Source organism: Harmonia axyridis, chromosome 1 (assembly GCF_914767665.1).
Source record: "Harmonia axyridis chromosome 1, icHarAxyr1.1, whole genome shotgun sequence".
Classification (NCBI taxonomy): domain Eukaryota; kingdom Metazoa; phylum Arthropoda; class Insecta; order Coleoptera; family Coccinellidae; genus Harmonia; species Harmonia axyridis.
Genome location: NC_059501.1, coordinates 85,979,858 through 86,095,457, shown reverse-complemented (window position 1 = coordinate 86,095,457; position 115,600 = coordinate 85,979,858). Strand labels below are relative to the sequence as shown.

Here is a 115,600-nt window from a genome sequence, read left to right as displayed (position 1 = left end):
AATTCGATGACATTGAAAAAGCGCTCTTTTTGAAATATATAGGCAGATAAAATTGAAGACTAAAAGTCAGTGTTGCCAATGCGACTCCACTGAAAAAAATTCTATGTCAAAAAATCCGCGACATCTGAAAAAAAATCCGAAAAAAATTCGCTAGTTCATAGAACCTTAAATTATTAAAAAAAACTAAAAAAATTGATATTTTTCACACGCTCATGTTAAAGAAAACATTCGACTGGCTTTTTCTGATTTACAACGAATATATAAGCCCAATATTATATTTAACAATATTTGCAATATGATTTTTCTAGTGCTGCCATCTTGCATATTATTTAACGAAATGATTTGCGTATAGGTTCCTGCAATACATTGTGAGTTACAGGATTTTGAATCTAGAAGATCAAATGCGAAGGCGCAATATTCGAAAAGATAATTAAATATTGGAATTCTTGTCCTGAACAGACTTTTTCTGGTGCAGGAAAAAAATTACAAGACATATAATTCTAATAGTTTATTGCAATAAAATCGAATATTTTTAGGATTGCACTCTTGAAGAGTTGAGATGGAAATGTTAATGCACGTAATAACGAATGAACATCACAACATATTTAATCTCAATAGAATGCATAAGCCCCTGAAAGCAATATGAGATTAAATACACATGTACAGGGTTGGCAAATAAGCGAGGTAAGCGGTTATATCTCAGGATCAACTCATCGTAGAGACTTGCGGTAAAAATTTTTACCAATAAAGTGTACAAGAAAACACGCTGGAAATTGTTTTGAAGTTCATACCTCTATTTTTTCTTCTATTTTTTTTTCTTGATATATTATTATTGATTTGCTATTATTGGGTACCATTACCTGTTGGAAATAAAGGCTTATTATTATTATTAAGTCACTATAGAAATCAATATATAAATTCTGGTGGATGCGCTACATCATAGTGCATTCTCCATGCTAAATACCAGTCTGCGGTCAGTATTTTCCTGAGAGAACTCAAACAAGAATGTCTTGTGCTTTGCAAAAAAAAATTGCCTCAGATCATCTTCAAGTTTTGATAGCATTAAGAATTTTCGAAGATGAATATTAACCTACGATCAGATTCTTCCAACACACCGATCGTCTTCAAAAATTGATGTCTTTAAGAATTTTCCATGCTGAATACTAATTTGTAATCAGTTTTTTCTAACACAGTGGTGAGATATTTCCAATTTCGCAGACAAATTGTGTTTTAAATATTTAGAAACGCTTACTGCTGAGAATCCAAGTCTAATTCAGCATCTACGACCCAAAAATCCCTCGAATTACTCATAAAATATAATCAAGGCCTAATACAGAACTGGCGACACTCGGAATATGCTATTTTTTGGGAAAAAACTTAAATTAAAATCGGCAGATAATTTGGCTTTAAGCTATTCATCCGCATTCTAAAAATAATAATAATATTACCAAAAATTGATTTCCATAAGTGTCATCTATGTAAATAATTCACCTATAGACTGAAGAGAGTCAAGCTTATGACCAATTGCCAGTTCAATGAAGGCAGTTATTGTTGTTATTTAATCCACAAATTATGTGATTTACTCCTGAAATGCATTCAATTAATATTCTAATATAAAAAAGGCCTTTGTGAACAATATGTTTTTATAACTGTAATGATATTTTCTTTTTACCATGAATAAAGGTCATTATTATTATTATCTATTGAAAAACATTGCTGTGCAGACCTAAAACTGCTGAAGTCACTTAATTATTTTAGCTAAGCAGGTTCTTTAGTACCTATGAATATTCAACCGATTACAGGGTGTTTCAAATTAAGTCGGCACCATTGCTAACTCCGTTATTATTGATGCTACGATGTCGGTTAAAGGGGCAAACTAGTAGCATTTTTAGTGGCCTTCTCGATGCCGAAAACAAACAAAAAATTGACAGTCGCGTTGTCAAAATATTTCATAAAATGATATTTTTTTTTAATGGAACACCCTATATTTTTTCATGTATTTCGATTCGTAATAACATTCTCAACAACAAGGCTCATATCACCTTTCTTCCTAAAGTGGAAAATGAGCGACTTATTTTGAAATATTCATTTCTTTCACTAGTACAAAAAATTTATTTATTTTTGATTGTCCAAACAACCATTTTTGGTATTTATACGAATGACAATATTTTGTTAATAATAGCAAAATAAGACAGTAAAAGGAAAAAAGTGCGCTGGGATGTGAACTCCTGATCATCATGTAGCACCACTCAATCGACACCACTAAGCTATTTGATATTAATAGACAAAACGATAATTTCCATCTTAGAGCCATTCCGCTAGCCGCTTTCATTTTGTGAATCAACAGTGGAATATCTCAATTTTGGGGTGTGTTAGGAAGAAACTGATAGCAGATTAGTATTCAGCATCGAAAATTCTTCAAGATATCAAATTATGAAGCTTATCCGACAAGAAAAAGATTTGAACCATAATTTGTCTCAAAAAATTCGAAATATCTCAGTTTTGGGGTCATCTAGTGAGGAACTGATTGCAATTAGGGATTGAGCATAAAAAATTCTTCATAATATCAAATTCTCAAGCCCATCCGAAACCAAAACTGTTTTAGGCAAAAGATATCCGAAAAAATTGACCGATAGAATTTGAACATATTTTTATGTTTTTTTAAGGGTTTCGCGGTCGTAAACTCCAAATTAGGCATCGATTTTACTGAGAAAAATTTTTAAAACAATTTAAGCCCCTTTATTTTCACGAAATTCAAAATATCTCAAATTTGGGTTGTGTTAGAAAGAATCTTAACGTGGGTTAATATTCATTTTGGAAAATTCTTCATTAAATTGGAACTACGTATGAAATAAGGTGAGGGTATGCAATGCCAGATTTATTTATTACTAATTAAAACAAAACATTGTATTATACGAGAGTTCATTTTCTGTATATTGTTTTCATAAGAAACCTACTAAAATAACTCTTAAAATGAATAATATTTCTCAAAAAGATTATAAAACTAGCAAGTTTTCAATTTGATCTTCTTCTTGAGAAGGGCGTATCGCATGTTTTCTCTGGACTATGTTTTGTGTGACGTGGATTGCCAGCTATCTCACCATTGCTTTGGTGGTCGTCAGATGGATCTTCTTCTGAGGGGTTTGTAGTCCCTGGTGATCTGTACCATTCTGTCTGCCAGTTTGTATCTTGTTATTGTTTCTAGGGTCTTCATTTCAGTGGTTCGCAATATCCTTTTTGTTATAGACGTTCCGGCTCTGGTCTTCGCTCTGTTGATAGTTTTCATTTTGAAATATAATAGTTCACTTATATCCTTTATTCAAGTTAAATATCGATTTTTGTAATATTAATCCTCACTAAGGAACAATTAACCACGCCACTGGAATGTTCACTGCACCTCTAGTTGTCAATTTTGCAGGTTTGTTGTTTTCCTACCTCACTTTATCATAATACTGTTACAATTGATTACAATATAACGCTATTTACATTTGAGGCCACCCCTATGTTTCCTTTACTCTGATATTTTTCTTTCAAATGGATACGTTTTATATATCTTTTAAGGGTTTCTTTCACGCTTGAAACATACCCACATAAGTGACATTTATGTTCTTTTTTGATCAAATGAACAGAATCCAAATGCTTTTTGAGGTGAACTTCCTGGTTGGCTGCATAATCACATAAATAACATTTATATATTTTTTTATTCAAATGGACAGAATCCATATTAATTTTGAGGATAACTTTCCGGATGATTGCATAATCACACAGGTAATTATTTTATGTTCAAATGGACAGAATCTATATGCTTTTTGAGGTTATTTTTCTGATTGGCTGCATAATCACATAAGTGACATTTATGTTCTCTTTTATTCAAATGGATAGAATCAATATGAATTTTAAGGTGAACTTTCTGGTTGGCTGCATAATCACATAAGTGACATTTATGTTCTCTTTTATTCAAATGAACAGAATCCATATGAATTTTGAGGTCAACTTTCTGATTGGCTGCAAACTCACATAAGTGACATTTATGTTCTTTTTTATTGAAATGGACAGAATCCAAATGCTCTTTGAGGGTAGCTTTCCGGTTGGCTGCATAATCACATAAGTGACATTTATGTTGTTTTTTATTTAAATGGATAGAATCAATATGAAGTTTGAGGTGAACTTTCTGGTTGGCTGCATAATCACATAAGTGACATTTATGTTCTTTTTTATTCAAATGGATAGAATCAATATGAATTTTGAGGTCAACTTTCTGATTGGCTGCAAACTCACATAAGTGACATTTATGTTCTTTTTTATTCAAATGGACAGAATCCAAATGCTTTTTGAGGTTAGTTTTCTGGTTGGCTGCATAATCACATAAGTGACATTTATGTTCTCTTTTATTCAAATGAACAGAATCCATATGAATTTTGAGGTCAACTTTCTGATTGGCTGCAAACTCACATAAGTGACATTTATGTTCTCTTTTATTCAAATGAACAGAATCTATATGCCTCTTGAGTTTTATTTTCCAAGTGGTTGCAAACTCACATAAGTGACATTTATGTTCTTTTTTATTCAAATGGACAGAATCCAAATGCTCTTTGAGGGTAGCTTTCAGGTTGGCTGCATAATCACATAAGTGACATTTATGTTCTTTTTTATTCAAATGGATAGAATCAATATGAATTTTAAGGTGAACTTTCTGGTTGGCTGCATAATCACATAAGTGACATTTATGTTCTTTTTTATTCAAATGGATAGAATCAATATGAATTTTGAGGTCAACTTTCTGATTGGCTGCATAATCACATAAGTGACATTTATGTTCTTTTTTATTCAAATGGATAGAATCAATATGAATTTTAAGGTGAACTTTCTGGTTGGCTGCATAATCACATAAGTGACATTTATGTTCTTTTTTATTCAAATGGATAGAATCAATATGAATTTTGAGGTCAACTTTCTGATTGGCTGCAAACTCACATAAGTGACATTTATGTTCTTTTTTATTCAAATGGACAGAATCCAAATGCTTTTTGAGGTAAGTTTTCTGGTTGGCTGCATAATCACATAAGTGACATTTATGTTCTCTTTTATTCAAATGGACAGAAGCCAAATGCTCTTTGAGGGTAGCTTTCAGGTTGGCTGCATAATCACATAAGTGACATTTATGTTCTTTTTTATTCAAATGGATAGAATCAATATGAAGTTTGAGGTCAACTTTCTGGTTGGATGCATAATCACATAAGTGACATTTATGTTCTTTTTCATTCAAATGGACAGAATCAATATGAATTTTGAGTTGAACTTCATGGTTGGCTGCAAAATCACATAAGTGACATTTATGTTCTCTTTCATTCAAATGGACAGCATCTATATGCCCTTCGAGATTGTTTTTCTGGTTTAAAGCAAACTCGCCTATTTCATATTTAATAGACGATCTTATTCCATTCTCATCAGTGTAATGCTGAACAATATCCATGATTTCAGTCTTTTCATCAATATGCCCCCCATCAGTCGTGTACTGAAATCTAGAACCAAAAAATAATTGTAACATTTTGATTTTCAATTATAAGAGGTTTGAAGTGAAAACAATTTCAACAAACACTGAAAATGTTCATTCAAAAGTGCTCTTCTACAAAATCAAATTTTCAAAAAGATATTTCAAAGGAATATTTCACAAAGTGTGACTTTTTTGTAAAAAGTATTGTTGCTTGATTACATTAATTTTCCTAGTTAGAGAATTTGAGAGAGAAATTTCAATATCAAATAATACAATAAGACTTTATTTCATAGAAATTAATGAAATCTTAAGGATCAAATCTTCACAATTTCAAAATAGAGAAAATTATCACTAAATTGTAACTAAATATTTTATATTATTCAACACAAAAGCGATAGTCAACATATTCTGACATTTTTCATTAAAATCAAGAGATTAAGACTAAAAGGGGGTTGCCTTGTAAACATGATATGTGAAAGCAATCGGATTAAAGGCAAACAACATCGAAAATTCTTCAAGATATCAAATTATGAAGCTCATCCGACCAGAAAAAGATTTGAACCATAATTTGTCTCAAAAAATTCGAAATATCTCAGTTTTGGGGTCATCTAGTGAGGAACTGATTGCAATTAGGGATTGAGCATAAAAAAATCTTCATAATATCAAATTCTTAAGCCCATCCGAAACCAAAACTGTTTTAGACAAATATATCCAAGGTTATATAGCCTTGGGTTTTCCGAAAAAATGGACCGATAGAATTTGATCGGATTAAAGGCAAACAACAGACTCTTTTTTGAAGATCTATATTGCTACAGTTTCAAGCTTACTATGGACTCCTCCTCAGGCTAAAAAACTTACAAGAGAAAATTACAGAATGAAAACTACAAACAGAACAAATACCAAAACAGGCAAAAACACATCTGCTCAACTGAATAGACAATAAGCCATGTCCTTTCTAGAATTATTTTTTTTCATAATGAAAAAAGTGAAAGTGAAAAAAGTTAAAATTTGGCCTAGAGTATCAAGAAAAATAACGAATACTTACCCCAAGTCAAATGAATTTCCTTTTTCATAGCTTTCATCATCTACTCCCATTTCCATCTTTACTTTGTGATGATTAGTTTCATCTGGGAACATTTTTGAGTATGTTTCCATTTCTGACTTCAACACTTCGTAAATTTTTAATTTTGAAAATAAATATGTACAAGTACAAATCGAGAAATGTTTGTTTTGTATTATCTCTACTGTGCACTGTGTGAGTACCATAAACCTTATATCAAATGAACAGGCCCCTAGAGAGAAATTCTGGCATGCCGTATATGAAACATGATACTAGGTTTATTCTGTGGTGAATACTATATACACAGACTAACTAGTAATCTGTGCTATATATTTAGTGTTTTGTGGTGAATACTCTTTGGTTAGCACCATAGATAAGTAGAGCACCTGATGGTTAGTGTTTTGTGGTTAGCACTCTTACTAATATTTTGTGATCTGAACCATAGAATGTATAATATTTATATTTTGTCGTAGTACTACAAGCTAAATTTATTGGCGTCTAGGTCATGCCATATGAAATCTTCAAATTCGATGACATTGAAAAAGCGCTCTTTTTGAAATATATAGGCAGATGAAATTGAAGACTAAAAGTCAGTGTTGCCAATGCGACTCCACTAAAAAAACCGAATTCTTTGTCAAAAAATCCGCGACATCTGAAAAAAAATCCGAAAAAAATTCGCTAGTTCATAGAACCTTAAATTATTTAAAAAAACTAAAAAAATTGGATATTTTTCACACGCTCATGTTAAAGAAAACATTCGACTGGCTTTTTCTGATTTACATCGAATATATAAGCCCAATATTATATCATAGTATAAGGAAAGGATAGTAAGCCAGTGTAGTGCTTTTTTCGATTTTGTTGATGTTGAGCGCCATCTAGTTGCACTCACGTTAAGCCTCGAATTTTACTGTCAAAAAATTGGTCCGTAAAGTGGAGCCCTCTGAAAGAATTGGTGTTATTTTGAAGAACTAAAACATTTGAAATAGAGTGGTAAGAAGATTTCTATATTTTGATATTTTTTCTGCTCTACAATAAGAATTTACGCCAGTGGCGTATATTTGTGATAAACAAGTACAATGCTACAAGTTATCATGAAATCACTAATCAGGTCCAGTCGTCATGAAATGATATCTCTAGGTTTTTTCAGGATTTATGAATGGAATAAACTCCATTTTGCGGGATATCGATATTGCAATTGAATGTATTTGAAGAATATTCGATTGACATCGTTTTGTTATAGATTGAGTGAGAATAGGTAAAGTTTCTATCAACATTTATTTCCTAATGTCGTAAAAGTTCCAATGAAATTTCTCAAAAGCTATATTTAGCATTTGACAGTTGGTTTCGATCATTTTTTCCCAACCTTTTACGATTCTTAGAGTTATGTATTTTATTATTCGACTGTAATAATATTTTCGGACCGAAAAATCAGCCCATGTTTTTATGAATATTTGAAGAAAAGTTTACCTTAAACAACCAAATTATATTGAAATATCTCAATGATGTTGAAAATAAATAAAATCATGTTTTATTTTTATATTTACCTTATATTTAAAATTGAAATGAATATTTTCGGGTTGTAGTTTGTGGATTGAACATATCAATGGATTTTTCATATAGCTCAGGAGCTTGAAATATTAGAGGTTTCCTAGTAATACATCTTTTTTGGTAAAAATGAAGGAAAAAACTTGAAAATTGGAAAATTCAGTTTTAATATCAAATAAAAGAAATTTTATAAAGAAAAGTTCAAGAGTTGGTAGAGACAGATGGAATTTTAGTTCTTCTATACATACTAAGCAAATAGCTATTATGAAAAAATTTGCACTGCTTTGATAGGACTACTTCAAACAAACCTCAAACTGTATTTTAATAGCCACAACTGCTATCTTCAAGCTCTTTTTCATAGTTTTTCAAGTAAAGCAAAAAAAATTGGGAGAAATTATACCGTATAGAATATTTATATTCACCAATTTGCATATCATATTTCAAAGGTAGTTGAAAAGATTATTCATATATAAATTGAATATCCACACGAAATAAAACAAACAGAAGAGAAGACAAATTAGGTAAATATTGCCAGCCAAAATTATCCAGTGGCGTAAATATAGGGGAGCGATCTGATACTTTTTCTATTCTTATTCTACACCACTGTCTTTTGTTCGAGAAAATTATTACATTTCTAGAGTTTTACAAGAAAAGGGTTCTTTTTTATTGCGCATCTGAAATAGCTTCTGGATATTTCAAGTATTAGTTTTTTATTCAATTACTCAATCAGTTTGTTGATTCCTCAGAGGAATGGAAAATATACGAGAAACAATTTCATTTCACGATTTCTTTCTCATCCTTCTCAAGAAATAATATAAGAATGGGCAAAAACTGCAGAAGTGCAGAACCATGATTTCTGGTTTTAACTTTATTCTTATAACAAGAAAGGAGAAAATAAGATATTTACCCAAGTACATGTTGAATTCTATAGAAAAACTACCGCTCAATTGAGAGTGAGCAAAATAGGTACCAAATGGTATTTTATGATCCGGTCCTAGGGTCGTAATGCGTTCAATAATCGTTCTGACCTTGTAATAAAAGAAATTGGAGGTACACAAGAAAACGCTCAAAAGATAGAAGTGTCTAACGACAAGAGATGTAATAAACCATAACAGGCACTTTGAAAATTTGCCGCCTGGCATTTCCTTATCATTTTAAGATAAATATAGTTAGTATGTTTCAGGATATACTAAAATACATATTTAATGGATTCGGTCCTTACTTGGCGGAAATTCATTATAAATAAAATAAAACGAATTAATTTCCACTATATTATTTAATTGTTAGCAACAATTGTTTCGCCACACTGTGGCTCAATCAGGCTACATTTCTGAACTGATAAGAGTACAAAGGTTTTCGGAATCCTGTTTGTCCAATATAAACCATAGGGCAATCATTACAGGTTAACTTGTAGACACCGGATTTATTTTCTTTATCTGTTTTGTCTTTATTGTTTTTAATGAACATCTCTAAGTTGTTACTTGTTTTGAAGGATATTGTGTAATTGAATTTTGTCTTCAGGTATTTAGCAATCTTTTCAGAAATATTATTAATTTTATGGTATTGATACTTAATTTTTTTCGTTAACTTATGTTAATAATATTTCCTAAAAGATTGCTAAATACCTGAAGACAAAATTCAATTACACAATATCCTTCAAAACGAGTAACAACTTAGAGATGTTCATTAACAAGTTAACCTGTAATGATTGCCCTATGGTTTATATTGGACAAACAGGAAGATCTTTCAATAAAAGGATAAAGGAACACCAAAAGAGTTATACATCTGATAGTTCGTTTTCAACCTAGGCGAATCACTTAAAAGAATGGGACCATACCTTCAATAATAACTTTGAAATCCTTCATTTAGAAAACAAGAGCTTAAGACTAACACTCTTAGAATCCCTAGAAATAAACAGGTATAATACCCAAAATATTCTGTTGAACGAACAAACGGATGTAAACTCATCCCCTTTATTGAATTTCTTCCGATAGTTTGGAAATCCCAGCCGGTAAATTGTCCAATATAACTTTGTAATTTATGATACCCTTTCGAATATTTTTGTGTCAATTTTGTTCCTATATAAGATTCATTACAGGTATACAGATACAAAAAGAATGATAGAGCGGATTTTGAGAACATTTAATCCTCCAAGAATACACTTCGTCCTCAATTCTATGAATGATTCAAAACACTTTGTTTTTCTGATTCAGTTTAGTTAGAGGAGGATGTGTGTACATTTCAAGACCCCAGGTTTAAAAGAATAGAAAGATTCGTCGGTTCTCAATTCAGAATAAAAAAATTTTTGACCACTGAAATAGAGAAATGTCTAAAAATCACAATGCATAGGGATCAGAAAAGCAAGGTTTCAAATGAAAAAACTTTACCAACGATTTAAAAGACGGCATTACATTTCGAATGTGGAATCTTATATTATTATTTTTAGAACTCTTTATTGCTAAATTCATATGTTTGAATCTTATATCCAATTTTTATATTTTTTTCATTGATAATATCCCAATTCTATTCATATTTCTTCGGATGAAACCACTTTCTACTATTATATGAATAATTTTAATTCAATTGTATCTATCAATTTGTTGTAATTATTCCTGAATAGAGAGTTAAGTGATCATTCAAACTTTTATCGTAATGCAAAACGCAATTATTCGAATAAATATTCAATGAATATTCGAATATTCAAATGTAGTGGTAACTTAATAATAACATAAAAATTGTTGGCAATGTTATGCGACCCCTTTTCAACCACGCCACTGAATGAATTTTCGTATTATTTCTGCGCCATCTATAGCTCATGATTCAGCGCCATCTATTATCGAGTTACTTCTCCACTTTGGGTAGTCAATAGTGTTCGATATATGCAACCCGTAAAACATTGGTTCCAAATACAAAAGCGACTCCAAGTGACCAGCTCCTTGCCGTCAAACGGCGGTTGGCTTACTATCCTTTCCTTATACTATGATTATATTTAACAATATTTGCAATATGATTTCTCTAGTGCTGCCATCTTGCGTTATTATTTAACGAAATGATTTGCGTATAGGTTCCTGCAATACATTGTGTGTTACAGGATTTTGAATCTAGAAGATCAAATGCGAAGGCGCAATATTCGAAAAGATAATGAAATATTGGAATTCTTGTCCTGAACAGACTTTTTCTGATGCAGGAAAAAAATTACAAGGCATATAATTCTAATAGTTTCTTGCAATAAAATCGAATATTTTTAGGATTGCACTCTTGAAGAGTTGAGATGGAAATGTTAATGCACGTAATAACGAATGAACATCACAATATATTTAATCACATTAAATCATTCTCAATAGAATGCATAAGCCCCTGAAAGCAATATGAGATTAAATACACATGTACAGGGTTGGCAAATAAGCGAGGTAAGCGGTTATATCTCAGGATCAACTCATCGTAGAGACTTGCGGTAAAAATTTTTACCAATAAAGTGTACAAGAAAACACTCTGGAAATTGTTTTGAAGTTCATAGCTCTATTTTTTCTTCTATTTTTTTTCTTGATATATTATTATTGATTATTATTTTTGATCTGCTTTTATTGGGTACCATTACCTGTTGGAAATAAAGGCTTATTATTATTATTGAGTCACTATAGAAATCAATATATAAATTCTGGTGGATGCGCTACGTCATAGTGCATTCTCCATGCTAAATACCAGTCTGCGGTCAGTATTTTCCTGAGAGAACTCAAACAAGAATGTCTTGTGCTTTGCAAAAAAAAAATTGCCTCAGATCATCTTCAAGTTTTGATAGCATTAAGACTTTTCGAAGATGAATATTAACCTGCGATCAGATTCTTCCAAACACACCTCAAAACTGAGAAGTTGCAGAAGTTTCTTTTTCGATTTCGCAAATACGTGGTATTATAACACTGTTTTCGGCTTGGACCAAAAATGTGCAGGGTGTTTATAAGAGGATCATGCACTTGGACAACTCAAATTCATCAAAACTCAAGATTTTCAAATTAGAACCTATATTTTTTATTATTTCAGTCGATTCTACCTATAAAAATAGTGGGGTTTACTTATGCAAACCCTATACCTAAAATGAATACTTCAAGAGTTATCGGGGAAGAACTTCAAATGAGGAAAATCCGCTATTTATAACTGTATTAATAATTGTCTGTTACTTCCGGAAAATACAGAAAGAAATTAAAATTCAATGTTTGGATAACTAAATTTTACATTTCATGAATTTTAATCAATTTTTCGTTGGGATTGTTGAGAAATCCATAAACCAATACAATTTTCAATTATGAATAATTCATAACAATTCTTGATATGTCAAATTTAGTTATGAATACATCGAATTTTAGTTTCTTTCTGTGTTTTTCGGAAAACGCAGACTACTCCACACAGTTATAAATAGCGGTTTTTCCTCATTTAAAGTTCTTCCTCGATAACTTTTGGAGTATTCATTTTAGGTATAGGGTTTGCTTAAGTAACCCCCACTATTTTTGGACGTAGTATCGACTGAAATAATAAAAAATATAGGTTCTAATTTGAAAATCTTGAGTTTTGATGAATTTGAGTTGTCCAAGTTCATGATCCTCTTATGATCCCTGTACATTTTTGGCCCAAACCGCAAACAGTCTCATAATACTACGTATTTGCGGAATCGAAAAAAAAAATTTTTTTGGAAAAAGCTCTTTCTGCGGTAATATTAAAAAAAAATGTGAGTCCTCATCGCCACCTTTTCTTCATTAAAATTCCCAATAACTCATGAACCGTTGAGTTTTTCCCAAGGTTTGGAATATTGCCGAAATTGCCATCAAAAAAGCTATCTAATGATGCAATAATATACTGGGTGTGCCATTTGAAATAAGGAAGTAGAAGTCTGAAAATATTTTAGAGAGAAAGATTATTGTCTTAAACCCCGATATGCAAATTTTCAGCTCAAAATTATGATTAGTTTTCCATAAACGTCTAATAGGCCATCCCGGTGAATCACCCTGTAGAACTTAACGTCTATCCCACCAAATCCATTACAATCCTCTCCAACAGGTGAACGGAGACAGAAACATCGACGGTACTGTAAAATTAAGCACGATCCGCGAAGCAACCTGTGCGATAGAATCGTTCACTTGTTCCACTAGAACAGAATGCAACATGGCTTCTCGCCTGCTCGATCATTGAAGTCGCCGTCTGTCATGTCCGTGTAAAATCCGGGTTTTCGCGTGTTTTTGTGCTGGAAAACGTGGAAATCGAGTGACTCTCCGTCCGGGAAAACTCATCGACCCTAGTGACGCGCCGAAAAACGCACCTGACATCAGTTTTCGGGCACTTGTTTGGCCACATTAGGTGAGTGGATATTGCGTGCCTACTTTGATGTATACTGTTGGATCGACAGTTTATTTATTTTGGCGAGGTGTTTTTCTACGTCGATTGGTGGTTTTTTTCTTTAAATTTTTGATGAATATTTCGGGATTATTGTTATACACACTTTTTGATTTATTTTTTGAGTTGAACAGTCGAGTTTTGAATTCGATATCGGTGAATCATTCGAAACAGGATGTTTTTTGTGGAATAATGGAAATGTTAGATGAATGTGAATCGGAAACAAAGAGTTCACATTGCCTAGAATATTTCAGTCTATTATTTAGCTTGATTATATTTCGGAATCATTAATTTAGATATAGAGAATTTTACCTGTAACCTCTTCTTAAGTTTTTACCATTATCTTTTTATGTATGTATTTATTAGGTAGGTAGTCTAGAATTTAAGAACAAGGTGAATTTCATAGACACGTTGTTTATAATTTCGAATTATTGAGATTAAATCCCTACCTTAATTTGACAGAATATAGATATCAATTCACTAAAGCAACTAAATTTGAATATAAACATTAGCACTCATGGATTAAAATCTGGAATTATGCAATGAGCCAATATTCAAAATTTGGTGTTGTTTGCTTCTTGGTCAGCATCTGAATGGATGGCCATCCCGAATTTTTCTCAAAGAATTACTCGACGACTCAAAGTTCTCAGGACCTCAAGTTACATTTTGTGTTGAGCAGTCAAGTCTCAGAGTAATAAACATATATAGAGGGAGCTTATGTCATTTTCAGTAAGCAAATTGTGTCCCCAAAATGAACTATCAAATTTGACATGAAGCGCGCAGAAATGAACACATATTAGTGATACGATATTCCACTCAATTCGCGAGTTTCTCCACGAAGAACGCACTCCTATGTCCCATAGTGAATCAACGTTTCATATTATTTCAGAATATATTGAAATAAATACCTGAATATATCAGAAATTCAGAAAACTAACTTCAAGGCGAGCAAAAGTTGGCAAACCTTGGATTTCAGCAGGTAGATACAGAAAATAATGAATATTCTGCTTATTATAAATTCGAAAATTAGGAGAAATATCGGATTTCAAATATTCAAATTTGCAGGTTTAATCATAATCACTCAAATAAATATATTTCATTCAATATAATATAAGTACATTCATAACGATATACACTATGTCCGTAAAGTATGGAACAAATTCATTTTTTGCTAAACAGACCATTTTAAGAAATAATCCTGAAACACATCGATTTCTGATTTTAATTCACCGTATTTTAAAATTATAATCTGATATACAGGGTGAGTTACTCTCGAGTAATGACGTCACCGTCATTTTTTTTTAATGGAACACCCCCATTTTGTCTCAATTTTCCGATTACTCTAGCTGAACTGTTTCCAAAATTGTATCACATGTTGATTTCAATTGGTACAGGGTGGACAAAAATACAATAGTTTTGTGTGTGCTCATAAAGTAACGCATAACATTCTTTATTAGTTAAATTAACAATATTATCAAAAATACTTAGTGTCTAGCGGCAATTGGTTTGAATGTAACACCCTGTAGTTTGTTATATTTTTAGATTAATAAAAATGTATTAAAATAAGAAATAATTTGTTTCATATTCTGTCTGCTAGACCACAAGTACCAAACATGTTTGGAAACAGCTCATTTTTATTAATCTAGAAATGTAACAAACTATAGGGTGTTACATTCAAACCAATTGCCGCTAGACAATAAGTATTTTTGATAATATTGTTTATTTATCGAATAAAGAATGTTACGCGTTACTTTATGAGCAAACACCAAACTATTGTATTTTTGTCCACCCTGTACCAATTGGAATCAACATGTGATACAATTTTGGAAACAGCTCAGCTAGAGTAATCGGAAAATTGAGACAAAATGGGGGTGTTCCATTAAAAAAAAATGACGGTGACGTCATTACTCGAAAGTAATTTACCCTGTATATTAGATTATTATTTTAGAATACGGTACGTTAAAATAAAAATCGACGTGTTTCAGGATTATTTCTTAAAATGGTTTGTTTAGCAAAAAAATGAATTTGTTCCATACTTTTCGGACACAGTGTATAGGAGAATTTTGAATTTGAAAATATATCACAATCCGACAACGTAATCTAACCATGTTGAGGACTTGTAAAAATTGCGTATACTTCCTCTATCTTTGTTTATTACTCTATGAGTCAAGTTGATGAAATCTGCAGACCTGACATCAGTATTTTACTCAATTTTTTTGCTCTCACGATACCGTCGCCATTGTTGCTGTCCACAGAATTAATCGGCAAGATTGAAACGGAGAATTCTCAATGAATTCATCTACTGGAATGTAACCCACGGGGCAGGTCTGTATAGCCGATTGTTGTTGTCATATTTTACAACCTCCGTCAATCCAATAAAATATTCATCGTAGATTGATTGCATAATCACTCATTTCCATTGATGCTGACTATTTTTGGATATGATTATTACATACGATAGTGATAAAAATTACTGGTGGGCGCAGCTAATGCTTTTGTTTCTCTTGCTTCGGCAGTTGGCAAGCATGCGGGCAGTAGACGAAAAGAAAAATGTCAACAAAAATTGAATAACAAGCAATTTGATACCATATCAGTGGGTTTCAAATAAACATAGATAGAGGGAGCATATGTTATTTTCAGTAAGCACATTTTGTCCCCAATATGAACTATCAAATTTGACATGAAGCGCGCGAAAATTAAAACATATCAATAATACGATATTTCACTCAATTCGCGAGTTTCTCCACGAAGGACACACTTCTTATGTTTCATAGTGAATCAACGTTTCAAATTAACTCAAAATATATTGAAATGAATACCTAAATATCAGAAATTCAAAAAACAAACTTCAAGCGCGCCAAACGACGTGAAAAAACCGATGACACTAGGAGAGCAAAAGTTGCCAAACCTAGGAAATCAGCAGGTAGATAAGTACAGAAAATAATAAATATTCTGCTTATTATTAATTCGACAATTAGGAAAAATATCGAATTCCAAATATTCAAATTTGCATGTTTAATCGGGAATCAATCAAATAAATATATCTCATTCAATATAATATACATTCATAATGATATAGTAAAATTGTGGATTCGAAAATATATCACAATCCGACAACGTAATCTAACCATGTTGGGGACATGTAAAAATTGCGTATACTCCCTCTATCTATGTTTATTACTCTATGAGCCAGCCTAAAGAGCACAACTAAACTTGATAAGACAAGCCAATTCCAAATTCTCAAGAAGTGATAGCAAAGACTCCAATAGCCAATATGTTAGACGATTTCTTTCAGAATTGTTTAGTATACTACCTATATATATATAGGGTGTTTTTTTCGAGATATATAACTTTAAGTTGGCATTACTGTTCAAGATGGCGACCGATTTACCAGCTGTCAAGTAATTTATTCTCAGTTTGGTTTGGCAATTCCTCATGATTAGACTCACGCGTGAACAATGCTTGCAAATAGTGCAATTTTATTCCGAAAATAATGGTTCTGTGGGGAATACGTATCGCGCACTACGTCCACTTTATTTTTTTTAGCGATGAAGCGCACTTCTGGTTGAATGGCTACGTCAACAAACAAAACTGCCGCATTTGGAGTGAAGCTAATCCTCAAGTGTATGTCGAAACACCGTTACATCCAGAAAAACTGACTGTTTGGTGCGCTTTATGAGCTGGTGGAATCATTGGTCCGTACTTCTTCAAAAACGATGATGGCCAGAATGTTACAGTCAATGGTGATCGGTACAGAGCCATGATTACTAACTTTTTCATTCCTGAATTGAACAACCATGATGTCCAGGAGCTGTGGTTCCAACAAGACGGCGCAACATGTCACACAGCTCGTGCCACAATCGATTTATTGAAAGACACGTTTGGTGACCGCCTAATTTCACGTTTTGGACCTGTGAATTGGCCTCCAAGATCTTGTGATTTAACACCGCTAGACTACTTTCTGTGGGGCTATGTAAAGTCATTGGTCTATGCGGATAAGCCACAGACCCTTGACCATTTGGAAGACAACATTCACTGTGTTATTGCCGATATACGGCCACAAATGTTGGAAAAAGTCATCGAAAATTGGACGTCCAGATTGGACTACATCCGAGCCAGCCGTGGCGGTCATATGCCAGAAATCGTATTTTAAATGTAATGCCACAAGATTATCTAGCGGATAAATAAAATTAATGTCAATCGAATAATGCATCGTTGTTTTATTGCAATTTAAAGTTTTATAGCTCTAAAAAAAACACCCTTTATATACTCCCTCTATCTATACCTATCACTCTATGTTCGGGATATATCGCATCAATAATAGAAATTTTAAAGCATAGAGTAAAATTTGTAGTGTTTTTTTACGATCGCGTGTATCTCGATGTATAGATTTAGAAAGATCTGTGTCAACCGATCATAGAGATTTTTTCTAGAAACGTCGAATATTTCGAATCCATTTCACGGCTTGCCTGATGTTCAAGTACCAAATAGTTATTAAAACTGCGCTTTTATGTCGAGACCTAGCAAATTCAATTCTGCTTTTCCATTTCGTTCCCGCATTAGAAATCGCACATGAATCATCTTCATTTTCTCCTCTGGCGATTTAACAAGTTATTTCTTCATATAATGCGACTGTACAAAGAAAGTTGCTCGATATGCGTTGTCAAGGAACGTATCGAGGAGTTCCCAAAGTTCGAAAAAGGTTAGGATTTCTTTTAAAACGTCATCCGAGAATTCTATGACATCACCAGACTTGATTGGTACTCTATGCCCGATTCAGGAGTGCCACCTTTCGTATCAGCGACCCAGAAAACTATAGAAATTTCTGCGTTCACATATTTCTATGTCCATTTGATAAATGAACTAACTTCAGATTGGATATTTGCGACCCTATTCATATTTTTTTTTAGTTATTCTCTAAATCGAAGAGACGTCTAGTGCTCCACCTGCAAGGCCACAATTTTCCCTTATAAAGCTCAAAGGAGTGCACGGAGACCGTCTAGGTAAGCCATGCCTCAAGGTAAATGAAATCGAAGTGAAAGTAGCATTGACCGTAGATTGGCCTGTGTTTCATCCATTGAAAATTCCTCGCGTATTTTCAGCAGCCAGTGGACAATCGCTTGCGAAATCCAGCTTGATTTTGAATAATCTATACCCCGACTCAATATTTCTAAGTTCTATTGGACTCCAAAGGATCTATGACCAAAATTCTATGGTTTACGATTGCATTGATTGATTTCAAACTTGTCTATATACTATATAAACATAGATTATTACTCTATGTTAATCTTTGTCAGTTTTTACGCAATTGAACGAATCTATGACCGAAATTTCGATGGTTTGCGATTGTATTCAATTTAAACCTGTCAAAAATACGAATACCATTTTGAATACTTCGAATTTTAAATTTGAACTTTGGCTTTTGGTAACGGTGAATATAAGGATAAGAGGTGAGTGCTTTTTGTGATATTAGTGCATAAATATGCTGGTGCATAGCTATTTAGATATTGGGAAATTGTTCTATTAAGTATTGGGAAATTGGAATGCTGTTTGTTTATGAAATCATTAGTGTCAACAATCGTGCAACCAGGTCGATAAAAGTAATAGGAATATTTTCGAATTGTAAAGGTTTCTAGTAATTAATAATATGAATTGAATGATTGGCTAATGATCGGAGCAATCGACGCCGGTATTATAAAATAAAAAAAAAATCGAATGATAACAGATAAGTACGAATTATACCTCATCTGTAATTTATTTTTAATCTGTAGATTTTTATGCACATCTTATGAAGATAAATCTCAATTTTAACCTTTCTGGTTTGCCTTTCCAAAATACACTGAGCAAAAAATCAACGCACATTATGGAAATCTCAAATTTATTCTACAACTGAAGGTGTTCTCAATGATAATTATTTTTATCAGAATTATGCATGATTATGTTATCAACTTTCAACGTTTTTCTTCAATACAGATGTTTTTTTCCAGCAGGAATGAAAAAAGATGAGATTATCAGATTTTGAATGTATTGGCTCCATTCTGAAATCAGTTGTTCTCGATCAATTCTAGTGATCAATAGTTTTTCTTTCGTTTGATTTTCTACACTCGATCGCTATGCAACGCGAAACACGCAATTTGACCCAAGAGGATTGTGCCCAAGCGGTAGTTTTGCGAGAAGAAGGGTGAACATACACAAGAATCGCAGAAAGGTTTGGAGTTTCCCATACAAGTGTGTCCAGAATGTTGCAGCGATTCAGGGAGACAGGTATGAATGTCCGAAGACCAGGACAGGGTAGACCACGGGTAACAACTGCCATTCAAGAACGTTACTTGAGAGTTTCTTCGTTGAGACAACGGTTTGCAACCGCTCGCCTCCTTCAAAATCAGCTTGAGCAAACTCATGGGGTGCAAATTAGCACTCAGACAATAAGAAATCGCCGCAAAAATATGATTTAAGGCCTCGTGTCGCGGCAAGAGGTCCAGCTCTTACCCCAGCCCATCGATGGACGCGTTTGGATTTTGCGAGAGAGCATATTCATTGGGAAGAGGCTGATTGGGAAAGAGTTCTCTTCACAGATGAGTCTAGATTCTGCCTCTACCATTGTGATCGACGTTCTCTTGTATACAGACGTCCACATGAAAGATATGCTCAGTGCAATTTCCTGAATACTACTGGTTTCGGGGGAGGATCGATTATGGTATGGGGTGGAATATCTTTGACTGCTCGCACAGACCTAGTGGTCGTTGATAATGGAGCTATGAATGCTGATAGGTATATAAGGAACATTCTTGAAGAGCATGTAGTGCCATTTGCCCCAATCATTGGTGAAAGTTTCATTTTTATGGACGATAATGCCAGACCCCATCGTGCGCGCATCGTTCAGGAGTACCTTGAAGATGTTGAAGTCTCTCGAATGGAATGGCCAGCAAGAAGTCCAGATCTCAATCCGATTGAGTAGGTTTGGGACAACCTCAATAGAAGGCTGAGAAGTTCAGAAAATCATTCAGCTACTCTTAATGACTTAGGAATCCAACTCAGAGAAATCTGGGAAGGATTAGATCAGAACATTTTAAGATCACTCATTTTGAGTATGAATCGTCGTTGCCGAGCTGTAATTAACGCAAGGGGTGGAAATACCAAGTATTAAATCACTTATCAGCATTCCAGTATTTTGAAAATTGTTTATTTCTCTTCTTTTTCATAAGATTCGGTGAAATCCTGAATTTTTCTTTCATTCAATGTGTCTTGTTTCGTTCAAAACCTTTCCGAGAGAACATAAAAAATGAGTTATGAAGTCAATGTAGAGTTAACTTTCATTAAAATTGAGATTTTCAGAATGTGCGTTAATTTTTTTGCGCAGTGTATTTTCAAATCCACAATTTTACTGTAATGTATATTATATTGAATGAAATATATTTATGTGAGTGATTCCCGATGAAATATGCAAATTTGAATATTTGGAATCCGATATTTTCCTAATTGTCGAATTCAAAATGAGCAGAATATTTATTATTTTCTGTATCTACCTGCTGAAATCCAAAGTTTGGCAACTTTTGCTCTCCCAGTGTCATCGGTTGTTTCGTGTCGTTTGGCGCGCTTGAAGTTTGTTTCCTGAATTTCTGATATATTTATTTCAATATATTTTGGGTCAATATGAAACGTTGATTCACTAGGGGGCATGAGAAGTGCGTTCTTAGTGGAGAAACTCGCGAATTGAGTGAAATATCGTATCACTGATATGTTTTCATTTCAGCGCGCTTCATGTCAAAGTTGATGGTTCATGTTGGGGACAAAATCTGCTTACTGAAAATGACATATGCTCCCTCTATCTATGTTTATTTGAAACCCACTAATATGGTAACCTAACCTACAATTTACGAAAACAACCACAGATAAAAATATCAATGTAACTAACTATCAGCAGAAAAAAAAACTTAATTACACCTGTAAACAGAGCATCGAACGACAATGTCCAAGGAAAACGATAAGTGAAGGCGATAAGACTGCACATTTTGCGCCGGCCAACATGCATAAGTCGATGTCGAACTCAACACGTCTTCAAGTGACTTAATAGATTTAATTGGCGCATTTGCCCAGATTTCGAACATTTCTCGTGTCTTGGATATGCAAGACAGGCCATCGAAATGCAAGACCGTTACTTCTTCCGTCTGGCGACAGAGACGGAAGCTGAGCAGACGCGAGTAAGAAGAAGAGAGATTTCGAACGAACATCGTTTCCTGGAAAAGTCAAGAAATAGGATAATAACAGAGATTTATGGTTTGAGTCTTGTGTGTCTGTGGTTCGTTGGAGGTTTTGCGGTGTACTGAAGTTTTTTTAATCGGTTGAATAGAATTAGATTGGTTGTGGCGTTGTGGAATTTTAAACATAACTAGATATTCGTTATTTGTAAAGGGTGTTTTTTTTAGAACTATAGAACTTTAAATTGCAATAAAACAACGATGGATTATTCGATTGACACGAATTTTATTTATCTGCAAGATAATCTTGTGGCATTCCATTTTAAATATGATTTCTGGCATATGACCGCCACGGCTGGCTCGGATGTAGTCCAATCTGGACGTCCAATTTTCGATGACTTTTTCCAACATTAGTGGATGTATATCGGCAATAACACGGCGAATGTTGTCTTCCAAATGGTCAATGGTTTGTGGCTTATCCGCATAGACCAATGACTTTACATAGCCCCACAGAAAGTAGTCTAGCGGGGTTAAATCACAAGATCTTGGAGGCCAATTCACAGGTCCAAAACGTGAAATTAGGCGGTCACCAAACGTGACTTTCAATAAATCGATAGTGGCACCAGCTTTGTGACATGTTGCGCCGTCTTGTTGGAACCACAGCTTCTGGACATCATGGTTGTTCAATTCAGGAATGAAAAAGTTAGTAATCATGGCTCTATACCGATCACCATTGACTGTAACGTTTTGGCCATCATCGTTTTCGGAGAAGTACGGACCAATGATTCCACCAGCTCATAAAGCGCACCAAACAGTCAGTTTTTCTGGATGTAACAGTGTTTCGACATACACTTGAGGATTAGCTTCACTCCAAATGCAGCAGTTTTGTTTGTTGACGTTGTCATTCAACCAGAAGTGCGCTTCATCGCTACACAAAATAAAATGGACGTAGTGCGCGATACGTATTCCGCACAGAACAATTATTTTCGAAATAAAATTGCACCATTTGCAAGCGTTGTTCAGGCGTGAGTCTATTCATGATGAATTGCAAAACCAAACTGAGAATAAATCGCCATCTTGAACAGTTTTGCCAACTTAAAGTTATATACCTCGAAAAAAAACACCCTTTAGAATAGCTTGAACAACCAATCGAATGTAAAATATGATTTGATAGATATGAAGTATGTGCTGTTCTTTCTCTATTCCTTTTGGTCGTTGGTTCTCACTCTAATCTGACCAAATTGTAGTTATCTTTGCTTGCATAATCGAAAACAGATTTGATGTCGTTTTCTATCTATGTAATCTGCAGTCTATATTGCTATATGGTGCAGGGAAAACTACACGCTTCAAATTTTGAAGCCACCTATTTATTTTTTCTTTTTAGCTACCAAATTAACATTTTTTTTTAACAAAAAGGTGTAAATGATATGTTTTAAATGAATACTTAATTTTCGTTCGAAGGATCATTCTCCATCATTTCTTATTTGAATTAACTCTCAACAACTGACGAAGTTCTAAACACTATACTTTACCGGTAGAACCGAAGAGCTGAAGAAGGATCCTAAAAATTTGGATACACATGCACATAGGCTTTGTTATTTTTTTTCCACGAATTAGAAATCAAAATTACATTAATCACTAGAGTCGCAAACTTCTACAATCCTCCAACATCGCCAGAAATTGTCTATCGAGCTCAGCTGCGGCTATCTTGACGGCTCTACCAATCACTAACCGAAAACTGTTCATTTCAGAGCCAGCTCGGACCGGGGAGGCGTCAGAGGTGCGTCAATGCGCCGATGCGCCACATGATCCATCCAGCATCGAGCGGCGGAAGATCAAAGGTACCGCGCGGCCATGATTCAACAGAGCGGCTACAAGGCCATGTACCGGCCGAACTTTTACGAGAGTACGTGCCTGCGCTGCAACGAGACCGTCTACCAGGTGGACAGGGTGGGACCGCTCAAGGACTTCACCTTCTTCCACAGCGGCTGCTTCAAGTGCGCGGTTTGCGGTACGAAGCTGACGCTCAAGACCTACTACAACAACCAGCACAGGCAGGAGGACAAGGAGGTGTACTGTAACAGTCACGTGCCAAAGATTGGCCCAGGACATTTAGATGGGTCTTCGGTTGGTATCAGGTCGGCCTTGAACGTGCCCAAGTCGACCAGTTTCGTCAATGAGCAAATCAGAGGACCAGGAAGGGGTGATGTAGAAGGTAAGGTTCAATTTGGTGAATTTACACTCGTTTAGCATGGGTTTCATTCATTATTTTTACGGATTACCCGCAGAAACTATTCAAACTCAGTTGTCGAATGTCGCTACGTTACGGCTGCACATAGTGGCAACAGCGCTTAGTATTGGTGTACAACTTTGCTTCCAGATACTCAGCAGTGCAAAAAGTAGTTCGTGAGCAGTGCTCGTCACTACGCTTAGGCACATTCACATCATTGCTGTCCGGGGAAGAATGTCAGATTAGGCCGAATGCCAAGAGTTGAGGCGACATATAGCGTCAGCCGCGAATGCTGATAAAGGGCCAAAGTTATTTCGAGATGCAAAGAAATCGGCCATTCTGAGATCCGGCGACTCGAGAATAGATAGACCGTAAATGACCCTGAGGTCACTAACCAAGGGACAGTTTCTAAGGATGTGGTCACTGAACTGTGGGCGACCACATGGACAATGTTCCTCTTCGACCAGACCCAGCCTGAACAGATAACCTTTGAAGGGACCATGGCCTGAAATGAAACAGGCCAGAGGGAATCTTGGGCGGAACCAAGGGTTGTTGGGAATAAAATGAACAGAGGGGATCCAGTCTAAGGTACAACGACCCGAGTCAGACATCTCCCAGTCCGACTGCCAACAAGAAAAGAAATGGCGCAGTGACACATCCATGGACCGACGGATCGCAGAGGCCCTACCAGGGTCGTCCAAGGACACGGATGGAATGTAGAGCTCTCCGAAACGAAATTCAAATCCTCTCCTCAGAAAATAAGCTGCAGCCCAGTGCGGGTAAACTACCCGTCACAACTTGAAGAGAAGATGTGACTGCAGTTCGATACGATCGAAAAATAAGGAGGAGGAAATGCCGCTGTGCCGAAAGAATGACCCGTCGGACATGGGAATGACCCAGGCGGTGATACCATGCGGAGGCGCAAAAATACCTTCATAGAAGATGATCAGAGACCGAACCTGATTACCTCCTAGTGCTCGTCGAAGACTTTGCTTCCGTCGTTTTGCAATAGGTGGCTGTAGCGGTAAGTGATAGTCGAAATAAATAGATCGTAAATGAGCTTAGGTATTTGTAAACAGAGCGCCATCGAAATATTAGTCGATTTGTGTCTGTATCATAAAGTTATTCTCGATTAAACATGTCAGCTTACGAGCCAAATTCTCGTCATTTGCGGGAGATTTGAATTTTATGCTTTACTATGAAGAAATATGCCACTCATCGAATGCTCTTAAATACCTATGGCGAGACCGCTATTAATGAAAGAACGTAACGATAGTGGTTTCAACTCTTCAAGAACGGTGATTTTGACGTCGAAGACCAGCATGGTGGTGGAAGAGAGAAGGTTTCCGAAGATGCAGAATTGGAGGCGTTATTTGATAAAGACTCGTGTCAAACGCAACAAGAACTGTCAGGATCATTGTGAGTGACGGAACAAGCCAAAACGCCAGAAAGTCATGGGAATGATTCAGAAACAAGGAAATTGGGTGCCGTACGTGTTGAAGCCGAGAGATGTTGAACGGCGTTTGTTTGCTTGTGAACAGCTGCTTGAAAGGCAAAGACGGAAGGGATTTCATTGGAAAGGAAAAATGGGTTCATTACAACAATCTAAAGCGCAGAAAACCATGGCGATATCCCGGACATGCTTCCAAGTCTACGGCCAAACCTAATATTTACGGTTCAAAGGTTATGCTCAGTATTTGGTGGGACCAGTTCAGCGTAGTATATTATGAGTTGTTGAAACCGACTGAAACAAGCAACACAAGGAGAGCTATGATAAAGTGATTTAACAACATGACAGTGCTCGAAATGGAAAGTCCTACCCACCGGACTATCACTTATTTTGATCAATGGCACACGGCCTGGCTGATCAGCACTCCCGGTCTGAGATTTGAACCATCACAGTCTCGTCATTCTTGTAGAAATTTCGTGCACTTTTGTTCTCCTAAAAAGTCATTTTGTCCTTTTGAAATGGTATTATTCGGAGTATCAACCCATCCATGGGTGCTCTTCTCATTAGTATTCACAGAGGAAGTACCCGGTACCGAATTCAACACGAAATTATACCAGGTTGAGTTTTTATTATGCGGAATGTACAGTGGGTCATGTTTTATGTATTTGTGTTCGATGCAGTTGGTTCGACCAGCTCCACGGGTACCTGGCAGTTAGAACAAAGTGGGTATCTACTTTGTTAGACTGAAAATCGGGCTTTGTTTCAATTTTATGATTGCTGAAGGTTATGATCGTCAAGGAGGTGGTTGTTCAGAGATATTTAGAACTTATAAATCACTGAAGTTTAATTTGAGTGGATCATATAGGTTATATTGCAGAGGAGGTATTGATTTCCTTGAAACATGTTCAATAAGACATATACAAGAAATATTCGGAACCCAAAAACAAGATGTTGTAGCAATAAATGGTATACGACTGTTCAACTTTCCTGTATGTCAAATATAATAGTTATTTATAATACAAGTGCAGAAGGCATTGATATTCTTCCACGAGTTCAAAATTCAAAAACGAGGCACGAAGTGGCGAGTTTTGGAATGAACGAGTGGTAGAATGAGCCTTCTGTACGAGTATTATACATTATTTTCTCTAATTCATTGCATTTTCATTGAAATTAATGAAATATTTCCATAAATATATTTTAGTGATTTTTGAATTGAAAAATGTTGGTTGGCAAAACTGATTTCTTTAAGGCAAATTGATGAATTGACAGATAAAGCCGTGGCGGAAAGTTCGGAGTACCAACATAGAATAATAAAATATAACCATGAAAACTGTGCGTTTCTGATATATTCTCGCACGATTTTGTTCTACAAGATGTGGAAGAATGAACGGAATAACCACAGAATTAGAGAAAATAATGACTGTGACTGCCGTACTCATACTTATATTAGTGATTGAAGTAGTTCAAAATGAGAGAGTATATATGAAGAAACATGACTGTTATTCATCCAAAGAAGACCTTAACATGAGGAGATCTCGGCTTGATTTTACACCAGAAAATTTACTGGACTAAGACTCTACACCAGACTTCTTCTAGCTTATAGGAACCTGGAGTTGAAGTGCCCGAAAAAAATCTGTAGACACAATTAGTATCTCTATATTGGATAATGTCTATAACCCAAATTTCGTGAAGCAATCACCAAAAACAAATAAGTTGTACAAAAAAAATCGCGATATATAGTTTTTTCGAGATATCTCGGGAACCAATGGAGATATTTCGAATAAGCTCACACCAACACACTCATCCCTAAATAATGCAACTTTTTTGAAATTTAAGCCACCTTGCGAGTGTATGAATGCTTGATTCATATAAATCCGGCCCGAAGGACCATGAACGATTGTATGATTGGTATATTTTCACTGATTCGTATGAGTTCGGCTTCCGAAGGACCACGAACGAATGTATGCTTGATTGCTTGATTTACCAAAATGATCATCCGGCCCGAAGGACCATGAACGAGTGTATGAATGCTTGATTCGTATAAATCCGGCTCGAAGGACCATGAACGATTGTGTGAATGCTTGATTCGTATAAATTCGGCTTCCGAAGGACCATGAACGTTTGTAATGTTTTTGCTTGGTGGAATTACCAAAATTGCTGCTTCTTGTTCGTAGGTCTGTATATTGTTATAATAGTAATAACTTGTGAATACCAAGTGAACCTGATGAATACTTGTTTAATGAATACTTGTTGAATGAATGGCTGATGAATACTGAATTATTAACTGATGAATACTTGAATTATTGAAAGCACTCCCTATAGGTGGGACCATGGTGCGAGAAAGCATCGAGTAGATTCACATTAGTTCTTCTTCTTCCTCTGTAAGCCTTAACACTGCCTTTCTAACGGATTTCGATATCCCTGTAGTGGCCCTCTAAATAGTTCTAACCCTGAGTATCAGTACAACCTTTTTTTAATGGAATGAAATAAAATTCACTTTATTCATTTTTCGATTTCTACAGTCGTCCACGTCCGTACCACAGTCAATGGCGTCAATTCTCACTCCCCCATATCCACGAACTACGCATCTGACAAATATACGTCGCAGTACAGCCCCAACAACTACCCACCGAACAACATCCACAACGACTCCCCAGGTTACCAATATGGACGTTTCGACGCCAGCGCCCTCCACATCGCACACGCCCTCAAACAGACGGAACTGCAGAAATCCTACAGGCAGTCTAGGGAGAAGCCCATCGACTGTTATTTGGTGAGTTTGTTAGCTTTTTATTTATTTTTTTCAATACTTTTTTGTTTTTATTTTTTATTTTTTCATCTATATTTTCTGTTATCTTTATTATTATTATTCACTGAATCGGGGTCGTTTCGGCTCTGTTAGCCTTCCGGGAGCTGCATCCAAATTGATTTTTCGTTCTTAACTCTACCTATTCATACAAACCCAGAGAGGCCGACGATACGGTTGACGAAACCGATAAAATCCTTAGGAGCCTTGGCTTTTACTTCGTGAGTATCCAGAACTGACTTTCCCATGTGAGTGGTTCTTAGGCCAGTCAGCCATGGTCATTTGAACAATATGTGTTCGGCTGTTTCTACTTCCTCTCCACTGAGCCTGCTGATCACATCTGCTGACTTACCCATGCGGTACAAAACGTATTTGCACATACAGAGTCCTGTCAGCAGTCCCACCATTACCCGAAGCTCAGCTCGTGGTAGCTTCTAAAGCTTCCTGGTATAGGCCAGTGAAAGCAGGACGAATTTCTTTGCCTGAGCAAGACCCGGATTAGTCCTCCAGAGGGGTTTTCTATTCTCCCACTCCCATTGCTGGACCACTGTGTTAAAGATCTTTATTCAAGTAAACAGTGTGAATTACAAATAGTGCAAGTGTATATAGGACACAATTCAATGGTACATATATCACAAGGTAACAAATGAAATGTAGGCAGTGAACAACGGTATAAGTGAAAATCAAAAATTGTCTCTGATAACGCTCAACGGTTCACTCTCACACACTTAGAGCGGAAAAGGCCATAATCCCGAACACGAACACATGCAACACGCACAAAAGATCAACACGCTCTGTGGATCTTGCCAGAGGTGGCAAAAAATGAAATGCTAATCCCACGCTCTGCGACTGACATCTTTGTGGATGGAGCATCCTCCTCGTAGAGTTGTCATTACGAGGTCCCTTTTAATTTGCGTGGTGTCTATTGAGAGGGCTTGCAGAAGGGCACTGCTTTCTCGGCACCAGAAGCCCCTTGCTCCGATGATGAAGGGTAGGACTCGGATGCTCCTGCCAGGATTCCTTGCCGCCACCACCTCCAACAGCTCTGGCCGATCATATGTTGCTCTCTTCAGATGATATGTTTCAGAGAGCGACCTAGGGGCCTCCCATGACACCCCCACGTCTGAAACTATCACATCCGTACCTTTAGTGCCGATCATATCGGGCTTGTTGAGCCTGCCTCTGGTGTCCCTGATATGAGGCTCCTCGACAACCTCCCATCCCTTCTTTTGGGCTGCATCGACGATCCTCTTCACGACAAAATTGTGTCTGTTCATCCGCTTGGTATGGCCAAGTGGGCATTGCTGGAGCATATAGGAAAGGGACTCCACCTTACCGCAACCAGCTCTGCAGATCCTGGATTCACGGGGGCCATACGGCAGCCCTCTCGTGGGCAGCGATTTAGTTCTCAGCTTGATCGCTGAGATATAGTCCTCCCCTGACCACACCATCGGCGGTGAATGAATGTAAAAATTTGAGGCACCGTCGTTTTCAGCTTGCCCTGTACCTCCTCCATAGAATGATATTGGCTTTTTCCAAGCCCACAGAAGGGCTCAAGACCAACAGGTGTTATCCTTGATGCATTTTTTGAAGTTCATCAACTTTTTCGTTTCGTTTTGATCAATTGCTTTATGGTGTTACGGCACTCCCATGTCCGACCTCTGAGCTATATTCCAGGGACCTCAGCGTGGCCTGGCTACCCGTAGTGATGTAAATATGCGCCACTTTGTTGCTACTTTTGAGACACTCTTGGGCGCAAGTATAGACAGCTAGTGTCTCGGTTTGCAAATAGAGCGCTCACTTCCCAGGGATCTAGATATCCTCGTTTTAGGCCCATATACCCCAATACCTGTGCCTCTTTCTGATTTTGATCTATCGATATTCCATATGGAGGACTTTTTGTCCAAGCGATTTGCGAAGTTCATTGCACTGAGACGGTCAAAAAGGTTTCTGTTATCTTCCTTTTGTTTACTGTTCCTTCTTTCTGAACTTTATTATTTCATCCCTATTTACATATAGTTTTAATTTATTATTTATGGACATTCTTGCTTAATTAGCAGAGGTTTTCCATTGTCTTTGAATAAAAAACGTTCTAATCTAAATGCCATGTAGTTTCGATAAGATTCAATTGAGGTTTGGCTGAAATATCAGAGATTAAATCATCAGTACCTCCATCTATTGGTCAGTCCAAATACATTCCGAACCGAGATTGCACACAGCATAAAAAGTTGATCCTTTCCAAATTTAATTAACATAATTCTGCATATCCTGGTCGGTTTTTATCGTCTTAAAAGTCAATCGAACAGGTCTTGATTAAGCCAATCATTTACAGCTGGCCTGTAAAGTGACTTTGTTATTTAGATGAATTGAGGCAATTACTTCTGGTCCAGCGAAGAAAGAGAAAGGTGCAAAGGCAACGTTATCAGTTGCGTTGCGATTTTGCAAATCGAAAGTTGTAATGAGATGTTCGAAAAAGTATTGTCGTTTTGGGTATTCGTGAGGACACACAGGGTTGAGATACAGTGGAGAAGGGTATGTTGAGTGCAACACTGCATTTTGAATTTATTAGGTGCTAGTGATGTTGTCCCGTCAGAAATTTCACACTCGTTTTGGTGGCATAATTTATTTTGAATATTTGAAGATCGTGTAATTATAATAGATTTAATTTCAAATAACATTCTCAAATTTATATGGATATTCAGATATAAACACCTGGCAAATATCTATCACCATATATCATATTGTTATCAGGCAGTTATTATGAAAATTCTTTGAAATTTCTAGCAATCTAACTTTGTCATTTTGTGTCATATGAAACAATGTGCAGAAAGATCGGTAGCGTAAGTAGCTCCGCTACTGATAGGTATCAGTTTGGTAACGTTAGTATTCTCTGATGGACGGGTTGCTCCTTATCTTGACAACAATAGGTTCTGTGGGTCCTTCTTGAAGGTTACGTTATGATGAGAGACAATTTCCTGTTATAATATCGATTTTAATTTCCAAGTTTGCTTTCGGTATTATTACTTTTTTCTTCTTCAATGTATGGGAAATTTATTCAGAGTAACATTTCAGAATTTTAATAAACGTATATGTTTCAATTTTTATTATGGCTATATTTGAAATTTAAATTTCGTCCAAAATCACTGTCACAACTGTTACTAATGTCAGTTACTCAACATGTTACAAAAAAGTAGCATAAAATAAATTCGCTACCAGAAATGGCGACCGCTTCGTAGCGGAAGCTGATACAATGCGTTTAGCAGAAAATTCATGGAATATTGACAACTGTTACACAACTCTTGAGTCTACAGAACGCGACCAATGATGATCGTCTTTGTCGAAAGCACCAAACTGAAGACACCACATGTAGGGTATTATCTCTGTAATCCATAGATGATTGGATGATATTTGACACAAAATTAAGTAGTTTGATTGGTTACTACAGTTAATGGTGGGTTTATGCACCATTCCTAAGAACTAAGGATTAAGAATTACGAACTAAGAACTAAATCTAAGAATTCAGTGGAGTTTATGCACTCTCTTGTTAGTTCTTAGTTAAGGAATGCGCATGTGCTCGAAATACTTTCTATTTGTTCTATACTTTGATGTTTGGCATTGATTTGATTGTGAAAAAATTAAATTTAATTTTTTCAGATACACCTAATACTTTTCATCGATAAACACGAATAACAGAACATAAAATGATAGAAACTGGTACTCGTTAATATTGAAATTCTATGCGGCGCACGCGCACTTCTATATTTTACCTGAGCCCTTAGTTCTTAGTTAAAAGTTGGTCAACTTTCGGTGGATTTATGCACCAGTCCTAAGAACTAAAACTGAACCTAAGAACTAAGACTAAACCTAAGAACTGAGAACTAAGAATTGAATGCTAACAAATCAATGAGGGCGTTTATGCACGTTTCCTAAGAACTAAGAACTAACACTAGCAGGCCAACTGTTAAGTAAGGATTAAGGGCTCAGGTAAAATATAGAAGTGCGCGTGCGCCGCATAGAATTTCAATATTAACGAGTACCAGTTTCTATCATTTCATGTTCCTTATTCGTGTTTATCGATGAAAAGTATTAGGTATATTCAAAAAAAATTGAATTTAATTTTCTCACAATAAATATCAATGTCAAACATCAAAGTATAGAACAAATGGAAAGTAGTTCGAGCACGTGCGCATGCCTCAACTAAGAACTAACAAGAGAGTGCATAAACGCCACTGAATTCTTAGGTTTAGTTCTTAGTCCTTAGTTCATAGTTCTTAGTCCTTAGTTCTTAGGTACGGTGCATAAATCCACCATAACATTAACACTAGAAATGGTGGATTTATGCACCGTACCTAAGAACTAAGAACTGAACCTAAGAATTCAGTGGCGTTTATGCACTCTCTCGTTAGTTCTTAGTTAAGGAATGCGCATGTGCTCGAATTACTTTCTATTTGTTCTATACTTTGATGTGTGACATTGATATTGATTGTGAAAAAATTAAATTAAATTTTTACAGATACACCTAATACTTTTCATCGATAAACACGAATAACAGGAACATAAAATGATAGAAACTGGTACTCGTTAATATTGAAATTCTATGCGGCGCACGCGCACTTCTATATTTTACCTGAGCCCTTAGTTCTTAGTTAAAAGTTGACCTGCTAGTGTTAGTTCTTAGTTCTTAGGAAACGTGCATAAAGGCCCTCATTGATTTGTTAGCGTTCAATTCTTAGTTCTTAGGTTTAGTCTTAGTCCTTAGTTCTTAGGAACGGTGCATAAACCCATCATTAAAAATTATCTCAACAATCTTTCTATCCGAATTCAGTGGCGCGCCACAGCGAGCTGCGCCAGCTGGATCAATAAACTCCTTCGATTCTTGTTTTGTTTATTCGCGAAACCCATCGATGGATCGATTGCGTCATCTAGTGAGGTAAGAGAGTCGAGCTGTGTGTGGAAACCTTACTGGGTTGAAGGCAAGAGCAAGACCGTAACCTCGTGGTTATTGTCGTGGTCGTCTGTATAGTGAAAGCTGTGGGCAGAAGGAATCGATGACTGACGTTATCGGTACTCGATGAGTCCGAACATCTCGGAAACGCTCTGGCTATTTCCGAATTCGGACAAAGATGCCGGTTATGAAAACGAGGGATCAATCCTTCAATCCTGTGGCGCAACCGTTCATTCAGCCTCACCTTGTAGAACGAAATCGTGCGGGAATATCTCAGTTCCACACAGAATTCGTAGTTATACAGAGTGTATCAGTTTAAATCTTTAATGGGATGTTCTCCTCGTTGTCCTGATCCGGAAAATGTATAATATATACCTCTATCTCGATCCCCGAAAGAGAAAAACAGGGTGTTGAAGTTCACAAGAAAAAATCATTTTTATGCAGTAGCTTCCATAAAAAAGCTTGAATTCAAACGAAATTTAGCATGCCTGAGGGCTATTTTATGAAGATATTGGAGATCTGTCATAAATACACGTTCTGATTGGTTAAAAATCACATGTGTGGAATTTTCAGCGAAATGACCTAGTTCTTATAGTTCAGGAGTTTTTGTATTTACGGACGGATAGAATCGAATTTGAGGCCGGATTCGTTGTAAGTGAGGTGAACCTTATCGTTCTGAGACAATGGACTAGTTTAGTGATGTTGATAATACTATATTTGATACGATAGAATCAAAATATAGAGCAAAACTGATAAATTAGTGGAAAAATTTTGAAAATCCGTCAATAAATGACTGAGAAAGAGCTTATTTAAATTTACGTATTTTAGCGCGGAACGTCTTTGGTCTGTGACGTTACGGCTCTTGCCTGTGATCGCTACACCATAAATTACGTTTAAATACTTAGCCGCGCCAAGGCTCTCGCGCCGTTTGTAGTTGTACAGTGTAGTTTTAACTCGAGTTTTGTTTTTATGTCACCATAATGGAAGAAGGCTTCGTGAAAGGACAAAGTGACAATTTGCCTAAAATAGATATATTCGCAGTGATGGAGTTTTTTCTTCGAATCCATCTTATGTCAGTGCAGAAATAAAAGGAGTTAAACTTTTCAAGTATCTACTTTTGAGTTTGCTTCATCATGGTTCAACTTATAACGATGATTTATTTAAAAAAACGTTTCATAAACAGTTTGTAGTTGAGTACTGGTTGTTGAAGTCTATCAATGGCAAAACATATTTATGTGAGGAGTAAAAAGTAAAAAGAGAAAAAAGTAATTTATATGTATGTATATACTATATACACTCTGCGAATACCAATCGTCTAGTGTGTGACGTCACGACACTTACACGTACTATGAAATTATTCTTCCAAGCGCAACTTCAAAGTCCCATAACTTTTTCATTTCTAGAGATATTTCAATGATTCTTCCACTTTTTTGTTTTATTTTACTTAAATTTTTAGAATTAATCCTTAACAAAGAAATGAAAACTAGTCCATTTCAGTTGCAAAATTGAAAAGTTATCGACATCGCTCTGTAGGGAAACAACTAAATCTAATAACACTACTACATTTCCTCTACATAACTAAAAAGACAGAAAACAATAAACATTCGCGCACATCATGGGAACCTCGACCGTCTGAAGCAACGCGGAATGACATAAGAGGATCTCACGGAATTTTCCGCAACGTCGAGGGAAAGCCACGTTCCGTCATCATCAGAGTATATATATAGGTATAATTTAAAAGTTCATTGTCTGTATGAGCCGAACGGCCAACTGACCTCGATCGAGACTCTGTTAATTACGGAGGTTCCGTGAGTTTCCTCTCGAATCGGAGGCATTTCCTCCTCCCAGAGAAGAGGAAGAACGGTAGGTTCACAGAGAGAGCCACCGATCCCACGAACGCCACTTAGCATAGAATGGAATACCTAACTGGCCGCGTACTGGTACAGTTCTAACAGGCCAATTGAAAAGTCCCCGGTCTACCACAGTTAAACACATTTCTTTTTGGCAAAATTCGATTTTATTATTCAACATAGTTGCCTTCGAGGGTGATACAGCGATTATAGCGATCTTACAACTTTTCGATATCATTTTTCTAGTAAGATTTGTCTTTCGCTTAGAAATAGGCCTTAGTTTCGGCGATTACTTCTTCATTGGCGCTGAATTCTTTCCAGCGAGCATTCTTTCGAGGTCTGAGAACAGGAAAAAGTCGCCGGGGGCCAGATCTGGCGAATACGGTAGATGCAGAAGCAATTCGAAGCCCAATTCTTGCAATTTTGCCATTGTTTACATTGATTTGTGACACGGCGCATTGTCTTAATGAAACAGCACCTTCTTTTTCTTTAAATGGGGCTATTTTTTAATGATTTCATCCTTTAAATTAACGCGACATCTGCCGACAGCTGAATTTATGAAAAGATCATTTTATCGATGAAGTTCATTGAAATTTGACGCGTAGATTTTGAGATATCGAAATTGAAAAAAATAATTCATCAATTCACAAAATTTCGATGACCACAGCATCCTCTCTGTGAAAAATAGGGCGTTGTGTCAAATTTTTGGCGTCTTTCAACGTCAATCCGAATCTCCAATTCTGCAACGCTAAAAAAAGATCCACATACTGGCGCATTCGAAGGTACAACTTACAGAATCTGTAGAATCTTAATACGTGGGCAGCAAACCCAAAAACGGCAAAATGCCGAATTTGTCGCATCAAACGGAGGATTTAACAGTTCCGAACGAAAATTTTGAGTCACGATCCTCCGAAAATCAAGTCTTCCCGCGAAACGAACCGAGAAATACAGAAATAAATCTAGAAGATCGCGTGGGCGAAATCCACGAATCCAGTTGACCATTCTGGGACGAAGAATCCTTGCGGCAAAAACGCAACCGAAGCAGTGGGCGTAAATATTCGATCCTTCAACGACAAAATGTATATCAGGTGTAAAATATCAATGAACGGATTTTAGGCGGAATGGTGACGTATTATTCAAACTTCATCCCACCAGATTATTCGATTATTTCAAGCGTAATTCTCATTGCGCAAGAAGCCGATAAAAGCCGTGCTGATTTGTCTTCAACGGAGTGTTCTTTTGATCGTTAATTTATGTATTAAGGTCCTTCTTTTGATCGTTGTCAATCTGGATTTTTCAGTTTGAGATTATATGCTGGAGCAGGCTTTCCTTGGAAACTCGAAGATGATTCGATTTTTCTTTCTCGATGTTTCAATTTTGATCGTTAATTTATGTATTAAGGTCCTCCTTTTGATCGTTATCAATTCGTATGTTTTAGATCATATATGCGGGGTTATTTATCTGAAATCTTCTTAGAGGAGCATGCTTTTCTAGAAAACTTATGATTTTCCCCTCCTGATGGTTAACTTTTGATCGTTAATTTATGAATTAAGTCCAAATTTTTGATCGTTAATTTTTCAATTTTTAGAGAATATTGAAGAAAGTTTCTCTGCAAAAACCTAAACTTTTTTATCAAAGTTTTCTCATCATTAATTTATGTATTAAGGTCCTCCTTTTGATCGTTGTCAATTTCGATATTTCAGATTCAGATTATATGCGAGAATCTTTTAAGGGGAGTAGGCTTTCCTTGAAACCTCAGAGATGATTCGGTTTTTCTTTCTTGATGGTTCACCTTTGATCGTTAATTTATGTATTAAGGTCCTCCTTTTGATCGTTATCAATTTGTATGTTTCAGATTATATGTGGTATTATTTATCTAATCTTCTTAGGGGAACATGCTTTTCTAGAAAACTCATGATTTGCCTCTCCTGGTTCACTTTTGATCGTTAATTTATGAATTAAGTGCAAATTTTTGATCGTTAATTTTTAAATGCTAGAAAATAATGAGAAAAGTGTCTTTAGAAAAACCTTAATGATAGATTTATGTGAAAAGCCGTTTTTTCTATCAAACTTTTCTTATCATTCATTTATATATTGAGGTCTATCCTTTTATTGTTAATCTATGTATTAAGGTCTACCCTTTGGTTGTTAATTTTTTATTAACGTCTTACTTTGATCGTTACTATGAATATGGCATTTTTTGAGAACTAAATAATAATTTGCTTTTACTCTCATTGAGTCTTTTCGTTGATCATTAATTTATTTATAACAATAGATATAATCCAGATCGTTAATAGTTTTCATATTACAGAAGATAGAGGAGATTTTTTGTGAGGGAGCCGTCTTTTTCAATAAAGGCAGTTTTTATCGTTAATTTATCTATTAAGGTCCGCCCTTTCCTTGTTGATGTATGTACTAAGGTCTTTTCGATCGTACATTTATGAATATATACGGTGTGTTTCTGTTTCACCTGAAATGTTTTTAGGATAGACACACAACCACATCTGATACTAATTATTACTCTCATCATTTTACAGGACCGAGATGAACAGAGAAGATTAGAAATGAAACACAGAAAAGAAGAAGATGATTTGTACAGGAAATTCCAGAGGCAACGCGAAGAAGAGGAAAGAAGAATAAAAGACGAAATAAGGGTAAAAAAATCGATAATTTTCCTTATTTTTCTAATATAACAAATTTTCGTCATTCTTGAATTTACCAAATTTTCTCTAGGACGAATGGGAGAAAGAACTGGAACGGTTAACGCATCGTTTCGAGAGGGAGATGCAGATGAAGAGGAAGAGAGACGACCAGAATATACTCACATTGAGGCATCAACAGGAAAAGGACGATCTGGAGAAGAATATGACTTTGAGGAGGGACAAAAAGAAGGAATCTTTGACCAGAAAAATGTTGGAACATGAACGGTGAGTAGTTTGTGGTTATTTGATGAATTTATGTATTAATTATCAGTCGAGATAGTTGATAAGAGTTTTAAATCAGAACGTCTTACAAGATTTATGTATTAATGCAGAAATTTATTGTTAATTGAGACTATTAACAATATACTCTACTGCTAGATTGAACAGAATTATCAATTCAGAATCGATATAAACATTTATCGAATTAAATATCTGATTAATGTTGAACATCTCAAATCATTAATAAACACGTTTTAAAATTGAGAGAATCCCTTATTAAAAAATATTCATCCAACAAAACGAACTGAAGAATATTATATTTCTTCAATTTATATATTTCAGCACTCGTTTTATGATTGTGCTCGATTTCTCAAGACATTAACATATTAATACATAATTCAAATGTTATAATTAATGGAAATATTTATTTAATCGAACCAATTTGAAAATATTTTGAGATGGTTGATAGCTTTTCTGATAAATTTTCAATATTTTATTTGAGCTTGTTTTTGCAGAAAAGGTATGATTCTAAATAGTAAATATTAATTTCACGAAGTGCATTTTTTTAAATTCAAGCAAAAATTTATATTTCTCTAATTAATTGTCTGTGGCCGTCATGCATTAGTACATAAATTGATCATTAATAGCCTCAATTATCATTAACTTATCAAACCTAACCTCCAAGTAAACTGTTTCGCGAATTAAAAATTTCTATTGGGAATATTTGAAATGTTGCACCTCTCAATAACGTCTGAAGTGCCGTGTCCATCGAATTTAAAATACAGAAAGTATTCTCTTGAGTCAATTGCTCATAAAACATCGAGTCCTCACATAATTCACGGTCGAGTTCTTCACAGAGAACAACGCACTTAACTATCTGTTACTTTTCCTCATAGATGATTGGATTTTCAGGTTGGAGCTTAATCAGTCTGAGAAGTACTGGCGTGTTATCTTTCAACGTCGATTGAATTAATTCATTTCTAATTTATGTATACGCGCTTTCACGAAGTCATTGTCTCGTATACTTCCACAGGTTGTTCAGAATTTTTTTTTCTTCAAGTTATGAAAGAATGTTATTTAACTTTTGTTTTTTACTGAAAATTGGGTTTATTATATTGTGGCTGATTTTGATTGGAGTTGTGGGGTTTGTTGTGGATGATACTATGCCGATATCAATACATTCCCATATACAGGGTGTTCTGATTTGTTTCCGACAAACTGAAACGGGTGATAGATCACGTCATTTTAAGCAAAAAAGTTCCTATGAACATGGGTCCGGAAATGCTTCGTTTCCGAGATACAGGGTGTTGAAGTTGAAAAAATAATTCGCGTTTTCTTAAAAATCTTTCGACTGATTCCAAATAATTGCATGCAAGTTGGTACATAGGGTTTTTTGAGATGAGAAATTCAAATTTGTGGTCGATTTGGTTGTATTTTCTAGAGGGCGCTACTGGCCCCTTTGTCCCCTTTAAACCGTAGCAACTTTTCTGTGCTACCCTGTACGTCATTCTGGACTAAAACAATCGATTCCCCCGACTTTTCTAGTTAAAAAAGGTATAACTCATTTAAGTTGCTAGGGGCAACCGTTTCAGAGAAAAACGCATTTGAAGCCAAATCCATATTTTTGTAATCTCTAAAACATGTAGAAACAAATTTGTAATAATTTTAAATTAAATATTTTTTAGAAGTAACAATTTAGAACAAAACAAAATAACATAATAATTTTTAAAGGTGTTCGAAATGTCCACCGTTCTGTTGAATGCACAAATGACATCTTCGAATAATTGATTGTTTTACATTCAACAATTGTTGCGGCAATAGATTTAAAATGGCTATACACAGATTTAAAGTGTGTTAAGTTCAGATGTCATTAATTATAATTATAGTTAACTAAGTTAATAGCTTATCAACAAATACAGTAAATTGGTATTGGTTAACAGAGGCCCGAACGAAGCATACAAAGAAGAAATAATCTACAGAGAAATAGGATTTTACAGACATTCGGAGAAAATAAAAACTCAGTTTTCGTAAAGCATCCCAACAACGCAATATTCAGAACACTTAAAAACAACAATTACATAGCATACCACTTCTACTTATTAGTGGGCAATAGAAAATCAGCATGCATTTCGCCTTAGAAATTTTCAAAATGAATTTAAATTTAATATTTGAGTAGGAATAATTTCATGAAAGGATTTCGAAGCAGTCAAAACATACTAAAGAAAACGCGAATTATTTTTTCAACTTTAGCACCCTGTATCTCGGAAACGAAGCATTTCCGGACCCATGTTCATATAGGAACTTTTTTGCTTAAAATGATGTGATCTATCACCCATTTCAGTTTGTCGGAAACAAATCAGAACACCCTGTAGATCTCGAAAAAATTTTTTCAATCTAAATCTCGTTAATGTTTATGCCTATTGCATCATTGGATATATGTAATTATGTAGTCTCTAAGGTTGTGATTGAGGCATGAATGAACGAGAGCTTAAAAGATTCTGACTTCACGTCAGTCAAGTGCGTAGAAATGGGGGGATACTGGGGGTAATTACCCCCCTCACAATTTTTCCGAAATATTGAATTTTAGAATTCTCTCAAAGATGAAGAACGAAAATTCTCTCATAAAATGAACCAACACTTTTTTTCAAAATCGACAAGACAGCAAAAAATCGGACCCTTATACGCTTTATTTGTTAATTATCGCTTTCATTTTTCATTGCACTACGAGCACGTCTATGTCCGAGGTTTTTGGGTGAGACCGGAATTTAGCTAATGAAAGATCGTCAATTTCCATACCACTCACTGATTTTTCGTAGACCGCACAGTTTAAGAGAAAACTGGACTCGAAATTTTGGAAAAATCAGTAAAAATGTTCGGCTCAAAATCCGAAAATTACAGGCATTGTCACGAAATGAGCATTCTGTTCGGTGAACAAGAGATCAAAAATGAAAGTTTTTTCGGATAATTTTTCTCTAACTCCAATCTACATTCACATTATTTCATCTTTTTTTTTTTTTTGGTGTGTTATGAAAAGTGTTCAACGTGAATCACTCTGTACATACCCCAAGTTGCGCTATAGCAACGATATTGATGAAACATAGAGTCAAGTTCAAGGCTATCATCAGTATAAAAATTGCGATGTGTGTCAACATAACTATATCTGTTCAACTGAACAAAAGGTAACTAAAAATTTTGTGTAATTCGAATAACTGAAATCTACAATTCAAAGTGTGTCGCTTGAAGAATGAGAAACTTTTCAAAATGGATATATGCGTAGTCAGTTTTTTTTTTATAGACTTATTCCCAATAATATCATGAGCTTTGAACCGTCTTCACATTTTCGAATTAGAAGAATGTGAAGTAATTTTGAATTCAAGAATTATCGTCAAATGTTGTGTCAAAAATTAGACCAGTACTTTAGTTTTTCGGATGAGAACACTATTTTTCGATTATTGCGTCGAATTCTGCGAGAAAAAATAATGACAATTAAGAGTTTTCCAATTAGAGGTTTCATTTTGATACTTAAAATAAAACGATTATATTTTGAGATAATCGATGGTTGTTTTTATCATTATGAAGATGGAAATATGCCATTAACAATGAAAAATAATATCAACCAAATGGTTGCCGTGAATATAGTTGCAGCATCATACCCTTTTCATGAAATTTTCCTAGGTCAATTCGTGCATTTGTGGCTGTAACTTTACGAATTTCATCTTTAAGATCTTGAAGCGAAAGTGGAGCAATGACATAGACTTTATCTTTCACTTGACCCCAAAGAAAAAAGTCTAAATGTGTTAAATCACAGAATCTCGGTGGCCAATTGTTATCACCTCTTCGTTGAAATAGTTTCGTTGCTTGTGTGGCACATAGTGCCGTATTTTTGAAAATAAACATTGTCCACATCAATATATCAATGTGGACATCAATATATGGTGATGATTCCGATCATAAAAATCATCAATCATTCTCATTCATTTCAGAATGACCAAGGTCCAATCACACCACCAGTTGCTTAAAAACCATAACCAAAGTGCTGCATTTTGATAATTCAATGACATTTCACTGAGCTTGACTTTTATTTTTTTGACTAATCAGAATAAGCCAAACGAACAAAATACCGATAGCTCATCACTTCAATTTTTTGAATTTCTTTCATTGATAGTTGAAAGAAAAATTTTCGCATAGAAAATTAAAAAAAAAATCTCTTCCAGGGCCGCAACGGCAGCGCTAGTCGAGAAGCAGAGCCACGAGATGCTGGAGCTGATCAACGAGAAGAGGAGCGAGTTCATGCAGGCCGAGTCCTTGTACATGGAGGGAGACGGCATGCCTCTGGAGGAGGTGGAGCCCTACCCCAGTCTGGCTCCTGCGCCAGCACCTCCCGCCCTCAGCAAGTTCCAGGTCTACAACGACCCGGTGGAGTTCAGCAACGTGGATCAGATCGCCATCTCCGTGGCTCAGGAGGACCAGAAGTCCTTCACCGACCTGGTGAGGCAGCTGGTGGGGAGGTGCGGGTCGGACATAGAGAAAGCCAGGTGAGAAGAGAGATTTTTTTAATTATAAAATACCCACCGCGCATCTTTTTACATTAAATTGCTGATTTCAAGTGCTTGGAGTTTTTGTACTCTTCAAAACTAGCACGAATATTCGATATGACCAGCAATAGGACGTACAGAAACGAAATCTGTCAGAAGTGGTGGGGTTGAAGCCCATAGATTAGTGCTCAGGATGGGGCGGAGCTATGGGCTTCAATTTTTAAATACCCACCGCGCATCTTTTTACATTAAATTGATGATTTCAAGTGCTTGGAGTTTTTGTACTCTTTAAAACTAGCACTAATATTCGATATGACCAGCAATAGGGTTTACAAAAACAAAATGTGTCAGAAGTGGTGGGGTTGAAGCCCATAACTCCGCCCCCTCCTGAGCACTGAGCTCGCATATCGATTCTAAGAGGGTATTGGAGTGCCGAAGAAAACTCAATGAAATAGGCAAGAATATCAAGGTCTTTTTAATCTGGGGTCTCGGGATTTACAGGGAATGAAGAAGCCAACGCACTTGCCAGAAAAGGAGCACAAACTCCTTTCATCGGCCCGAAACCTTTCTGTGGAGTAGACAAATGTAACTACAAGAAAGAGTTTTAGGAGAAGAAAGTAACCGAAAGAGAAAAACTCTGTCGGAATCTTCCTGGTTTGGATCACTCCAAAAAGTTTCTTCGAAACTTTGACTCTACGAGATCCAAGAAGTATCTGGATCTTAGTGAAAATTTGCTACACCTCCTCATTGGGTTCCTCACAAAGAATTGTCTCCTAAGGAAACACCTGAGAATGGGTCTAACAGAAAATAACGAGTGCAGATTATGATGGGAGGAGGAAGAAACTCCGGATCACCTGGTAACGGAATGACTCGCCATCGCTAAACCTGCTTTGGACACGAAACTTGTAGAGGTGACGAATTAGCCTCCTTGAAGCCATCCCAGATATTAGAGTTCATCAGAACTCTGGAACAGGAAGGCGAGCTGTAAATCACGTTATGGAGAGAATAGCTCTGATGGGGGCACAATAGACCATTAGGTTGCAGTGAAACGAAACCTCCTTAATTAAATCTAATCTAATCTTCCTTCACCTCCTGTAGAATGGAAAGCAACATGCTTGTGATCCTAACCTCCCAGTTTGTCATGAAACTTCGTGTGATTATTTAATAATTGACCACTTATTTCAAATTATATCGGATAGGTTTTTTCTTTAATAACGAACTTCACATTACAGTCATTATGTGTGTTGTTGTCGTACCCATAATCATTGCATTTAAACTTTTTTTCTTCAAGGACAATATTCCGATGGATCACGGTCAAAAACCTCAACACAATGTCTTTCGACGACAACCTCAGGGGTGACACCCCCATGGGTCTGCTCAGAGGCATCAAGAATGGTACAGAGAGCTATCACGTCCTCTTCAAGAGACTCTGCAGGTAAGGGACGAATCAGCCCGAAAATAATTCAGTTAAACCCATTCCTTTCAAATTCTTTTTTCTTCTCTTCTTCGTCAGCCTTCCCTTATCCACTCCTGGATGTAGGCCTCTTTCATGATCCTCCATGCTGTCCTCTCCTGAGCTATCTGAAACCTTTCAAATTGAACAGATAGATGACTAACAACTCTACAATATTTCCACTTCATCACATGCACTTTCACAATGTGTTCTATTCAATTTGTTTTTTTTTTCATTTCTCTCATTTATATTTATTTTTTGACGAGTCTTGCTCGAGCCAAATGTCGTACTTGCTCAAGAGATTACGTCCCGAGATCGCTGGAGGACTCACCAGTTGGGCTATCCAGTGATCTCTGCCCAAGACACACCCTCTCACACAATCGTGAAGAGGTAACTCTGCACAAATTCGCGGATTCTTTATGTGCCCACTGATGCCTTACTAGAGAGTGACGTAAAGCCAGCAACGCCACCTCTCGGGCATGTAGAGTCACTACAATTTCATTTTTTTCCCTTTCTACTTTATTTCTTTTCTATTCTATTCTTTGCTCCGATTCTGTTCATCTGGTCTCACTCCTTAACATCTCAATCTTCAGGTCCAAGAGGTCCATGTAATCATTGTTTTTTTTTCAGTTACGCTGGTCTGCACTGCGTTGTGATCAAGGGATACTCCAAATCGGCCGGATATCAACCGGGCGTACGTTTCGAGGACAACAGGTTCAGGAATTCCTGGAACGCGGTCTACGTGGCGGGCGCCTGGAGGTTTGTCCAGTGCAACTGGGGCGCCAGACATCTGGTCAACGCGAAGGAAGCCCCCAAGGCTGGAAACAAGACCAAATCGGACAGTCTGAGGTGAGTGGAAAAACACTAAACGAATATGTCGGGACTTAAAGGGGTGCCCCAAGGGTGTGTTCTTGGTACTTTTAGATTCTTAATGTTCTAATAGGAGTTTTTAATTTAGTTTCCTCAAACTATGTTAACCGGTGAAGTCCTTATTCGGGTGTCTTTTACGAAGTTCGTTCACTTTGAAAGATTTCAGAGCCAAGTGGGGTGCCCCAAGGATGCGTTCTTGATACTCTAAAATTATTTTTGTTGTATTTGGACTCTTATTTTTCGAATGAGCCTTACAACGCCTACTTTGAACTATAGGAAGAGTATATTGGAAGTTTTTAGTAACGAGTGGGTTGTTCTTGGCCTTTTTCTTTGCAGGTACGAGTACGACGACCACTACTTCTTGACGGACCCGAAGGAGTTCATCTACGAGTTCTTCCCCCTCCAATCGGACTGGCAACTCCTCAAGAACCCCATCTCGCTTCAGGAGTTCGAGGAACTCCCGTTCGTCCGATCGTTGTTCTTCAGATACGGACTGTACTTCTCAGATAGCGATACCAAAGCCGTTATGTACACCGATTCCACGGGTAAGTTTGAGCATAAAAAAGCCATCCTGTAACTGTTGTCCGAACGGTTTACCGCCGGATACGGTCTTTTGGACTGCAGCATTATCGAACCCATCTTGTGTTACACAAGATATCGCCAGCTAAGTGTATTTGAAAGAGTTCGAATTATTGGTCTACGGGAGGCGGGGTTGTCATTTCGAGAAATCGCTAACCATACAAGAAGAAATCCAACTACTGTTATCAGATGTTGTCAAGCGTGGTTTGATGATGCCCAAAATCGAAGAAGAGTAGGCACCGGACGTCGAAGGGGCACAAATGAAGTTCAAGATCGACGTCTAAGACTTATGGCCATTAGAGACCGATTTGCGACATTTTGATCTTTGGCTGATGAGTGGTTAGGAGAACAAGGCCATCCTGTAACTGTCCGATCGGTTTACCACCGGATAAGGTCTTTTGGACTGCAAGCATTATCGACCCCATCTTGTATTACCTCTGAAGCTTGAGCATCGCCGGCAACGATCACAGTGGTGCAGAGAACGTCAACGTTGGAATGTTGAATGGCATCAGGTCGTTTTTTCTGATGAATCTCGAATCTTCATGGGTGTACATGATGGCCGAAGAAGGGTTAGACGACGTCGGGGAGAAAGACCTGAACCTCAGTTTGATGTTGAGCGTCATGTACACCGGACTGTAGGCGTTATGGTATGGGGTGCTATTGCACATACGAAAAGGTCACCTTTAGTCTTTATTCGAGGTAACATGACAGCGCTGCGTTATCTTCAAGAAATAGTGGAGCCATATATTCTCTATTACCTCAACCGGCTCGAGAATCCAGTATTTCAGTTAAATAATGCCCGACCTCATATTGCCAGAGTTAGTTTGAACATTTCCAAGAGACCCATGTGAATCTTTTGCCATGGTCGCCCAGATCCCCCGATCTTTCGCCCATAGACCATGTTTGGGACATCATGGGTAGAAGGCTTGGAAATTTACACCCGCTATCACGGACTTTGGCGGTTCTGAGACATGAAGTACAGGTATCTTGGGATAGTATCCCTCAAGAAGAAATAGACCATCTTACTGCATCAATGTCGAGTCGTGTTGGGGAGTGTATAGATAATCGCGATAGACAAACACATTATTGTCAAATTTATTAAAAAACTGTAATATTATACCCTTCGTTTTTCTCTCCAAATTTCAATTACTCACTCCTTGCTACACTTTTTATGTTTCACCAAAAAAAAATAAATTTTGAACAGCTCCTTCTGGGTGTTGCAGTTTTTTTCATCAGTTTGCTTATACACCCTCTATCTATGATTATTACTCTATAGGCCAGCCTAAAGAGCACCACTAAACTTGATAAGACAAGCCAATTCCAAATTCTTACGAAGTGATAGCAAATACTCCAATAACTAATATGTTAGACGATTTCCTTCAGAATTGTTTGGTATGGTATAGAAGAAAAGATAAAACTTGTTGCAGATCTGAAAGGCTGGTTTTGGACAATAACCAACCCCTATATTTTATATAATGTAACTTTCCTTCCAGGTGCTGCAACTGTCAGGATAGCCATGCCAAACCACATGCAGAGCAGTCTGATTTTCCACTACAACTTGAAGTTTTACGACAGTGATGGTGACAGTTTCGAAGGGGTGTCGTTGAAGAGGTTCGTCATGCAGGTGAGTAACATCCACTGGACTATAATTCAAAAATAACATACCTTCTAATTACAAGTTTCCTGAATTCTTCAGTTCTAGCCTTACAACAGTACTAACACATTTCAGTCATGCTTCAACTGAACTTTTTTTTTTCCAGTCCGTAGTTGGCAACATTGTCGCCTTCAGGGTGCACGCCCCCTGCAGCGGCGCCTTCCTATTGGACATATTCGCGAACGCGGTAACGCCCAAGGAGTATCTGACCGGGGAGCCCATGAAGTTCAAGAGCGTTTGCAAGTTCAAAATATGCTGCGAGGACCTTCAAACGGTGATGGTGCCGTTGCCTGACTGCGCCAGCGGGGAATGGGGGCCCACCAAGGCGACCAGACTCTTCGGGTTGGTGCCCATCACGCACCAGGTGAGTTTGAGAGTCTAGTTTTTAAGATCACAGGTGGATCTTTTGAACTACTTCATAATTTGATTCATATTGGAAGTAGACCATATCTTCGCACCATAGACAAAGTTCATAACACTTCTTCTTTCCGAGCTGTTGTCTTGACTTTTTGTGAAATAATTCATATTTGTATCAGGTTTCAAAATGAGATACACAAGTGAACTAGGTCTGCGTAGTGTACTCAGATATGTGGGTTGTGGTCCTTATATTGTGACTATCAAGTAGTTCACAGCCAAGGACAATTTAGGGAAATAAAAGAACGGGATAAAAAATTTATTTCAACCCACTAAAAGAGTTTGAAGAAGATGATGATATGTCTAATCGTTTTTAGGGTCGCTAGTCACTTGGGTAGTTGCAGGTACTTTTCGCCGGTCTCGGGAACATATGTGTAAATCTTTAATCTTCTCGTTGTCGGTGCAAGCGTTGCACATATGTTGTAGATGTAGTTTCTCGTAGATTGGTCTGAACTCAATTGAATTATTCGCCCCTAAATGCCTAGTTTTATGGGCATTCAGGTCGTTTTAGATTCGACCGTTAGCAAAGCCTTTCTACGGATCCCTTAGGGGTGGGGCTTTGATCATTCCAAGTTTTTACACCGTTTTCTTCCGTTTATAAGATTTTCGTTCTCGGATACATTTTTGGGCAGTGACCATAACCCTCCTCTTTTTCAGGATGCCCTGGTTTTTGCGGGTAGAGAGTTGGAAATCCAGTTCAGGATGTCGCGTCAACTTACGGACTTCATGGCTACCCTCCACAAAAATGGAGTGGAAGAGAAACGTTTGTCGAAGTTCGTGAGTCACCACATAAGCGACGACATAGTCATTTTCAACATCAGCTTCCCCGAAGAGGGCCAGTACGGTTTGGACATCTACACCAGGGAGATGGCCTCAAGTTTGGACACCCCTGGCGAGAAACACCTCCTAACGCATTGTTGCAAGTATCTGATAAATTCTTCAAAGCGTAATTGATGAACTTTTCCGTAGTTTTAAGCATCATAATCACCAAACAGAGAGGTCTTCCTTCGATACCCAGCAAACAAAAATACGTATCATAGACATAACATATATATTACAACGATCTATGTTATATAACAATGTAACATACACGCGCCTTTCTAGTACCGCTCAACGACCGCTCTATGTCCGCCTTCCGTTACATAACATGTAACAAAATTGCCATGTATCATGTACAGATCATGTAACATACATGATACATCGCTGGTATATTACATCTGTAATATTTATGGTACATCCTTTATGTATCATATACGTAGCTGTTACATTTCATGTAACATACATGATACATCGCTGGTATATTACATCTGTAATATTTATGGTACATCCTTTTTATGTAATATAAATATATACAGGCTGGCTCAGTTTTTTGTAGAATAACAGTTGTGAGAGTTTTTAAGATGAAAACATAATATGAATATGGGTCGTAATTTCATTATAAGGAAGTTATATCGAGGTTGTTCAAGTTACCAGATTTATCAATAAAATCTTTAATTTTGAACAACCTGATGTCAATAACCTCCTTATGTTTTTGTGAATTTATTGACCTAAAAAGTGACTATGACGCTTTCATCCTAAAAGTGAATACACCAAGTTACTCTACAAGAACTGGGCCAACCTATATATGGTTATATTACATAATATATACTCAGTAAAAAGTTCACCATGCAATATAAAAAAATTTATCCGTTCTATGTGATATAACCAAAAGAAATATATCTGCTACAAACAAGAGACATAAGAAAAATGTAATAGTTATCTGAATGTTTATATTACATATATAGGTACTCAGAAGTAAATTCTCTATGCAATTCAAAAACAATACATACCTGTACAATTCTTTCTGGAGGAAAAACACCACACAAATTATGTTTTAGTGAATTTGTTGGAATTTTTTTCAATACCTTCCAAACAAAAATATAACGAATGATACACAATACCAATTGAAACTAAAACTGCTGGTATCTAGCTAGCCAACATCAATTAATAAGAGATATATCACTTATAAATTACATGAAAAGAGATACTTATGAATTAAGGTGCATTCCAAAAATATATATTTAAACTCCATCTTTCATTTTTTGCTAGAAAGATATTTTTTAGTCAACAATATTATTATTTTGAACCTAGAAAATTCAACAAAAACCAGATTCCTACGTTTGGTATGCACCACATTTGAAATATTACAAATAATTTATGAATAGTAAAACAGGATTTATTAATTTAACAATTGGGTGTTTGTTAAATGAAAGATCATAGAATTATTGAAAATTTTTAATTTAATCAAAGTACCTACATCAACCAAAACTTATTTTTGTCTCTTGATCCTCAATGTGGCCAGCCTTATCCACTCGGCTGATATCTATCTTCTCAAAGTCTGCACATTGGATAAAAGATTGAGATGCAAAACCTAAACATATTGGAATGCTATTAAAAAATGGTATTTACAATTAAAATTCTCAGTAACGAGGTTTCCTGATTGGATAAATAACAAATTTCTTACATAATATAAAGTTATGAAAGTTTTGAATACATGAGTAAACTTCAGGAGGTGATTCCTCACTCTGAAACAGCAAAATTATTTATATCATACTAAAACATTTGATTAAACTTATCAGAATCTATTTCTCAAAAAGCATCCTTATGTGATTTGACATTGGTCATTAATAATGATGGAAGAAAAGTGTATTGTGCATATATGAAATCTAGATGTTTTAATTTCACGAATAGCAGAGAATAACATAGGTATATACATCACAAACATAAATAAAGTATAGCAGAAAAATAGTCTAAGTAGTAAAAACTAGCGCACTATTCAGATACTTCTTATTTAGATGATAAAACAATTGTGGTATTACTTCAGAACTATATACACCCAAATGCAAATTACCATAAAAAGGAAAAATATCAAAATGCATATAATTTGAATGAAGAAGACAGAAACCATGCACACATTCCATTAACGATCCACAAAAACATGCAGCAAATATACCTATGCTATTAACAGGCATGCAAGTACAAAAGCAAAATGAAAGGCACATACAACAGCATTTATATATCTAAATGTAGTTACGTTGTCGAAGTATACTTATATTCACTTACCTCACATATTTTCACTATGAAACTAATCTGGAATTGGTGAAAAATCATCGAATGTTGAATATTATTATTACAGTTTTTCACTTCTTATCTCACATATTTCCACGATGAAAGTAATCCGGAATTGATGAAAAATCAAAGAATATTGAATATTATTATTATTATAGTTCATCACTTCTAACTAACAATCAAAAGTTAGAAAATGCATATCACTTTTCACTGCACTAGTCCTGGCAAAAATCTCTAAACATAACAGTTCAACTTTAATAAAGGTTATGTATTATAAGAGTACTTGTATAGATCTGAGTAATATATCATGAATATGCTATATTTACATAGCTTTTACATAATATTAGCAATGTAAAATATATATTGCGAATGTTACATATATGATATGTAACTATATTACACACTAGTAGATATCAGAGTTATATTGTTTTTAAGGATGCTGGAAGATGTATCATATACGTAACTTCAGTAATATAACAATGTTACATATATGATATATGAATAAGTCAAATAATTTCATGGATATATGAAATGTTATGTATCAGATACATTAGTTTTGAGATGTATCAGGTATATACCTCATTTCTTAGGGATGTTATGTAACGGGAAGGCGCATATAACAACATGGTTTGCTGGGTAGTTCGAGAGTATAAATATTGATTTGTTAATATTTTTTTTGAGTGCTTCCTTGAGTTTATCGTTAAAATTGGCTAATTTATTGATACATCGCTTGATCTTGTGGAATTCCAAAAATAATGTTGATTGGAAATTGAACAATCAGTAACTCTTCTTTCATTGAACTAAAAGCAGGTGACACTAGCATGAACTTGAAATTGTTGCTTGTCTCAATTGTTACAAGATTTATTCGATAACACCTTTTAATTATAGTCTTTTTCATTTCTTTAAAATTTTTTACCTTATTTTCATCCGATTAATCAGTTAGATTATTTGTGATACTAAGTTTATTGTTCATATTTTTTCTTTTCATCTAATTATTATATTTTTGGCATCATCTTCAAATTAGTAACTTTAGATTGAATAACATTGTTCGTTTAAAAAACTGTTGACCACAACCACTAGTAGAGTTTTTAATATTATTGAGTGCAATAAAAACAGAGAGATATTATTTTGATATGAGCTTGTTCTAAATTTTGTCCTTTAAGTGTTTAAAACGTATTTATTGAGTCTTTAAAATATAATATATGCATGTTATCGAATTGTTACATTGAACAAATGTTTATTTACAATTAGGGGAACTTATATTGTAATTATGAAATTAGTTCCGTTGACTTTATAACTATATATATACAAATATAATTTATTCATTCCATGCTTGTTTTTTTTTACTTCAAAAGGCTATTTGACAGTGGAAATTATTTCAGATTGTTATAACTCTTAAACCATTGGGCGGATTGGACTCATTAACCATGGACGTACCCAGCGAGGGGCAGGGGAAGCGAAAATATTAGTCGTCATTAAATTTTTTTCCTGGAATTCATTAATGTTCTTGAAAAAACTATTTTGATAATAAACAAAAAATACTTACACAATTCTCGCCGATAAATTAAATTCTAAATTTCAAATTAAACTAGTGTAGGGAATCTATCTGTGAAATCCTACACTAGTAATGTCTGAAATATAAAACAAGGTACGTATCTTTCCAGAAGTCTCGATAATTATTGAAAATCTTTCACAAAATTCTCTGTTTCTTTCTCTAGATACGCGCATTTGTTGGCGCTTCATCGGCGACCAATAAAATACGATGAATTGACAAATTACCGCGTCTTAGAAAATTCCATAGCGTAACATGAATTGAAGCGTGCAAATAAAATCCCTTTTTCAGTTACTTTTTACCCGATTTCGCTCAGGTAAAAAGTTTTAAGCATTTAAGATTTCACAATGGGTTAATATACTTCAGTCTCCATAGATTAACGAAGTCTATATTTTAGGTTTGCATGTTCCTCTTGAGAACATGAATTATCTACGACTGATTATATAAAAAAAAGCGCGGCAATATTGTCTTAACAGTGATCTAGGCATTTGTTTGCTGCCCAGGGGTGGATGTATTAGAAATGTAGTTCATAGAATTTTTCACTGATTTTATATAATTCAACACTGAATATCTTCAAAATGGTGTGTTTTACGGGGAACTAAAAAGAAGGATTATATTTTCTAAAATTATTGATTTTGGAAGTAAAAAAAAATTATAATTGAAGAATATATAAAAAAAAACTGACATTAATTTCATTCTGAATAATAATGTTGAGGTTGTGGGTTTTGGTCCTTATACTGTGACTAACGAGTTCACGGCAAAGGACAAATTAGGGAAATAAAAGAAAAAGATAAACACTGATTCAATTTATTTAAACCCACTAAGAATGTATGAAGAAGATGATATTTTGTCTGATCGATTTTTAGGGTCGCTAGTCACTTGGGTCATTGCAGGTACTTTTTCGTCGGTCTCGAGAACAGATGTGAAAGTCTTTACTCTTCTCGTTGTCGATGCAAGTGTTGCACATATGTTGTAGTTGTAGACTGGACTGAACTCAATTGAATTATTCGCTCTGAAATGCCAATTTTTAAGGGCATTCAGGCCGTTTTCCATTCTACAGATACATGGCTTTGATCATTCCAAGTTTTTACACCGAGTTCTTCTGTTTTTAGCATTTTGGTTCGAAATTTAACTTAACTCGAATATTTTCGAGGGAATCGATAGATTCCCTACAAGGTTACAAAGCAAATAAATTTTTTTTGTAACTGCCTATGTTTTTTCGCTTGAATCTGTCAAATTGACAAATAAGAAACATGTTTTATTTCATCAGATAAATCTATGTACAATATAATATATATTCATAAATATAAATTTATTCAACTCAAAATATACAGATTGATTTCATTATAGCCTATAGGGATATAAAATTTCTTAAAATTATCTTTTATATTGCTTTTAAAATTTTAACTTTGGTACTGGTTCTTGCACATGAATTTCAAACTTTCCAAAAAAAATCAATATTTGTTGATAGTACCATGAGCCGAACTAGCCCTACTGGTTTCTACTGTGTCAATGAAAGATGTAAGCATGCCCTCTACTTCCGAAACAGCATATTTCAGTTGTCCATTGTCATAATTAACCAGGGATTCTGAAAAAAATTAATTAGAACAGTAGACTTTATTTCTACCAAAAATAAACCCACCATCTAGAGTAAAATTATTGGCTAGTATTTGCTCAAGCTTGACAAGAGCTTTGTCTAAATCTGTATGCATTTTTCGTCCCAAAAACAAACTTGATTTGTTTGTGAATATATCTGGACACTGGGATGGGTTATCTGGAAGAAAAGGAAATACATACTTAGAGTTTAATGATTAATCGCACCTTCATCTAATTAAAAAATTTTTTTTTTTATTGTGGAATCATATAAATGCTTATAACTTTTCAACTGAGCCAAATCTGGAGAAATGGTAAATGATAAAGTGTTTTATTTGTTTTATCTATGGTTACATTTAACACCCAGTTGCAGGAACGTTCATTAAAATTTAATTCCGCATTAAAATTTTAATCCTCCATTAAACAGTGCGGGGTAGCCAATAGGTGGAGCCTATTGGAGGATTAAAATTTTAATGAAGGCATTAAATTTCAATGAGCGTTTTTGCAACTGTGTTGCATATTTCTATGACAATCCCAGCATCGTAGGCAACTTCGCCTGCTTTAGGAAGTATTTTTGTAGGACTAGTTAAACAATAAATACTTGTTACAAACAAATAATAACTACTGAATTACTGCATAATTGGTGGTGGCAATAAAATTCTAATTTTATGCTAATCTTTGATAAACAACCCCAAAGGAATTCTTTCTATATTGAAGTTGCCGACCGAAGCAATAAATGGTACTGTATTATAAAAAATAAACGAAAACACGTCAGAAACATAATAATAATAGGTGAAAGAATAATAACAGGCGAAAGACCAGCAATCTTTGGGCTTTCTTCACAGAAATTGATGTAAATTATGCTACTTGTAATTTATGCAAGTTGAAATTATCTTTCAAAACCACCTCTTCAAATTTGAGGAAACATTTGAAAAATCAATATCCTTCTGTTACGTTCCTAACTAAAGTTGAAACAAGGAAAAGAGTTGAAAATGTAAGAAAAATGGATGTTTTTCATAATAATTTTTCATTAATTTTGCTTTGCTTTGAATGATAAGAGTGACCAATTCGAGTTGCAAAGATAAACGAACTAAGGTTCGGGTGATTCATACAAATATTAATAACAAGCAACCTAAACAGTGATCACTTCACGCTTTAATTTCACTGATATCATAAAGTAACGTTCACGTTTCACAACGTGATCTAGAAATCACGGTATCGCTCATCTCTAACTGGGTGTAAGACACTTAATTAATTTGTGATGACCTGCAAAATTTTCGTAAAGTCTAGACAGAACACTCACCTCCTATCCAACTACTGATGTCGTTCAAAGTGTACTTGGTATTGGACACTGTATTTTCAGGAAACACCTCATTATTTCGATTTGAGTGGAGAGAATCTAATACACTTATATTTCCATCATCCGAATCACTGCAATTCCCTTCGTTCTGCACGATGGGACTGAGGAAATTCATCTCTTTGGAAATTATTCTAGACTTGACCCCATTCATTATCCGGGGGGTGGACTGAATGTGGATTTTGTCCGTTTTGGTGGGAGATTCATCATCGGATAACTTAAGGTACTCCTGAAATTTAATAAGTCAAGAAAAATTTCAGGTAGGAATTTCTTGTTTCACCTTTAAAACTTTTAGTTTGTTTATTTGAGTGGACACATGTGCTTTGTGACATCTCATATATGTCCTTATATCTTCAGTGTTATGGTCGCCGGAAGATAAAATCGTACTCAATTCTCTAGAAAAAAAAAATGCACCTGAGTATTAGAGAAATACTCAACTAGGACAAAATATACACATAGAATACAATCTCAATAATCTCTTTTTTACCTGTTCTGTTGTTCTAGTTGACGAATTATAACTTGAAGTTGGCCCAGAGGCGAAGATGGATCAGAAATTTCACTTTTGATATCATCATTCTGGCACTCCATGTTGAAAGTTTTATTATCATTCCTGAAAAATTACAAATTTTTTGTTTAATTGAAAATAGTTTCTCTTGAATGATTTCTAACTCTTCATATGAAAATATGTATTACACTTACCCTGAAGAATCTTCTTTCAAATCTGTTTCTCTTGTTCTTTTTCTGTTAGAAGAACATCTCAATATGCCAAAAATTCTTTTAAGAAAAATATTTTTCTTTTTTTTTCCATTTTCCTGAAATAACGATTGACTGAATAAAACATCATATTAAGGGATTATGTTAGGTTTTTTATATCATATATTAATTTTTAAAACTCTTGAATATATCTTGAAACCCTTAATGTACTAAAGGATAATTGTTCTAAGCAACTTTACCTCAATACAGTATTCCCTCATCGAGTGTGATAGTTTATGAGCACCATCTGTTTTTCCAGTGAAGAAACATCTTTGACACTGTTTGTAATTAGCACATTTCAGGCAGGTATATCGTAAACCAGAAAAAGGTTTGATTTTACAAGATGAACATTTAGTGTTATGACGTACTAGAACATAAGATTCTAAAATTTCAAAACACAACAAAAACACAATTTTACATACCTGCCTCTGCCAATTTTATTTTTGTTAAAATTGGCAACCATGCTAGCATTTGAGGTCCTTTTCTGAACCAAGACATGAAAAGGCCTTCTGTGATTCCTATCATTCCAGGAGACTAAAATTAAAAATTTTATACATTGCTTAGATAAATATACTTTATACTTACCTGAGAAAAACAGCAATCTAAAGAACTAGTAATTAAATGTTGACCAAAATTGGAATCCTCATGAAGAAAATCTACCATTTCTGTTATTTTCTTCAATAAAAGTTGCAATCTCAGTCTTGTCACACAATAATTGTGATCTGCACTCAATTCAAATAGGAACCGGTATAGATCTGTAGGATTATAAGTGCTAAGAATAGCTAACATTAATTTAGCTGATAAAACCTGGATTTTCCCAGTTTTTTCACTGAAAATTACACTCATAATTATAATTCCTTATTATAATATGGGATTTTACCTATCATAAACATTTATGAGTAAATTCAACATTAATTCTGTTGATGTTTCAACATCTATACTGCCTTGGTTCTGTTTATCACAAGCAAAATATATGTCATGTAGGATAGCTTCCAAATCATAACAATCTAAGAATAATCCTCCTTCATTGGCACCAAGTTTATGTCTTTCAAATACACCTCCAACTAGAGTAAGAGGTACATGATCCACTGAAAAAAACATCATGCATTCAAACTGTTAGTACTTCAATTCAAATTTCTTACTCGATAAAGCTTGCTGCAATGCACGAAATTTCATAGCAACCCTGTAAGTCGAATATCGGACATAGTTACATTCGTCTAATCTCTGTTTTATTTCAGAAAATCTAGGATGATTCCATTGTTTCTCTTTTGTAACATCACTGAAAAATATTTCAATTCATTAGGAATTCGTTATGTGTTTTATACACTTACTTGAAATATAGTGGCAAGCCATTCTCATTCTCAATTTTTTTCCAAGGGTGCATCATTGCGGTCTTCAATACTTGATTTTTATCTCATTCAACAGGTAGTTACTTCAACCGTATCAACAAGTGCAACGGAAGAATTGGAATTTCTAACCTATATTCTGTTGATACGAGATGACTTCTACATATCAGGAATTATTCAACTTAAATTTAACCTTGGAAGTATTAAAAGATCTTGAAAACTAGAAGACTGACTCAGTTGTCTGGTTTAATAACCAACAATTAGGGCATATTAGCAGGTTTAATTGTTGTTTATAACAACAGCACCTGACGGCTGACACTTGTTGCTTTTCTGTTGTGATTTGAATTTGAGGTCATTGACCTTTATAATGGGGTAGGTTCAGACCAGAGATTACATCTCTGAGTAGGTTCCATATTTCAGTGACTTTTTTTGTCTTTTGACTTTTTTGATACTAATAAAATCAGACTTGGGAACGTTAGAGAAAACAATTACTAACCTTCTTGGAAATTTGATAGCTCTTTTTTGGAATTTGTGGATTTCAAAAGATGCAAAAATTAAAAACGGCTTGTCCACCTTCTATAGAGCATTTATCATGAACAAAAATCAGTTTTCCATGAAATTGTTATAAAAATTCTCCTAGATTGGAATCCTATTTATGAATGCCCAAGCCAAACATTCAAATAATAAATAAGAATTTTTCTCGAAAAATCAACAAGGGGTTCAATCTACATCATTAGTTTTTTGAATTAATGTTGTTCATATGTTTCAAGGTAATCTGTAGGTTATTTAGAGAATAATAAATCAGAGTTTTATGTCCAGTGTTCATTTTTCGTTAGATTTGTTGCATTTTTATATCCCACATATAAGTCTTTCTGTAGATTCTTAAATCCGCTGTCAGTTTCATTTGTTTACATTAATTAATATTCTAATCATAAAGACAATAAAAGTATGACAATTAAATCTATTAATATTCCATAGATCCTCTTCAACATTTCACTGACCGAATATTCTAATCGAAAAGAAATTTCATGACTATTTTTGTCGAAATACATATAGGTAAGTCATTTCCTTGCCTTGGTCAGTGTTTTTCCGCTTTAGAAGCCTAGTTTACGTTTTATGAATTTTCTCAAACGACTTATTACAATATGATTCTCGAATATTCATTTACAGAAGTTTTTCTTTTTCGTCTTAGAAAGCAAGGACAAGGACAACATGATTTATGAACATTTATTTATTCATAGAAGTTTTTCTTCTTGTCTTAGGAATCGAGAACATCGAATTCAAAGATTTCAAAGAAAGTATGATATTCGAACATTCATTCATAGAAGATTTTCCTTTCGTCTAGAAAGTGAGGACATCGAATATTCTTCTTAAGATCAATCTCAACTCTCTAGCTGAGCATTGAATCTGCCTAGGAAATGAGTGAGATGCATTATGCCATATGCTGTACAGGCACCATCATTTCTGATAATAAGTACACTCTCTCTTTAAATATGCCAATTAATGATTTTTCAAAAAAAGCTTCTCCCTATTAAAATTGAGGAGCTTGGGGTTAATTATTCTTCCAATAGATAAATGTCAGACGTTCTCGATGAATTACACTTTAGAAAATGATGACATATGGAATCATCGTAATAGCTTAAAGAGTATTTAAACTCCTATAAATGTATGTCACGGAGATTGAATATCGTGATTTATAACTCGGTTAAATTTCAATTCTTTGTATTTTACTATGGGAATATCTCCGTCACTGATGTACAAGGGTTGACCGGAAATCGCGAAAAAGGGTAAACATGTAGATAACTCCTAAAGACCAAAGTAGGGGGTATGTAAGATAGGTTTTCAAAAATGAGAAAAAAGTACTGAAGTGAAATTTGGAGCTTTTGGACTTTCATTCATGCGCAAGTTACGGTCATTATATACCTATACAGAGTGATTCAACAGGATGGCCTAATAAACGTTTATGGAAATTTGATCATAATTTTGTAAATGTTGGGGTTTCTTCCTAAAATATTTTCAGACCACTACAACTTCCGGCTATACCGGAAACAGACTACTACTTTCTCAATTCAAAAGTCACACCCAGTATATTATTGCATGATTAGATTATATGAAGATAATTTCACTACTTTGCCATACCTTGGCTGTAAAGTCAACGGTTCATGAATTATGAGATTCTTATAAAAAAAATGGTTCCGACGAGGACTCATATTTTTCTTCAATATTTCTGCAAAAAAGGTTTTTTTCGATAAAAACTTTTTCATTTTCGATTCAGCCAATATGTAGTATTCTTAGACTGCTTACTGTTTGGACCAAAAATGTACAGGGCGTTTATGAGAAGATCATGAACTTGTATAACTCAAATTCATCAAAACTCAAGATTTTCAGATTAAAACCTGAATTTTTTTATACTTTCAGTCAATTCTACCTATAAAAGAGGAGAGGTTACTTAAGCAAACCCCTTTACCTAAAATGAAAACTAAGGACTAAGGAAAAAACTTGAACCTAGGAAAACCCCAATATAAAGGGTGTTTTTTTAGAGCTATAGAACTTTAAATTGCAATAAAACAACGATGGATTATTCGATTGACATGAATTATATTTATCCGCAAGATAATCTTGTGGCATTACATTTTAAATATGATTTCTGTCATATGACCGCCACGGCTGGCTCGGATGTAGTCCAATCTGGACGTCCAATTTTCGATGACTTTTTCCAACATTTGTGAACGTATATCGGCAATAACTCGGCGAATGTTGTCTTCCAAATGGTCAAGGGTTTGTGGCTTATCCGCATAGACCAATGCCTTTACATAGCCCCACAGAAAGTAGTCTAGCGGTGTTGAATCACATGATCTTGGAGGCCAATTCACAGGTCCAAAACGTGAAATTAGGCGGTCACCAAACGTGTCTTTCAATAAATCGATTGTGGCACGAGCTGTGTGACATGTTGCGCCGTCTTGTTGGAACCACAGCTCCTGGACATCATGGTTGTTTAATTCAGGAAAGAAAAAGTTAATAATCATGGCTCTATACCGATCACCATTGACTGTAACGTTCTGGCCATCATTGTTTTTGAAGAAGTACGGACCAATGATTCCACCATACCATAAAGCGTACCAAACAGCCAGTTTTTCTGGATGTAACGGTGTTTCGACATACACTTGAGGATTAGCTTCACTCCAAATGTGGCAGTTTTGTTTGTTGACGTAGCCATTCAACCAGAAGGGCGCTTCATCGCTAAACAAAATAAAATGGACGTAGTGCGCGATACGTATTCCGCACAGAACCATTATTTTCGAAATAAAATTGCACTATCTGCAAGCGTTGTTCAGGCGTGAGTTTATTTATGATGAATTGCCAAACCAAACTGAGAATAAATCACTTGACAACTGTTGAATCGGTCGCCATCTCGAACAGTAAAGCCCACTTAAAGTTACATACCTCGAAAAAAAACACATGTTATAACTCAAATTCATCAAACCTCAAGATTTTCGAATCACAACCTATATTTTTTTATACTTTCAGTCAATTATACCTATAAAAGTCGGGGAGGTTACTTAAACAAACTCTATATCTTAAATGAAAACTTTAAGAGTTTTCGAGGAAAAACTAAGGAAAAACCCCAATTTAGGTATAGCTGAGTCGAGTATTCTGTGACTTCCAGAAAACATAGAAACTCCCGATCTCAATTGTATCCTAATTATTTTAATTTTCTAGATGTTTCCTCTCAAAAATTATCAAGAGTGTGAAATAAAAAAAAATGAAAAAACACTAATTTCACCAAAACTAGATTTCCATCAAATTTTACGTAAGTTTATCGAAAAAATTATATATACAATCTTTAAAACTATGTTACGCGAGGAAAAAATTCTTTTGATCTCATTTTGTCATATATATTCGGAGAACGAGCGCTCAAAAAGCTGAAATTGCCATCGTATCTTTTCAAGCATCCACACAGTTCACCACAAAAAAAAACACTTTCTCCCTTTCTTATCTGCCTTTTTGTTCGCACAAGAACAAAGCGCAGAAGACACTTCTAATATTCCACCGTCTGCAAGACGTGAAATCTGGCACCAGGAGTCGCGTGCCTCTATGGAGAAGGGGGCCATCGTGTTCCCCATAGACTCTAGCCATAGACCTGGGCTGTCGATCAGTCAACTGACCGCTACCTCAAAGTCGAGTTCTTGAGTGCACTAGAATAACGTGAATCGGTACAAAAAGTGCAATTATCAAGACGCCTACTTTCCACTAATTCTGTGAGAAATTCGCGGTGACACAGGTGATTTTCTATAGACTTTTGGTGAGTATTCTGACTCTCTATGTTGTGTACTTTATGGTTTCTGAATGAGGACGTTGAATTTTTAAATGTGAATGAATTGAGAAGAGAAGTGCGAATGTTTTGAATAATCGGGAAATTCCAGGATTTTCCATACACGTGGCAACGTCGAGAATTTTCCGAGAAAAGGTTCGTTATCCATACATTGAACTGTGAGCAGTTTGTTAGAAAAACTCATACAAGAAATTGAGAATAAAGAAGATCCAGAATATTCAGGAATTCTTGAAAAAAATCGAAAACCGTGAGTCGGATATCTACAAATTCCCAAAGATTTCAGCTGGTTTTATTTACTTCATTGTAACCTTTATACACTCAACAACAAATTGGAAATTTATTATCGCTATCTTGACTTTGACTGAAAAGTGTTTGAAATAAGTTCATCGAGAAGAGAAAATTCTAGAAGAATATAAAAAATATTCAGTTTTTCCGTGACATAAAACCGACGGAGTTGAGATATTGAGTGCAGATATGAAATTAACATCCTGTATTTCGAAATTTAGGACGTTCACAAGCTTTTCCTTTAAGGGATTCAAGAATCGCTCCCTTTCAATATGAGCATGTCTTTATGGAACAGCCTGTATACTAGTTGTAAATAAAAGATTCAAATTGAAGAGAATAGTTGAAAAACTTGATATTTCTCTGAATATTTAACAACCACCATGTATTGCTATGAAGATATTAACATTTCACACAATAAGTGCCAAGCCTTAACATAAAAAAACACTTTTTTTTTCAAAAACCTTTCAATACCTTTTCTGTAGAAAAATTCGTTTTTCTTTCTAATAATAAGCTTCAACCCAATAGAGTCTGAAGAAGACTTATCAAGTCATTGGTTTGTTTACGCAGTTTTTTTTGTGTTTGAAGCTGTTTAAGAGCACTAAACCTGAATTTTTACATGGATATGTGACAATGGCTCCATCATTTCACTCCTGAGTCCAATCGACAGTCAGCTGGGTGGACTGCACACGATGAACCGAATCCAAAGCGAGGAAAAACACAACAGTCAGCTGGCAAGGTTATGGCATCAGTATTCTGGAATGCGCAAGGTATAATATTCATTGATTACCTCCAAAAGAGCCAGACCATCAACAGCGATTATTATATAGCGTTATTGGATCGTTTAATGGATGAAATCATTAAAAAATGGCCCAATTTGAAGAAAAAAAGGTGCTATTTCATCAAGACAATGCGCCGTGTCACAAATCAATGAAAACAATGGCGAAATTGCATGAATTGGACTTCGAATTGCTTCTGCATCCACCGCATTCGCCAGATCTTGTCCCCAGCGACTTTTTCCTGTTCTCAGACCTCAAAAAAATGCTCTCTGGAAAAATTTTAGCACCCATGAAGGAATAATCGCAGAAACTGAGGCCTATTTTGATGCGAAAGACAAATCGTACTATAAAAATGGTATCGAAAAGTTGCAAGATCGCTATAATCGCTGTATCGCCCTCGAAGGCAACTATGTTGAATAATGAAATCGAATTTTGCCAAAAAAATGTGTAGACCGGGGACTTTTCAATTGGCCTGTTAGTTTTCAGTCAATAAAAGCACCATCAATGAATCGCTAACCTCAGAAAAAGCTGCAATTTCCGAATTAACAAGGCATGAAATTTAATCAGTTTATTCGCAATAACCATTTCAACTTACCATATTAGTATAATATTGATTATTTAAAAAATACAGTCATATAACCTTCCCATTACCTACTTGTATTTTAAAAGATACAAATATGATCAAGCGATGTTACACTTTTCAGAAGTATGTTCCGATTTAAACATATGTGAATAATTTAAATTACGTAGATCTCGGCTAAATGACGATCTAGAATCATGTCATACCGAGGAAATCAGATAATAAGATACTAACAGCCTGTACTTAAATTAGCATACTACGGTAATAAATTTCAATTGGTATCGAATCAGCGTTTCGACCGGTCTCTGCAGCTCATTCACAAAATCCTCGTTAATTTCATCCTTCTAATTGGTTATTGCCAATGCAGGAAAAGAAGAAGGTTTATCCGATTTAAATTACGACGAATAAAAACTAGTTTTTGCTGTACTCGGTTAACGGAAATGAGCTGTCTGCCAGATTAGGGAGCATTGAAATAACAGGGTTAAAATTGGGGTAATCTATTCTGCGTTTAGAGTTTATTTACCTTTTCGAATCATTGTAACTTTACGAGTTTTGAATGAGTGAAAAATTGGAAAGTTATTTATTTGTGGTTTATTCTTTAATATCATAGAGTAATAAACATAGATAGAGGGAGTATACGCAATTTTTACATGTCCCCAACATGGTTAGATTCTTAGATTATTTACAAATGTAAATAATCTAAGGTTAGATTACGTTGTCGGATTGTGATATATTTTCAAATCCACAATTTTACTATATCGTTATGAATGTATATTATATTGAATGAAATATATTTATTTCAGTGATTCCCGATTAAATATGCAAATTTGAATATTTGGAATCCGATATTTTTCCCAATTGTCGAATTTATAATAAGCAGAATAAATATTTAATATTTTCTGTCTTTACCTGCTGAAATCCAAGGTTTGGCAACATTTGCTCCCCTAGTGTCAATAATATCAAAATATTTCTAAAAATAATTTTGAATGACCGTAAAGTGAAGTTGATCGAGATAGCAGACATTGTGACGATATCATTTGAACCTGTACCTACATCATATAATACACGAATATTTGTACATGAGACAGTTGTGTGCAAAATGGGTGCCGCGTAGGCTCACAATCGATCGAAATCAACAAGGTGTTAATGATTCTGAGCAGTGTTTGAAGATGTTTAAGTGCAGTAAACCTGAATTTTGGCATTGATATGTGACAAAGGATGAAACATGGCTCCATCATTTCACTCCGGAATCCAATCGACAGTCAGCTGAGTGGACTGCACCCGATGAACCGAATCCAAAGCGAGGAAAAACACAACAGTCAGCTGGCAAGGTTACGGCATCAGTATTCTGGGATGCGCTAGGTATAATATTCATTGATTACCTCCAAAAGGGCCAGTCCATCAACAGCGATTATTATATAGCGTTATTGGATCGTTTAAAGGATGAAATCGTTAAAAAACGGCCTCATTTGAAGAAAAGAAGGTGCTGTTTCATCAAGACAATGCGCCGTGTCACAAATCAATGAAAAAATTGGCAAAATTTCATGAATTGGGCTTCAAATTGCCATTGCATCCACCGTATTCACCAGATCTGTCCCCCAGCGAATTTTTCCTGTTCTCACACCTCGAGAGAATACCCGCTGGAAAGAAATTTAGCGCCAATAAAGAAGTAATCGCCAGAACTGATGCCTATTTCGAAGCGAAAGAAAAATCGTACTACAAAAATGTTATCGAAAACTTGGAAGATCGCTTTAATCGCTGTATCGCCCTCAAAGGCAACTATGTTGAATAAAAATGGAATCTTATCAAGAAAATGTGTTTCACTTTGGTAGACAGAGGACTTTTCAATTGGCCTGTTAACTACAAACTTGACGTCCTTGTTACACATTCACTCTTATAATATTTCCGATATGAATGTCATCCAATCTCGAGAAAATCATATAATCCCGTGAAAAATTCACATAATTTCCATATACACTCAAGTTTCACACGATTGGCAAACTACGGATACGTTATGTACCAGTTTTATGCTCAAAAAACATGATCAGATCTTTCTGTTACGAAATTCATATAGATCTAATGAAAGGAGCATTACTCCACCAGAACAAGAACATAGGCAGAAGGGTAATTAGCATCTCTTCACTATGGTGAATGTGTGCAAGTTTTCATCGGTAAAGACGTTTATTACAATGAAAGTTAATTGATGATTTGTGGATAAGAGTATCTTTATTCATATGCAGTGAAAATTGTAAGAGTATCGTTCTTGGTTGTGAATGGTTGGAAATAGGTTTTGCTTCCGAGTCTATCGAAAGTAACAGGCCAATTGAAAAGTCCCCGGTCTACCATACTGAAGCACATCTTTTAGGCAGAATTCGATTTTATTATTCAACATAGTTGCCTTCGAGGGCGATACAGCGATTATAACGATCTTCCGACTTTTCGATACCATTTTTGTAGTACGATTTGTCTTTCGCTTCAAAATAGGCGATTATTTCTTCATTGGCGCTAAATTCTTTCCATTGAGCATTCTTTCGAGGTCTGAAAACAGGAAAAAGTCGCTGGGGGCCAGATCTGGCGAATACGGTGGATGCAGAAGCAATCAAAAGCACAATTCATGCAATTTTGCCATTGTTTTCATTTATTTGTGACACGGCGCATTGTCTTGGTGGAACACCACCTTTTTTTCTTCAAATGGGGCCGTTTTTCAACGATTTCATCATTTAAATGATCCAATAACAATATATAATAATTGCTGTTGATGGTCTGGCCCTTTTAGAGGTAATCAATGAATATTATACCTTGCGCATCCCAGAATATTGATGCCATAACCTTGCGAGCTGACTGTTGTGTTTTTCCTCGCTTTGGATTCGGTTCATCGTGTGCATTCCACTCAGCTGACTGTCGATTGGACTCAAAAATGAAATGATGAAGCCATGTTTCATCCATTGTCACGTATCGACGCAAAATTTCAGGTTTAATCCACTCAAATAGCTTCAAACACTGCTTAGAATCATTAACACGTTGTTGCTTCTGATCGAATGTGAGCTCACGTGGCACCCATTTTGCACACAGCTTTCTCATGTACAAATATTCGATCAGCTTCACTTTATGGTCATTCAAAATTATTTTGTGAACTTTTTTGATTTTTTCGTCCGTGACAGCCTCTATTGGGCGTCCACTGCGTTCGTCGTCTTTGATGCTCATTTCACCACGTTTAAACTTAGCATCCGAAACAATGATGGTTGATTTTCATGGTGCAGACCCCGAAAACTCTTCATCAAGCCAAGATTTTGCTTCAACTGTATTTTTTCCCTTCAAAAAGCAATATATTATCAGCACACGAAATACTTTTTTTTCCATCTTTTTTCAAACAACAAAAGTAGCTACACTCACAACGCAATGTCTCAAAAACTAATGGTCGGACTGCTATTAAATTTTAACACGTATCGTTTGAAGGTTGCTACTAACTAAAATTCTGTGCATCAGACCGAGGTCTATTCAATTGGCCTAATAACTCCACTTGAAAAGATTCTTGTCGAAATATCAGAAAATAGAGTTAAGTCTGAATCGAGATGATCAAATGACACTACATTTGTTGTTGTTTGAAAATTGGATAAATCGAGTTTCGTGTATTGATGAAACACTGATTTTTTATGGGGAAAATACTGATAAGTGTCTGCTGCCTTTGAAAGTGTTCGAAGGACCACATACGATGCTGAACACTTTGGTCGTCCGAATTCGGCATTTGTTTCAGAAAACATTGAAAAAGTTCACGAAATGATTTTGACTACGTTGACGAATAAAATCAAATAAAAAAAAAAGAATAATCGAAGAAAAATACCCAATATTCCCAAGAAAACTTATACAAGTAGGTTGAACCTTGATTTGTTTAAGTGTAAGTAAGATATATTATATATTATTGAGATAATCAGTACTCTCAGTACGATATCTGCTTTCAACTCCAATAATAAAAAAATGATCAGATCCCTTCATCTCGATAAACTAACCGGTAACAATGACATCATAATAAATTACAGTTTTAACTAATAACAGTTTTTCATAGAGTTCTGAAGTCTCCAATGGCGCAAGAGGCGCTTTAGGCTCCTGACGAAAAATCAGTGCTTTCATTGAATTACATAGTTGAAGAAAAATCGCCGAAACGTGAATCGAACAATAAATAAAGAATTTCATTATCGTTATCGCAACAAATTTGAGTATTCCATGAACGTACCAACAATCAATTCCATACCAAGAACACAGTAGAAACTAGAAAGAATCGAAAGTAAAAACCATAATAAAGTATGCATGCCGTGTAGGTACATATTCGAGTATGTAAGAATGAAGGTCAAACAAAATCAGAATGAAATCCACGCAATTGAAATTAGCTACCGATAAAAAACGAAAGTGGTGTAGAATCGCTAAAATGGTTCTAAAATTATCTGGATAGTGAAAGAGGTGGTTTTCAAATGACTCACGGTGAAAATAATTGTGATCGATGGTATTTTATCATGATCTATTATGTATATTGAACGTGCTATCAATGCTACAGGGTGTTTCACGTAAGCGGGTCACTGGATTTTGTGACTTATCTTTTGAGCAATACTGAAAAGTGACCCATCACAATGATAGTATTTTTCACACGCAATCCAAATATGTTATCGGAAAAACTATCGAACCAAGGCATGGAAATTCATTAGGGAAAAACCACTTTTCCAAAAAATTTGTTTTGCAAATTTGACTGGATTTCAAAATAAGAAGGTCTAGGTACAACTTCTAATCAATTGTTTCTTCCTTTGAATTTACAGTTTTCTAGAAAATAGAAAATTTTTCCTTGCAAAATATACGTAAATTTTCCCTCATTTTCTGAATGTCCAATCGATTCTGAATCCGAATATATAAATATAGTCGTAGTTTTTTCATTTATCTCGAGCATTCCATTCAAAATCAACTTGAGAAAATACAGATTCAATTTTCGGAAAATATATTCATGGTTCTATAAATATTTGATTGTCAAATTCTTCTCAATTATAATAAAAGCGAAAATATTAAGCCTGAATTATCATTCAAAACTCCCAATATGTTTAGTCTTGAAGAAAGAGGTGTTATTTTTGAAATAGTTCTTCAAGTGTAAACATATTGGGTGCTTCGAATGAAAATTCAGGCTTAGTATTTTCGCTTTTATTATAATCAAGAATGAAAATTTCAAAATTTGACAATCAAATATTTATTGAACTACAGATAATATGGGTAATCTTTGTTTTTTAACAGTCTTTCTTTATATTAGGGATTTGTTTTTTAATGGAAATTAGACTGTAGAAGATGGAAAAAGAAAACTAGATCCCTTTTTTGTCATTTAACCAAAAAACAAAACCCTGATAATATGGATATACTTCCGGAATTTTCTCAATAAAGTTGATTTTAAATAGAGTTGCTTGAAATATATAAAAAACTACCTCTATATTTACATATTTGTATTTAGAATCGATTGGGCATTCAGAAAATATGGGAAAATATTATGAAGTATATTTTTCAAGGAAAAATTTTCCGTTTTCTATAAAACTGGTAGTTCAACTAAAGAAGCAGTTGATGGGAAATTGTTCCTAGACCTTCTCATTTTGAAACCCAGTCAAATTTGCAAAAAAAAAATTTTTTTGGAAAAATGGTTTTCCCTCAATAACTTTTGATGCCTTGGTTTGATAGTTTTTCCGATAACATATTTGGATAGCCTGTGAAAAATTCTATAATGGATAACTTTTTAATATAAAAAAAGGATAAGCCACAAAATCCAGTGATCCGCTTACATGAAACACCCTGTACAATCACAACACCATCCCAAAAATTTTCCAAATAGCAATTCTTGGATTTTCCGAACCTAAAATGCGACAATTCTGCTTATTAACGAAGCCTCCAGGGTTAAAATGAACTTCAACACTAATTTTTAGATGAAATCTTATGTATTGAGTTTCAACAACTTATGAGGACGGAAATAAGAAATAAATATATATAATTTCGGTCCTTTCTCTTCCGATCTGTAAAATAATTTGGGCAATAAATCGTGGGAAATAATCAATAAAATAAATATTCTGACAAAATCGAAAATTTTTTCTCACGTAACCCTTGGAGATCACATATATACAGTTATATGGCTCGAAAATTCCTCAAGAATACTCTCCAATTCTTCACTCATTATTCTAAATGCCACTTTGCTATGTTACAACAAAAATGGTAAACATAAATATAGCATATTAAAAACAGAGTTACCTTTTTTGTTTCATGTTAAAGATCCTATAATATTCTTTAATTAAATTCTGGAAAAATTAAAACGATTAATGAACGAGCGTGTAAAATCTTTTCTGATGTTTTTTGCATTAATGCAATGATTTCATTTAACATAAACTAATATCTAATAAAAAAGCAACACTATGCTGTAATAAAGCAAGTTTCACGCGTGCTTCACACTGAAGAATTAAAACCGAAAGAAAACCCAATCGTATCAAACGCAATAAAATATATTTTCTCCAGTTTTCTGTGCAAATACAATGTTTATCGCAGTTTTCAATCCGAGTTTCTCGAAATAATCAGTGCATGGCATCGTTCTATAGATGCCTAACGTCGATTAGTTCTACTGGAGATATTTCATAGGAAGAAACATCAATCATGATTAATTAAAGAAACGATTCATTTATTGTTCTGAAAACTCAATTTTATGAGAACTATTATTGCATAGATATGAAATGTAAACAAGGTTAATTTTGGATACAACATAACTGATGTCTTTGTTGTCAGTTATTTTATCTAAATGAGGAGTTTTGATTAGACGATCCACCTGAAATTCGCTATGAACATTCATGTGATAATTTTTTTTCGATATTCTGTTTGAATTTCTATATGGTTCTGGTGACACGATCGAGATGAAATTCTGTATTAAGTTCAAAATTGTAAAGAAATATCTACGTGCAAAATTTCAACTCGATCAAATTTGTTTAACTTCCTCGGTGGCTCAGTTGGTGAGAGTTCTAGACTAGTGATTCGGAGGTTACGAGTTCGAGTCCCGCTCGAGGGGGTACTTTTTGCGGAATCAAAAAATTGTCTGTTAGCCATTAAATATTATACTATTACAATTAATTTCAGACATAACTAATTACTTCCGATGTATTCTACATGAATTTTCTATGGTGATTTGCACAAAGCTCCAAATTGTTCTAATACATCATAGTGTAATAAACATAAATATAGGGAGTATACGCAATTTTTATATTTACCCAACATGGTTAGATTACGTTGTCGGATTGTGATGTATTTTCAAATCCACAATTTTATCATCTCATTAAGAATGTATATTATGTTGAATGAAATATATTTATATGAGTGATTCTCGATTGAATATGCAAATTTGAATGTTTGGAATCCGATATTTTTTTCTAATTGTCGAATTTATAATAAGCAGAATATTTATTACTCTCTGTAACTACCTGCTGAAATCCAAGGTTTGGCAACTTTTGCTCTCCTAGTGTCATCGGTTGTTTCACGTCGTTTTTGGCGCGCTTGAAGCTTGTTTTCTGAATTTCTGATATATTTAGGTATTTATTTCAATATATTTTGAGTTTATATCAAACATTGATTTACTATGGGACATAAGAAGTGCGTTCTTTGTGGAGAAACTCGCGAATTGAGTGAAATATCGTATCATTGATATGTTTTCATTTCCGCGCTCTTCATGTCAAATTTGATAGTTCATGTTGGGGACAAAATTTGCTTACTGAAAATGGCATATACTTCCTCCATCTATGTTTATTACTCTGAGTAATAAATCGACACGTGGAATTTCTATTCGGTCAATAATGTCATTGAAATATTTGTTTTTTTTTTCGATATTCCATTTGAATTTGCTTCTAGGCTTCTGTGAATATTAATATCAAGTTTTCCATGAAAATTAAAATTGTCATTCAATCTGCATTCGAAATTTCAATTTATGTCGATATATTGGATATTTTTCGATATTTTGCTTGAATTTCTTTGGATCTGATGAAGCAATCAACACGTAAATTTGAACAAAACTTGAAACATTTAATGCACACGCAAAATCTCAATAACTATAATATTTTGCATCAGTCTGGAAATACAAAATTTCATCTGAATCGAAATCATAGTTTTCAACTTATCAGGAAAAAAAATTCGAATTTTTTCAAGCATCTGTTTTTGATGTCCAACACTTATTATCGGAAATTATAAACAAATACTTAAACTGACTCATTACAATTATCTGTAATAATTATCTATAGGACAGTGCATTCCAGTACTTAAAGAGGTTGAAACCGTTTCTCATAAAAAGCATAGAAAAGGCCTGTAGGCGCGTGGTATGACCGTTAACAACTTCTTTATGACCTCCAGCGTGTACACGAACAATGTTTATATAGGGAAAGGTCACTGATGACAGTATACGATTCTAAACAGAGAAAAAAAATATCTCCGAATCTCTTTCACACGCACCTTTGCGTTTTAGGTAATAACATACCTATACCGAATAACAATTAGGTACAACGTTTGTTAACAACCGTCAATTATTATTATTCGGTCTATAAAGTACGTTTATTCTATTGATGAAAAGAGAAAGTTGTTAATATGGAAAATCCCCTTACTTGCAGTACATTGTCCGCTCATATTTGCATTCTGTTTTTGAAATAGCAGCTTTTCTAAAACTCGCACTTTGCGCAAATTAGTTGTTTTTTGTTGTTGTTGACAAACATCCGTTTTGGCTTATATATTTATAACTCGTCAAGTAGATTAATTTGATATTTTTCAGCCTTGTTATGGACCAGTAGGTACATAACACTTTTTGTTTTGTTTATGAACAGAGCTGTTAGGAAAAGATTTTATTTCCCCAACACTAACTTTGAACTATCTTAGTTCCTACTATATAAAAGTTGCTTTTATTCTTTGATGAAAAGTAACATAGCTTTTCAAATGGAACTATACTAACAAAGAAACTGCAACATCCAGAAGGAGTTGTTTTAGTTTTAAATTTTGTTTTGGTAAAACATAGATAGTATATAGCAAGAAGTAAATTATTGAAGTTTGGAGAAAAAACGAAGGGTTTACAATTTTTTTTTATAAATTTGTGTTTGTCCACTTGCATTGATGCAATAAAATGGTCTATTTCTTCTTGAGGGATACTATTCCAAGCTACCTGTATTCATGTCTCAGAGCCGCTAAATTCCATGGGGGCTGGTGTGAATTTCCAAGCTTTCTACCCATGATGTCCCAAACATGCTCTATGGGCGAAAGATCAGGGGATCCGGGCGGCCATGGCGTAAGATTTACATGGGTCGCTTCTATAGAGTTTAAACTAACTCAGGCAACATGAGGTCGGGCATTATCTTGCTGAAATATTGGATTCTTGAGCAGGTTAAGGTAAGGGAGAACATATGGCTCCACTATTTCTTGAAGGTAACGCAGTGATGTCATGTTACCTCGGTTAAAAACTAAAGGTGACCTACTTGCATGTGCAATAGCACCCTATAGCATAACGCCTACTGTCTGGTGTACATGACGCTCAACACCAAACTGAGGTTCACGTCTTTCTCCCCGACGTCATCTAACCCTTCTTCGGCCATAATGTGCACCCAAGGAGAATCGGGATTCATCAGAAAAGACGACCTGATGCCATTCCACATTCTACTGTTGACGTTCTCTGCACCACTGTAATCGTTGCCGGCGATGCTCAACCGTCAGATGCGAAATAAGATGGGGTCGATGAGGCTGTAGTCCAAAAGAACTTATCCATCGGTAAACCTTTCGGACAGTTACAGGAAGACCTTATTCTCCTAACCACTCATCAGTCAAAGATCGAGTTGTCGCAAATCGATCTCTAATGGCCATAAATCATAAAATTTGAACAGCTCCTGAGTCTTATGTCACAATAGTCCTGAAACTTGGCATAAGCATTCGTGTGGTATTTTACATAGACAAACTAAATTTCAACGAATAAGATCTGTTGTTATAGAAATATTGGGTATTTTTGAACTCAAAGTATCCAAGATACTTCTCTGTACTCACTATGTTACAAGTCCTACTGCTGAGGGAAAAACTAAGATATAATTGTGCCTGAAGCCGATGGGACATAGTAACAAAGCCTACATAGAACAGCACCGGTGCTCCTAACCTAACTTGTACAAGTTCTAAGTTCTTGAGAGCTTAAGCAGTAGGCTAGAAGAGCCAAGAGAAAATGTTTTTCAAAGTATATTTCACAGCTCTGTTTATAGATGGACTCTTCTATAAATTTGAAACGAATTACATATTTAAAATTTAGACTAAAAATATATTTTTTTTCTAGGAGATAATGCCATCTGTGCGATGGAAAAGTATAACAACAATTGGTAAGTAACAATAATGGAATTCTTTATTATTCAAATTGGTCGTCGTGCATAATTATGCTATAATTTTTATGAAAATTCTATGTGATTAGTGAAACTCATCTGATAAGTGATATATTCCTCTAAATTTTAGGATTACCTTCAAAACTGGTCTCTACTCTAGAACAATCCAAAATTGATCCTAATTTATTCAGAACGAAATATACCTTCCTTCTCACATTATATTTCAATGAAATATATATAGAATTGTACACCTAATACTTCTCTTATAAAAAACCATCATAACTCAAAATAACTAATAGAATTACAGTAGCATAATTGAGATTATAGAGTTTTGTACCGCTGTCTCCATGGTCGTCACCAGTTTTTTTCAATCCTCTGCAATATTCTCTCTGCTCTGGACTAAGAGCTGAAAAAATGTTAAATAAGTCACTCTCAAGATCATGCCATTCCTATGACTGATTGTTCTTTTGAATATTCATCTCGATAATAGGTAAAAGATATCGAAATTACGTAAAGGTAATAAATATTGAAATGTCTATTATAAGCAGTTATAAATTTGAATCGATAACTGTTTATATAAGACTTTTAGGATTATGAACGAGTAAATATTGCGTATATAATTGATGGAATCATAATTCTCTGATGGGAGGTTTTAATATATCATTTTATTACTGGCTGTTAATAAACTATGAAATGAATCTCAAAGGGAAGCACATATTAAAACGTACAGTTAGCTACGCTGAAAAATCACATTTTCAGAGCTCCTTTATAAGCGTGAATTGCCTTCAATATCAGATGGCTAGAGGCAACAAAGAGACACTATTTTGAGTGCCACGTTGGTAGGCCTCTACCGCTAGGGGGCATTATAGCTATCGTCGAGTAGAAAAATGAATTTCACTCGAAAATGTTTCATATAAAGTTGAAGAAAAAAATCATCACTGCAATCCTTGGAAAATTCTCTATCTTTTTGAATTGTCACTTTCGATTTTACGACATCAAATAAGGGTAGGGGAAAGGGAGAAATCTGACTGATTGAAATGCCTGTAACTTCAGTTTGGCTCAACATTTTTGAGCAAATTAGATCTCGTCTAAGAGATAATATCTTGTTGATTGAGGACAAAGTATACTCATGATAAATTTGTTTTTGCTGCTTTCGATAGGGGGCGCTAAGTCAAAAGTTCATTGTTTTGTTCATTTCACTCCGAAATTTCTAATGTAATGATAGGATTTTCCTAACAGAAACAGAAGTTCCATCAAATTTGCATGAAAAAACCTGCCCCCCCCCAAAGCGATAGTTTCAGGCGTTCTGGAGTTATGGCCGAAAGAAGATATTCGTCAACTAATGCACTGCGGAAAACCAAATTGTGTCTTCTGTTCTAACAAAAACAGAAATCCCATCTAATTTGTATAAAAAAAACCAGAAGGTTGCAAAGCGATAGCTTCAGGCGTTCTGGAGTTATGGCATTTTGCCGAAATTGTCATCAAAAAAGCTATCTTATGATGCAATAATATACTGGGTGTGCCATTTGAAATAAGGAAGTACCTAGTCTGTTTCCGGTATATCCGGAAGTTGTAGAGATCTGAAAATATTTCAGGGAGAAAGATCATTATCCTAAACCCCAATATGCAAATTTTCAGCTCAAGATTATGATTAGTTTTCCATAAACGTCTAATAGGCCATCCCGGTGAATCACCCTGTATTAAAGGACGTTAAACATCCTGAACCAACATTGGTTCAATAATCAATGGAGTCAGCCCAAATAATCCTTCCATTATCCAAAAATCACCTCACCATCCACTTTACATTTCTGATCAACTAGAAAGTTTTGCTGTTCTAAGAAATTGAGGAAACACCTCATGATAATGGGTCCAACAGAAAATTACGAGAGCAGATTTTGTGGGAAGAAGGAAGAAACTCTGGATCACCTGGTGACGGAATGCCTCGCCATCGTTAGACAACGCAAAACCAGCTTTGGACACGAAACTTGTAGAAGTGAGAAAGTAGCCTCCTTGAAGCCATCCCAGATATTGGAGTTCAGTAGAACTCTGGAGCTGGAAGGCGAGCTGTAAATCACGTTATGGCGAGAATAGCTCTGATGGGGGAGGGCACAATAGACCAGAAGGTCGCAGTGAAACGAAACCTGCTTAATTAAATCTAATCTAATCTAAAGAAATCGCACAGACATTTAGAAAAATCGTGATCAAAATATATTCAAACCTTGTTCGTTGGAGCAATCCGGTGTTTTTGCACCTGTCGGTGTATTTGCCGGTGGTGGTGTCGGTGTTGAAGGCTGTTGGGATCCGGGCATCACCGGAAGATCTGGAGCCGAAGTGTGACCACCAACCAACGGTCTTCCACCCATCGCACCAGGCTCAGCAGTTGCTGAAGGTCTAGAGCCAGCAGTAGGTCGAGCACCACCTTCTTCAGAAGGAGAAGCAACATCTCCGCAAAGGGCGGTCCACACCCTGTTCCTAACAGTGCACTCCGACGCTATATCACTCGGGTCCCTCGCCATACGATAAACAGGATCAGAAACATAATTCCCAGTAGGTCCATAGTTGCAAATCAACATCCCATCTTTGCCGTTCTTCTTCATCACTCTGGCACAGCCTACGTATCTGGTTTCTGCCCAAACAACCTGCAGGAAGTGTCCTCTCTGGTTGCCATCTTGGGGAAGACCGGCAAGACCCGGAAAAGCGTGTATCCAACTCACATCTGTCATGTATTCAAGTTCGTCGAACCAGAGAAATACAGCTTCTTCTGTCATGAAGTCTGGTCTCTGAGCTGTAGAGCCCCAGTAGATGTTCTGGCCTACAGGAAACCTGCTGACGTCTCTGCACTCATCGTGACCTCCTTCATGGCAGGTGTTAACCCAGCAGCGAGCAATGTACTCTAGTTCGTTGTCGTAGACCAAGGCGTTCATGTTTGTAGCACCGGTGTTCCTGTAGTGCTTGTAGTTTTGACTGTTTGAACCGTTAGCTATGAAGTTCCTGTAGTCGTTGTGTCTTCTGATCACATCTTCTCTGAACGCGTTGTCTGAGGGTATCTCTGTACATCCGTTTATGGCTTCGCATTGGTTTTTACGTTTGCAGACAGTGTGCATGTAGCTGGTTCCGCCACGTGTGCAGGTGATCTTGCAGAAGTCGGTTTGGAATTGGCTGTTCGAGAATGGTAGACGTGAAGTCAAACAAAGCAGAAGGATCAAGGCGTTGAACATTTGTAGGGGTTTTTTGACGTTGTCAAGTGATGGCATAGAGTTGTGATGTTTTCTGGTATGTTTTGGGGTGTATTATTTTGGTATTTTGTGGTGCCGTTCGTCTGACATGATGAAATTTGAAGGACACGATCTAACAAATTGGGTGCATGAGAATCTTCCAGTAGCATCGATGATATGAGTTATATGAAGATTCAATTTTATAGTTTTGTTTATCATAAGAAAGTAAAATGAGATTTTTGGGTTTGAACGAGTTTATCAGCTTTTTCCATGAATGATTGGAACCTTCCTTCTGATGTAAATAAAACTAAAATTGGTGAATACAGATATTTATAGAAGATTGCTCATATCATATATCAGTTTAACATCTAGCTAATGAATAGAGGAAAAATAGTATGCTTTTTGTTCAATTCACATCGGTTGAGTATTATAAAAATTAAGGGTGTTGTCAGTATTTGCATTTTACGAGAGGAGATCATTTTTTCATCTCAAAAATGTGAGAAAACGATTAAAATGTCAATAATAATAATTTCTTATTTTTCTGTCATAAGTGTCATTTATGTGATGGTGTAATTATGATTTTTTTTCTTTGGGGAAAATGTCTATCATCGAAGGTCTCCCTGAAATTGAAAAAAAACAATTGAAACATACAGTAACCACGTTTTTCTGGAAACTCATTCTTTAACCTTGTCTACCTATTTACGAAGAGCGTGTGAAAGATTTTGATTTTGTAGAATTTCTTTTTGCTAACCCAAACAAAAAACCCTTGCTAATCATTAAGAAGAATTTATCAGGCTGTATCGATTCATCAAATAGTTGTTACTGATTGTTTTTACGCTCAAATAACTCGGAAATGAGACGAATTTGAAACGATCGACTGATCATCCAATCTAATATGAATTTCACTTCCATTTACAGTTACCACAGTCCTCCTCAGCCTCTTTGCCGGACAGGCAGATGGTACAGATGGAATGCAGGTAAGCAAGAAGTACTATACCATACGAACCCGGGACAATATGTCACTTTCTCCATATCGCGAATCGTTAATTACGTCTTCTATATTGTAATTGATTTCTTTGTACCTCTTAATTATGGGAAAATAATACTACACTTTCGTTCGCATAATGCAGATCTACAAATGGAGAAACATTGTTCCAGCAGGTTGGTTTCCTTGTTTTTCTGATAGTACTTTCGCTGTACTGACTGGAATTCGATTTTAAACATTTCTAAGCTGAATTCGCGATGGTACTTGATTCTGAACCCGTATAAGACGCCTAATAAGATTTGGATCTAAGAATTAGCCAGAATTTATGAAAAAGTCTTTGTTTATCAGGTGAATAATCGATGATTGGAACTAATATTAACTCAGATCCGTTGCACTAAAAAGTTTGCAACTATTCTTCACTTTTGAATTATTAAATTAATGTAGGAATCTGTAAAGGAGAATCAGAATGAGGTTAACAGATGACGCTTAGGGAAAACTTTAACTTCAAGCTATTCTCCAGAATACAACTAATAAAGAAGTATTCAAGCGTACTTAATAATAATTATTATTATAAAAACACTTAAAAAGCCTCTTTACTACACCCCCATGTTTCAGTTTCAATCGCAAGTTTGATTAATAGTTTTTCATCTTAATTTCTGCCTACAGCATCCAATTTCAATGGGCGCAGATGGTTGGAAGCCAATATTGGGTAGTAACCGCCCATCGTCCAACACACACTACCAAGAAGAGATCAAATATTACCAGAATCCCATCTTGAAAGAAACAGTGAAGGCAGAGCCACTACCAATGACCACTCCTTCAGGTACAACACCTGGCAACTCCACTAGGTTTGACCAGAAAGCAATGAAAACCATATCGATAAATGTGGTACATCCTTACTCAAAAGGTAAACAATCACAATTGAAAGCATTTCGATTTAATATTAATCATAAAATACATATATCAAAGTCCAGCCGAAGTGAAATAGTAGCAAAATAAACAGTCACGAAATTGTAATATAGACACCAAGGGAATTTGTTTGAGCTAATGTAAACAGTGACAAATTCGTTTTATGGTGAATTTGAAAGTTCAGAACCTTCCGAAATCTGTACACAGGGATTACAGTTATTATTGTAATACACCCCCATTTGTTGTTGTATGAATATACTCTCGGTAAAAAGTAAATATGAAATGATAACATACCAGAACCAACTATTTCATCGATAAAGTTATCAAAAAGAAATAGTATTCCCACTTTTTGTTGTAATATGGGTATATTCTATGTTAGAATGTTCATATAAAATTTCAAGTAACTCAATATACCTATTTCAACTTATCAATTCCACAGGAAAATTACCACCACACAGCAAGCATGCTCCACAGTACTATGTCTTGCCCAATCATGGTAGCCATGGACCACACATACCTCTGAACGCTGTCATGCACAGAAATCCTAACCAGCACAAGAAGAACCATGGCCATAACAGCGGAAAAAGGATCAAGAAACCAGGCTATGGTCAAATGGTCACTGCTCATAGCACAAGGAATGAGGTCTACGTTCCTGCTCCTTCTCCAGGTCAGTAGAAACAAAATTCCTGCAATCGTGCTACTGTTTGATGAAATCAAAGAAACCACAAATATATTTATTCTAGCTATTGAGCTAATAGCTTGAAACAATTCAATCATATTCAATGAAATAATTCATTTTCAGGCTCCTATTCTTTCTTCACCCAGGGAAAGAATGTGAAAACCAGAGAATCTGCAGGATTGTCCAACGAAGGTCAGAAGATCTACATCAAACATCCTCACGTAGAGTTCTCCAGTCACTTCCCACCCAATAACGTATACCAACAGGGAAATCAACCGATCCAGCACATAATCTTCCAAAAACAACAAGTAAACGAGATCATACCTTCCTATCAGGTCGACAACCTACAAAACCTCTCCCCTCCACCGATCTACAAGAACTTCAATGAAGCCAACCAAGGCCAACAGCAGAACGACCTTAGAACCAACAACGACAAGGTTATCCTTGGTCACAATCCTCTTGGACCCAACGATCTGTTACTCCAGTTACCTTCCTACGATATATTCGGTTTTGGAAAGCAAAGGGTGCAAAATCCCAACATTCAAGTGACCAGGGAAAAGCTACAGCATTTCCAGCAGTTCCCAACGCAAAATTTGGTCCAAGTGGAAGGAGAATTTGGTCAAATAAACCACGTTACGAGAAGACCAGTTACCGATTACCCTAAGCAACCAACTTATGAAGTAACTGAAGGTAAATGGGAAGAAAACACGTCATCTTCTGATCATATCCATAGTCATGTAGAACTGGATGTACCACCTTTCTTACCTACGCCTTATAGACCAGATAAAGTGTTTCCAACATCGCCAACCCAAAATGAAGTATCTACAATCTTTGGTCAACTATCTAACGTGGTTAAACAACACCCAGAAGTCTACACACGCAACTCCTTGTTCTTTGATGTTAAAGAAGTATCAACCCATTATCCAATACTTGGAAAACCTGGATATTTACCAACTACTGAACCTACCCGTCAAGAAACAACCGAAACACCTTCCTCTAGACCTTTTGTTGAGGAGGTCGAGAAAACAACAGAATGGGAACAGCAAACTACGGAGCAGCCCGTGAAAATCCAATCTCATCGGAGAAGAAGACCTACGATGCCTAGAACTACAACACCAGTTGAACTACTAACCGATCCTATCAGTGTTGAAACCACCACTCCTCCTGTGGTTAGTATGGAAGTTGAAACTGAAAGACCATACAGGCCAAGAAGGCCTCTAAGACCCAGACCAAGTAGCTCTGAAGATACTCACAGAGTTAGAGATAGGCACCGAAAGAGGCCAGGTCACAACAGAAAACGTGTAAGGCCTAATAGGTATGAATCGGAAGAATATACAACCAACAAACCTACAGAAGAATCTAAGGAAGTGACAGAAGTCCTTCCAATAATTCAATACTTCACAACGCAAAGTTTCAGAGGATCTCAGGAAGACCAAAAAGAGACGCAAGAATCTCAAGTGGAGGATCAAACTGAAAGAGTTAGACCTTTGAGAAGAAGACCATACAACAGAGAATCTTCAACAAGTGAGGATACAAGTGGGGAGAGAGTTACAGAATCACCCCAGCCAAGTTATATATCATCTTATGAAATTGCTTCGCAAGAAGAAGAAGAAACTTTGCAAAATCACGACAGTTCAAGAATTACCGAAGACGAAACAAACGTAAACGACATAAAGAACTATTCGACTACAACAACTGAAGCGCCAACCACATTGAGTACCATCAATATACCTGAGAATGAAGTAGAATATACCACACAAAGTATACCTGAGGAGGTGGTTTTGGTAGACCAAGAAATACCTAAGGTTACTACAACTTCAGAACCAACTACTACAAGTACTACCACTGTCCCAACCAAATCCCATCGTAGACGCCCTATAAAATACAATGCCTCTAGTAGACCTAGGTTTAGCGTCAAAGACTACCGTCAGAGACTCAACCAATATTCCTCAACATCTACCACAAGTACAGAAGGACCAAAACCAGTCAGTGACAACACTGTGAGGTTAAGGTTCCCAACAAGATTAAGGAGACCATTATCCACAACATCAACTACAACTCAGGTTTATGAAGAGACGACTAGATTCAAGTTTGTTCCAAAAGAACCGAGATACAGTTCAACACTTACTTCTAGTAATGATGTGATCACAGAAAAGAATGTCAAAGCTGTCAATACAAGACTGAGACCATTTGGAAGAACTAAAACTACTACCGAATCTTCTCCAGTTACCTCGAAAATTTCGATTAAACCTCATTTGTTTTCTAACAGAAGAAGACCACAGGTGAATCCATTGAAGACAAGGGTTCAAAATTCAAGCAGAACTAATGACATAGAAACATACATAGTGACATACAAATCACAGAAGAAAGGATTCAAACTGAAGAGAAAGAAGAAGAAGAAGCTACTACTATATTCCCTACTCTAGACATTTTGAAAAATGATGCTTTTGCTTACTCACAAAGGGTTTCCGATTTGACTTCTTCAATGAAAGATGAATATGAAAGATTCAAAGCAATTCCTTCAAGTAGTAGAAGAGTGCCAAATCACTATACAATATCCACAGAAGATCCTGTTCTTCCTCTTGAGGCTTTCTTCTCGAATATCAATGACAAAGGAAAGTGAATAAGTACCTGAAAACATTCTTGATATTGTGATAATAAGTTTTGGAGAGATTTTCAGAAAATTTGGAGAATTTCTTCTTTCATCCGAGAAAAGAAACCTATTTATTTATTTAATCAAATGTTCTAGCTTCTCACTTTTTACTTGGACTAAAAACTGGAAGAGCAATTTGAGTAGCTAATTAGAAGGACTGCCTTGAAAGAGAACTTGGAATGTGTTATTTTTCGCAAAATACATATCGCAATTATTTATTCCTAATAATTTAAGTTTGTCGGATACTGCAGATCCAACGAATATAATATCATATAATCATTCACTTCAAAGATCCATCAATTCATTTCTATGTAAATTCATTCGTGAATAATATATTAGTATTTATTTATTTATGTTTATAAGTAGCGAAAACATTGTACTTAAGAATAAATAAATTTAAATTGGATTTCACATTTTATTTCAACTGATTTTATCAATCTGTGAACACCATATGTCGTGTCATATGACACCAGAAAAATCAAAGATTGATAAGTATTTATTAAATAATGCTAAAATAAAATGCAATCATTTTTAATAGAAGAAAATTGGCACCTTACTCTTTGTTCACTCCGTAACATAATACTCTATAACTTAACCTGATTCTTGAATGTCAGATTGATTAATAAAATTTAGGTTAATCTGAAAACCACTGGAGTTGTATGTTGTATTGCATTTCCAACGAGAAAATAAAAAATGGACTACAAAAACCAAATTAAAAAGCACCTCACTACCATTTTGACTTATGAACCAGAAGAAAATATATTGGAGTAAGTTTTTTCCTCTAAGATCCTTCAAAATTTAACTGTTGTTTTCATCAGTTACTTGTTGGGCATCAAAACAGAGACTGATTTTGAAGATTTCACCCATGATATTTTGGATCTTCAAAATAGTTCACATCAGAGAGCTTACAATGCCATCCGTGATTTATTATTCGGTAATAAGAGCAATGTTAAAACGAAAGCTGAAAACTCTAAACCTAGAGAAGACAAGCAACAAAAAGACAAAGCCTCAAGTCAACCAACAACTAATAAAAATAAGAATGCTTTCAAAGGAAAGAAGAAATTCCAAGACATAAAGCAATTCAAGGAAAAAGAAAAAATCAAAAGAGGTGAACACTAATGTTTTAGAATCAACATGCTCTATTTGAAGGATTCTCTAGGTTATTGTTTTATGTTATTTTAGGAAGAGTTGAGTGCACTTGTCAGGGTCAAATTCATGGATTCATGAACAATTGCCTCAATTGCGGAAGGATACATTGTTTAGAAGAAGGTCCTGGACCATGTTTTTATTGTGGGAATCCTGTAGGTTAAAATCTTTTATCTTCTATTCTGAGATCTAAGTCATTTATTTTTACTGAACCTATTCTGATTCTTCACAGATTAATGAATCAGGTCGAAATGAAGTAGCACCAAACTTTGCTCCTAAAGCAAACAAAATTTATGATGATGACAACGACTATTTCAAAATCAAAAGAGAAGAGGAAAAGAAGAAAAAATCAATGGTTATCGCAATAGATTTTGCTACACGTAGAGTTATCGAATCCACAGAAGAAGATGAACGCCTGAGGAAGAAAATGTTAGAGGACTGTAAAAAACATTTGAAAAATGTTGAACAATTGTTCAAAAATCTACAAAAATCATCGGAGTATAAACCAGTGGCAGTAAGTAATAAGTTGTTGAGGCAATCTCATCTTTTAGTGATAACATAGCTGAATTTAACTTCATTTGAATTTTTTATTCTTGTAGAATTTGCATGAAGAAATGATCAATATTCTTTTGAAAATGAGACACGTTAAACCAGTTGGCATCGAACCTGACCTAGAGAAAGAAGATGCATTGATGCCCGATTTGAATTTTAGGACTAAACTATTCTCAGAAGGGTTTGACCAAGGGTTATGTTTGAGTATGCACCAGCCATATGCAAGTTTACTCATAGCTGGTGTGAAAAAGTAAGCATGATTTAGACTTTATTGCTTTAGTATCATACAATATTACCTTGCAGACATGAAGGTAGGAATTGGCCAACAAATCACAGAGGAATTCTGTGGATAGCTGCTGCAGCACATAAACCTGAACCTGAGGAAGTTTCCGAAGTGGAGAAGTTTTACAGGCAGTATTATAATGGTAATATTTCTCATGAGAACGAAAATTTATACATGTTCCTGTAATGACATGAAAATATACCTTCAATATTAATTTTTCTCAGATCCTAGCTTGAAATTCCCAACAAGTTATCCTACCAGTTGTCTACTAGGATGTGTGGAAGTAGAGGATTGCCTAAATCAAGAAGTTTACAGAAAACAATATCCTAATGGAGAGAGTGGAAGTCCATTCGTTTTAATCTGCGAGAACCCAATAATTCTGCCAATATTTTATCCTATTGTTGGTCAACATAAAATATGTGAGTTTTTAAATTCTAGTTTGAAACAATTGTGGTCTTGCCAGTGTCAAAACCTAACCTAACTTAACCTATAAGTTTTTTGGGGGTCAAATAATAATGTTGTTTGGTGTGATCTAATTTCCAATGGTAAAAATGATCTTGTTTCAGATCCTTTGGATAAAGATTTACACAAATGTGCAAAAATGTGTTTGAGGTTCGCTAATCTTATGGATGGATAAGTTTACAAAAGATGTGGTTGGATCAAGTTTATTTTTATAATACAGTATATGAAAATTTGGCGATACATTAAATAAGTAAAAAATAAATTATTAATATAAAATATGAAGAATAAATGGTTTAAAAGACAAATGTGTATTACTCACATCCAAAGTCATATTATAACTGTTGATTATTTATGTAAATAATCAAATAGGCAGAGTAACTTCATATTCTGGCAGTTTTTGGAGATTCTCTCAAATTTAATTCATTATATTTCCTATAACATCACGACATAAATGTGACTAAAAACAATTAAGAAGAGATCAGAGAAATCGAATGAAGCTTCAATTATAAACCCTCAATTGAAGGCTATTTGCAAATACAATATGTCTTCTGACAGCATTCTTTCGAAGGCTTCTTTCAATGAAGTGAAAGTTGGGCGATCACTAGGCGATTCATTCCAGCAGTTGATCATGAGTGCATACCTGAAAAAGAAACCAAAATCATGTTTAAGAGCTAGCTGCGAAACATAGAAAGAATTCAAACAGCCCTCAACCCGACCCATGGGGAACCCCGGATCACTTACAGTTCATCCGGACACAACTCTGGTTTTCCCATCCGTTCTCCTCTGTTCAACATCGCAAGTAATTCTTGCGTTTCCACTCCAGGATAGGGGATAGCCCCCAAGGACGATATCTCCCACATCAGAATCCCAAAGGACCAAACATCGCTTTGACTGGTGTAGATCTGGTGGGTGAGGGACTCCAAGGCCATCCAACGTAGAGGAAGCTTGCCATTGGTTGTCTTGCAGTAGATGCTGTCCATGTACACGTCACGGCTAAGCCCAAAATCAGATACTTTCACGGTTTTGTCGTCCATCATCAGTATGTTCCTTGCAGCCAAGTCTCTGTGCAGGACTTTTTGGCTTGATAGGTATTCCTGAAGAAGAAACGCATATTTTGTAGAGGAATCGATAAAATCCAAGAAATTCTCAAAATTTTTAATTTTCCTTGAACGTGGCAACGTCGCAATATATTGGAAAATATGATTCCCTTGATAATCTGTTCGAGTTGAGCTTTTATGTGAATAAAAAACTGAGAACAGCATGATGTGAAATCAGGAGCTTTTGAGCCTCATTCTTCATTACCCAATTGTGCATTTGGAGACCACATATACATATATACAAGTTCGGTGGTCTCCAAGGGCGCAATTGACGCAGCCTTCAAAAGCTCTTGACTTCACGTCATTTTTCAATTCCCTGAGCTCCACTTTGGGGTTTGTTAACAAAAGAAGAGTTTGGCCGAGTGGAGTGCCATAGGGGTCTATTAGTGGTCCCGTAATGTTCTCTTAGTGAGCAAGACGGATATTTTAGTTTAGTAGAAATGTAAATGTGCGATGCTCTTACCATTCCACTAGCTATTTGCCTGCCGAACGATATCATATCAGTTTTGGTGAGAGTGAGTTCTTCATTTAGCTGCTTCCAATCGAACGTATACAATTGATTGGTGAAATCGTTGGGACCTTGTTCAGATTCCTCCATTTGTATCCTTCTCAATCTACAGAAGAAATTATTCATTAAAATGATCTCGACAGTCCATCATTCTAGGTTATAGAATTTTTTGCGTGCGTTCTTTAGACATACCTATATTCGATATTAGTGTAGATCTCCCTCAAGTACGATAGAAGACTGCCCTTTGGGCAAAATTCCACTACCAATATTGGACCATTATGGACTTTTCGGGTGATGTACCCTATTATAGAAACAATGTTGGGGTGAGGTCCTACTTGCTTCATTATGTCTATTTCTTGATTGAGCTGACGGACTTCATCTGCACTTGCGTTTTCTGCATAATTAAATGAATATTAATTTATTGATTTGATGATAAACATCTGTTTTTAATTTATAATCTCATTTTAAAAAATCTAATTTTATCGAGTAAACACTAATATTCAAATAAGTTTTATGTGTTTATTTATACGTTATTATTTTTGTTTTTCTATATATGCTTAATATTTTCTTCGAAGTAACTAACAGTTCGCAAACCACATCACCAAAGATTGGTCATTTGCATGTTCCTTGAAATAAATTAATATTTTCTCACCTTTTAAAATTTTACATGCAACTGTTTTTTCGCCAATATTTGCCTGCCACACGACACCGAAAGCTCCTTCTCCTATAACTGCTTTGAAAGTAACATCATCAAAATTGATATGCCATTTATCTGCCGTATATAAGACTTGTGGAGGGTAACTGTATTGGTCTATTTGACTAAAACTCTGAAAAATAAGAAGTGGACTTAGCAATCAACAGGATGAAACATGATTGACAACAGTCATTTAACTAAAAATTGAAAAATAATGAACACAACAAAAATAATAATTCATAAAGAAATCCGATAAAGATTAACAAAGATGAAGACAATAAGACAAATAAAATAGTTGATATAGAATCAGACGATGGACGTCAGACAAACATAAAGAACATAAAACGAATAAGAAATCACAATTTACAAATCACATTCTACATACTTGATTTGAGAGTTAAAGTTGCCACTATAAGATTAATTTTATTAAAAAAATATCCTCTTTTATTTTTGCTTTTTACACTTTACCGTGTCCAGAAACTAAACAATCGCATTTTTACTAGAAAAATTTCTTGGCCTTGTTATTTCTCGAATCACCTTTAGCCTTTTTCATTTTGGGGCCCCGTGAAAGATGAGATCTATGCCAATGCTTCACAATCGATTGAATATGGAATTCGTGAAGTTATCGGGAACATACCGCTGCAAATGTGCGAATTGGTCAAAAAAAATTTAATGAAACGATATGGTTTACATATTGAGACCTGAACTTCGAAATCGATCTGAACTCTAGGATCAATCTTTGTACCATATTGCTTCTTGCTACTGTTTTCGAAACCAAAGGATCTGTATCGATCTCGAGAAATAGAAGTTCTCGAGTACTCGTGTCTTGTTCTCGAGAAGACATAATAATCGAATGGTGGAGACACGAGTTCTCGAGATTTCTATTTCTCGAACATAACACTCGCTTATATGGAATTGAAAACGATACTGTTCCTTTGGTTTCGAAAATAGTAGCAAAAAGCAATAGAGATTGATCCACACATAATAATCGAATGGTCTCGAGAACTGGTATTCGATTCTTCGTGCACTTGATTTTTTCGAGAACTTATGTCTTTATTTCCTAGAACACATGAGAGTCACTAGAGAACTGGTACTCAATTCTTCGCCCACTTGATTTTGTGTTATACAGCTCGATCCAAATAAACCCTAGTTCATGCTTGTTAACACCCATGTTTAACACCAAAAGTTGTAGTTATAATAATTACCTTCCGCTTTTGCGGAGAACGGAGCTAATCTAATCTAAATCTAGATTAACCTTTGACTCACTTGGTCCTCTGCTGTGGTGTCGAACTTGGAGACGTTCCGGCCGAAGCGTCGCTGTATCATAGGCACCAGGACAGCTATCACCACCGAAGTGGATCCTACAGAAAAAAGAACGATCAGGAGAATTTTCAAATTTTGGTATTTCTCGTCCGGCATGGCGGGTATCCTCAGGGGGTGCATCGAGAGCCGGTCCCGAACCGCTGTGAAACTACCGCCGGCTTTGGAGAAGGCCTGCAGGTGGACCTGGTAGTAGGAGGTTAGCTCGACGTGCTTGAAGGTGGCGCTTGTGGCTTCCTAGAAGAGAGGACGAGAATACGGTATATTAATTGAACTAGAAAGATAATAAATGTCATGGTGATCTCAACGACTAATAATATAACAGACAACATGGTTCTAGAGAAGGCCAGTGTATAGAACAAGTGATAATAATCAACTACTTGGGATGCTGGTCTATTACCAGACATCGAAATGAGATCAAGAATAGAGTTTGGTGGCTTCTAAAATGAAGAGTTATTCGAAATGAAACTATGTCATCAAATGGTATACGTATTCTCTTTTTTATGTGGGATGGAAGCCTGGATTTGAAATGTGAGTTTTTCGCAGAATGCTCAAGATTTCTTGGCCAGATGGAGTGTGGAATGAGAGGGTGCTAGACCATGTTAATGTAGGCAGATAGAGAGCTATTAGCATCTATTAAAAGTAGAAAAACGGCTCACTCTGGACATGTGTTCAAAGATGCTCAGTATCAATTGCTCCAGCCAATCATGAAGGGCAAAATTGAGGGAAAACGAGGACCAGGAAGAAGACAACACTCTTGGATGAAGAATTTAAGATGAATAATGTCCAAACGTAAGTTCACACCAGTTCGGAGTTGGAGCTGTACACAACTCCTACAGCTGCGCTTGAGGTTATACTTAATCTGCCTGCCTTATACTTACATGTGAGGAAATGTAGCTTGCTGGAAGCAAAAAGAATATCCCGCAATGGGAATCTCCGTCCGAGAAACTGGATTGGACATATGGGAATATTGAATCAATTAGATTCAAATCTCTTGGAAAAACCCTCGGATGTGATTCAAACTATATTCGATTTCAAAGTACTCTTTAAAACGGTCTTTGGGGACCGTTTCAGTGCAATGAACTTAGTAAATCGTTTGGATGAAGAGTCCTTCATATGGTATACTGATAGATCAAAGTCATAAAAAGGGATAGGTATTGGGGTATATGGGCCTAAAACGAGGATCTCTGAATCCCTGGGAAAAGAGCTCTATCTTGAAAACTGAGATACTAGCTGACTATGCTTGCGCCCAAGAGTGTCTCAAAAGAAACCTCAAAGGGGCACGTATTAACATCACCAGGTCACGCTGAGATCCCTGGAAATATACAGCCAGGGGTCTCTATTGACATGAGAGTGCCGTTATACCATAAACCAACTGGCCAGAAGGGATAAAGTAACTCTACTATGGTAACCGGGGCATTGTGGTATTGAAGGAAACGAAAAAGCTGCTGAACTTGCAAAAAGAGCACCAAGGTTAACCTGATGGTTCTGAGCCCTTCTGTGAGCTTGGAAGAGACAGATATAAGACAGCGTTCCAACAATGGAAGTGGGACAATAGAAAAACCCTCTGGAGAAATACTCCGAGTCTTGTTCAGGCAAAGAAGTTTGTGGTGCTTTCACCAACCTATACCAGGAAGCTCCTGAAGCTACCACGAGCTGAGCTCCGGGTAATGGTGGGACTGCTGACAGGACACTGACGGTACAAATACCTCTTTATCGCATGGGTAAGTCAGCAATGAGATCTGCAGGCTCTGTGGAAAGGAAGTAGAAACAGCCGAACACATAGTGTGCACATGTCATGGGCTGACTGGCCTAAGAACCACTCACATGGGAAAGTCAGTTCTGGATACTGACGAAGTAAAAGCTAAGGCTCCTCAGAATGTTGTTGGTTTCGTTAACAGCATTGACGACCTCCCTGGGATCGTGTGAATATGTAGGGTTGACAACAAAAGATCAATTTGGTTGTAGTTTCCAGAGCCGAGTGAAGAGTGAAATAATAAATACTTCACTCAAACCAAAAGAAGGATGAATTTGCTATGGTTGATGCCAACTAGAAGAGGCATTAAAAGAAGAAGAAGCTACGTATCTGTCATATAATATTTTGCATTGGATATGTCGTATGTTATCCTACTAGACGATGTTTCCACTTGGTGCAGCCGTAATGAGTTTAACCATTTTTGGAAAGTAAATTTAGATGAGAGTTTAATTCTGCTATTGTTATACTTACCCCTGACATGTTCAGGGTGGGCATAGTGCTCGTATCGACACTCTTGTTTAGAATGCTCAATTTGGCCACATAATAATCCGGTAGCAGACTGGGTTTGGACCAGTTGATGTGGATGTCGTAGATTGCAGGTGCTAGCTGGATTTCTTCGATTGTTAGGTTTTCTGGCTGTGGGGGCTCTAAAATCATAACCAAAAGTGTTAAATCTCAAGATCCCAGAGATGAATAGTACAAAACGAAGAATGCTACTTTTTTGACGATTATTTTAATATCTTTTTAACTCTTTTTGTTTATATTCTCTCTGCGTATAGGTTATTATTGTCTTAGACGCTTACCACATATTGTTAGGTTTTCGTAAGTTTCCAAACATGTTGGCACAATAATCTCTACAGTTTTATTTCGACTTTCCTCTTCAAATTCTGCCGATTGGGCTTTTATTGTTAGTGCATAGTCATACCCAAATTCCAAATCGTTCAGATTGAGCTTGAAAAGATCCAATGCCTAAAAAACATTTTCAAATTAGATTTAATATCCTTCATATGCGAGAAAGAATTTATATCACAAAAATTAAGAGATAAGTATATAGCTGAAGTCAGGAGCTTATGGGCCCTCGTTCATTCATATGCCAATTGTGTCCTTGCAGACCATTTTTTCCAAAATTCTTGTGATAGCACTAATTGGTGTGAATTCCAGAATTTAAATTTGTATTGCAATTAATGCGATATTTAAATAATTGTAAAATTTGTAGAGTTTTCATACTTACATCAATTAATTCGAAGTATTCAGGAGCTGGGGCTGGATTAAATCTATGTCCAGAATGCATGCAAAACAGAACTATTTCATAATAACAAGATAAATCTGAAATAAAAAAAGAATCAATAAAAGTATCTACTGAACTATTAGCAGAAACATGTTTTTCTGCCGAATAACAAGTTTCATCTTATGGGATAATTTTTCAGATACAATGTCATTTAATTTGATCCCCTACATTCTGAAAAATTTCAATTACAACACTAGATTTTGATTTATTATTTTTAATAATAAAAATTTGGATTAATTCGTCGAGGAAAAAAATTAAAATTTCAGTTTATGTTTTTTTCTCTCCTAGATTTTTTCAGGAAAAAATCAAGTAATTCAATTTTGAAGAATTCATAAATGAATGAATTGAGTACACGGGATTATGACATTTCAATAGCGTAGTACTATGATTATAATTAATACAATATTTTTTACCGCAATGTTCTATCTCAATTAGTTTGGAAGTTTAATATTATCAGCATTACAGTAGTAGTTAAAGCGCTGAGCCTGTGATCTGACGGTCAAAGGTTCAATTCCGACAAGTTGTACATTTTTAGTTAGCTTTTTATTGAAAATCTTCAGCTTGAGACTTCAAAATATTCCTCAAAATGAATCTGCATTGTAAAATTCAATTTTTTTTTTCGAATAGCTACCTTCTGCAGGACTCCATTCAATCTCAGCTTCATACTTGGCACCATTGGGTATAAGACTGACGGTTACGTTAGGAACTGGCAGAGGTATTCTTCCTTTTTCTGGTGTTTTAACTGTTAAAGTATTCGAAAATGAAACATTCGTTCCATCCACTGCCCAAAGAGTTACTTTGTATGTTTCATTAGGGGAAACCTTTGAAATACTGTAATAATTACAGAAAATCTGAAAAAATATATTCACTTGATAAATTCATTCGAAGATGTTGGAGCATCATTGGTTTGACTACTTACCACTTCTGTGAAAATGTTTTTTTCGTTGTAAGATATGTGTAAAAAATAAGCAATTTTACTCTTATTCGAAAATTCATTTTCATTTTTCCATTCTACATGAAACATATCTTGAGATTTACATTTCAAATTGAGGTTTTCGTGGGTATTTTCAGGAGTCCAATCTAAAGAATCTGGAATTAGATTTCATAACATAAATTTAATGTTTTAGCCTTCTCTCAACAGTCTTAACAATTGGATATGCAAAATCTACTATCTCGAATTGAGAGATTAATTATGAGGAAAATAAGAAAATACCATATTGTTCGTTATTATACGGCTATAAGTTCGTGAGAAACAATTCAACAATCAATGAAAATCCATTTTCAAAACATTTTAAAATAAAATATAATATAGTAGATTATATTTATAATTATATTATTTATTACTACAAGTCTAAGTAGCTACTGAAGTAGGTATCATACTATAAGCATATAATTATTATTATTCCGGAGGAATAACTTCTACTCTTTCTCTACGTTTAATTGTCGTAGATAAAGTTATAGAAACAAAAAAAAATAATAGTAATGAACAACAAATAGAATACTCACCTTCTTCTGAATAAGTTTCATTACTACATTCACAAAATTCGGAAGCAGAGCACATAGGAGGTACCTACAAAAATAAAAGAATAATGACAAAAAAATTCATAGACTGATCAAACAAAAAAATCTGAAGAGAATTCCATTTTTGAAAAAAATTACTCGAGTTATTCCTTCTTGCACCATATGTAGAAAATCCAGAAAAGATGTTTTATTCATGAATCAGGCAGACAATTGAAATTTAAATCGAAATAGAGTAAAATTTGAATAATATCAACGCGCAAAAAATTTATTTCGAACATAACAAGTCTGGCAGTATAATTTAATCTTATGACAGTTTGTAATCGACCAACAAGGCTATGCATTATTTATCTCTAGTAGAACTATATACAAGATGAGAAAAAAACACATATTTCACAATTCAATTTGGAAGTGCACTTTTAGAACATCTTTTATACGGGTATTTTAACGCTTTTTGTACGTAATTATTAAACTGGCAGATCTTTGACTATCATACGAATTTTTGATTGTTATGCATAATTTTATCTCCTACCTAAGTATGTATAGCAAGCGATCACCTATCCAGATACTGAGCACACACTCCACTGCTTGCCAGCCATATTGATAGACATTATAGGGAGTTCCAAATGAAAATAGAACAAGCCTTATTAACATAGGTTGTCCTACTGAATACTGGCTCTAATAAATACCATTGAACTCAAGTAATTTGTAAATACAATCTAGAATCGATATCGAATCTCATTTGAGCAAGTCTGAAGAATAATATTTGAATTTGTTTCGAACTTTTTCGAATCAAATTATCCGTTGCAGACATATATTGAGTCGGCATCATAAAAAAAGAAGAATAGACACGTTTTTTTTCCTACCTATCTTTGATTTCTATCAGAAAAATCTTTGGAGGAGCAAGAAGCATTATTTTATTTTTTATATACACAAAATTGAATGTGATAATATCAGAGAGTTTCTGATTTTTAAGAGCGCTCGTTCCCTGAATCAATCGTTCCATTATTTTGTCACAATGTCTGTAATTTTCAAATTTTTAGCCGTAAACACGATAACTCTCGAACGGAAACACCTAGAACCTTGAAATCTTCAGGATTGGTTACAATCTTGAATTCCTAAATAATTTTAGGAAATTTTGGACTCAACATTTTTTATTCCATTGAGGTTCATTATTTCCGATTAAAAAATCGCTAAATTTTCAGAAAAACTATTCTATGACGCTTGATTTAAAATAATTTGCTATATTATCTGATTCTTCAAGCTCAAGATCTTAATCCATGAATTTTAAAGACTAAAATACAAGGAATAAATTTAAAAAAAAACATCAAACAAATATAACGTACAATCTTGCAATTTGAAACATGAACTTCCAGAGTGATAGAGAATGAAATATTCCTACCATTAAGTTCAAACTCTCATATTAAATAATAGTTACCAATTTTTCACAATAATTTTTATTTCAATTTCGACAAAAAAATTCAGTTCAAACCTCACAGCTTGAGATTGATTCAATAATTTCTGTTGCTGCATTTTATAATTAGAAGAATATATAATATTATTAGATATTCTTTTTTTTGAAATGGTAAAGAAAGTTCGCTGAAAGTTTTTCAAAACTGAAAATTAATCAAAATCTCAAAGATTCTTACATTTTCGTGGCATCCCAATTGACAAAGTGCTTCGTTGATTTTCTCATTTAAATCTTCACACGAAACAAACACAATAACAAAAAAAATCGAAGTCACTATCAGCTTCATTTTGAAGTTCATTCTCTTGTTTTCATTCATAAACTGATGGACACTATCACTCGAAATACTACAAAATTTACTAGGAAATTCACTGCATATTTTACTTGTTACTCATGACTATCAAACGTAAATCGGAATTTCACTATATACTTTAAATAACATCTAATTGCTAATTGACAATTGTTAACAAGTTTCTACCACAAAGATAGCGACATTTCGATGTTTCACTTCAGGTATTGCAGGGCATTTAAATTGAAGGTGCCACATGTTCTGTAGGAAAACCCCCCACTACTTCGATTATCGTTACTGAAATCGAATTATTGAAATTGCATTCAAAATTGTGAATGAGTTGTCGCGTCCGCAATGGTCACCTTTAATAAGTTGGTTAGGGTTTATGAAATTTGACTTAGCAAATATATTGGTTTACCATTCATAATGATCCTCTTTCCATTGACAAACATAAGTAACAAATGTTAGAGAAAAAATTCATTCGAAAATTCTGAGAAAAAGGTCAAAACTTACCTAAACACAAAAAAAAAATGAAAAAGTTTGACCATTTCATTTTATTATTTCAAATAATGAACCCTTGGGCTTAAACTTTTTTGTGTACTATTCATTATACAGGGTTACAACTATTAAGAGAGCCAGGGATAACGTAAATCTTTAGAAAGACAGGGTGGCTTAGATTATAAAAAAAATTGCGTTATTTAGGAATGAGTGTGTTGTTATACCGAATAAAATAAAATCTCGATTTTCAGTTTTTTCGAGATATATCGGGAATATATGGATGTATTTTGGATCTGTTAACACCAATACACTAATCCCTAAATAACTCAACTTTTTTGTTATTTAACCCACCCTGTAACTCTAACGGTTTTCGATATCCCTGTAGTGCTCCTCTAAATAGTTCTAACCCTGTATAATATCGCAGGGAAGTGAAAAAATCAACCCATAAAATATGATTGAAAATTTTCCGATTCAAATAATTGAGTTGATGAATTTGGTTCTACGAACTTTTCTTCATCATAATTTTTGCCCTAATTTTATAACAAAATATATTTACCAGAACAAATTTGAATATTTTGACTCTTCCCCAATCAATTTTCTGTTTTTTGGAAAATAATTAAAATGTATTTATACTTAAGAATACGAATTACGAAATTTTCAGTTGATTTTTCGAAAAACCATATCAGAAATCAAAAACATATAGATATTGCTTCAGTGATACAAAATATTTTTCACAAGGTTTTTTTTGTTATGAATTCTAGATATTTCTATTTCTTTGATTTCTCTAAATTCTCTCTGAAAATAATGTGTAAGATTTGCAGGGTTTTCGATATTACAATTCATTGGAATATCCAAGTGGTTCAAAACGAATATATTTCTCCATTTAATTGCTTATTTTAAAAGTATAGACTTGACTACATATTGATTTTTGATTCCAATTTTTTTGATTGCTTCTTCAATAATAACACAGACATGTTATTTGAGAATATAATAAAAAATTATAATTTACATTTTTCACTTATGTATATAACAAATGAACAAGTTACATTGTAACTTCATTTCAATCAACTTCTTAATGAAAAAAACTCTTTTGTTATCATTTTGAGTAGTTGGCAGAAATGTAATGGTAAAGGACGACCAAAAGGAAGAGTACCACTCCTAGGGCGTTCGAGAACAGGATCAAATGGACATCGGTAATCATCCTGAAAAAAAAATTGCAAAATTCAAATTCGATAGGCAGGAACCATCTATGAACGAACTAGTGAGTTAGAGTGGAACAGTGATCTACACACAAAGCTTCTGCTAGTTGATACGAGAGGTCGTTTTCTATAGCAGGCCGCGTAAGAGTATTCAATTTGGGGAAATTTAATTGAAAAATTACCAATTAATAACATAAAAAGTATATGAACAAGAACATGGGTGATTTCTATCATACACTTGGAAGTTGCAATAAATTCACAGGATATTGGATCAATTTTTAAATTCTTAACCTCACTTATTCAAACCCGGCAAGATATTATAAAATTCATTTGTCGATTTTATGAAACAAGGCGAGTTGAATTGAATATGGAATTTTGATTCTGAATTAAGAATTGCATGCAAAGGGTAATACTTTGTATACATTCCTAAACGAAATTATGTTTTTTACTTCGATTTCTTTAAGATATTGAAATCTAGAAACATCAGTACTTACTTTGTCGAGATTTCGGGGACTACTTAAGTGCTTATTTAGTAGAAAATATCAATAATCCACTCAAAAACAAAGTTCTCAACCTATACGTGTAACTAGTTATCTTGACCTGTCAGTGTCAATAACAGTAACGATTCACAGAAACCTCAATTAATTGACAATTCACAGAAATATTTTTCTTCATGTATTCAGTTAATCATTATGTTTTTATGAATCAGTTTGAATAAGTGGCTCTTATCTTCTGAATTATGCAATAAATAATGATCTTTGAGAAACAATGCAAATATAATGAGAACCAGTATCTGATTAAAGTGAGAAATTAAACGGCTGCTCACCAGATGGCACCCATAGTATTACAAGCTGGCTATTTATGAACACGATACGCGATAGCAACAACTTGGCAGCGTTAGGAACACGATATTCGATCTTGGCGTTCAGACGTTCCATTTTACGTTCATCGCCGATCGCTGCATAACAATATGGCGATTTCTTCGGAACTTCTGATAGAACATGTGAAAAAGCACGAAGTAATGTTCAACACGACGCATCCAGATTACAAGAATTTACGTTTGAAGAATAAGTTATGGGAAAAAATCGCGAAAGAAATGGATATGGAGGGCAAAGGCGGTAAGTGTAATTAAAAAAAATTTTTTTTTGACGTTTATGTCAATTTTTTGTGTCTTCTATGTTCAAATTGTAATTGAAAGTTTTCTTCTTTAGGTATGTTTTGAATCGTATATTTTCATATATTTCTAACACGAAGTGATCTACTATCAATTATTTATCTATTACATTTGGTGGAATACCAGAAAGATATAGGTAATAGGCGCACTTTTGATTGAGCCATTGTGTTCTTCGACCTCGTTAGTCGTTATAACGGTATTAATTTATACACGAAATTATTGCTGTTGTTCAGTTCAGTTAATGAATTAACAGAATAGGCTATTTGACAATATAAAAACAATTGATCCATTTGTTGACATCCTTATAGATTAAAATTCCGAGAACGACATGGGTACATCGATTTGACAAAAAAATATAATAGTGAATATAAAGAAAAAGGGGTACACCGGTACATCCACATTATTTTGCATAGATTTAGGTCTTGAGGCTTTTAGTGATCATTCAACATAAGAAGTGTTATTTCTCGAAGAGGTGATCAAAATTGGCCATCGCGATCTTTTGATTTAATACCTTTAGACTTTTTTTTTGGGGCCACGTGAAAGATAAGGTTTATGCCAATGCTCTACAATCGATAAAAGACCTTAACGATGGAATTCGTGTAATTGTCGAAGACATACAGTCGCAAATATGCAAATTGGTCATGGAATTTATTAAATTGATTGGAAAGTGGAATGGACTAGTGTTCATTTTTTTGTTGAGGATTAATTCTAAAAATTTAAGTTAATTGAAACAAAAATGTGGAAGAATCATTGAAATATCTCTAGAAATGAAAAATTTATGGGACTTTGAAGTTGCGCTTGGAAGAATAATTTCATAGTACGTGTAAGTGTCGTGACGTCACACACTAGACGACTGGTATTCGCAGAGTGCTTACGAATTCATTGGTGTACAATCACTTGTGCCGTTCGTGTCGTGTTTTGTTCGTTACACGATGGCTGAAATAAATTACTATATACATACATAGAAATTACTTTTTTCTCTACTCCTCACATAAATATGTTTTGCCATTGATAGACTTCAACAACCAGTACTCAACTACAAACTGTTTATGAAACGTTTTTTAAATAAATCATCGTTATAAGTTGAACCATGATGAAGCAAACTCAAAAGTAGATACTTACTTGAAAAGTTTAACTCCTTTTATTTCTGCACTGACATAAGATGGATTCGAAGAAAAAAACTCCATCACTGCGAATATATCTATTTTAGGCAAATTGTCACTTTGTCCTTTCACGAAGCCTTCTTCCATTATGGTGACATAAAAACAAAACTACAAACGGCGTGAGAGCCTTGGCGTGGCTAAGTATTTAAACGTAATTTATGGTATAGCGATCACAGGCAAGAGCCGTGACGTCACAGACCAAAGACGTTCCGCGCTAAAATACGTAAATTTAAATAATCTATTTCTCAGTCATTTATTGATGGATTTTCGAAATTTTTTCACTGATTTATCAGTTTTGCTCTATATTTGAATTCTATTGTGTCAAATATAGTATTATCAACATCACTAAACTAGTCCATTCATTAGATTGATTGGAAAAGGCAAATATACGTATCCGAGGAAGTTTTCTGGAACCATTAGTATTCCATAAATAAAATATATTTTGTATTTTATTAGTTCTCGCTATTTTTCAACAGTGCAATAACTTGATATCGTTTAAATCATTGTATCATCCTTTTATTCCTTCAGTTGGTGAGTTTACCAAACATTCCAAGAAATCTTGCTTGTGTTTCAGGAGAAGAATTGAAAAAACGTTGGAAAAGCTTAAGAGACTGCTACACAAAGTACCTTCGTGCACACAATTTGTCAGGATTCACTGCCAAAGGGTCCAGAGGATACAAAACTTGGCCATGGGCAAAGGAAATGGAATGGTTCCAACCCTTCATGGTATGTGCCTCAGAGCCAAACACAAATTCGGAGGAAACTAAAACACCTGAAGATGTTAACAGAGAAGAACAATCACTCAACGGAGAGTTAAATGAAGATATAAACATGGAATTCGTGAAGAGCGAATTCAGGAACGATGATAGGAACGAAACGTATACAAGAAAAAGAAGAAAAGTAGTGACATCGCCTTCTACTTCAATGGACCAAATTGTAACCTCTCCAACACAACAATACGATACCGCACAGACATATAATGATATAGATTTGATATTTCAAGGTTACGCAGCTAGTGTTAAGAAGCTGCCACCTAAAAGCCAAACAATGGTGAAATTTAAAGTTGCTGAAATTATAATGAAAGCAGAATTGTCCGAATACGAAGATGCTTGACAAGTTTGTAATAGAAGCCTGTTGTACATAGTTATCAGAATTGTTGTTAATTTTAGTTTTAGTTTTTCAATAATAAATCTTTGAATTGAAGTTCACAGTTAACGTTTCGTTATGAGAATCCAAAAATCGGATAATAAAAATTTGTCGCTAGGCTTTTATTTCAGAGTAATGAACATAAATAGGGGGAGCATATGTCAATTACAGTAAGCAAATTTTATCCCCAATATGAACTATCAAATTTGACAATAAGCGCGCGGAAATGAAAACATATCAGTGATACGATATTTCACTCAATTCGCGAGTTTCTCCACACTTCTTATGTCCCATGGTGAATCAACGTTTCATGGTAACTCAAAATATATTAAATAAAATTCCTAAATATATCAGAAATTCAGAAAAAAAAACTCCAAGCGCGCCAAACGACGTGAAACAATCGATGACACTAGGAGAGCAAAAGTCGCCAAACCTTGGAATTCAGTAGGTAGATACAGAAAATAATAAATATTTTGCTCATTATAAATTCAACATTTAGGAAAAATATCGGATTATAAATTTTAAAATTTGCATATTTGATTAGGAATCGCTCAGATAAATATATTTCGTTCAATATAATATACATACATTCATAATGATATAGTGAAATTTTGGATTTGAAAATAATCACAATCCGACAACGAAATCTAACCATGTTGGGGACATGTGAATTGCGTATACTCTATCTATGTTTATTACTCTATGGTTTTTTTCTAAAACCAAGATATACAGGGTGGGTTTATTAATTCACATATCTTGCAACGGAATGACCATCAGTAGTGCACAAAATTTAAGTTCGAATATCTCGAAGACTAATGGATTGAATGAAATAAAAATTGATATGATGGTGAACTCAAAATAGAAAGACATTTCAAATGACGTATCACTGACCCCATCTTTCCCATTCGAAATTTAGGGGTTGGTATTTTACATTAAGGGTTGAGACGGTATGAACCATATGAATTTGATCTTAAAAATCGTCTCCCTCGAATCAAAAATCGATGTGGCTGAGTATTTTTTCGAAATAAATTAATTTTAAACGCACACCCTGTATATGACCTTGAAATTTTCCAATTTTCGTTCGTGGATTTCCGAAAACCTGGGTTTTCGCCAGCACTATAGAGTTTATTTATCCAGTATTCTGAATAAACTCTCTTTTTATTATTATTATTATTACTACGGGCTACAGCAGTAATATTCTCAGTTTTTCTCCAGGTTTCGAATCTTCACACCTCTTACTTATCCCAACGGTTCACAAGAAAGAGCTTCAAGACGACCCAAAAGTGCATTCATTTTGTGAATTGTAACTGAAAAATATTCACCATTTTTGTAGTGAATTTTGACAATTTCTATGCATTGTTGAAGCGTGTATAGTCCTATTTTTAGTATTGGCTAAGTTTTACTTGTCAAATGTCTTAAGATGACAGCTTTATTGGAAAACCCTCTGGAAATTCAACCAAATTGGTTGAAAAAAACACCTTATGTGACCTTAAATATTTTTATTTCGTATTGCTCAAGCTATGAACTTAATCCATAAAAACTTATCCTCAATAGCCTCACCCTATTGCAGGACCCTGTATGTATCGAGTCTAAACGAAATTATTAATACATTGGGCAAGCATTAAAGTACAGTATAATCAATAAAATGAAGAATGCCAAGTATTTTTCCTGAATTATACACTGCACTCCAGATATTAGCCATAAAGAGCAAACTTCCCTAACCATTCGTTATGTTAATAAAGAAAAATATGATATTAACATAGAAGAGAGCTTTATATAGCGTCTTAAATGGCTGCTGAAGTCCTGGAGAAGCTCTGCTGTACCCTATATTTGAGGAAGTTGCTGAATGTGGACTAAATATGAAAAATTATTGGGGGATAATGTCACCAATATGGCAGGGATTCCCAATGGAGGATGAGCTCGTCTACGACTAGATTTCCCTCTGGCTTTTTTCATGCCTTGTGGATGCCATAATCTGACCTGGTAATGCTGATGAAGCAAAATCCTCCGTTTATTCTACATATTTACTCTGGACTCTTTCTGGAGTATTTGAACAATATTTTCATGCTCCACAAAGCGTTGTTGTCTGATTAGTCAACATATTGTAGGGAACCTCACGCTGATACAAGTATAGAGTGTTTTTTTTCGAGGTATATAACTTTAAGTTGGCATTACTGTTCAAGATGGCAACCGATTTAACAGCTGTCAAGTGATTTATTCTCAGTTTGGTTTGGCGATTCATCATGAATAGACTCACGCTTGAACAACGCTTGCAAATAGTGCAATTTGGCCCAAAATGAGATTGCCGTTGTTCCCGATTTTCATAAGCGAGTTTTGTTTAGCGATGAAGCGCACTTCTGGTTGAATGGCTACATCAACAAACAAAACTGCCGCATTTGGAGTGAAGCTAATCCTCAAGTGTATGTCGAAACACCGTTACATCCAGAAAAACCGACTGTTTGGTGCGCTTTATGGGCTGGTGGAATCATTGGTCCGTACTTCTTCAAAAACGATGACGGCCAGAACGTTACAGTCAATGGTGATCGGTATAGAGCCATGATTACTAACTTTTTCATTCCTGAATGGAACAACCATGATGTCCAGGAGCTGTGGTTCCAACAAGACGGCGCAACATGTCACACAGCTCGTGCCACAATCGATTTATTGAAAGACACGTTTGGTGACCGCCTAATTTCACGTTTTGGACCTGTGAATTGGCCTCCAAGATCTTGTGCTTTAACACCGCTAGACTACTTTCTGTGGGGCTATGTAAAATCATTGGTCTATGCGGATAAGCCACAAACCCTTGACCATTTGGAAGACAACATTCGCCGTGTTATTGCCGATATACGGCCACAAATGTTGGAAAAAGTCATCGAAAATTAGACGTCCAAATTGGACTACATCCGAGCCAGCCGTGGCGGTCAGATGCCAGAAATCATATTTAAAATGTAATGCCACAAGATTATCTTGCGGATAAATAAAATTCATGTCAATCGAATAATTCATCGTTGTTCTATCGCAATTTGAAGTTCTATAGCTCTAAAAAAACTACCTTTAGTATAGCTATGAAGAAGTACAATCTTTGCTTGGGTTTTCCATACAAATTTAAAGTAAGTGGATACAATAACGCATATAAACGCAATAAAATAATTCGCAAACACAAACGTCTGTTTTCGTATGAAACTCCAAGTGGCGATGAAGTTCAAATAACTGCAGAAAACTCATTCAAGAGATATAGGAGTGGAAAGTAGGTCAACTGAAATGAATAGAGCCATAATTCGCAGTGGAAGTATTTGAAAAACGTGGCTACCTTCCGAGCAACCGATGGCTTAAAACAAAGTTGTTCGAAACTAGCAAGTCTTTTGAAAAATACGGACGGCGTATCAGAAATCAACAGAAGCAAAGAAGATTTTTTGTGAACTGTGAGATGTGAATCTCATAGAATCCTAATAATAGATGAAGATCAAATCAAATCGAATTGGACAGTTCTCTGTCCAAGTATAATCTCTAACGTTAGTTACTCTTCGTATAAAGATGGACGTATCTGAGTACCTAACTTACTTATGTTGTGCCTTTCATCCAACATTCAGGGAATTCGATGATGAAATACCTAGTAGTCAAATTTGGCAGATTATAGATAGATTATAGATATATCACAGGCCAATTGAAAAGTCCCCAGTCTACTTTAGTAAAACACATTCTTTTTTTTGGAAGAATTCGATTTTGTTATTCAACATAGTTGCCTTCAAGGTCGATACAGTGATTAAAGCCATCTTCCAACTTTTCGATATCATTTTTGTAGTACGAGTTGTCTTTTGCTTCAAAATATACCTCAGTTTCGGCGATTAATTCTTCATTGGCGCTAAATTTGTTTCCAGCGAGCATTCTTTTGAGGTCTGAGAACAGAAAAAAGTCGCTGGGAGCCAGATCTGGCGAATACGGTGGATGCAGAAGCAATTAAAAGCACAATTCATGCAATTTTGCCATTGTTTTTGTCGATTTGTGACCCGGCGCATTGTCTCGATGAAAAAGCACCTTCTTTTTCAAATGGGGCCGTTTTTTAACTATTTAATCTTTTAAACGTTCCAATAACGCTATATAATAATCGCTGTTGATGATCTGGTCTTTTTGGAGGTAATCAATGAATATTATACCTTGCGCATCCCAGAATACTAATGCCATAAACTTGCCAGCTGACTGTAGCACTTTTCCACGCTTTGAAGTTGGTTCATCGTCTGGAGTCCACTCAGCTGACCATCGATTGGACTCCGGAGTGAAATGATGGAGCCATGTTTCATCAATTGTCACATATCGACGCAAAAATTCAGGTTTATTGCACTTTAACAGCTTCAAACACTGCTCAGAATCATTAAAACGTTGTTGCTTTCAATCCATTGTGAGCTCGCGCGTCACCCATTTTGCACACAGCTTTCTCATGTACAAATATTGGTGAATTATATGATGTACACGTTCAGCTGATATCTTCACAATGTCTGCTATCTCGATCAACTTCACTTTTCGGTCATTCAAAATCATTTTGTGAACTTTCTTGATTTCTTCGTTGGCGATAGCCACTTTTGGGCGTCCACTGCGTTCACCGGCATCAGTGCTCATTTCACCACGTTTAAACTTAGCACACCAATCCTGACCAACAGACCCTGGAAACTCTTCATCAAGCCAAGATTTTGCTTCAACTGTATTTTTTCCCTTCAAAAAGCAATATTTTATCAGCAAAAGAAATTCTTTTTTTTCAAATAACAAAAGTGGCTACACTCACAACGCAATATCTCACAAACTAATGGTCGGACTGCTGTCAAATTTTGACACGTATCGTTTGAAGGTTGGTGCTAACTAAAAATCATATGGATTTAATACTAGCATTGCCATCTGTGTATCAAAACGGGGAGTTTTCAATTGGCCTAATGAAGGTTGATGAAGCCTCTATGATTGACCTAACCTACTGAACACAAATGACAGACCTTGTTGCTAAATGATAAGGCGATATGTTCGGAGACGACCGCTCAAAAACTCCTGTTGTCAATGTTTTCTCATTTCTTCTAAATGTGAATTATTCTACACTAAATTCATGAAAAAAAAAGAACAATCTCTTAAACAATATCTTACACAATTGACCTCGACCACGATCTATCTAAGAACCAACCGTGATAAAAAAAAACAAACAACGGAAACCGTTCAGTAGAACAACTCGGCCAGGTATAGATGGGAGCAAAAAACTCTTGGCAACATCCCCGAGGCTCGATTTAATTGCCGCACCTGATAAAGAAAAATATGGGTACCAGTGTCGTTTCCTCACAGACTCCTGCCCGATCATAACTCAAGTCTTTTCGAAGGTAAGAGGAGAAGGTCATACGAAACACCGATCTTGCGCTGCACCAAAGATCATTCGATACGTCCTGCCTGAGGCATCGTCTTCGGCATATTATGTGGGTACCTTCATGGTCTGGGTACGGGTGCAAATGGTACGACACAGATGGGTCAGTGGTGCCAATTTGAATTTCAGATAAGGCCGGTTGAATTACTTGTGCAAATTGTTCTCGTATTAGCAAAAATGCTGGTTGTAACTTGGTTTTTATTTAGGTTGTTTGGGTAAATCAGGATCTACTCCTGACGTGTTCATTTCTGTTGAAAAAGATGATTTTCTCCGGTGATTCGTTATCATTCTCATTCAAACCAATATTATGTACTCCTATCTGTAGACATGAAAAAATTCAAGGCGAATATAAATAGGACAAAGTTGCCGACATCGAAAGAAAAGTCTGATGTTCTTCAAGGCTCTGATATAGGTCCTCTAAAATTGAATATAGACAAACCAACATATATATCCGTTGTACAAATTTGCTTCCGCCGTTTTACAATAGATGGCTGTAGCGGTGAGGGGTATTCGAAATTAATAGATCGTAGATGTCATACAGTAAATGTTAACAGTATTTGTTAACATAACGCCATCAATATATTAATGGATTTGTGTCTGCATCATAAAGTTATTCTCGATTAAACATGTCAGCTTACGAGCCAAATTCTCGTCATTTGCGGGAGGTTTTAATTTTCTGCTTTAATATGAAGAAATCTGCGGTTGAGACTCATCGAATGCTCTCAAATACCTATGGTGAGGCTGCTATTAGTGAATGAACGAGCCGAGAGTGGTTTCAACGCTTCAAGAACGGTGATTTTGACGTCGAAGTCCAGCATGACGGTGGAAGAGAGAAAGTTTTCGAAGATGCAGAACTGGAAGCATTACTTGATCGAGACTCGTGTCAAACGCAACAAAAATTGGCAGGATCATTGGGAGTGACGCAACAAGCCATTTCAAAACGCCTGAAAGTCATGGGAATGATTCAGAAACAAGGAAATTGGGTGCCATACGAGTTGAAGCCGAAAGATGTTGAACGAAGTTTGTTTGCTTGGTAACAGCGTCTTGCAAGGCAAAGACGTGAGGGCTTTCTGCATAGCTTTGTGACTGGGTGCGAATAATGGGTTGATTACGATAATCCCAAGCGCAAAAAGTTATGGGCATATCCCGGCCATGCTTCCACGTTGACGGCCAAACCGAAAATTCACAGTACCAAGGTCATGCTCAGTATTTGGTGGAACCAGCTCGGCGTAGTATATTATGCGTTGTTACAACTGACTGAAACAATCACAGGCAATCGTTATGGAACGCAATTAATGCGTTCAAGACGAGCATTGACGGACAAACGGTCGCAATGCAACGAGAGACATGATAAAACAATTTTACAGCATGACAGTGCTCGATTCCATGTGGCGAAAGTGGTCAAGACATACTTATGAACGGTTAAATGGGAAGTCCTACCCCACCCACCTTATTCTCCAGACGTTGTTTCCTCGGACTATCACTTGTTTCGATTAATGGCCCAAGAACTGGCTGATCAGCACTCCAGGTTTTATGAAGAAGTGAAAAATTGAATCGATTCATGGATCGCTTCAAAAGATGTCTAGTTTTTTCAACGCGTAATTTGTACGCTGCCGAAAGACGGGAGAAAGTAGTGGCCAGCGATGGATAATACTTTGAGTCATAAATGTCTAACCAGTTTTTCACAATAAAGCCTCGAATTTCAGAAAAAAACGGCGGAAGCAAAGTTGTACGCCTATGTATTTCATGATGATGAAATATTATTTTTTCTATATTCTGTATGAATTTACCCAAGTTTGTATGATGCTATCGACAAGAAGTTTCACACGAGACATGTAATTATTTTATTAGTATTGTTATATGTCTACTTGATCCGTAATCAGGGAAATTTTTGGGTATTTCTTCTCCAATGAAATGATCCAAAAAAAACATTTTTGAACGGCCATATTCACGGAACCCCTAGTCGGATTCTGTCCATTAACAAACATAACTTAGGCATTCACGATCTGCACCTACTCTGCTAATTTCAAGATTCTAATTCCTTCCTCTCGAAGATTATCTTGTATACGTCCATATACAGCCGGACAGAATCGAATTTGAGGACAACCCTGATGAAAATATACACTCAAACGTGCTCAAAGAACGTCACTGATTTTCCTTCTACATCCAATTGCAAACTCTCATCTCGATCAAATCTGCAGTATAGAAATAATCAAAAAAACAAAATTTCCAACAGCTATATTTACGGAACCCCTAGTCGGATTCTGTCTATTAATAAACATAACCTAGACATTTACGATCCGAACCTACTCTGCAAATTTCAAGATTCTAGATCCATCCTCTCAAAGGTTATCGTATATGTATACGGTTTTATAGTATATACGGCCAGACAGAATTGAATTTTACGACAACCCTGATGGAAAATACCCACTTTAACCCGCCCAACGAACGTCACTGACCTATTCAAAACCTCCGTCAAACATCCCATAACCTCAAAACCCAAAACGACCAAATCGTCGGAACCAATTGACCATATTCACCGTCGCCATATTGTTATGCGACAATACCAACTACCCAGTGTTCCCAACGGAGAAATATTGAGTTTACTAGAAAAATACCGCTAATATCAAAAATACTATCAGCCATAGAGATTATTCTTCCACTGACCACTTCCAAAAATGGAGCGAAGCCTTCATTTATACACTCGGCCGCAGTTAATTTGTTCATAAAACCACCTTTCACTAATGTTTCTATTTCCAAAAGGTGAAATTTTTGCGAAATATTGTCCCAAACAAGCCTATCTGGCGTAGCAGCCAGAAGAGGTACACATAAACTTCACATATAAACTTTATATTGTGGAATTTTTCTAGTAAACTCAATATTTCTCCGTTGGGAACACTGGGTAGTTGGTATTGTCGCAAAACAATATGGCGACGGTGAATATGGTCAATTCGCTATCGGACGTCATTCCGTCATATATCTCGGGCAGCAAATCGGCGTCCGGTCCTGTCCGACGTTGCCACCATTCCGGCAATCTGGCAAATACCGGGATTTATGCCCACAGGAAGCGGGTGCGTTCGGAATTCCGCCGGATGATTTGCAACGGCTCACATGACCGGGCGGCCCTTTCATATTCGGTCTACGTATCGGCCACTTCGTTCTTTCCGACGGCGGCGTTTTTGCGACCGTCGCGACGGTGCAGGGACGGCGGGGGCAACGGCGTCTTTTGTGCTGCAGAAGTGAATGGTAGTCGTTTGTATCTGTTACGTTTTGTTGGGAGACGTGAGTCGTTATTTTATAACGTGAGGGATTTTATTTACTTTTTTATTGGAGATGAGTCCTAGGTACTTTGCTTTGTTGATGTTTTTTATCGATTCATTTTCGAGAGATTCAGGAAAGACTAACAATGGGTAGAAGAACCATTGGAGCACTCAATTTAATACTCAAAAATACAAATCAATAGTTCAAAGCATTATAGTAAAATTAATAGAAAAAACTGCTGGCCACAGAGATGGAGTTTTTCAAGGAGAAGTTGTGGAAGATCGAGATTGGCGTGAGAAAAGAATGCAGAAATCAGGAGGCAGATGAACTTCGACAGATGGTTTATTGACAACGAAGATAGGCAACAATTGACAAGGTTTGGACATACAGAACGAATACGTATGGCACAAGATAGTCAAGAAAGGACGTTGGAAAGGATACCCTCTGTAAGATAGAGAAGAGTAAGACAGATCTGGAGAGATGACGTTGTAGAAGCCACGGAAGCAAGAAACTTGGAAGGAGATATGCGAGTTCTAAATAATCCGATGCAAAGGGATTCTATACCTATCGCTGGTGAAACTATGTTCGGAAATTTCCAAAAATCTTCAAGATGAGCCTACTGTGTCCCCCCATCAGAGTAATTCCCGCCATTTGACGTCGTCAGTTCTAATGGAATTTTGGGATGGTTTCAATGAGGTTACTTCCTCACTTCTACAAGTCCCTTGTTGGTTTATAACAAAAAAAATATGTTAGCTCTCTGCTCCACCCCACTCCTTACAATCAATACTACTAAGCTTCCTTTAAAATTCCCATCCTTATAACTTCCCTGCATAAACTGAGGCTAATCCTATGCTGTGAGACTCAGAGTTTGCGTCAGTTGTGCAAGTTCGCAAAGGTTCGAGAGCCATCTCCTAGTGGTGGTCAGTCCTAAGGGAGTAGGCTTGCCGAACAAGTCCCTTGGTTACCTCAGGCCTTTGTTCCGTAATCAGAGCTATGGGGGAAACCACGGAACGATGGAACTTATTGATGGGTAGTTGCCTCCCGCTATCTGTTGATTGACTCTACCACCTTCAACGAATTGTTTATTTCTTATCCCATACACCACCAGGGCAGGAAAGTGTGAAACAAGAAGGAGTACAAGTACAGTGGAGTACCAAACTCTTGGTAAGCCGGATGCACTGAGGCTGAACGCGTAAGAGGAAACTTGGCTTCCATGGAACCTTTCTCTACGGGTTAGGCGGAGGTGTAATGGAGGTTTTTAGTGGGTATGTCCTTAAGGTGAGCCTCACACTACTCAACAGGTGCCGACAGGAGATTCACTCTTGTCGAGATTTGTTGTGAACTTCCCTCCATCAAAGAAAAGGGAATCCTATGGAATATAATGGTGTTGGAGGAATATCCCTCGATCTGATATCATTGTATTTGGCTGACAGAAAGCAAGAGGTTGCGTGGAGGGATCAAAGGTTGGCTGTGAGAGACATTGGTAAGGGAGTACCGCAGGTTTCTGTCCTGGGTCCGATTCTATTCCTCATTTTCATCAATGACATCCTGGATAGTATGGAATGTTATGGAATCAACTTGTATGCTGATGATACCTCTGTGTTGGTTAAAGGTTCGGCCCCGAAGAGATTCTTGACAGAGTGAAAATTGTGCTGGAGAATATAAATGAATAGTTTCGGGTTTTCGATCCGTAGAATGAAAATGTGAACTTCGCTAGGTTAGCGTATTTCGCTAATTTTCATTCTCTAGCCTCATATGGAATAATTTTTTGGGGGAACGTCAAGAGGTTTAAGGCTGCAAAAGAAGGTAATTAGAACACTTTGCGGCCTTCAAGGCGGAGACAGCTGCAGGAGTTCGTTTGTACCAAGGAGGATACTTACAATATCAAGCATGTATATCCTAGCCTATTTGAAATATGTTAACCAGAATATTGAACAAATTACAAGAAATATACACAGACATGCTTTTGATATCAGAAATAAATCTGCTACAGAGATACCTTACCATTGGGGCGCTGTTTTTTATAATAGAATTCCGAATGCTTTCAAGAGGTTGGATGGAAAGCGATTCAGTCTGAAGATGAGAAAGATGCTATTGAAGTCTGCTTTCTAAAGCGTGCAGGAGTTCTTAGAAAGTGATATATTAACATGATTTTTATTAAATCTAGTCTATGATGTAACTGTTGTATTTGTAATGTGTACTTGTTATATACCTTATGGGTTGTTATATTTTCATTACGTCTTTCTATATCTTTATATACTGACTCGAATATTTATGATAAGAATCGGCATTTTTGATGGTTTCTAAAAATGAATTCGTCGGCATTCCTCTAGACTCTGAATTAATTTCTTAATCGGCACTTTGAATTTCGAACATGTGAATTTTTTGTTTGTGAAGTAGAAGACCTTAACTGAATCAAGGCACTCTCAATTTCCCCCCTCCCACCGGGGGTGAGAGGGGGTGGTGTGCACTACCACCCCGGAATCGTACCTGAAAGAAACACTGCTGATATTTTTAATAAACCCTTAAAAGGGGAAATATCGACACCCCCAGAAACAAATAAAATTCAGCGTTCCCCCCGCCACAATCTCCCTCGATTTATTAACCTCCCCCAACCCGCCCCGTCAAGTCACTTATCCCGCAATGATCATCACTGGCGTTCCTTCAAGGCCATAAATCCCGAGACGGTCAGGACCAAAAAGGGCACGGCCTAGATGCCGAAATAAATCGGCAGAATATAAGGCATTATCAGTATTCGCATAAAAACAAACGGAGGAAATCTTGAAATAAATCACCGGCGAGTCATCTGGCCGCACTTTGGCGTCCACCCCCCCTCAACACCGACTCCCTTGATTTATATCGGAAAGTACGGAGGCTAATAAATATTTACGATTTTAGAGGAGAAAAAAAAAAAGGTTACTGATCGGCAGCAGAGCTGTACAGTGCATCCCATTTTGGGTGAGACTGCCAGGTTTCTCGCTTGTTATTTAAGATAGACGCTTGCGGTTTTCACGTTCCTGTCCTACTTTTTCGTGAAACTCAAGTTGGTCTAATCAGATTTTTCATAACTGTTTCGGTTCAAGAGATACAGGGTGATTTTGGAAATTGATACTTTTCGGATCCCTCCTTTATCTCCGAAGTTATTAAAAATAATGCTGAGGTAAAAACTACGTCTGAATCATAATTCTGCGTAGAATCCAGTGGAGTACTCAATTTTTTTTTTCGGGGTATGGTTTTGAAGATTCAACAGAAACCTATATTTTTTTCAATGGAACACCCTATATATCATTATTTCGTTGAATTCGTTATTTTTTTCCCTTCAAAATGATTTATGATACTATATAGGTAGGATGGTCAAAAATGTTGAAAAAACACTAAAACATCAAATAACGATGATTTTTTGTTAATGAGCAATGGATTTTCCATATGAAAAAAAAGGATTAATTGGATAATTTTCATTTGTGATTTTTATTTATAGTAGAGTAAGCAAACAAATTTAATACACTCATCACTAATATGAAAAACAAAACGTAGGTACCTACCTAATAGCAACAAATGAATAATAAAAAAATTCATAAACATTGCATAATATCTTACAGATTGAACTGTTCAAATTGCTGTCCATTTTCCCTCATACATATAATATACTACAGTAAAAGACATAACAGTCTCGAAGAACTTCGTGCATCAAGAGAGGCAGTTTTCCAGGATTTACAAAACCGCCCTTTTATAATATCATTTGCACTCAGGCGTATTGAAAAGTTTTGTCAATTATGTATTAGAGGAAAATAGACAGTAATTTGAATAGTTTAAGCTGTAAGATATTATGCAATGTTTATGAATTTTTGTATTATTTATTTGTTGCTATTAGGTAGGTAACTACGTTTTGTTTTTCATGTAAGTGATGAGTGTATTAACTTTGTTTGCTCACTCTACTATTTATAAAAATCACAAATTACAATTATCCAATTGAACCTTTTTTTCATATGGGAAATCCATTGCTCATTAACAAAAAATCATCATTATTGAATGTTTTAGTGTTTTTTTAACATTTCTGACCATTTTACCTATATAGTATGATACATCATTTTGAAGGGAAAAAAATAACAAATTCAACGAAGTGATGATATATAGGGTGTTCCATTGAAAAAAATTTAGGTTTGTGTTGAATCTTCGAAACCATACCCCGAAAAAAAATTGAGTACTCCACTGAATTCTACGCAGAATTCTGATTCAGACGTAGTTTTTACCTCAGCATTATTTCTTATAACTTCGGAGATAAAGGAGGGGTCCGAAAAGTATCAATTTCCAAAATCGCCCTGTATCTCTTGAACGGAAACAGTTATGCAAAATCTGATTAGACCAACTTGAGTTTCACGAAAAAGTAGGACAGGAAGGTGAAAACCGCAAGGCTCTATCTTAAATAACAAGCGAGAAACCTGGCAGTCTCACCCAAAATGGGATGCACTGTACTCCGTCCATTCGGAAAATGTTGGGAGGAGAGGGGGTTTTCGTGGAAATCGGGTACAGACGTGAGCAGGGGAAAGTAGAAGAAACGAGGAAAGCGCTGACGTTGAGTTTGAAGCTTTTGAGCGCTTGTTCATTCATGCGCCAATACGCTCTATTAGTGATGACGTTTAGAGAAGAGCGATATTTCACGAACTGTGATTTAATCACTGATATCAGAATGTCACAGGTAGTCACGGTTCCGAAAAACGAATACAGAGCGTGACGGGATCACAGTTTGAACATTTCACAGATCTTTTCAGGGGCATATCATCGTCCGTTGCAATCGTAAATTATGAAGACAGCCTGATGTTTTTATTGCTTCAAAAACTTTTTCGACTAATAATTGCATATTTTTATGACAATCCCAGCATCGTAGGCAACTTCGCCTGCTTTAGGAAGTATTTTTGTAGGACTTGTTAAACAATAAATACTTGCTACAAACAAATAATAACTACTGAATTACTGCATAATTGGTGGTGGCAATAAAATTCTAATTTTATGCTTATCTTTGATAGACAACCCCAACGAAATTCTTTCTATATTGAAGTTGCTGGCCGAAGCAATAAATGGTTCTCTGTATTATAAAAAATAAACGAAAACACGTCAGAGACATAATAATATTAGGCGAAGGAATAAATAACAGGCGAAAGACCAGCAATCTTTGGGCTTTCTTCACAAAAGTTGATCTAAATTATGCTACTTGTAATTTATGAAAGTTGAAATTATCTTTCAAAACCACCTCTTCAAATTTGAGGAAACATTTGAAAAATCGATATCCGTCTGTTACGTTCCTAACTAAATCTGAAATAAGGAAAAGAGTTGAAAATGTAAGGAAAATGGATGTTTTCATAATAATTTTTCATTAATTTTGCTTTGTTTTGAATGATAAGAGTGACCATTTCGAGTTGCAAAGATAAACGAACTAAGGTTTGGGTGATTCATACAAATATTAATAACAAGCAACCTAAACAGTGATTACGTCACGCTTTAATTTCACTGATATCATAAAGTAACGTTCACGTTTCACAACGTGATCTAGAAATAACGGTATCGCTCTTCTCTAATGACGTTACACACCGCCATTTTAGTTCTCCTGTCAGTGTTCGGAATCCAAATAAACAAATTGTTATTCAAATTAGTACGTCGTCGTTGAAGAAATTGGCTTTTTTTGATAAATAAGATTATTTAAGTAACGATTTTACTATTAATCGATAGACAGAAGGAACGAGATTAATGCCAGTAAGTTCGAACTTGAAGTTCAACTAATAAACACGGCTTTTTACAAAATCTGGGGAATGATACAGGATTCAAACTTACTGGTATTAACCTCGTTCCTTCTGTCTATCAATTAATACTGAAATTGTTCCTCAAATACTCTTATTTATGAAAATAAGCCAATTCCTTCAACGACACCGTACTAATTTGAATGACAATTTATTTGTTTGGATTCCGAACACTGACAGGAGAACCAAAAATGGCGGTGTGTGACGTCACACTAATAGAGCGTATTTCATATGGATGTAATCCTTCTGATATCAATCAGAAGTCAAAATTTGTGAAATTAGACTTAATGACGTAATAATACAGCGGTATGTTTGGCGAATGAGAATTCAGAAAGGTTACTACCTTCAGTTGTGTGTGCCCCGTGCTTTCAGAAAATTGGGAGGGAAAGTTTTCGTGTAAATCGAGTGCGTAAAAGGGGGGAAAGTAAATAAATAAAGGAGGTCAACGGGGATTTGAGTGAGAGGAAATGAAGGGAAAGATATTGCAGGAATTTCGCTTTCAGCGCACTTTGGTTGTTGGAATCCCTTTCTTATGGAAAGGAATAGAGGGGGGTCGATTATTTGATCGAATTTATGAATCGAATGAATTATTGAATGGTAAGTGGGCTTAATCCGACTGGGGGTAAAAAATGGTAAGTGGGCTCAATCCGATTGGGGATAAAAATTGGCGTCCAAAATTTTGTTTCCTTGTTAATTACAAAGCTGCGGTTTTGATTGAGATAAAATCTGTATTTGGATGTAGAATGAGCATTTCATGCTTCGTGCATAATTTCTTGTTGATAGTGTCACCAGAACCATATAAATTTTGAGAAAAATATTGAAAAAAACCCAATATTTTTGAGACCACAAAATCGTCGTAGGTGTGATTCTGGATCTTTATAAAGGGTGTTTTTTTTTTAGAGTTATAGAACTTTAAATTGCAATAAAACAACGATGGATTATTCGATTGACATGAATTTTATTTAGCCGCAAGATAATCTTGAGGCATTACATTTTAAATATGATTTCTGGCATATGACCGCCACGGCTGGCTCGGATGTAGTCCAATCTGGACGTCCAATTTTCGATGACTTTTTCCAACATTTGTGGCCGTATATCGGCAATAACACAGCGAATGTTGTCTTCCAAATGGTCAAGGGTTTGTGGCTTATCCGCATAGACCAATGACTTTACATAGCCCCACAGAAAATAGTCTAGCGGTGTTAAATCACAAGATCTTGGAGGCCAATTCACAGGTCCAAAACGTGAAATTAGGCGGTCACCAAACGTGTCTTTCAATAAATCGATTGTGGCACGAGCTGTGTGACATGTTGCGCCGTCTTGTTGAAACCACAGCTCCTGGACATAATGGTTGTCCAATTCAGGAATGAAAAAGTTAGTAATGATGGCTCTATACCGATCACCATTGACTGTAACGTTCTGGCCATCATCGTTTTTGAAGAAGTACCAGCCCATAAAGCGCACCAAACAGGCAGTTTTTCTGGATGTAAAGGTGTTTCGACATACACTTGAGTATTAGCTTCACTCCAAATGCGGCAGTTTTGTTTATTGACGTAGCTTTTCAACCAGAAGTGCGCTTCATCGCTAAACAAAATAAAATGGACGTAGTGCGCGATACGTATTCCGCACAGAACCATTATTTTCGAAATAAAATTGCACTGTTTGCAAGCGTTGTTCAGGCGTGAGTCTATTCATGATGAATTGC

The 115,600-nt window shown here is 35.6% G+C and overlaps 7 protein-coding genes and 1 long non-coding RNA gene across 9 annotated transcripts; 4 read left to right on the top strand and 4 right to left on the bottom strand.

Annotated features, from left to right (window-relative positions):
• Window positions 1-13,166: 13,166 nt before the first annotated feature.
• Window positions 13,167-51,822, top strand: LOC123681292 (hillarin). 2 transcript variants are annotated; one of them, XM_045619616.1, is made up of 13 exons: window positions 13,167-13,445; window positions 23,431-23,894; window positions 27,882-28,132; window positions 37,498-37,614; window positions 37,694-37,887; window positions 42,096-42,416; window positions 43,708-43,851; window positions 44,500-44,718; window positions 45,076-45,284; window positions 46,812-46,942; window positions 47,079-47,336; window positions 48,044-48,397; window positions 51,132-51,822. In XM_045619616.1, exons 2-12 carry the CDS (start codon window positions 23,534-23,536, stop codon window positions 48,338-48,340), a joined length of 2,502 nt encoding a protein of 833 aa, XP_045475572.1. In that variant the 5' UTR covers window positions 13,167-13,445; window positions 23,431-23,533; the 3' UTR covers window positions 48,341-48,397; window positions 51,132-51,822. The 2 variants fall into 2 exon arrangements, with proteins under 2 accessions (XP_045475572.1, XP_045475582.1); XM_045619626.1 differs by lacking the exon at window positions 13,167-13,445 and adding an exon at window positions 18,913-18,931.
• A 1,464-nt stretch (window positions 51,823-53,286) lies between these two features.
• LOC123689068 (dystrophin-related protein 2-like) lies at window positions 53,287-57,452 on the bottom strand. The gene is made up of 12 exons (XM_045627865.1): window positions 57,081-57,452; window positions 56,892-57,028; window positions 56,630-56,837; window positions 56,335-56,578; window positions 56,172-56,283; window positions 55,950-56,116; window positions 55,696-55,808; window positions 55,484-55,606; window positions 55,277-55,391; window positions 54,943-55,225; window positions 53,689-53,820; window positions 53,287-53,634 (listed from the first exon to the last, which is right to left on the bottom strand). The coding sequence occupies exons 1-12, from the start codon at window positions 57,134-57,136 to the stop codon at window positions 53,501-53,503; spliced, it is 1,824 nt and encodes a 607-aa protein (XP_045483821.1). The 5' UTR covers window positions 57,137-57,452; the 3' UTR covers window positions 53,287-53,500.
• Window positions 57,453-61,231: 3,779 nt separating this feature from the next.
• On the top strand, window positions 61,232-82,297 carry LOC123686383 (mucin-5AC-like). The gene is given in 7 exon segments (XM_045626468.1): window positions 61,232-61,398; window positions 73,403-73,445; window positions 77,579-77,637; window positions 78,312-78,552; window positions 78,994-79,221; window positions 79,357-81,570; window positions 81,573-82,297. Coding segments are annotated over 6 exon segments (3,063 nt in total). The 5' UTR covers window positions 61,232-61,398; window positions 73,403-73,408; the 3' UTR covers window positions 81,857-82,297.
• LOC123686391 (GLIPR1-like protein 1) lies at window positions 73,644-76,474 on the bottom strand. Its single transcript, XM_045626480.1, has 2 exons — window positions 75,664-76,474; window positions 73,644-73,851 (listed from the first exon to the last, which is right to left on the bottom strand). The coding sequence occupies exons 1-2, from the start codon at window positions 76,367-76,369 to the stop codon at window positions 73,709-73,711; spliced, it is 849 nt and encodes a 282-aa protein (XP_045482436.1). The 5' UTR covers window positions 76,370-76,474; the 3' UTR covers window positions 73,644-73,708.
• A 191-nt stretch (window positions 82,298-82,488) lies between the features above and the next one.
• On the top strand, window positions 82,489-84,630 carry LOC123688499 (activating signal cointegrator 1). Its single transcript, XM_045627114.1, has 8 exons — window positions 82,489-82,653; window positions 82,705-82,994; window positions 83,069-83,187; window positions 83,265-83,546; window positions 83,632-83,834; window positions 83,888-84,009; window positions 84,092-84,286; window positions 84,434-84,630. Exons 1-8 carry the CDS (start codon window positions 82,580-82,582, stop codon window positions 84,502-84,504), a joined length of 1,356 nt encoding a protein of 451 aa, XP_045483070.1. The 5' UTR covers window positions 82,489-82,579; the 3' UTR covers window positions 84,505-84,630.
• Window positions 84,519-94,514, bottom strand: LOC123688483 (tyrosine-protein kinase receptor torso-like). The gene is made up of 13 exons (XM_045627113.1): window positions 94,160-94,514; window positions 92,499-92,562; window positions 91,912-92,081; window positions 91,624-91,843; window positions 90,936-91,030; window positions 90,508-90,673; window positions 90,176-90,351; window positions 87,895-88,185; window positions 86,587-86,761; window positions 86,127-86,328; window positions 85,890-86,040; window positions 85,071-85,423; window positions 84,519-84,969 (listed from the first exon to the last, which is right to left on the bottom strand). Exons 1-13 carry the CDS (start codon window positions 94,295-94,297, stop codon window positions 84,843-84,845), a joined length of 2,328 nt encoding a protein of 775 aa, XP_045483069.1. The 5' UTR covers window positions 94,298-94,514; the 3' UTR covers window positions 84,519-84,842.
• A 1,224-nt stretch (window positions 94,515-95,738) lies between these two features.
• On the bottom strand, window positions 95,739-96,718 carry LOC123680836. The gene is made up of 2 exons (XR_006747574.1): window positions 96,459-96,718; window positions 95,739-95,967 (listed from the first exon to the last, which is right to left on the bottom strand). It is a non-coding gene; the product is annotated as an uncharacterized LOC123680836 (long non-coding RNA).
• A 107-nt stretch (window positions 96,719-96,825) lies between these two features.
• LOC123680831 lies at window positions 96,826-99,507 on the top strand. The gene is made up of 2 exons (XM_045618951.1): window positions 96,826-97,082; window positions 98,876-99,507. Exons 1-2 carry the CDS (start codon window positions 96,935-96,937, stop codon window positions 99,412-99,414), a joined length of 687 nt encoding a protein of 228 aa, XP_045474907.1. The 5' UTR covers window positions 96,826-96,934; the 3' UTR covers window positions 99,415-99,507.
• The last annotated feature ends 16,093 nt before the right edge of the window (window positions 99,508-115,600 follow it).

Excerpts from the sequence above, each read along its gene's own strand:
- LOC123689068 (XM_045627865.1), bottom strand. The coding sequence starts at position 57,136 with ATGATGCACCCTTGGAAAAAAATTGAGAATGAGAATGGCTTGCCACTA. Across the intron at positions 56,579-56,629 it reads CTCATAAATGTTTATGATAG|TGAAAAAACTGGGAAAATCC; the intron begins GTAAAATCCCAT and ends TGTAATTTTCAG. Across the intron at positions 53,635-53,688 it reads CAATAATTTTACTCTAGATG|AATCCCTGGTTAATTATGAC; the intron begins GTGGGTTTATTT and ends AATTTTTTTCAG.
- LOC123688483 (XM_045627113.1), bottom strand. The coding sequence starts at position 94,297 with ATGAATGAAAACAAGAGAATGAACTTCAAAATGAAGCTGATAGTGACT. Across the intron at positions 92,563-94,159 it reads AATTGGGATGCCACGAAAAT|GTACCTCCTATGTGCTCTGC; the intron begins GTAAGAATCTTT and ends TTATTTTTGTAG. Across the intron at positions 90,352-90,507 it reads CGAAAACCTAACAATATGTG|AGCCCCCACAGCCAGAAAAC; the intron begins GTAAGCGTCTAA and ends TTATGATTTTAG.
- LOC123681292 (XM_045619616.1), top strand. The coding sequence starts at position 23,534 with ATGATTCAACAGAGCGGCTACAAGGCCATGTACCGGCCGAACTTTTAC. Across the intron at positions 23,895-27,881 it reads AGGAAGGGGTGATGTAGAAG|TCGTCCACGTCCGTACCACA; the intron begins GTAAGGTTCAAT and ends CGATTTCTACAG. Across the intron at positions 42,417-43,707 it reads TCGGACATAGAGAAAGCCAG|GACAATATTCCGATGGATCA; the intron begins GTGAGAAGAGAG and ends TTTTTCTTCAAG.
- LOC123688499 (XM_045627114.1), top strand. The coding sequence starts at position 82,580 with ATGGACTACAAAAACCAAATTAAAAAGCACCTCACTACCATTTTGACT. Across the intron at positions 84,010-84,091 it reads TTACAGGCAGTATTATAATG|ATCCTAGCTTGAAATTCCCA; the intron begins GTAATATTTCTC and ends AATTTTTCTCAG. Across the intron at positions 84,287-84,433 it reads TGTTGGTCAACATAAAATAT|ATCCTTTGGATAAAGATTTA; the intron begins GTGAGTTTTTAA and ends ATCTTGTTTCAG.
- LOC123680831 (XM_045618951.1), top strand. The coding sequence starts at position 96,935 with ATGGCGATTTCTTCGGAACTTCTGATAGAACATGTGAAAAAGCACGAA. Across the intron at positions 97,083-98,875 it reads GGATATGGAGGGCAAAGGCG|GAGAAGAATTGAAAAAACGT; the intron begins GTAAGTGTAATT and ends CTTGTGTTTCAG.
- LOC123686391 (XM_045626480.1), bottom strand. The coding sequence starts at position 76,369 with ATGAACGCCTTGGTCTACGACAACGAACTAGAGTACATTGCTCGCTGC. Across the intron at positions 73,852-75,663 it reads GGATTGCTCCAACGAACAAG|CTCTTAGTCCAGAGCAGAGA; the intron begins GTTTGAATATAT and ends ACATTTTTTCAG.